Raw genomic sequence first — 144,179 nt, 5'->3', positions numbered from 1 at the left:
CCGGAGGTTGACAGCCTTACCAGTGATTTTGCCTATTTATTTCCTAAGGAATTTCCTAAAGGAATTTATAATAGTCTGGGTTTGGACAGCTGCCACACCCAAACATTTCCACCTTCCCACTTTGGCTGGCTTCCCTTTTTTCCAGAAAGCAAAAGCCTCTTGAAATATCCGCTCTACATTCAGATGATAAAACAGGAGACCAGTCGGACCTTAGAGAACCTTTGGTGAGTTTCAGAGGTACCTTCATCAGACGTCTGCAGGGAATATCCTTTAACAGGAGAGTTGCCAATCCTGGGGGGAGGGGGGGCAAAAAATTCTGGTTTTTAGTAAGAGATTTACCTGGGTGTGACCAATTCTCTAAAATAGGCTATAGAAGAACTAGGAATTTATCAGATTTTTTTATTCGTTCCGATTTTAACAAAACATCTGTTGTTCATGGGACTGGAGGACATCATAAATGCTCAGCTTGTTCCGCCTGCTCTTTATTTCTTGATCTAAAGTTTTTTTTAAACATCCTACTACAGGTTTCCAGGTTTCTTTGCATGACACTACCACCTGTTCTACTAAAGCTTGCATTTATATCATTTTGTGTCCTTGTTTAAAAATTTACTGTGGCAGTACAAGGCGTGCTGTTAGAACACGCGTCTTGGAACATAAGTCTCGCGTTAAAAATTTCATTTCTGAGGCTCCTCTCACTGAGCATTTTCGCCAACTTGCTCATGACTCTAATGATTTGAGGTTTTTTGTCTTGGAAAAATTTCCTTTACGACTTCAAGGTAAAGTAGATCCTCAAAAATGGTTACTCAGGCGGGAAATGAGGTGGATCGTTAAATTGAATTCTTTGACACCTAATGGTTTGAATAATGACTGGGATCTCTCTTGTTTTTTATGATTATTCAATTTCTACTTGCAAATGAAAATAATTGTACAGTGGATATCTGTGGTTTTGTGTCTGTACTTTTAAAGAACTTGACATGTACTGTAATTTTAAGAATGTAAGTAATACTTGACACCTGTTCATATATACTGTTTGAGGTGTGGCCGTGTGGTAGCCTCTTTCTTCTGCAGAAAATGTATCCAGCGTTTGCTGTCTATGAATTTTTAAGGATTAGTGAAGGTCTGTATATACTTTAACTAGTCGTGTAACATATTTGTGAGTCTCAATTTGTTGTTTATACCTTTTACTATTATTATTTCTTCTATGCAGCTTGTTAAAGCCTCTGGTGAAACAGGGTTATATGTGCTTCCCTGTCGCTCAAATGCGTTCTGCTGCTTTTGCGAAATAGCGATTTATCGCTTCTGTCTAATATTTGCTGCTGCCAAAATTGCAAAGTTGCGCTGTGTCACCTTAGTGGAATAATGCTGTATGACTAATTCAACGGGAAAGAACACTCTTGGAATTCCCGCTCACGGCTTTTCAATAAAGTTTCCCCGGACATTCACTTTATTTATGAACTTTGCACCTGAAAGATAAGATTGTGTCTTGGGGGAATGTGTTTGTTGTGATTTTGAACTTTGTATTTCTATAAGTGTGTTTCTAATCAATATATTATTGCGCAAGTTTTCCAGAGTTGTCGGTTGTTTGTGGATGCTTTTGTGCTTTACCCCTGCTTTACTTTTCCACGTTGATCTTTTGGTTGCTCAATCCCCAGGTGGGGGCAGGGGATCCCCCAGTTTAGAGGGCCTCCCCCTGGTTCAGGGTCATCAAAAAGTGAGGGGGAGGGAAATGTCTGCTGGGCACTCCATTATACCCTATGGAGACTGATTCCCATAGGGTATAATGGAGAATTGATTTGTGAGTATCTGGGGCTCGGGGGGGTGTTTTTTGAGGCAGAGCACCAAATATTCAGCATAGCATCCTGTGCCTCTCCTTAAAATACCCTCCAAGTTTCAAAAAGATTGGATCAAGGGGTCCAGTTCTGTGAGCCCCCAAAGAAGCTGCCCCTATCCTTCATTATTTCCAGTGGAGGGAAGGCATTTAAAAGGTGTGCAGTTAAGAAACCGCAGAAATGGACTTTCTCTCAATAAAATTAAAAGAGGGGAATGTACAAGAATGTAAGAAGACTTGGCGATTTCTCTATGACTGGTTAAAAACAACATGAAAATTAAAAAGTGTAACTGAATCGCAAATGTATGTGTGGAAATAGGATAGAAGAAACAGTGATTTTAAAACAGAATGGATAAATATTAGGTATGATGAAAATAGATGGGAGAGAGATTGATATGTAATTATTGAAGAAGTAACTGGATAATAGGATGCATGAAGGGATAGGGTGGAAACTGAGGGAAAAGGACAGTAAGAAAGTAAGAATATGGATTAAGAAAGAGAATGGAATGCAATGCAATTGAAATTGACATATTCTCATTACCTCCAGTTGATTTGTTATTTGCAGTTCCCTTTTCCTTGTTTGTTCAATTATGTCTTTTTTGGGAGGGGGTTGCGTGTGTTGTTATAAATAGATTTAAAATTTTGATGGAGGAAAAAAAAATAGTTGTGCAGTCTCTTTAAATGTGATAGCCAGAACTCCCTTTGGAGTTCAATTCGGCTTGTCACACCTTTGCTCCAGGCTCCACCCCCAAAGTTTCCTGGCTCCACCCCCAAAGTCCCCAGATATTTCCTGAGTCGGACTTGGCAACCCTAATTGACAGATGCATTCATATTAACAACAAAAAGGCAGGAGAGGCTGGTTTAAAAACCAATCAAAAACAAAAGAGGAATCAATTCATTGAGAGCTGGTGAGGACCACTTTCAGCTATTGAATAAAGTCAGAGACCACGGGGACTTTTAAGAACAACAATGTTTTATTGAAGCTAGGGGTCATTTTGTAGAAAAATAGGTGGTGGCGCTCATTAGCATAACTCATTAGCATATGCTGCCCCCCCCAGCCAAAAACAACCCAATGTAAGAAAGGAGAGCTCCAGGCGAGCGAGGTTGGCTAGAGATTTGGCCAGCCCAAGCAGGCCTCGCTTGTCTGGGGTCTCCTTAGCTACCCCCCAGTCAAAAGGCCAGTAAGCCACTCGCCACCCAAAATCACATAAAAGTGGATAAAGGGTGGCGCAGGCTTCTCCAGGGGTTAATGAGGGCTGCTGAGGGTGTGGCAAAGCCCCTGATGGCTGGCTGGCTGCCCGCTCTCCTAATCCAGGGCTTGTTATACAGCTGCGCCTACTATTCAATGGTCAAGGTAGGTGGGGAAAAGGAGGGGGAACCCTCACAAAGGTTCAGGAGCTGTGCTCCTGTGAGCTCCTGCTGAATCTGAGGCCTGATTCAAGGTATGTACTTTTGTGTGCAGACACACTTCTTCAGATATCATGAAATGGAAGAAAACCACTCAAACTAAGAGACAGAGGCTGAGCAGCAAGTTAGCATATCACACAAAGATATTTTGAGACAAAGCAGCAGCCCCCCCCTTTTTAAACTGGAACGCACAGGAACGCAGTTCCGGCTGGCTTGGTGCCAGGGGGTGTGGCCCAATATGCAAATGAGTTCCTGCTGGGCTTTTCCTACAAAAAAGCCCTGCAAAACAGGAATAAAAGTTAAGTGTACAGGGTCAACAGCTGTCGCCTCTGTCTTTAAGTTTGAATAGTCGTCTTCCATTTCATTATATTTGAAGACGTATGTGGGTATGTACATGAAAAAGCTCATACCTTGAATAAAACTTGGTTGGTCTTAAAGCTGCTGCTGGACTCAAACGTACTTCTATTGCTTCAGACCAGGGATGGAATATTAGTAGGAGCTCCGTTGCCTATTAGGCCACACCCCCCCTGATGTAGCCAATCCTCCAAGAGCTTACAAAAAAGATCCTTGTAAGATCTTGGAGGATTGGCTACATCGGGGTGTGTGTGGCCTAATATGAAAAGGAGCTCCTGCTAGAATCCCACCCCTGCTTCAGACCAACATGGCTGCCCACTTGGATCCAACTCTCAGCCATTAGGCAAAGTCAGAATCTTGTACAACCTAATCTAGGAGACAGCGGGCTGGAAGAAAATAAGTAGATCCCGTGCAGTTAGAGAGGTATGGAGGAAAGTGCTGCTGACTTACAGCGACCCTGTAAGGTTTTTAAGGCAAGAGATGGACAGAGGCGATTGGCCATTGCCTGCCTCTGTGTAGCAGCCCTGGACTTCCTTGGTGGTCTCCCATCCAGGAGTGGGATTCTAGCAGGAGCTCCTTTGCATATTAGGCCACACACACACACACCCGATGTAGCCAATCCTCCAAGAGTTTACAAGGCTCTTTTTTGCAAGCTCTTGGAGGAATGGCTACATCAAGGGGGTGTGGCTTAATATGCAAAGGAGCTCCTGCTAGAATTCCACCTCTGCTCCCATCCAAGGACTAACCAGGGCTGACCCTGCTTAGCTTCTGAGATCTGATGAGAACAGACTAATCTGGTCCATTCACATCAGGGCTGCAGAGGTACAGCCAAATCAGTTATTCAGAAACCAACTATCTGGGCAGATTTTGGAATACTCATTTGTAATACTGTGTACAATTCTGGTCACCGCACCTCAAAAAAGATATTATAGTATTAGAAAAAGTGCAGAAAAAGGGCAACTAGAATGATTCAAGGGTTGGAACACTTTCCCTATGAAGAAAGGTTAAAACGCTTGGGGCTCTTTAGCTTGGAGAAACGTCGACTGCGGGGTGACATGATAGAGGTTTACAAGATGATGCATGGGATGGAGAAAGCAGAGAAAGAAGTCCTTTTCTCCCTTTCTCACAATACAAGAACTCGTGGGCATTCGATTAAATCGCTGAGCAGTCGGGTTAGAACAGATAGAAGGAAGTACTTCTTCACCCAAAGGGTGATTAATGCATGGAATTCACTGCCACATGAGGTGGTGGCGGCTACAAGCATAGCCAGCTTCAAGAGGGTATTGAATAAACATCTGGAGCACAGGTCCATCAGTGACTATTAGCCACAGCTTATCGTTGGAACTCTCTGTCTGCGGCAAGTGATACTCTGTTTTCTTGATGTTTGAGGGGGGCACAGTGGGAGGGCTTCTGGCGTCCTGGCCCCACTGGTGGACCTCCTGATGGCACCTGGGTTTTTTGGCCACTGTGCGACACAGATTGTTGGACTGGATGGGCCATTGGCCTGATCCTACATGGCTTCTCTTATGTTCTGATGTATTTCCCACGGTATCTTTAAAAAGCTGTTTACCATTTTTTTTTCTTTTAACATCTCTCATACGAGCTTACGAGAGCCCTTCTCTAATGTCTGAATAAGAGGCGTGAGAAATTCTTCAAAGCGAACTGCATTTCCTCTGATTGTTGCAGCACAAAGGGGAAAAGGCTGAAGTTCTGCTCCGGTTCCTGTCTTTTTAACCCATTCCTATTTATCGAAAAGACAGGCCCACGGATGTCTGCTGGGGACGGGGGCATTCCAACACAAAACCCCCACCTTTGCCTGGGAAGAATGAGGGATTGTAATGCACATGGAAGTGGAGAAGCTCATTTAAACAACACGTCTAGGTCTCCATGTCAACATCAAATTTGCTTGGCTTCATCTTCCTTGCTGCTTCCACATTAGGGTTGCCAATCCCCAGTTGGGGGCAGGGGATCCCCAGTTTGGAGGTCCTCCCCCTGCTTCAGGGTCATCAGAAAGCGGGGGGGGGGGGAGGGAAATGTCTGCTGGGCACTCCATTATTCCCTTTGAAGAGCAATTCCCATAGGGTAAAATGGAGAATTGATCTGCAGGTATCTGGGGCTCTGGAGGCCTGTTTTTTGAGATGGAGGCACCATTTTTTCAGCATAGCACCCTCCAAGTTTCAAAAAGATTGGACCAGGGGATCCAATTATATGAGCCCCTATCCATTATTTCCAAAGAAGGGAAGGCATTTAAAAGGAGTATGTTTCCCTTTAAATGTGGTGGCCAGAACTCCCTTTGGAGTTCAATTATGCTTGTCACAACCTTGCTCCTGGCTCCACCCCCAAACTCTCTTGGCTCCACCCCCAACGTCCCCAGATGTTTCTTGAATTGGATTTGGCAACCTTACTTGGGAGTTATGTTTGTGCTTTCCTGTCCATTGCATCAGAGAGACTGAAGGGACTAACGGACCATTAATCTTGCTCCCTATCCCAAGACAGTTTGCTCTTCTGTACCGTCAATACATTGTCCAGCTTACAATGCTCCTGTCAAAATGATGTCTCTGTGTGATGCGTATCTTTCCTGCCATTTAATTATAAACTGAAGAAAGGAACTGATGGATGGATCCTTGGGGTTGGATCTGCCTAAGGATACGCAGGAGGAAAAATTAGGCAGTTGACCCTTCAAATATAACACTTTCCACTGTATACCCATGTGTCCATAAAACCCTTGTGAAAAGTGCTTTCGAAAATGGTTCCAGATCCTTCAAACTCATAGGCACAAGAGACATACTAGGATAGTAGACATGCAAGAGACATACTAGGATGAACACCAGCCCTATCTGGTTGCCATGGGTGGAATTCTAGCAGGAGCTCCTTTGCATATTAGGCCACACACCCCTGATGTAGCCATTCCTCCAGGAGCTTACAAGGCTCTTTTTTGTAAGCTCTTGGAGTATTAGCTACAGGGGTGGAATTCTAGCAGGAGCTCCTTTGCATAAGAACATAAGAGAGCCATGTTGGATCAGGCCAATGGCCCATCCAGTCCAACACTCTGTGTCACACAGTGGCCAAAAATTTTATAAAGCTGTCTATGCTTGTAGCCGTCACCACCTCCTGTGGCAGTGAATTCCACATGTTAATCACCCTTTGGGTGAAGAAGTACTTCCTTTTATCCGTTTTAACATGACTGCTCAGCAATTTCATTGAATGCCTACGAGTTCTTGTATTGTGAGAAAGGGAGAAAAGTACGTACTTCTTTCTCTACTTTCTCCATCCCATGCATTATTTTGTAAACCTCTATCATGTCACCCCGCAGTTGACGTTTCTCCAAGCTAAAGAGCCCCAAGCGTTTTAACTTTTCTTCATAGGGAAAGCGTTCCAAACCTTTAATCATTCTAGTTGCCCTTTTCTGCACTTTTCCCAATGCTATAATATTCTTTTTGAGGTGCGGTGACCAGAATTGCACACAGTATTCCAAATGAGACCACACCATCGATTTATACAGGGGCATTATGATACTGGATGATTTGTTTTCAATTCTCTTCCTAATAATTCCCAGCATGGCGTTGACCTTTTTTATTGCAATCGCACACTGTCTTGACATTTTCAGTGAGTTATCTACCACGACCCCAAGATCTCTCTCTTGGTCAGTCTCTGCCAGTTCACACCCCATCAACTTGTATTTGTAGCTGGGATTCTTGGCCCCAATGTGCATTACTTTGCACTTGGCCACACTGAACCTCATCTGCCGCGTTGATGCCCACTCACCCAGCCTCAACAGATCCCTTTGGAGTGCCTCACAATCCTCTCTGGTTCTCACCACCCTGAATGATTTAGTATCATCCGCAAACTTGGCCACTTCACTGCTCACTCCCAACTCCAGATCATTAATGAACAAGTTAAAGAGCATGGGACCCAGTACCGAGCCCTGCGGCACCCCACTGCTTACCATCCTCCACTGCGAAGACTGTGCATTTATACTCACTTTCTGATTCCTATTAATTAGCCAGTTTTTGATCCACAAGAGGACCTGTCCTTTTACTCCATGACTCTCGAGCTTTCTAAGGAGCCTTTGATGAGGAACTTTATCAAAAGCTTTCTGGAAGTCAAGGTAAACAACATCTATTGGGTCTCCTTTGTCCGCATGTTTGTTCATCCCCTCAAAGAAATGTAACAGGTTAGTGAGGCAAGATCTTCCCTTGCAGAACCCATGCTGAGTCTTCCTCAATAACCCGTATTCACCAATGTGCCTACTCATTCTGTCCTTGATAATGCTTTCTACCAACTTTCCCGGTATTGAAGTCAGACTGACTGGTCTGTAATTTCCCAGATCTACTCTAGAACCCTTTTTAAAGATGGGGGTGACATTTGCTACCTTCCAGTCCTCAGGAACGGAGGCAGATAGCAATGAAAGATTACATATTTTTGTCAGAAGATCCACAAGTTCAACTTTGAGTTCTTTCAGAACTCTTGGATGTATGCCATCCGGACCTGGTGACTTATTAGTTTTTAATTCGTCTATCAGTTTTTAGGACCTCCTCTCTTAGGCCACGTACCCCTGATGTAGCCAATCCTCCAACAGCTTACAAAAAATGCCTTGTAAGCATTTAGAGGATTGGGTGCATCAGGGGTGTGTGGCCTAATATGCAAAGGAGCTCCTGCTAGAATTCCACCCCTGACTGGTACCATTTCCATGTAGGGTTGCCAACATCTGGAGATCTTCCATAATAAGAACTGACCTCCAGGCAACAGAGATTGTTTCTCTGGAGAAAATGGCTGCTTTGTAGGGTGGACTCTTGAACATGATGCTCAGCAGAGGTCCTTCCTCTTCCCAAACCTTACTTCCCCCAGGCTTTATGCCAGAAATCCTCATGAATTTCTCACCCCCGAGTTGAGAACTCTACAGCCAGCCTGTCAAGCCACAGTGGAGACTCAGGTAGGGTTGTCAACCTCCAGATGGGTCCTGGAGATCTCCCAGAATTACAGAAGACACCGATGTCACCCTGGCAAAAAAGACCACTTTGAAGAGCGGACTGTATGGCTTGGAACCCCGTTGAGGTTCCAAATGCCACCCTTGCATTTAGGGCTCCACCCCCTAAATCTCCAGGAATTTCCCAACCAGAGTTGGAAACCCTAAAAGACCCCCTCTCCCTCCTTTGAAGGAAAAATCTCCAGTCCAAACACTCTGAGTTGCTTGGAAGTCGAGATCATCAAAGTATCTTCTCTGCTCTGATCTGCTCCCCCTTGTTTGAAGGCCAAAGTCAACATGATGGAGGTTTCCCCCGTGACCTTTTCAAAAATGAAAACTTGCCCTGGGAAACTGTGCTTTAAACTCTGCTGTCTAAAATTCTCCCCTCCTCCACCAATCTGTTTAAACAATTCTTGCGGAGTTTTAAAGGAATCCAGATTTTTGTATGCCCTTGGGACGTGCTTAGACAAGGCAGCGTTTCCTCTGATTGTGGAAATGCCGGGCAAATCTGAAACACGGACTCCCTGCTGCAGCTCAACGCTAGCGTTCCAAAAAAATAAATAAAAATAAATCTCAATTTAAAAAATCTATGCCATGAAATCCCGGTGTGCCTATATTTTATCATACCACTGAATATCGTTCCAACCAATAGTCAGCAGGGGACTGGTAAAGTGTGGAGTGGACACAGTTTGGTAAATTGGGATCTGGGCTGCGTCACGAGCCTGCTTTAGATAGGTCCAGGTGGGCAGCCGTGTTGGGCTGAAGCAGTAGAACCAAGCAAGAGTCAAGTTGCACCTTGAAGATCAACAAAGTTTTATTCAAAATGTAAGCTTTCGTGTTCTAGAAGCACACTTCATCAGACAAAAGCAGGCCTCAGATTCAGAAGGGAGCTCACAGGAGCACAGCTCCTGAACCTTTCTGAGAGTTCCACCTCCTCCTTCCCACCTTGTCCATTGAATAGTAGGTGGAGCTGCATAACAATCCCTGGATGAGCTCCACCATCTATTTTTCTGCAAAACGACCCCTGGACAAAAGTATGGAATGGCAAGCAGTCCTTGAGGTGAGGCACGAGGGTCTTGATAAACAAAAGGGAGACCTCTGCAATTTCTCCTTTTTTTGCTCTCCAAACTTTCAAAAGCTATGAAAGGACTTCAGTCTTTCCACGGAGACACCTGATTAGAAACGATGGCTTCTAACCAGGGCAATAACAGATTCAAGATGGTCACTGCGTCAACTCATCTCCTTAGAGAGAAGCCACTCAATCAAAGCCAGGTTGACTGGCGAGGATGAGATCTGTTCAGATGTGCAAAGGTCCATGGATCCATGAAGCAGAGGACATGAATGTGGAAAGTGGCCCAAACATTCCATACTTTTGTCTGATGAAGTGTGCTTCTAGCACACGAAAGCTTACATTCTGAATAAAACTTTGTTGGTCTTAAAGGTGCAACTTGACTCTTGCCTTGTTCAGCCTGCTTTAGGACAACTTGTTGGTTACCACTTGCTTGCTGTCAGTGTCCAAATAATGCAGGTGATGAAATAAAAAATCCAGTTGTCCTAAAACTTCATACATATTTCTGCGACAACACGCATCCCAGGTTCAAAAGCACATTTTGATATGAAAATCTTCTTCTGGTCGCAGTTAATATAGGAACCAATTTTTGATTTCATTGCCTGCATTATTCAGACATTGACAACAATGAACAGAACTAAGGAACACTAAGAAATTAAAGACTTCACCCACATCTTCATTAAGTCCTATTTGAAGAGGCTATAATTCTTTGTGACTGTTGAGAGACTTTGTGGGAAAAATTTCAAGAATGTTCAGTGTTCCAGTTTGGTGTAGTGGATAAGTGCACGGATTCTTATCTGGAAGAACTGGGTTTGATTCCTCACTCCTCCCACTTGCACCTGCTGGAATGGCCTTGGGTCAGCCATAGTTCTGGCAGAGGTTGTCCTTGAAAGGGCAGCTGCTGGGAGAGCCCTCTCAGCCCCACCCACCTCACAGGGTGTCTGTTGTGGGGGAAGAAGATAAAGGAGATTGTAAGCCTCTCTGAGTCGCTGATTCAGAGAGAAAGGTGAGGTATAAATCTGTAATTCTTCTTCTTCTTCCTTAGTTCTGTTTTTTGTTTAATTTCACTAAAAACGCATATTTACACGCTTGCTGTGAAAGTTTTATTGTTTCTGGTGGTTATCTTATATTGCTTGTCCCAGTTGTATTTACTAATGACAACAAGGAAGCTGCAACGAACAAGTTGTACTAAAGCAGGCTGGGGACTGTGTTATCATCAAATGGAAACAGGCAGGGCTTCTTTTTTTTTTGTAGAAGGAGCTTCTTTACATATTAGGCTACACTGCCCTGATGTAGCCAATCCTCCAAGAGTTTACAGGGCTCTTCATACAAATGTGAAACAAGGGCATTAGTACAACCTGGTCGCAACCATTGGACCGCTGGCTGCTTCATAAAGCTTGGACTATAGCGACATCATCCTTCTTCGCTTCACCGTCGGATTTTCTAGCAAGAGACAGTATTGGATTGCTTAAAAGATGGACTTGATTTCTGGTGTTTTTTGAGATGTTCCGATTATATAAGAGACCGCATTGATTCTACTTTAATCGTCACTTTATATGATATAAGCTTTTGTTAAATTGTTGTGGTTGTCCGTTATTGTTTGAGGCTGGTAATCATGGAAGCCTTGCGCTTTACCTTTCCTACCACCTGGGGATTAGCAGCCCTAGTCAATGCTATCTGCTCAGACCAGCCTCAGCTCTCCAGGGTCTCAGGCAGAGGTCTCACGAGGTTTGCCAATCCCCAGGTCCCAGCGGGGGTTCTTCCGCTTTCCCAGGCTCCTTCCCTCCCCCAGTCAGCTGGCCGGCAGGGGGAAGTCCTGCACCCAGAGGACCATGTGCCTTTGCACCTCCGGAGGCTTCGGAATCCGATTGAAAGGCTTCCTCTTGGAATGGTGTGTCTGTGTTACTTTGAAGAAGTTAACAGCAATTCGTGAGTAGAGAGGCCAATCCCTCGCTTCAGAGTCGCCAGAAACGGGGGGGGGGCAGGGGGAGGAGGGAAACGTCTGCTGAGCACTTCATTATTCCCTATGTGGAGATCGATTCTCACAGGGTATAATGGGGAATTGATCTGGAGGTTTTGGGGGCTCTGGGGGAGCTGTTTTTTGAGGTAGAGGCACCAAATTTTCAGTATAGTATCTAGTGCCTCTCCCCAAAGTACCCCCAAAGTTTCTAAACAATTGGACCAGGGGGGTCCAATTCTATGAGCCCCAAAAGAAGGTACCCCTATCCTTAATTATTTCCTATGGAAGGAAGACATTTAAAAAGGTGTGCTGTCCTTTTAAATGTGATGGCCAGAATTCCCTTGGAGTTCAATTATGCTTGCCACACCCTTGTTCCTGGCTCTTCCCCCAATGTCTCCTGGCTCCACCCCCAAAATCCCCAGATATTTCTTGAATTGGACTTGGCAACCCTAGGTCTCACATACATCACCTGCTCCCTAATTCTTTTAACTGGAGGTGCCAGGGATCGAACCTGGGACCTTCTGCGTGCCCAGCAGAGGCTCTTCCACTGAGCCGCAGCCCCTCCACATCAGACGTGCAGTGTGTCATTTCTTCACCCCTGAACAAAGGCCTGCGTTTTGTTTTGTTTTCACAAAAGAGCTGGCTTTCATTACATGTCAGGCCCGGGGTATTATTTTGTCCTCAGAGCCAGCAGTTGCTAGGTGGAGAGGCATTCGCGTTTCATCCAGGAAGCGGCTTCAGCACCACCGCTGCGTCCGATGAATGCCCAGCTCCCTCCACCTGCGTGAACCACTCAGGCACCTTCCTGCCAAGCCAGCCAAGGCCTGGCGGCCATCTTGTCTTCTCAGCAACTTTGCCGACAATAACAGGAAAACAGGATTTAAAAGGTTAACAAGCTGTTATGAGCAGGAAGCGGCCGCTCATTAGGCTTTCGAGGACTTCGAGGCTCTGCCAAAGATCCGGAACAGGCTGTCCAAGAGCCCCCATCTCCCGCCACAACACACCACTGTGTAGGGTTGCCAAGTCCAATTCAAGAAATATCTGGGGACTTTGGGGGTGGAGCCCAGAGACTTTGGGGGTGGAGCCAGGAGACTTTGAGGGTGGAGCCAGGAGACTTTGGGGGTGGAGCCAGGAGCAATGGTGTGACAAGCACAATTAAACTCCAAAGGGAATCCTGGCCCTCACATTTAAAGAGACTGCACACCTTTTAAATGCCTTCCCTCCACTGGAAATAATGGATAGGAGCACCATTTTTGGCAGGATAATAGAATTGAACCCCCTGGTCCAACCCTTTTGAAACTTGGAGAGTATTTTGGGGAGAGGCATTAGATGCTATGCTGCAAATTTGGTGCCTCTACCTAAAAAAAACAGCCCTGCCACTGTGGCAATATGCCAGAGTCCTTCAGGTGTGGTGTTCTGAGACAGGAACTGTGGGGAAAAGAGTATCATAGTAGATTTCCCAGCCCCTGCGTTAGCATAGGACTGCCAATCTCCAGTTGGGGCCAGAGGATCCCCTGGTTTGGAGGCCTTCCCCCCACTTCAGGGTCATCCGAAGGGGAGGGAGGAAAATGTCTGCTGGGCACTCCATTATTTCCTATGGCAGGGGTGGCCAAACTGTGCCTTGAGAGCCACATGTGGCTCTTTCACACATATTGTGTAGCTCTTGAGGCCCCCCCCCATTGGCTTGCTTCCCTCTTTAAATCACTTCTCCAAGCCAAGTCAGCCAGAGAATGCATATAAAGTTAAAGCTGCTTTCTTTCCAGCTCTCCCTCCCTCTTCCCATTTATAATCCTTCCTTCCTTCCTTCCTTCCTTCCTTCCTTCCTTCCTTCCTTCCTTCCTTCCTTCCTTCCTTCCTTCCTTCCTTCCTTCCTTCCTTCCTTCCTTCCTTCCTCTGTCTGTCTGTCTTGCGGCTGACATTCATGTCTTACAGCTCTCGAACATCTCAGTTATTCCTATAGGGCACAATAGAGAATCAGTTCTTGGGTATCTGGGGCTCTGGGAGAGCTGTTTTTTGATGTAAAGGCACCCAATTTTCAGCATTGCACTTGGTGCCTCTCCTCTAAACACCCTCCAAGTTTCAAAAGGATTGGACCAGGGGGTTTAATTCTATGAGCCCTAAAAGGTGTCCCTATCCTTCATTATTTCCAATGGAGGGAAGGCATTTAAAAGGTGTGCGGTCTCTTTAAATGTGAGGGGCAGAACTCCCTTTGGAGTTCAATATTGCTTGTCGTAACCTTGGTCCTGGCTCCACCCCCAGTGTCTCCTGGCTCCACCCCCAGTGTCTCCTGGCTCCACCCCCAGTGTCTCCTGGCTCCACCCCCAGTGTCTCCTGGCTCCACCCCCAGTGTCTCCTGGCTCCAACTCCAAAGTCACCAGATATTTCTTGAACTGGACCTGGCAACCCTCGGTTAGCAGGTCCCCTTGGGGGGGGGGGAGTAGGATAGGATTGCCAGATCCAGGTTGTGATACTCCTGGAGATTCGGGAATTGATCCTGGGGGAGACAAGGACCTCAATGGGGAACAATGCCATGGAGGGAAAGTCCACCCTCCAAAGCAGCCATTTTCTCCAGGGGAACTGATCTTCTGTAGTCTGGAGATGAGCTGAAATCCCAGGGGGTCTCCAGTCCAGTGTTTCCCATAGTTGGGTGTTCTGGCGAGAAGTTGCTTGCTTCCTTCTTAACTCGCAGGGTCTCTGATTCAGCCTGTTGCCTTGTCCCAATATGGTTAGCTAAGCAAATCGTGCCAAACAAGCAACTGAGCGTTCTCTCTCTTGACCCTTGAGAGCAACGCAACCCGGGTTGCCAATCTACAGGTGGGGCCTGGAGATCTTTCAGTATTACAAGTGGTCTCCAGCCTACAGAGATCAGTTTTCTTGGTGAAAATGGCTGCGTTGGAGGGTGGACTGCATGACATTATACCCCTCTGAAGTTGGGAGTGTTGCCAACTTCCAGGAGTTGGGCACCTTGTAGGTGTTCCTTCAAATATGCTGGCTGTTTGGCCTAACACTTAAGAGAAATTGCTAAGAAGATTGTTGCAGCTTGAAGAAGCTCACGCGAAACAAGGGTTCAGTACGACCTTGTCCTTGGAAACTTGGATTATTGGCTGCATCTTTGGACAGACATTAAACATCTGGAGTACTACGCCAGGATTGCATGGAATGAGATGGGAAGTTTTACCATAGGATGAAAAGAAAGACTCTTGGTGCTATTGCTTCCTTTTCTATTAAGGACTAAAAGTTATGGTTGTTTTGTAATTTATGATGGTGGAATTTGTGCTTATTTTTGTTGACCTTGTATAATTCAATAATAGAAGCTGGTTTTCACCGTGGGTTATGTACCTTTGATTTTTTTGTCCTTTTGCTGTGTTACTCCAGGTGTTGGCTGGAAATCAGTTTCCTGGAGAAAACGGTCTCTTTGGCAGGTGGGCTGCATGATATTATCCAATCCAATCACACCTTTATTGGCATAACGAAAAGAGATATACAGAGACTTGTCAACCAAACAAAGATCAGATGTGTCTGCTTGAAGCATAAAAGGCTAAACTAAGATTAAGATCACAATAACACCTGCTTAGAATAATTTTTAACAATTTCAGCCAAGAATTTGGCAACAGCTTTTGTGATATCAATTATGTTGTCATTTAACAGGAAACGGCGATCATTCCTATTTTCTTGAATGTAGGACAGCAAGGAAAGACTATGGGCGTTTTCGCACTGACTTTACGCTGGAGCGACATCCCTCTTCACCGCGCAGCGTCTGCGCGGATTTCGCACTAATTGCTCCGCAGAACCCGGAAGAGCCGCAAAGTCCTGCGGCTTTTGCGTTGCAAATGTAAACTGGTTTTTGGATATCAGTGATGATATCCACCATATAGCCTTTTAAGTCTGTATCTTCTTTTTCAGGTACCCCTCTTAGACGCACTTGTGACTCCAGCAACTTACAGTCGTGTATTATGACCTTTTCTTGAATTTTTAGCAAGGCAGAGGCCTGTGTATCCACTTTCATCTCTACCTCTTTCACTTTATTTTGAGTCTCTTCCTTAAAATTCTCTATCTCCTTCTTAAGGTCTCCAACTTCTTTTTTAATATCTTTTTTTATTGCCAAATGCAATTTGTCCATAGCTTTTAACATTTTTGCCTCCAGAGCGTCAAATTGAGACTGCATCTTGTCAAATGATTGGGCTCTTGCACGTGTTGTTCTTTCTACTGACATATAAAAAATCACCAAACCTTAAAAAAATCCCCACATAAAATTTAGCATCCAATCCAATAGCTTAGAGCCAGTTCTTTCAGATGAGACTAGTTTCGTTTTTCTCCCTTCTTCCTGAGCAAAGATATTGAATTTTAACAATTTTGACAGTTTTTCTCCCTTTTAAAATGGCAATCGTTATTTCTCTATGGTACAGTTCCAGCCTAGAGAGGTCTCTCTTCGTCTTTCTTGATCTGAGTCTTGGACTCAATTCCTTCCTAGTTCAAAGGTCGGATGTCACAGCTCTTGTTGTCCTTATAGGCTCTGATTTATTGTCCAGCCCCTTTTAGTTTCACTTCCTGTCACAGCTTAGACTGATCTCGTGTCTAGTCTCGCAGTTTTTTGAGCTGCATGAAGAAACCGCAACCACAAAAATTCACAACAATATGTCTTTTCTCCAAAATATCTTTGAAGGCAATTGTTTTTACGGCGTTCAGTTTTCACAAGCTGAATTCTTTTCCTGCTATGCCCCCACTCAGCTCAGTTCATTCTAGGTTCTGCAGTTTATGGGCATATATACACGGCAACTCTCTTTTCTTTCTTCTGCGTCACCAGCCTCCCATTGCCAACTTTCACTCTTATCTTGAAGGGTTTTTTTTTTTTTTTTGCTGTTGTTCACATCCAAAGCCACAGAGCTCAGCTTAACAAGGTAAAAGTTTTTTTTTCCCATTCAATTATGCTTTGCCTTCGTCTGTTATTAATCCACTCAGTGTTTAAACTATATTCAAAGTCTCTCAGAGTGAAGATAAGAATGATGAGTCTACCTTTTAGATGTTCTCAACTCCCCCGGCTGCTATTTTCTTGCAATTAAAATCAGTCCTTCTAGAGTGCTTGGATTCCGACAGCCTTAAGTGACCGAAGTCACTTTAGAGTCACTGCAGACGATGGTTGACATTCCATTGCCGGACATCAAGAAATGAAGGAGTCAGCTCCCTGACTGCTCCAGTTCGATATCAACAGCATTAAAGGAAGATAAGTCGTCTTGGGTTAACCCTTGCCTAGGGTTAATGAGCATAGACCTTATCAGGGGTCTTTAATACCCTGAACAGTGACAATAAAATCCCCCTCTATTAGGGAGCTGCAGACTGTCTTCCAGCCAAACAGGAAGTCCTGTACCTTTGATTTTTTTTGTCCTTTTGCTGTGTTACTCCAGGTGTTGGCTGGAAATCAGTTTCCTGGAGAAAACGGTCTCTTTGGCAGGTGGGCTGCATGATATTATCCAATCCAATCACACCTTTATTGGCATAACGAAAAGAGATATACAGAGACTTGTCAACCAAACAAAGATCAGATGTGTCTGCTTGAAGCATAAAAGGCTAAACTAAGATTAAGATCACAATAACACCTGCTTAGAATAATTTTTAACAATTTCAGCCAAGAATTTGGCAACAGCTTTTGTGATATCAATTATGTTGTCATTTAACAGGAAACGGCGATCATTCCTATTTTCTTGAATGTAGGACAGCAAGGAAAGACTATGGGCGTTTTCGCACTGACTTTACGCTGGAGCGACATCCCTCTTCACCGCGCAGCGTCTGCGCGGATTTCGCACTAATTGCTCCACAGAACCCGGAAGAGCCGCAAAGTCCTGCGGCTTTTGCGTTGCAAATGTAAACTGGTTTTTGGCGGTTTACATTTGCGATGCAAAAGCCACGGGACTTTGCAGCTCTTCCAGGTTCTGCGGAGCAATTAGTGCGAAATCCGCGCAGACGCTCCGTGGTGAAGAGGGACATTGCTCCGGCGTAAGGTAAGTGCGAAAACGCCCTATCTAACAGAACCTGTCCCAGAGACACACGCTTGATTGTGGGGTGCCTCAGGGGGCGGTACTTTCCCCGATGTTATTCAACATCTATATGCGCCCCCTTGCCCAGATTGCCCGAAGGTATGAGCTGGGTTGTCATCAATATGCTGATGACACCCAGCTCTATCTGCTTATGGACGGCCGGCCCGCCTGCGCCCCAGAAAATCTGGACCGGGCGTTACAGGCAGTGGCTAGGTGGCTTAGGCTGAGCGGGCTGAAGCTGAATCCGGCGAAGACAGAGGTCCTTTGCTTGGGTCGCTGCGGCCCGGGAAGGGAAATCCCCCTGCCAGTTTTTGACGGCGCGCCGCTGACAGCGTCGGGCAGGGTCAAGAGCCTGGGGGTGCTATTGGAGCCTTCTCTGACGATGGAGGCTCAGATAGCAGCCACTGCCAAGTCCGCTTTCTTTCACCTTAGGCGGGCGAGGCAGTTGGCCCCCTTCCTGGAACGCGACGACCTAGCAACAGTGATTCATGCTACGGTCACCTCGAGGTTGGACTACTGTAAGGCCCTCTACATGGGGCTACCCTTGTGCCGGACCCGGAAACTGCAGTTAGTGCAGAACGCTGCTGCCCGGCTGCTATTAGGCCGGGGCTCCGGGATCTGCACTGGCTGCCAGTAATATCCCGAGTCCAGTACAAGGTGTTGGTTATTACCTTTAAAGCCCTATATGGCCTAGGACCTGCCTACCTTAGGGACCGTCTCTCCCCACACGTTCCCCAGAGAGTACTACGCTCGGGTTCACAAAATCTGCTGGTAGTCCCCGGGCCAAAGGAGGCCCGTCTAAAATCCACCAGGGATCGGGCCTTCTCAATAGCGGCACCTTATTGGTGGAACCAGCTGCCGGAGGAGGTGCGGGCCCTGCGGGACCTAGGGCAGTTCTGCAGGGCCTGTAAGACAGCCCTCTTCCGGCAGGCCTATAACATCTAACTGACAATGAAAACACCTTCTAGATGGAACAAAATGCTACTACAGACCGCTGGCTTTATTTTATCTTGTTTTTAATAATTATGGTTTTAATTGTACTTGTAAATGTTTTAAATTGAATTATGTGAATTGCTATGTTGTAAGCCGCCCTGAGACACTTCGGTGAGAAGAGCGGGATATAAGTCCAAATATAAATAAATATAAATAAATAAATAAACCTTCCAGAGATTAGTATACAGTTGGCAGTTGACCTGCATAGACAATGTCTCTTGCTATAGGGGACTTGAAGAAATCTCCCATAGAGAACATTGGAGAGAAATGCATTCATCCTAGCCAGCATAAAAGCTCTCCGATGTTGCGGTTTATCTAGTTCAGATAAATATTTGGCTGTCTGATCAAGTCCAAGTGAGGCAGAAGAGCAGGTATAAAATTGGACAGGACACAGTTTATTAAATTCTAGACCTAAGATTCTCTTTCACATGTTATTATACTCCACCAAAGTCCCTCCCCTCTCCAAAGCCCACCCTTTCCAGACGCCATCCCCCCACAAGTCTCCAGGTACTTCCTAGCCTGGAGTTGGCAACCCTAAAGGTCAGCCCCCTCCCCAAATTACTCTTTCCCCAGGCACCACTCTCAAAATCTCCAGGGATTTCCCAACCCAGAGTGGCAAACCCTACTCTTGGCTATAATTCCAGTGAGGGGCTTTTTTTGTAGCAGGAACTCCTTTGCACAGGGGTGGAATTCTAGCAGGAGCTCCTTTGCGTATTAAACCACACACCCCTGATATAGCCAATCCTCCAAGAGCTTACAGGGCTCTTCGTACAGGGCCTACTGTGAGCTCCAGAAGGACTGGCTACATCAGGGGGTTGTGGTCTAATATGCAAAGGAGCTGCTGCTAGAATTCCACTCCTGCCTTTACATATTAGGTCACGCTCCCTGATGTAACCAATCCTCCAAGAGCTTAGAGGGCTCTTAGTACAGAGCCTACTGTAAGCTCCAGGAGGATTGGCTACATCAGGGGGCGTGGCCTAATATGCAAAGGAACTCCTGCTAGAATTCCACTCCTGCCTTTGCATATTAGGACACACCCTCCTGATGTAGCCAATCCTCCTGGAGCTTACAGTAGGCCCTGTATTAAGAGCCCTCTAAGCTCTTGGAGGATTGGCTACATCAGGGGGGTGTGCCCTAATATGCAAAGGAGTTCCTGCTACAAAAAAAGCCCTGACGGATTCTGTAGGTAGAGAAGCCAGAGCGGAGTGTGCCAGTAAAAGCCAAGTGACCTTCCAGTGACTGCTGTATTGTCGAGCACATTGGAGTCGGAAATACGTCAATGCCTGCTTTTTAACCCCTGAGTCCTTATCACGACAAAAGTTGGCTTGGGGGGGGGACTCTTAATAATTTTTGTTCTTGCTGTTTTGACAAAGCCGCTTTATCTCAGAGGGTCAGCGTGGTTTACTCTCTCTGAGGCCTGTTTCCACAAGCTCTCCTATGAATTATTGTTCAGTGCAGGCCTTTGTCTCGCAAAGGTCACTGGAAACTGTGCGACTGGCAATGCCGTCTGCTTGCTAGACATGTCGGGGACTTTTGGGAGGTCGTTTTGGAACCAGACGATTAATAAAGAGGAAAGTAAGAGTCCCGTGGCGCAGAGTGGTAAAGCTGCAGTACTGCAGTCGGAGCCCTCTGCTCACGACCTGAGTTCGATCCTGGAGGAAGCTGAGTTTAGGTAGCCGCTCAAGGTTGACTCAGCCTTCCATCCTTCCGAGGTCGGTGAAATGAGTCCCCAGCTTGCTGGGGGGAAAGTGTAGATGACTGGGGAAGGCAATGGGATCTTACAAGATTATGCATGGGATGGAGAAAGCAGAGAAAGAAGTACTTTTCTCCCTTTCTCACAATACAAGAACTCGTGGGCATTCAATGAAATTGCTGAGCAGTCAGGGTAAAGCAGATAAAAGGAAGTACTTCTTCACCCAAAGGGTGATTAACATGTGGAATTCACTGCCACAGGAGGTGGCGGCTACAAGCATAGCCACCTTTAAGAGGGGGTTGGATAAAAATATGGAGCAGAGGTCCATCAGTGGCTATTAGGCACAGTATATATATATATTGTGGGTGGGGAGGAGCCCACAAAAGCCCCGCCTGGACCCCGCCCAGACCAGGGGGGGGGCTGGCAACCCTATGCCAGGCATTGCCTGGCATTCCAGTGGGCACTCCTGTGCCCCACTGCTGGGCCTCAACCTGCCACCAGGAGACAAGGAAGGGAGGCACCAATACCAGATGCCACCAGGCCTTGCCATACCACCAGTGGACAAAGAGGGCAGGCAGCAGCTTCTCACCATGGCCTTGTGGGGGCAGGCTGAGGAGAGTGGGTAACATTTTCCCACCTCCCGGTGGCATGGCTGCAGGTGAGGGGGGGCGGGCATCAGCTTTCTGCCTTCCTACACTATATAGGTGCCACAGGAATGTAGGGTTGGTAGATCTGGGTAGGGAAATACCTGGAGATTCAGTGGGGGGGGGGGGTTGCAATTCAAAGGGGTTGGTGTTTGGGGAGGGAAAGGACCTCAGCAGCGTACAATATATGATAGATTCCACTCTCCAAAGCAGCCATTTTCTCCAGGGGAAATGATCTCTGTTGTCCGGAGATCGACTGTAATAGTGGGGTATCCCCAGGCCTCACCTGGAGGTTGAGCAATCACAAAATAAGTAAGTATCTTACTTAAGTAAGCATCTTACTTAAATGAGCGTGTTATGATTGGTATCCACACGTTCGTGCACTCAACAATAAAAAGTCACGTTTCCAGAGCCATAATTCATGTCTGGAATGCAAAAAAAGAAGTCCATGTAGAAATGTTTAGTCAGTTTCCAAAACTCTGGTCAATTTCCAGTAATGTTCCTCTGAGCTCTTGCCTTTTGACAGGTGATAAATTCTGGTCAGTTTCCAATTGTGTTCCTCTGAGCTCTTTAGATAAGTGATGACACCTTTCCCAGGTTTAAACTGGACATGTTTCAAGAGGCTCTCCCTTCTTCAAATCACCATCATTAAATTTGGAACCACAGCTCAAAATACAATTTCACAGAGGCACAACCAGTGATGCAGGCAATCTAGGTTCTCATCTGGAGGTGAACACATGGCGACCCTCGTCGAATGGTGTCTGAAAACTAACTGGCAGCCAGAGAAGCGATTGTCAGATAGGTGTGACATCCTCATTCCACCTTCCTCCTGATAAGAAAATGAGCTGCGGCGTTTTACCAGCGCAGGGCTCAGTAAGAAAAAGGTCTTCTGGAGTTCAACAAAACACACAACGCAATTTCTTGGAATTAAAAACCGGCCACAGCTTTTATCGTTTACATGTGTTGTGTGATTTGAGCACTCGCGCAGCATGGGGGTAGATCCTGGAACATTGTGTGGCCAGCCTACCTCTCAATGAATACGTCCCTCAGCCCGCCTGCTGGGGAAAATCTGGGAGTGACAAATATTACTGGTATCACAAGGGCTGCTGCCTCATGCATGGTATCGATCTGCCAGCTTGCGTGAGCCAGGGCACAGCTCCCAAGCTGGGCCTACAGTATGGTGGCTTAACCCCCCAGGCTCCTTAAGGATCCTCCAAAAGTGGGGGAGGCAGACACGCAGGCCCATCTCCCCCAAAAGGATCCATGCCATGCGCAAAACCAGGGGTGGAATTCTAGCAGGAGCTCCTTTGCGTATTAAGCCACACCCCCTTGATGTAGCCAGTCCTCCGAGAGCTTCCAAAAAAGAGCCTTGTAAGCTCTTGGAAGATTGGCTACACTGGGGTGTGTGGCCTAATATGTAAAGGAGCCCCTGCTGGAATTCCACCCCTGCGCAAAACCACCAGCTATGACAGCAAAACAAAATAACACAGAATACCAACAAGAAGCACACTGCCAGAACCCCCTTGCTTAAATGATCTCAGGCAGGCTCAACGGCATCAGCACGCAGAGCCTGCTAGAATCCAAATGGACCAGTCCCGTTGCCCCCAATCCTGCTGGTGTGGAGGCAGCAACTGTGCTCGCCCAAGGCTCCTGCTTCTGCATTCTCACTGCCTCCTCCTTCGGACCTCTCCTGCCCACCTGGCGATCCAGCCCTTTCAGAGTCGCCTCAGCTGTGTTTGTACCAGCAGAAATTTCAAGCAGGGAATGCCAGGAAAATATCCAGTATGACATTCTTAGCCTTTTGGGGGGCAAAAGCTACATGAAACAGTTGTATCTCTTGGCGCGCACACAGACATACGTTTGTTTTTTTTAAATTAGCATTACCAGATTCCTCTTTATTTGTGGACATGCCCTCTTTTTTTTTGGTTTCCATCCTCTTTTGGGATCTTTTTTTAAAAACCTGATGGACATGTATTTTTGTTGTTGGAAGGTTAGGAATATTCCTAGATAGTAGCAATTGTTGTTCAGTCGCACAGTTGAGTCCGACTCTTTGCAGCCCCATGGACCAAGTCACGCCAGGCCCTCCTGTCTTCCACCATCCTCCAAAGTCTGCTCAAATTCATGTTAGTCACATCCGTAATACTGTCCAGCCATCTCATCTGTTGCCGTCCCCTTCTTCTTTTCCCAGCTTCAGGGCCTTCTCCAGTGAATGCTCCCTTCTCATTGTCAAGCATATGGTTTTTACTCAGTATTGAAGATTAAGTTTGCTGTTTCCTGTAGAATGCTTTCCCAAGTAATTGCATATCAAAACCAAAGAACCATTCTGTTCTCTAGCCTCCCTTTTCTCTTTCCCGCCTTTGAGTAGCAAATGCAGGAATGTAATGCTTTGATAACAAGTGCCTCCCAGGTTTCCACGCAGTAACCATCAACTGTATGCATGAGACCTGGGAAGTTTTAACCGCAAAGATAGCCATTTGTAGATACGTAGTAATTCACATGTCCTTGTTATGTCTTTGAACTAACATTCCCAAAGTCCTTTGATGTACCCCTTAAAGCTTTATGCTTTGCAATACTTTGTGTCACTTTCAAGGTGCTCTACCGACAAGCAACAATGGATTATCAATAAACTAAGACTTTGTATTAAACAACAACTTGGTTATCTGAGACTTCCATGCTTGACATTCATTTGGTGGCCAAACTATTTGAGCATTTAACAATAGCAGCAATTATCACAGCTTAAATAGTAGGGGTATTTAAAATGAGATTTGGCATAGTGATCCATTGTTTGAAGTAGTTAGTCGGGAAATGCATCATCTTTTTTGCTTTTCAAAACATAGTAACCCTAATCCCATCTTGCATAAAACTTGAACATAACACATTTTTGCACTAGTTCTATTACTTTCCAAATTTACTTCGTGGAATGTCACTGTAAGAAACAAACCATGTGCAGAAGCAAAATGCACAGTGGTGCTACCTGATGGAGTATAACCACATAGCACTGTGCAGTTTTGAATTTTTCTATAAAATAGCCCTGTCATTATCTGTAGCTTCAAATATTCCATGTAGCTTTTCAGATACATGTAAGCAGCAATGTCATCTAGGTGCATATTTATATGTGTGTGTTTGTGTGTGAATATATGTGTTAGTGGGTATATGTTCTTTAAAATCAAAACTGATATGTGAAGGACACCAGATGTTGCCTAGCAATGCTGTCTTTGACCCCACACACTAAATAATGCAATTTCAATCCATTTTCCAACTGGATTTTGCCAGTTCACACAGACCGATTTCACACTCACCTTACGCCGCTCTCACGTTCGTCTTCTCGGCGCGGCATCCTTCCGATTTCCCACTATCTGCCCCGGGGCTGCAGCAGGGTTCAACATTTTCATGCAGCAAAAACCAGTTTCACTAAAAACCATTTTCTGTTTGCTGAGCTTAAACACAGATCCTTGCTGCAGCCCCAGGGCAGATAGTGGGAAATCGGAAGGATGCCGCGCTGAGAAGATGAATGTGAAAGCGGTGTCGGGTGAGTGTGAAATCGGTCACAACTAAATAATGCACTTTCAATCCACTTTCAATGCACTTTCCAACTGGATTTTGCCAGTTCACACATGCTAAATAATGCACTTTCAACCCATTTTCAATGCACTTTCCAACTGAATTTTGCCAGTTCACACTTGCTAAATAATGCACTTTCAATCCACTTTCAATGCACTTTCCAACTGAATTTTGCCAGTTCACACATGCTAAATAATGCACTTTCAATCTACTTTCAATGCACTTTCCAACTGGATTTTGCCAGTTCACACATGCTAAATAATGCACTTTCAATCCACTTTCAATGCACTTTCCAACTGGATTTTGCCAGTTCACACATGCTAAATAATGCACTTTCAATCTACTTTCAATGCACTTTCCAACTGAATTTTGCCAGTTCACACATGCTAAATAATGCACTTTCAATCCACTTTCAATGCACTTTCCAACTGGATTTTGCCAGTTCACACATGCTAAATAATGCACTTTCAATCCACTTTCAATGAACTTTCCAACTGGATTTTGCCAGTTCACACATGCTAAATAATGCACTTTCAATCCACTTTCAATGCATTTTCCAACTGAATTTTGCCAGTTCACACATGCTAAATAATGCACTTTCAATCTACTTTCAATGCACTTTCCAACTGGATTTTGCCAGTTCACACATGCTAAATAATGCACTTTCAATCCACTTTCAATGCACTTTCCAACTGGATTTTGCCAGTTCACACTTGCTAAATAATGCACTTTCAATCCACTTTCAATGCACTTTCCAACTGGATTTTGCCAGTTCACACATGCTAAATAATGCACTTTCAATCCACTTTCAATGAACTTTCCAACTGGATTTTGCCAGTTCACACTTGCTAAATAATGCACTTTCAATCCACTTTCAATGCACTTTCCAACTGAATTTTGCCAGTTCACACATGCTAAATAATGCACTTTCAATCTACTTTCAATGCACTTTCCAACTGGATTTTGCCAGTTCACACATGCTAAATAATGCACTTTCAATCCACTTTCAATGCACTTTCCAACTGGATTTTGCCAGTTCACACATGCTAAATAATGCACTTTCAATCTACTTTCAATGCACTTTCCAACTGAATTTTGCCAGTTCACACATGCTAAATAATGCACTTTCACTCCACTTTCAATGCACTTTCCAACTGGATTTTGCCAGTTCACACATGCTAAATAATGCACTTTCAATCCACTTTCAATGAACTTTCCAACTGGATTTTGCCAGTTCACACATGCTAAATAATGCACTTTCAATCCACTTTCAATGCATTTTCCAACTGGATTTTGCCAGTTCACACATGCTAAATAATGCACTTTCAATCCACTTTCAATGAACTTTCCAACTGGATTTTGCCAGTTCACACAGTAAAATCCAATGAGAAAGTGCACTGAAAGTGCATTATTTAGTGTGTGTGACTGCAGCCTTTGCCTGCAGACGTATAAAGACTGGCTCCTACGGAAGGTTTCTGTGTGCACAGCAGTCCTTTGCACATGTCAAAGTGCTCAAATCATTCCTTGCGCTCTGCTTGCGCTAAGTAAAAATGGCGGTTTCCCTGCTCTCATCTTTGCAAGTGCAAGGCATAGCAGAAGGCATGTCTTTCGATGCGAACTCCAAACCCAACGAAATGAAATCACACGAGCACCGTCCTTTGTGCATACCCTCCCTCCACTTACACATTATTATTTTGCTTTTTTAAAAAAAACGTATCAAAGCACTGGGTGTTGTGGGAGCCGCTGTTTGCGCAAGCCGAGAGGCACTTAAGCGTACTTCACTGATGAGTCACGCCTGGCTGGATCCAACCCACTGAAGCCTTTCAGGACTGAGCTGCCCTAAGGGAGAGGGCTCTTCTTAATAGCTATCTAGGAAAGCGGAAGGGATTGGTCAGACTCACAGAGAAGAGGTCCATTGGTGGCTTACTAGACGTGGTGACTAAAGAGAACCTCCACATCCGACGACGGGTGTGTTGACTCAGTCAGTCAGTTTAATACGGCTCTAGGCCAGTCAACAACAACAACACAACACATCGATAACAATACAACAACAACACAACACCAAGCTAAAATATCACATAACAATATAATAACTATGTACAACCATCAAAATAGTAATAAAATTATCTGATATAGGCAATACTTAACTAAGGGCAACTTTCTTTCAGATACAAGCAGTGTTAAATTTCTTCCTGTCAAGGTCGGAAACATATAGAAACTTAGCGAGATCCAGGGAAAGTTGATCACACCCGTCCCCTAGGAGGAAGTGCAAGACTTGGGCCTGATTTAAAGATTCAGCTAACATTAAGTGGTTCCGCAGAAGTTTGTACCTTACCTCTGTATGGAAAAGACAGTTCAGAATAAGATGGGGAACAGTATCAACCTCCTCCAGGCCGCACGGACAGATCCTTTCTTCTAGCGGAATCTTATGGAAACGGCCCCTCAGAACTGCTGTGTCCAGAATGTTCAAGCGTGCCAAGGACAGCATCCGCCTGATCTTAATTGGCTGTATCTTTCCTAGATACCTGGCACTTTTAAGATCACTTATAAAGAAGGTTGGGATATACGTCCCCCCAACTTTGGCCAGAGATTGTTTCAACTCCAATTTCAGTAATCGGTCTCTGATAATTGCTTTTGCCCCGTTCTTAAACATGAGGGCTAGGGAATCAATATTCAGATCACTTTCCTCTAATTTAGAATTTAATTTCATCAACCAATTGCTAACGAATGAGTCATAGAAAATTTGATGTGCAATATCATCCGGTGTGTTGACTCTTGAAAGCTCATAACCCCCAAATCTTGTGGCTACCAGACTCCAATCTAGCTGTTCTACTTCAGACCAGCAAAACTACCCACTGAAACTACCCACGTCCCAAGGCAATGAACCTCTGAATGCCAACGCCCAGAGGAAACCTTAGCTTGCGTGCTTTGGTTCAGGGCTAGCCAAACTGTGGCTCAGGAGCTGGGTGTGGCTCTTTCACACATATTGTGTGGCTCTCGAAGCTACCACTGTCCCATTTGCCAGCTTAGGGAAGGCATCTCTCTCTTTCAATCACTTCTCCAAGGCAAGCCAGCCAGCGGCTTGGAGAATACATTTCAAGTTAAAGTTGTTTTCTTTCCACCTCTCCCTCCTTTCCTCCTCCCCATCTATCTTCCTTCCTTCCTGTCTTTCAGCTCTCAAACATCTGGCGTTCATGTTTTGCAGTTCTCAAACGTCTAATGTTTATTCTATGTGGCTCTTACATTAAGCAAGTTTAGCCCCCTTTGCTTTCGTTGTTGGCCATCCAGGGCAACTGTTTAGTTCCTGTGTGAAACAGGATGCTAGACCAGATAAACCACTGGCCGGATCCAGCAGGGCTCTTTGTATGTTCTTATCGGTGGTGTAGAGGTTCAAGTTTCAGGCAAGAATCTGGGAGATCCGAGTTCGAATCCCCACTCTGCCATGAAACAGGTTCCAAATTAAGATTCCACGGAGGGCACTGCTTCAGATGGACACTTTCTGCAGACACAAAGGTGATGCCTCTTAACTTCTTCTGAAGACCCTACTGTGCCTCTCCCAAAATACTAGAACTTGAGGGCATCCAATGAAGCTGAGGGACACTAGATTCAGGATGGACAAAAGAAAATACTTCTTTTCACCCAGAGCGACTAATATGTGGAATTATACTGGAGGATACAGTGATGGCCACAGGAATAGATAACTTTAAAGGGGGATGAGGTAAATTCATGGAGGATATAAGTCTGTCAGTGGCTACTAGCTGTGGTGACTGAGGGGAAGATCCAGGTTCAGAGGCACTAAACCTGTGAATCCCAGAGCCAGGAGGCAACATCAGGGGAAGGCCTCAGCCAGTGTGGCGTAGTGGTTAAGAATGGAAGGGCATTTTCGCACTTACCTTACGCCAGAGCGACGTTCCTCTTCACTGCGCAGCGTCTGCGCAGATTTCGCACTAATTGCTCCGCAGAACCCGGAAGAGCCGCAAAGTCCCGCGGCTTTTGCGTAGCAAATGTAAACTGGTTTTTGGCGGTTTACATTTGCGACGCAAAAGCCACGGGACTTTGCGGCTCTTCCAGGTTCTGCGGAGCAATTAGCGCGAGATCCGCGCAGACGCTGCGCGGTGAAGAGGGACGTCGCTCCGGAGTAAGGTAAGTGCGAAAACGCCCTTCGAAGAGTCTAATCTGGGAGAACTGGGTTTGATTCCCCACTCCTCCACGTGCAGCCAGCTGGGTAACCTTAGGTCAGTCACAGTTCTCTCATGACCAGTTCTCTCAGAGCTCTCTCAGCCCCACCTATATCACAGGGTGTCTGTTGTGGGGAGGGGAAAGGAAAGGAGATTGTAAGCTGCTCTGAGACTCTGAGTGAAGTCGGAGTCCAATCGCCTCCTCCTCCTCTTCTTCTTCTTCCTCCTCCTCCTCCTCCCCTGTTGCTGGCCCTTCAGAGGAACTGGTTGGCCACTGTGTGAGACAGGATGCTGGACTAGATGGACTCTCAGTGGTCTGATCCAGCAGGGCTCTTCTGATGTTCTTCTGAGGGGAAGGCCTCGGCCTCTCAGCCCTGTTGTTGACCCTCCAGAGGAACTGGTTGGCCACTGTGTGAGACAGGATGCTGGACTAGATGGACTCTCACTGGTCTGATCCAGCAGGGCTCTTCTGATGTTCTTCTGAGGGGAAGGCCTCGGCCTCTCAGCCCTGTTGTTGACCCTCCAGAGGAACTGGTTGGCCACTGTGTGAGACAGGATGATGGACTAGATGGACTCTCACTGGTCTGATCCAGCAGGGCTCTTCTGATGTTCTTCTGAGGGGAAGGCCTCGGCCTCTCTGCCCTGTTGTTGGCCCTCCAGAGGAACTGGTTGAGGCCACTGTGTGAGACAAGATGCTGGACTAGATGGACTCTCACTGGTCTGATCCAGCAGGGCTCTTCTGATGTTCTTCTGAGGGGAAGGCCTCGGCCTCTCAGCCCTGTTGTTGGCCCTCCAGAGGAACTGGTTGGCCACTGTGTGAGACAGGATGCTGGACTAGATGGACTCTCACTGGTCTGATCCAGCAGGGCTCTTCTGATGTTCTTCTGAGGGGAAGGCCTCGGCCTCTCTGCCGTTGCTGGCCCTCCAGAAGAACTGGTTGGCCACTGTGTGAGACAGGATGCTGGACTAGATGGACCACTGCTCTGATCCAGCAGGCCTCTTCTTATGCTCCTAAGTAGTGGAAAGCCAGGATTGGCTTTGGAAAGAAGCAACTAAGTGCCAAGAATCATTGCCAAGTGTTGTCACTCCCACAGGATCACTGCTATCAAGAAATGGTGGTGCATACTTAACTGGAGCATATTCTTTGCAACGAACGTTCCTAACTGCCAACGGGGCATTGTGGTTAGAGTATCATACTAGGATCTGGAAGACGCAGGCTGGAATCCCCGCTCTGCCATACAAGCCTGCTGAGTGACTCTCGGTCTCTCTCAGCATAACCTACCTCACAGGGTTGTTGTGAAGTTAACACCAAAGCTGCGGGAGGGAATTATCTGGTAAGCCAATTTGGGTCCCGAAGTCTCATTTTGGGCAGGAGCTTACAGAAGTGGCGCTCCAGAACCTCTAAATTTTATTGTGCTCTTTCTCACCCCACCCCCTGCCAAATACTTGCTTCTGGGCTCCATTGTTCAAACCCCTTGTGAAAATTTGGCTGAACTCTAACATTTGACAAACTTTCTAATATTTTTTCCCACCAAAAAAAAAGGGGGTGGAAATAACAAACACATCTAAAGCAGACAGATGGAGATCTTCCTCATGCCACTGGGGACACAGAGGAGAAAGTAATTAAGTATGCTGGGAGGAAGGTTTTATTATGGCGATTCTAATTCAAGAAGCGTTTTAAGGTAGATGCTGAGCTGATACAATTTAGTCCGCCTTCTGTTGATGAAGAAGATAGAAGAAGAAGATATTGGATTTATATCCCGCCCTCCACTCCGAAGAGTCTCAGAGCGGCTCACAATCTCCTTTCCCTTCCTCCCCCACAACAGACACCCTGTGAGGTGGGTGAGGCTGGAGAGGACTCTCACAGCAGCTGCCCTTTCAAGGACAACTTCTGCCAGAGCTATGGCTGACCCAGGGCCATTCCAGCAGGTGCAAGTGGAGGAGTGGGGAATCAAACCCGGTTCTCCCAGATAAGAGTCCGCACACTTAACCACTACACCAAACTGGCTTGTGTGTGTGGCATATGCAAATGTTATGCAAATGAGCTACGCTAATGAAATTTCTATGAAATGACTCCTGAGGGAAATGGCAGGAGATAAAAATCGAAATAAATCTATCGCTCCAAAAAGGTTTGGGCTCTTTCTTACCCTCGAGTATTTGCTTTCGAAAGTTAGAGCCAATTCGTCAACTCCTTGGAGACTCATCAGCTAATCCCCTCCATGGCTCGTGAGGCAGCCTCAAATCCATCCAGTTGTGTTCCTCCTTCCTCCTTAATCTCGGTGATTAAAAAAAAAAAACAGAAATGAAAAACCGATATGCCGGGAAGGCTGCCTGCCCAACCAGTTTTTAGTCCCCTCCCCTTAACTCTTTGTGGGCAGAAGGGCTAGGAACTGGCAAAGGGCATCTGGAGAGAGAGCTCTTCTTCAAATCAAAAGCCTGCCACTTGCTTTCATGCCAGAACGTAGAATCTCAATTGCTCACGTTCCTTAGAATCCAACCGGAGATTCTGATAGGGCAGCACCGCCCTTTCTGAGTTTCATTCACGTAGCAGTTTTGGAGGGACTTCCTCTCCGGACAGCAGCAACAAAAACAAGCCACACCAAGGAGCTGTTCAGATCCCTTCAGATCTAACTGAGAGAACTGCCTTGGGAAAAAACTGACCAGGTAAAAATAAATGTATGTGTGTTGGTTGGGAAGGAGGGCAGGCATTACAAGCATTTAAGGGCAAGGAATAGCTCTCGTGGGAAACTTTGCTAGTTTATCAGGCAATGGGGAAAGTCTAAGAAGCAATTGATTCAGAGATGGACAGGTGCCTTAGTTTTTAGGGCAATTCTTACACAGGGTCACAGTGAGACAAATCGGCCAAACTGTAAATCTTTTAACAAATTTTAAAGTGACTTTTTAAAATGGTTTAAAGGGTTAAATAATAATCTTTTAAATTCTTTTTTTTTTTTTACGGTTATAACCCTCGAGTCATCAAACTTTAACATGCAGATTCTTTGTGGGACTTTTTATAAGGTACTTTTATAAGGATCTCAGGTATGTGGGGGTTTTCCCCCCTTAAAAGAGGGTTTTTAAAATGTGCCTCCCTGCTTCAGCTGTTTGACAGAGGCATACACATATTTGGGAAGATGAGATGCCTTAGGAAGTTTCCTTCCTGTTTCTCCCCCCCCCTCCCCAATTTGGGAGAGAACAACACTTAGGGATCACATTGCAACCGTTTTTGGGGGCTTTTTGTTGTTCTTGTTGTTGTTGTTTTAAATGCGGTGCACATGTTTAAAACTAAAATGTCCTGAACACTTGCAGATTTTTGATGCTTTGTGATAAGTTGAACATTTGCATAGAAGTTTTTTTGGGTTTTTTTTACTTTTAAGGCTTACGATTTTAAAGATTGGAGAGGTATTGTGGTGTTAGAGTACTAGGTTAGAATAAAAAAGGTAGTTGCCTATGCAAGCACCAGTCGTTTCTGACTTTGGGGTGAGTCACATCGCAACGTTTTCACGGCAGACTTTTTACAGGCTGGTTTGCCGTTGCCTTCTCCAGTCATCTACGCTTTCCCCCCAGCAAGATGGGGACTCATTTTACCGACCTCGGAAGGATGGAAGGCTGAGTCAACCTGGAGCCGGCTACCTGAAAACCCAGCTTCCTCTGCGATTGAATTCAGGCCGTGAGCAGAGCTTGGACTGCAGTACTGCAGCTTTACCACTCTGCACCACAAGGCTCCTAAAACTAGTACTAATTCTAGGTTAGAGTGCTGATCTATAATCTGTGAGATCCAGAGAGGGGAGAGCTGTGGATGTTATCCTGAGTGCCTTGATGGCAAAAATAACTGAAAGAATAAAATGGAAAGTGAGACTAAGGCAGGGAAGAAAGTTAACTTCGATTTCTTTACCGATATATCTATCTCAGGTGCTCTAAACAGACGACGGGCTATCGCTGTGGCCCTTTTCTTATCAGTACTTTGTACCAGCCTCTTTTCACCCTGGGCAAACACGAGAACCGTTAAACTGTCTTCATAGACAGCCAAGATGGAACTGTTTATCTTTCACAGTTTATATTTTTTATCAGAGGTGGGGATGCCAGGGAAGAAGTATGTGCTGCTGTGCTTCCATCTTTGCTATTGGATGCTTCCCTTCCCAGCTCCCTTCTGAAGATTGGTAGTCTCTAGCACAGAAGTGGCTGGACTCCTGCGCACCGTTATGCACTCCCTGTGTTTAGTTGGGCTTAATGCAGGGGTGGCCAAACTTGCTTAACATAACAGCCACACAGAATAAATGTCAGATGTTTGAGAGCCGCAAGATATGAACGTCAGATGTAGGTAGGTAGGTAGGAAGGAAGGAAGGAAGGAAGGAAGGAAGGAAGGAGGGAGGGAGGGAGGAAGGAAGGAAGGAAGGAGGGAGGGAGGGAGGAAGGAAGGAAGGAAGGAAGGAGGGAGGGAGGAAGGAAGGAAGGAGGGAGGAAGGAAGGAAGGAAGGGAGGAGGGAGGGAGGAAGGAAGGAGGGAGGGAGGGAGGGAGGAAGGAGGGAGGGAGGGAGGAAGGAAGGAGGGAGGGAGGAAGGAGGGAGGAAGGAAGGAAGGAAGGAAGGAAGGAAGGAAGGAAGGAAGGAAGGAAGGAAGGAAGGAAGGAAGGAAGGAAGGAGAGGTGGAAAGAAAGCAACTTTAAATGCATTTGCCAAGCGGTTGGTTGGCTTAGCTCAGAGAAATGCTTTAAAGAGACAAATGCCTTCTCCAAGCTGGCCGACAGGTTGGTTGGCGGTGTTCCCTTTAAGCTGAGTTAGTGTGAGCTAGTTCACAGTTTTCCATCCTCTGGCTCACACATTCTTGTAATAGCTCAGGAAAGATGGCCCCGGAGCAAACTAATTTCTGCAGCAGTTCGCAGCTTTCATGCCAGCAGCTCACCAAGTAGAATTTTTGCTCACAAGACTCCACATCTTAGAGGGAGCATTGGGGTGTGTGTGGTGGGGGGAGGCTTTGAGAGCCACGCAATATGTGTGAAAGAGCCACACCGCTGGCTTAATGCATCAGATCTTCAGCTTTAGAGTTGAATCCAGAATCCTGGAAACAGAGCACAGATGACCGAAAGGATCTTTGTTGCTTTCTTTCTTCTACTCTTGGGATTCTGTGAAAAGCCATTCCCTGGGGGCTGAGAGAGCCTCGAGTTTGATGTGAGATTCAGCACATGGGGTTGCAGTGGGAAAGGGAAATCTGCAGGGGAAAAAAAGATAGTTCACACTCCGTTTGCACGCTAGAGTGACTTCCTTTAATTCACCCTCCCCCTTTCCAGCCGCATCGGTAGCCCTTCACTTAAACGGCTGTCCGTTTGGCTCACATTGTGTTTGCTGGCTGAAAATAGAGATTCCCACTTTTTTGATAATCACCTCCAACTGTTCTTCGACCTGCTTGTGTCCGTTTGCCAGGTTATTTCTCTGTATTTTTGAGGACTTTTAAAACAATCAGTAATTGCTGTTGGGAAAGTATAAACGAATGTTGTAATGAGGTATCGGCACAATTTTTGTATTCCCAGATTTCATTTTCTAAAAAGTCTGTATCCCTTTTCCTAGCCAAGTTATAAGTGGTAATGGCTGCCTGCACCTTTCCCATTGTAACTTGGCAGTGAAAAGGGCTACTTATTCAGAAAACTTGTATGCCCCCTCTCCAGACCTGCTCTTTGCTACAAGTTGTTACATGCCTAGCATCCTGATTGGCTCACTCCAGAATCCTTCATTTGCATCTCTTTGTTACAAGTTGTTATATGCCTAGCATCCTGATTGGCTCACTCCAGAATCCTTCATTTGCATCTCGTTGTCACACACCTAGCATCCTGATTGGCCAGTTCTTGCAGGCTTCAGGATCTTGGTTTGCAAGGAGTGCCTGTTTCAAGCTCAGGCAACAACCCCAGTACAACACAATACATAACACAGTATATATTTTTCCAGTGCTTCTCTTGTAGTCTAGAGATAAAAAGCTTGAAACAAAGGGCTTGGCTTTGCCTACAAATCACTAAGGTACATAGGGACTCAATTCTCTGCAAGAATCCTGAGAGTTGCAGGTTTGTAATTTTAAAAAGCATGTGAGAACCATTACCAGGAGGGAAAGTGTGATTAACCTCAATAGCTCATCTGTCAGCCGTGTAGCATGCTACTCATTTGCTTAATAGATTGAGGGCGTATGAACCTCTGTTTATTCGGGAAGGTGAGGTTACGAGGGCAGCGGGACGGCTGCCAAGTCAAACCGCAGGCCCGCTCGCTTAATCACAGAAACATCTTTAATATTTTGGAGGTTTCTCTTCAGGAAGTGCCTGCAGAAAGCCTTTCATGCTGGTGGCAACAGGGATTCCCCTTCAGTGGACTTCTCCCCTGGGTCGCTAAGCCGGGTTGCCAGGTCTCCTCGCCCAGGGCGTTTTTCATGTAGGATTGGCTACATCAGGGGATGTGGTCTAGTACGCTACTGAGTTCCTGCTGGGCTTTTTCTACAGAAAAGCCCTGGACCTACGCATTTGCCTAGGGCGGTGGGCCAGGTGTGTATGTGGGGGTGTGCCAGATTAGGCTCTCCCCACATGACTTCAAATAGAGAAACAATTGTTTGCATTAATTTTGCTGGCCTGAATCATTATCCCTTGGCAGAGCACTGTTTTTTTAAGTTGATAATTTTGCATGGCCCGCGAATGATGTTATAAATATCCATATGGCTGAAAAAAGGTTCCCCACCCCTGCGGTATAGTGTTGTCTTACAGGCCTTGTGGAACTGGGCAAGGCCCCGCAAGGCCCTAACTTCCTCTGACAACTGGTTCCACCAATAGGGGGCAGCATTCGAGAAAGCCTCTCTCTGGGAGATGTCAATCTTGCCTCCCTCGGCTCGGGGATCACTAAGAGATTTTGCATTCTGGATCTAAGTACCCTGCCGGGAATGTGTGGGGAGAGATGGTCCCTAAGGTAAACAGGTCCTTGGCTATATAGAAGAAGAAGAAGATATTGGATTTATATCCCGCCCTCCACTCCAAAGAGTCTCAGAGCGGCTCACAATCTCCTTTATCTTCCTCCCCCACAACAGACACCCTGTGAGGTGGGTGGGGCTGGAGAGGGCTCTCCCAGCAGCTGCCCTTTCAAGGACAACCTCTGCCAGAGCTATGGCTGACCCAAGGCCATGCCAGCAGGTGCAAGTGGAGGAGTGGGGAATCAAACCCGGTTCTCCCAGATAAGAGTCCGCACACTTAACCACTACACCAAACTGGCTATAGGGCTTTAAAGGTAATAACCAGCACCTTGTAGCGAATCTGATATACTATTGGCAGCCAGTGCAGCTCCAGCAGCCTCGGCTGTAAGTGCTCCCGCCCGGGGAGCCCCAATAACAGCCTGGCCGCCATGTTCTGCACTAGCTGTAGTTTCCGGATTCGAAACACGGGCAGCCGATATGTATGAAAGAGCCACATGTGACTCCCAAGCCACAGTCTGGCCACCCCTGGGCTGGATTTACAAATATAAACCCTAAAAGAAGATGAGATGGGATAGCGGCAGCTGAGAAACAGTTAATATCTTTAGGAAGTCATAAACTGGAAATCTGTAAATAAGCTATGAATTTTCTCTGTGGCCTGCCTTTCCATTTCAGGGTTGGAGGACTGTTTAAAACAGAACAAAGTTAGAGTCCAGTGGCCCCTTTGAGACCAACAAAGTTTTATTCGAGGTAGGCAGGGCTTTTTTTGAGCAGGAATGCCCAGGAACACCGTTCCAGCTGGCTTGGTGCCAAGGGGTGTGGCCTAATATGCAAAAGAGTTCCTGTGGGGCTTTTTCTACAAAAAAAGCCCTGTGTAGAACGATGGTGATGTCAGGGGGTGTGTCCTAATATGCAAATGAGTTCCCTGCTGGACTTTTCCCACACACACACCCTTTTGAAGTTAAGTATCTAAGGAAGCGTGCATGCACATGAAAGTTCACACCAACTTTATTGGCCTTAAAGGTGTCCCTGGACTCTTACTTTCTTCTGTTGCTTCAGACTGACACGGCTGCCTACCTGGATCTGCTGAAAACAGACTGTATTTCCCTTCTGTCCTTTGCAGGTTTTGTATCCATCAAGGTCTGGGGGAAGATGCTGTTCTGGACGATCACTTCATCATTCTGCACCCTGCTCCAGGTTGCCCAAGGGTCTTCTCATGAGTTGTGGGACGGGAATTCCGGTTCACTCGTCCGTTCCCCTGTGAGTAGCCTGCATTCTACGTAAGGGTTGGCGGCTCCAGGTAACAAAATACCTGGAGATTTGGGGGATGGTGTTCTGGTGGCCAGAGTTTGGGAAGGGAGGGACTTCGGCAAGGTACAATGCCACTGAGTCCACCCTCCAAAGCAGCCATTTTCTCCAGGAGAACACACCTCTGAACATTGCCTGAAGATCAGTTGTAATAGCAGGAGATCTCCAGGCCCCACCTGGAGGATTTCCAACACTACCTTTTGTAGCTAACTTGATTGAGAAGGGGATCTTCCAAGGCTGGTATGAAAACAGTGCCAGAAAGCTTATGGGAATGTGGCTTCTCCTTCAACAGAGTCCCATATGTACAGCTGAGACCGATTCCCCCCTAGCGTCACCCCACTCTCATACTCCTCTTCTCCGCGGGACTTCGGTTGGATTTCACACTATCTGCCCGGGGACTGCGACTCGCTCCGGCTCTTTCGTGCAGCAAACAAGATCCTCTAAAAACCGGTTTCTGTTTGCCACACGAAAAAGAAGAAGATGATATTGGATTTATATCCCGCCCTCCACTCTGAAGAGTCTCAGAGCGGCTCACAATCTCCTTTACCTTCCTCCCCCACAACAGACACCCTGTGAGGTAGATGAAGATATTGGATTTATATCCCGCCCTCCACTCCGAAGAGTCTCAGAGCGGCTCACAATCTCCTTTCCCTTCCTCCCCCACAACAGACACCCTGTGAGGTAGATGAAGATATTGGATTTATATCCCGCCCTCCACTCCGAAGAGTCTCAGAGCGGCTCACAATCTCCTTTACCTTCCTCCCCCACAACAGACACCCTGTGAGGTAGATGAAGATATTGGATTTATATCCCACCCTCCACTCCAAAGAGTCTCAGAGCGGCTCACAATCTTCTTTACCTTCCTCCCCCACAACAGACACCCTGTGAGGTGGGTGGGGCTGGAGAGGGCTCTCACAGCAGCTGCCCTTTCAAGGACAACCTCTGCCAGGGCTATGGCTGACTCAAGGCCATTCCAGCAGGTGCAAGTGGAGGAGTGGGGGATCAAACCTGGTTCTCCCAGATAAGAGTCCACACACTTAACCACTACACCAAAAGGCAGAGCCCCGATGGAAGCCCTGCGGAGAAGAGCGGGAAAGCGGCGTAAGGCTGGTGGGGAATTGGTCCGATTTGCACAGAGTCTCAGCATTGTGCCCCTGTGCAGTGCAAGACAAGCGAAAGGAGATTTACCTGTGCACACAGGTACATGAGAAGGCCTTGCTGTCATTTTTGGGGACATTTTTCACTGCACGGGCAGTTCTTTCTCATGTACAGGAATGTCCAAATAAGCTTTGCACAGCACCTTAAGCTGTACGCGGAGTTTTTTTGTAGCAGGAACTCCTTTGCATGCACACTTTTGATGTAGCCAATCCTCCAAGAGCTTACAGGGCTCTTTGTACAGGGCCTACTGTAAGCTCCAGGAGGATTGGCTACATCAGGGGTGTGTGGCCCAATATGCAAAGGAGGTCCTGCTACAAAAATAGCCCTGGCTGTATGTGCCATTCATTGTTGTGTTACAAGGGTGGAATTCTAGCAGGAGCTCCATTGAGTATTAGGTCACACACCCCTCATGTAGCCAATCCTCCAAGAGCTTACAAGGCTCTCAGTACAGGGCTTACTGTAAGCTCCAGGAAGATTGGCTACATCAGGGGTGTGTGGTCTAATATGCAAAGGAGCTCCTGCTAGAATTCCACCCCTGATTGTGTAGACCATGCATTCTGAGGTGGTGGAAATAGGAGAAGGTGTCCATTATGCCCCAAAGATTTTATATTTGGGATCATGGGACCTGCTCGTGGGATGGGGGCTGTAGGAAGGAGAGGAACCAAGTGAAAAAGCTGGCTGGCTCTAACCCAGGGTCTGGACCAGCTTTTAGGAGCCAAAGCACATCTCTATATCCTTGAGATTAGGTAGTAGGTCTTTAGGGTTGCCAATCCCCAGGTGAGGGCAGGGGATCCCCCAGTTTAGAAGCCCTCCCCCCACTTCAGGGTCATCAGAAAGCGGGGGGAAGGGAGGGAAATGTCTGCTGGGAACTCTGTTATTCCCTATGGAGATTTATTCCCATAGAAAATCATGGAGAATTGATCCGCGGGTATCTGGGGCTCTGCGGGGGGCTGTTTTTGGGGGTAGAGGCACCAAATTTTCAGTATAGCATCTAGTGCCTCTCCCCAAAATACCCACCAAGTTTCAAAAAAAGTGGACCAGGGGGTCCAATTCTATGAGCCCCCAAAGAAGGTGCCCCTATCCTTCATTATTTCCTATGGAAGGAAGGAATTGAAAAGGTGTGCCGTCCCTTTAAATGTGATGGCCAGAACTCCCTTTGGAGTTCAATGATGCTTGTCACAGCCTTGATCAAGGCTCCACCCCCAATGTCTCCTGGCTCCACCTTCAAAGTCTCCTGGCTCCACCCCCAAAGTCCCCAGATATTTCTTGAATTGGACTTGGCAACTCTATAGGTCTTGCAGGCCGGAGGCGATGGTTTCCAGGGTGACTTGATCTGTGAGAATTGATCTGTATGTATCTGGGGCTCTGGCGAGGGGGGCTGTTTTTTGAGTTAGAGGCACCAGATCTGCAGCATAGCATCTGGTGCTGCTCCTCAAAATGCCCTCCAAGTTTCAAAAGGATCGGGCCAGGGGGTCTAATTCTATGAGCCCCAAAAGTAGGTGCTCCTCTCCTTCTTTATTTCCAAATGGAAGGAAGGCATTTAAAAGGTGTGCGGTCTCTTTAAATGTGATGGCCAGAACTCCCTTTGGAGTTCAATTGTGCTTGTTACAACCTTGATCCTAGCTCCACCCCCAAAGTCTCCTGGCTCCACCCCCAAAGTCTCCTGGCTCCACCCCCAAAGTCTCATGGCTCCACCCCCAAAGTCCCCAGATATTTCTTGCATTGGACCTGGCAGCCCTAGGGCCTGAGAACGGGTGCCTGAGTGAGTACCCCAGCCTGGAAACCCACAGCCAAAGGGGGACATTATGCTGTCTATGGCTTAATCTCCAAGATTTAAGTATCCACAGATTTGGCCATGTTGAGCTTTGGGTATATTCCTGACCAGTTCTGTCTCTCTGAGGATAAAGCATCAGATGAGAGGTCAGGGGTGGAATTCTAGCAGGAGCTGCTTTGCATATTAGGCCACACCCTCCTGATGTAGCCAAATCTTCCTGGAGCTTACAAAAAAGAGCCTTGTAAGCTCTTGGAGGATTGACTGCATCATGGGGTGTGGCCTAATATGCAAAGGAGCTCCTGCTAGAATCCCACCCCTACGAGAGGCATCCCTTCGGCTGGGAAGAGAGAAGCAGGGCCAGCATGTAAAGGCAGGGACGGGGGGCTAGTGGGGGGAGGGAGAATTGGATTTCCGCTTGGGTGTATATAAATAGACGTTTCAAAGAAGCATTATTCTTGAGGCATTTGGACGACTGCTGACCCAGTGAGAGCAGCTGCCAGCGTGTGAAAACATAGCCGTTTTCTTGTATTTCCCACACTCCTTTTGGGTGATTAAGGACTTGCAGAGAGGACTGTGTGCCCTTTTCCTGTGTATCTAACCTCCCCCTTCTCTTCAGCCCTGGCCAGGGAGCTTTTCCCTGCTTCTGACATTTCTGCTGGGCTGGCCTCAATCAGTTCATACTGAGAAATCAGAGCTCCACCCCCTCACCCCAAGATGATCCAAGTATCAGTATTGCTAGCTGTGGTTATTATTATCTGGGCCTTTTTTTGGTGGAAATAGCCCAGCAAGAATCATTTGCATATTAGACCACATCCTCTGATATCAGTATTGCTAGCTGTGGTTATTATCTGGGCCTTTTTTTTGGTGGAAATAGCCCAGCAAGAATCATTTGCATATTAGACCACATCCTCTGATATCACCGTTGTTTCACACGGGGCTTTTTGGGTAGGAAAAAGTCCAGCAGGAACTCATTTGCGTATTAGGCCACACCCCCTGACACCAAGCCAGCCGGAACTCCATTCCTGTGCGTTCCTACTCAAAAAAAGCCCCGGCTGTTATGCTTCTCCTCCTTATCTCTTTTTTTAATATAAGTTTTATTGAGCTTTTATATAAGAAGTAAAAGGGAAGTAAGAAAAAAACCCCAAAGTGAAATAGAATTGCACAAGGAAAAAAAAGAAACTGAACAACAGATCCACTAACATAAGACTAGGGTTGCCAAGTCCAATTTAAGAAATATCTGGGGACTTTGGGGGTGGAGCCAGGAGTCTTTGGGGGTGGAGCCAGGAGACATTGGGGCGGAGCCGAGAGCAAGGGTGTGACAAGCATAATTGAACTTCAAGGGAGTTCTAGCCATCACATTTAAAGGGACAGCACAAATTTTTAAATGCCTTCCTTCCATAGGAAATAATAAAGGATAGGGGCACCTTCTTTTGGAGCTCATAGAATTGGACCCCCTGGTCCAATCTTTTTGAAACTTGGGAGGTATTTTGGGGAGAGGCACTAGATGCTATACTGAAAATTTGTTGCCTCTATCTCAAAAAACAGCCCCCCCCCAGAGCCCCCGATACCCACCGATCAATTCCCCATCATTCCCTATGGGAATCGTTCATAGAGGTGCATGATGGTTCTGGGGGCGGGGCTTCCCCCGCCGGCCAGCTGGCTGGGGGAGGGGGGAAGTCTGTAAAACCGGGGGATCCCCCTCTGGGACCTGGGGATTGGGAAGCCTACATAAGACAGAGACAGGAACTCAGAACAGAAAAAAATGAATAGTATCTTGTTTTCTCTGCTACAGGAATCCATTTATTCATCACCAGGGCTCACGTTGTAGCAGAAACTCATTTGCATATTAGGCCACACCCCTGACATCACCATTGTTCCACACAGGGCCTTTCTTGTAGAACAAGCCCAGCAGGAACTCATTTGCATATTAGGCCACACCCCTTGATGCCAAGCCAGCCAGAACGGCGTTCCTGTGTGTTTCTGCTCAAAAAAAGCCCTGAAAATCCATGTTTCAAATGGACACATACCAACAAACTGCCCTGAAACACTTCCTCTTCAAAATATTTATTTATACAGATGATTTATTGTCCTTTGATGACAAAACTCACCCTCAGGAACTTCACTTATCTGTGCAGACTCTGTACATAATTCCAGGAAGTTATCTTTAAAAAAATAAAAAAGCATTCAGATGAATTAAATTAATCCCACTCAGTTCACAAAGTTTCTCGATGTCTCCACATGTGAAAATTCTGAACTGGCCCTTGACTGGCTGTTTGTTTATGGCATCTTAAACCAGTTGGTTTAGATCTATTGATTCATAGAATTTGGTCAGCTATGGCTTAAGAGCTGTGTTTTTTTCCACAGTGGGCAACAAAGGCCCAGTTAGAGTTGCCAGGCCTAGGACTGCTGGGCAAATTCATCTTTCTCTCTCCCTGGCAACCCCCCTAGCCTCTCCCCTTCCCGTCTCATCCTCTCCTCAGCCATTCACCAGCCTACCTTTTATCTACCTCCCTGCAAAGATGGTTGTAGTGCTATATTACTTCCTGTAATGCCCCAGAAATAACATAGGGTAGCTCTAGGAATTGCTGGGAAGTCTATGATAGAACCACAGACTTTCCAGCAATTCCTAGAGCTACCATATATCACTTCCAGGTTTTTACTAGAACTGATACAGTGTCATGGAACTAGGGTGGAAGCGTTTGAACAAACCCTAGATTAAGCTATAGATCACAGAGAAGCAAATAAGCATGCCAAAATTGGAGAGTGATGTATTAGGCCACGCCCTCCTGATGTAGCCAATCCTCCTGGATTTTATAGTAGCCCCTGTAAACTCTTGGAGGATTAACTGCATCAGGGGTGCGTGGCCTAATAGGCAAAGGAGTTCCTGCTACAAAAAAAGCCCTGAGAATAATTGAGACCCTGTTTTTTTAATTTATTTTGTTTAATCTCTAACCCGCTCTCCTGAAACTGGCTCAGAGCGGGTGACAACAATTCATAACTATGCAATAAAACCTAAAATACAGCATCAATTAATAAATAGCAATAAGATCAGTAAAGCAGGAGATTTACAATTTAAGATGACATGCTCAAATGGAGGGGCAATATAAAACATCTTTGCAGCAGAAATTCCTTTGCATGTTAGACCACACCCCTGTGATGTAGCCAATCCTCCAAGAGCTTACGGGGCTCTTCGTACAGGGCCTACTGTAAGCTCCAGGAGGATTGGCTACATCAGGGGTGTGTGGCCTAATATGCAAAGGAGCTCTTGCTAAAATTCCACCCCTGTAGCCAATCCTCCGAGAGCTTTCAGGGCTCTTCGTACAGGGCCTACTGTAAGCTCCCGGAGGATTGGCTACACCGGGGTGTGTGACCTAATATGCAAAGGAGTTCCTGCTACAAAAAACCCCCCCACCCCTGGCTGTACCTATTGGTTAGGTGGTCAATACTACCCTCAGCCATACGCCTGGTGAAAAAACTCTTATTGCTACACTCCATTGGTCTCCTCTCAAGTATGGAAGTAAGGAAGTGTGCATGCAAATGAAAGCTCAAACACTGAATAAAACTTATTTGGTTTTAAAGTTGCCAATGGACTCATACTTTGTTCTGCTGTGTTGGACCAACACGGCTATAATCCCCCTGACTCTATAATCTTAATGGATTAAGCTGAGACAGCAAGATCTCCTATTTTGTGTATTTTGCACGCACTTGCAGATATTTATGTTTAGTCATCTACTAAATAAAAGTCATAATTTCTTTTGGGAACACACCATTTCCTTGTATTGGTTCCAGGAGTGACTTACCGTAAAATTCACCCTTTCTGTAAAGTTTCCAGCGACCTGGACAAATAAAGTCCTGTCCTTTGAACAGATTCTCAATGCAATTGATTAATTCATTGATTTTTCTTTATTAGCAGGTCACCTTTCTCACAGCAGCCGAAGGTGGATCACACAGTGTAAGTCAATGCAATTGATAGCATGAGAAGTGCGGTAAGCAATGGAATCGGACTAGGATTGCATCAGCCTTTGGGCGGTGGGAGATTAGAGCTTTAGACCAGGGGTGTCAAATGAGCAGCCTGAGGGCCAGATCAGGCCCCCAGAGAATTCCTATCAGGCTCGCAAGCAACTCACTGTCATCCTCTTCCTTCTCCCTCTCTTGTTTCCTTCTGTATCACACCTTACTCTGCCAGGCTTGCTCAATCACACAGGAGCAACAGAGCAAAGCCTCTATTTTCTCCATTGGCTGACCAGCACACAAAACAACTTATGTACAATAGCTTGCAATGCCCAGCCATTTCATGTTTTTCCCTGGGTCTTAGGTTCAAAGCATTGGCCATGAGATTTCTGCAACAAGTGCCAATAAATCAAAAGTAGGTTTGCAACCTACAGACACACACCTGGACAACACTTGAACAGCATACTCAAGATTGCTACAACACAGACATTGTCTCCAGATTTTGATGCAATAATTCAGAGCAAGAAGTTGGAGTCCGGTGGAACCTTTAAGACTAACAAAGTTAATTCTGGGTATAAGATTTTGTGTGCATGCACACTTTTCCTGAAGTGTGTCATGGGCTTTTTTTTTTTTTAAGCAAGAACACACAGGAACACAGTTCCAGCTGGTTTGGTGTCAGGGGAGTGGCCTAATATGCAAATGAGTTATTGCTGGTCTTTCTCTATAAAAAGCCCTGTGTGAAAAATTGTGCTGTCGGGGGTGTGTGGCCTATTATGCAAATGAGTTCCTGCTGGGCTTTTTCTACGCAAAAAGCTCCGTGAAAGCTTATACCTTGAACATAACTTTATTGGTCTTAAAGGTGTCACTGAACTGTTGTTCTGTTGCTTCGACAACATGGCTGCCCATCTGAATCCACGTTGAAAAGAGTTCAAGGAGATCTCGTACTCACACGCACACATTCATACGCGCTTTTCTCTTCACAATGGTTCCGTGAGATCACTTACATGGAGCAATCAGACAGAGAACCAGTTTCCACATAACTAAAGTGCAATTATAGTCAGCCAAACTTGAGACAGCATCTGAGATTGCCTTAGACGTGGCCTCCATTCTCATGTTAGAGGCTTCACTCCAGGGTTCATTTCATAGAAAAAGAGGCGCCGGAGCTCATTAGCACAACTCATTTGCATGGCTCATTTGCATATGCTCATTTGCACACTCGTGACCTCACCAGAAGGTGGACTAAATTCTATCAGCTCAGCATCTACCTTAAAACGCTTCTTGAGAGCCAGTTTGGTGTAGTGGTTAAGGGGGTGGACTCTTATCAGGGAGAACCGGGTTTGATTCCCCACTCCTCCACTTGCACCTGCTGGCATTGCCTTGGGTCAGCCATAGCTCTGGCAGAGGTGGTCCTTGAAAGGGCAGCTGCCGTGAGAGCCCTCTCCAGCCCCACCCACCTCACAGGGTGTTTGTTGTGGGGGGAGGGGGGAAGGTAGAGGAGATTGTGACCGCTTTGAGACTCAGACTACAGGGCAGGATATAAATCCAAAATCTTCTTCTTCTTGAATTAGAACTGTCATAATTAAACCTTACTCTCACCATACTTTCTCCTATGTGTCCACAGTGGGATAAGGAAAATTTCCATCCATCTGCTTTATATCTTTTGGTTATTTCCTCCTTTTGTGTGTGTTTGTGTGGGAAAATAATATAAAGTTTATCAAATCTTAAAAGAGTTCAGCAAAATTCTCACGGGGGTAGAGCAATGGAGCTCAGAAGCAAGTATTAGGAGGCTGGGGGGGGGGGGTTGACAAAGACAGAGCACAATAAAATTTAGAGCTTTTGGAACTCCGCCCCTGTGAGCTCCTGCCCAAAATGAGTCCTGCTTCAATCAATGTACAAGGCATAACATGACATGGAATCTGTGGGGGGTTAGTGCTTGAAACGAGTGAGCCTGCTAGAGCTGGGAATTCCAGGTTGAGAAATTCATGGAGATTTGGGGGCGGAGCTTGGAGAGAATGGGGTCTGGCGAGGAAGGGGGCCCCAGTGGGGTACAATGCCAGAGAACCCATCCTTCAAAGCAGCCATTTTCTCCAGGTGAGCCAATCTCTGTAGTCTGGAGATGAGTTCTAATTCTGGGAGATCTCCAGGCCCCACCTGGAGGTTAACGGAGAATGGGACCACGGAGGTAAGGAAACTTTGAAACGACACTCTCACTCCGTGGAGAAAAAATATATACAATTGTATTCAATACATATTCAGTCTTTTCCAAAACATATCCTCTTGTAAATATCTCAACGGCACAGACAAAAAACCATCTCGTGCGCAACACTCTTGATGTCCTAACAAGTCAAAACTAATTATAAGTCCAACAAATCATAAAAAGAACCGGTCCATTTTATTTCGAGAAGAACCCTTCAGGGGACCGTCTTCTATATTTATGGGTTCAGTAGTGTTGTAGTGCTGTATTTCATATCCTGGCTTTCCAAAGTGATATTTTATATAGAATCTCTTATTGGAACGCCACTGCCAGTTTGGTGTAGTGGTTAAGTGTGCGGACTTTTATCTGGGAGAACCGGGTTTGATTCCCCACTCCTCCACTTGCACCTGCTAGCATTGCCTTGGGTCAGCCATAGCTCTGGCAGAGGTTGTCCTTGAAAGGGCAGCTGCTGTGAGAGCCCTCTCCAGCCCCGCCCACCTCACAGGGTGTCTGTTGTGGGGGAGGAAGGCAAAGGAGATTGTGAGCCGCTCTGAGACTCTTCGGAGTGGAGGGCAGGATATAAATCCAATATCTTCATCTACCTCACAGAGTATCTGTTGTGGGGGAGGAAGGTAAAGGAGATTGTGAGCCGCTCTGAGACTCTTCGGAGTGGAGGGCGGGATATAAATCCAATACCTTCATCTACCTCACAGGGTGTCTGTTGTGGGGGAGGAAGGGAAAGGAGATTGTGAGCCGCTCTGAGACTCTTCAGAGTGGAGGGCGGGATATAAATCCAATATCTTCATCTACCTCACAGGGTGTCTGTTGTGGGGGAGGAAGGGAAAGGAGATTGTGAGCCACTCTGAGACTCTTCGGAGTGGAGGGCGGGATATAAATCCAATATCTTCTTCTTCTTCTTCTTCTTCTTCTGCCAGTCTCTATCCTGCAGCAGTTAATAGCGTGAATGCTATCAAATGTTGCAGGATAGAGACTGGCAGTTGCATTCCAATAAGAGAATGCAATTGTATATTTTTTTCTACACCCACCTGGAGGTTGGCAGCCCTAAGCCAAACCCGCTACACTTCACCTCTTCCAAAAGCAAAGACCCGGAAGGTGTGGAGGAATAAAGGAAAGTATAATATAGTGGGTTCGATGCATTGAAGAGGCAAGGTGGTAGTGATAATCAGCTCTTTATTCGATACAGCATGGCAGGTGGCTGCACTACTAACACTGAGGAACTGGGCCAATGGGGCCAACGTATATACAACTCAGGGTTCCTGCACAAGCACGCTATTGGGTCATTCAAACCAGCAGGGGGCCTGTGATTGGTGCAAGATAGCAGGGATCTGGACCCTGCTTCCCATTGTTCCCAAGTCCCCAAGCTCCGTTTGTATGGCTCCAATGAGCCAGGCAGGAACACCTAATTCAGTCCTCACTTGAGTCCAGTACACAACAGAACGGGATCCCCCTGACAGTCGCACTGGCTTGACTCTTCTGAATGCCGTTTTATAGAAGGGAAATCTGCCTTTCTTCTTTCAGCTGCATGGTGGCCGCAGAGGAGGAGAAGAGGTGACCGGGCAGAGAGACTTACATAGGCAGAAGCGGCAAGGTATGACCACCCTGTTGTTTATTTCAGGTGGGAACACTATTTGCCAACAGACAGTCAATTCATAGAGCCCCTTGGCTTTCTTCCAGCAGGGGCCGCACTCTGCTCACAGTCAGTGAGTTGTCTGAATTATTCAACAGGAGTGCAAATGACCACATTTATCACCGCTGTGTGTGTATGTGTGTGGATTCAGTGTTTGTCGAGAACAAGTGATGGACAGAGAGGGCTTTGCAAACTGACCCTTTCTTGTGAGTTGCGCGAATCAAATCTTGAAATCATGAACAGTGTGCTGTCGTTCTGCTCAACTAAACTCTGAGCCTAGAAAAAGGAGCCCTTTTGTAGCAGGAACTCCTTTGCATATTAGGCCGCACACATCCTGATGTAGCCAATCCTCCAAGAGCTTACAGGGCTCTTCTTACAGGGCCTACTGTAAGCTCCAGGAGGATTGGCTACATCAGGGGTGTGTGACCTAATATGCAAAGGAGTTCCTGCTACAAAAAAAAGGCCTGGCCCTGGAGAAGAAGCTGCTACACATGCACAAGGGTCCTTGGAACAAACAAAAAAATGTCTCCAAGCTTAGCTAAGCAGAGTGGAAGGATATGGCCCCTTACGTATATGGGGGACAACAATGGTTTTCAATCTCTTGATTAAGTTCAGAAAGATATAGCAGGTGTGGAATTCTAGCAGGAACTCCTTTGCATATTAGGCCACACACCCACATTTCTATTTTCAGTTGCTAATCTAAAATAACAAAAAGAAAGATCCCCCTAGTGGCTGAAGGAGGAAATGACTGCCATACAGGTGTGAAAATACAAACTTTCCCACTCACACAAGAAACAGCCCAAGCTATCTATAACAACACCCATCTCACGGTCCCACTGGATCGTTTCTATGTGCTGTTTATGGCTACCCCAGCCCCTCAGTTTCTCCTCAGTTCTTCCTTTATAACTTTTTCTTCAAGACTATATAACTCAAAGGGGTGGGTATGATATGGATTTTACTCTTCTAGTCTCTTCGGGGTTTTTGTTTTCAGATAGATATATAATTCTAATTCGTAGGGGACCACAGCAGCTTTGACAGTTTTCCCAAATTAAAGGCACCAGAGAACTTTAAACCACAGATATTTATTTTAAACACAATTCTCTTAAACTGGGGATATGGGCGATATATACACGCGCTATAAAGTATCTCACACAGTTAACAAGTTGCTCAGTTGTTTCAAGGCTTTCTAATATATCTTTCTCGTCTTAGGTCTTTCAGGTTCACAGTTCCTCTATATCATACACTCTCCAACACTAGTATAGGCTGGCGTCTTGGGTATGATGTGCCAAGTCTCTCCAGTCGACTGGAGCCTCTACTCCCAGCCCTTCAAACTCTTAGACCCACATCTATTCCCTCAACCACCTCTCTAGTTCTTAAGAGACGTATATAAGTGTCTGTGACCGCTCAGGTCTTCACAGTGACTCTTCCTTTTAGTCACACACAGCCCCTTGCTGTTTTTATAGAGCTAGCAGTCAGCTTTGCTTCTCTCCTCAGCTGCTGTCTCAGCTCCCTCAAAGACCAGCTCTCTCAGACTCTGTCAGGCAACTATCTGTCTTCAGCCTCTGTCAGACACTAACTGACTGCCTCAGCCATTAGCTGTCAATCTCACTGAGAGTTCTGAGCACTCTGGCCCCCACCCTCAGGTCACCTGATGCAGGCTCTGTGCGTCTTCAGTTTTCTGTTTAACCCATACCTTACCGTCACACTATCCTGCAGCAAACTTTACAGGAAAGCTGATTTAAGAAAGACTAGAGAAAAGCCAAGGAAACCTCAGGAGGTACATGAATGCACTGCAATGCTGTGGGGAAGCAAGAAAAATACCTGCTTCCCAACAGCATTAAACTTGGAGGAAATATATGGTTGCCAAGTCCTTCTGCTGCTGCGGCGGAGTACTTGTTCCTTGTGCACGCAATGCATGCGCAGTGCAATGACATCACCTGGAAGTGACATCATCATGCCAGGAACATCCTGCTGGGGACACTCTAGGACTCTTGCTAAAAACTCTATGGTACCACAGAGTTTTACTGCGATTCCTAGAGTGTCACACCAGAAACGCTCTAGAATTTGCAGTAAAACTCTGTGATACCATAGAATTTTTAGCGAGAGTCCTAGAGCATCCCTGGTGCAACAACATCACTTCCAAGTGACATCATCACAGGGGATTGTGCACACCAACAGGGCTCTTTGGGGGCAGGAAGCCCCCCCAGTGGCCAGCTCCCTGCAGGCAGGTTGGGGCCCTTCCGGGGTGGGGGATCCCCTACCCCTGGCAGAAGCTTGGCAGCCCTAAGCAAATAACCTGTGTGGAAATGGCCCCGATGAACTCAGAATGAAGGATCAGAAAACTGTAGGGAGGGGAGAATGCTGGCAGGCCATTGGTTAAGGCGCCCATAGCAACAGAGGAAATATTCCTATGCAAGTCATCCCAGTTTCTACTGCTGGGGCTTCCTTTGTATATAAATTTAAAAGGCTTGAGAGAAAGAAGCAGGTAATTTCTGATCACTTACGGCAGGTTGTAAAATATCCAGGTTTTTTTTTCAGCTGCATTACCGGAAGAATACACCATAGCTGTTGAGATACGTTTTGTGGATTCTTCGCTCCAGAATGCCGTCAAAAGTTACCTGAAAAATCTTAGCTTTCCACTCTTCACAAATGCCACTGATCCAACTGAAACCATTTCAAGTGTTCACGTTAACACAGGTGAGTAGTCTGTGCTCAGTTGACATCAACTTGGAGGAAGGGCTGCGGCTCAGTGGTGGAGCATCTGCTTAGCAGGGCTTTTTTTATGTTGTTAGCCACCCTGAGTCCGCTTGCGGAGAGGGCGGAATAGAAATTTAAAGTAATAATAATAATAATAATAATAATAATAATAATAATAATAATAATAATAATAATAATAATAATAATAATTTTTGTAGCAGGAGCTCCTTTGCATATTAGGCCACACCCCCATGATGTAGCCAATCCTCCTGGAGCTTACTGTAGGCCCTGGCCACATCTGTGTTTGAGATGAATAGCACCATGCAAACTGCCAGAGGTCTGAGCATAATTTAGGGATCCCGATCCCAGTCCAAGCAGGAGCTCCCACAGGTTAAGGTTAGGGTTAGGCTGGTGGGGGGGAAATCCCACCCCTGAATGATACTATTTGCAGGGTTCCTGAGCTCTTGGACAGAGACTGTATGCACAAAAATTGTTTTGCGTGTAGGGACTCTTGCAAAAATTATGCCGAATTCCTGTAGGAGAAGACCATGCTCTTGCTCCCCTTCTGTGCACAGTGCCAAATACCAATGTTACATGTGTGATGTGCCATGTGTAGTGGTGAAGTGTGCAGACTCTTATCTGGGAGAAGCGGGCTTTATTCCTCCCCTCCTCCACATGCAGCTGCTGGAATGGCCTTGGGTCAGCCATAGCTCTTGCAGGAGTTGTCCTTGAAAGGGCAGCTGCAGTGAGAGCCCTCTCAGGTCTTGCAAACTGAGGTCCATGGCTTCCTTGATTTGAGTCCATGCATCTCATGTTGGGTGATCCTCTTTTCTTGCTGCCTTCTTCAACTTCTCAAAGTGTGATTGCATTTTCCTGTGAGTCTTGGTCTTCTCATAATGTAACCAAAGTATCATAACCTCAGTTTAGTCATTTTAGCTTCCAGGGAGAGTTCAGGTTTGATTTGGTTAAGAACCCATTTATTTGTCTTTTTGGCGGTCCACAGTATCCATAAAATTCTCCTCCAAAACATGTTACATGCGAGATAGTCCTAAATGACATGCAACTCTTAGATACCTGTCTGCACCTTAAGAAAGCTTGCAGGGAAAAATAACCAATCTTTGGCAGACCCTCTTTCCCTGAGTCAGATGACCACGGAACTGTAGAAAGCAGATTAGTTGAACACCTGAAGCTGCCTTATACTCAGGGGTGGAATTCTAGCAGGAGCTCCTTTGCATATTAGGCCACACACCCCTGCTGTAGCCAGTCCTCCAAGAGCTTACAAAAAAGAACCCTGTAAGCTCTTGGGGGATTGACTACATCAGGCCTAATATGCAAAGGAGCTCCTGCTAGAATTCCACCCCTGCTTATACTGAATCAGATGTTTGGTCCATCAAGGTCAGTATTGTCTACTCAGACTGGCAGCAGCTTTACAGGGTCTTTTCCCATCACTCACTGCATGGTCCTCTTAACTGGAGATGCAGGGAATTGAACCTGGGACCTTCTGCATGCCAAGCAGATGCTCTGCCACTGAGCCATGGGCCCTCCCCCCCGCCAAAAAAATGTACCTGTATACACACAGGATTAGCAAACACGTGAAGGTGCCTTATACTGAATGAGACCTTTGGTCCATCAAAGTCAGTATTGTGTATTGAGATTTGCAGTAACTCTTCATAGACTTTGACAGAAGTCTTTCACATCACCTCACCTGATCCTTTTAATTGGAGATGTCAGGGATTGAACCTGGGGGCTTCTGCATGCTAAGCAACAGGGCTTTTTATAACAGGGGTTCCACTTTGGGGACCCCTGAGATAATACCAAATGGCCACCACTGCTTACCTTAAGTCACACTGTGAAGACTCTTGCACTGTAGTGGCAGTTGTGTGTGTGTGTGGCCTAATATGCAACGGAGTTCTTGTTAAAAAAAAAATCCCTGGATGTGACAAACCTGTCAAGCATAGGTATTTCGAATAACCAAGCAATTGCATGATACAAAGACTTGTTTTATTCATAATCCATTGTTGCTCAAGGTGCAGTACTTTGAGAGTGATACAGGATTGCTTATGGCACAGTGTTCTAAGGATTACGTCAAAGGGTATAGAAAAGATAGCCTCAAGACATAGCAAGCTTGTGTGAATTGTTACAACTATGCAAAATTACTACACAGTACTATCTTGCGGATGAAACTTCCCTTGATCTCACACATTCTTGCTCCTATTGATAAGCAATGAATGGGAACTGTTTGGGGGAGGCACCTCCTTTCTCTCTATCATCAAAGTTACAGCATTCCTACATTTGCTACCCAGAGGTGGGAAAGAGGAAAGGGAGGTGAGAAAAGTAAGAGGGGGGGTTGAGCTTTGATATGCAGCTATGGGAAAGAACAGTTGTCAGAGCTAAAGAGGAAGGAATCAGAATCCAATAACAGTATTGATTTAATACACAGAAATAGCATGCTTGACAAAACCTACCTAAGACTGGTCAGTCCAACATTTCCATCTTTGGGGCCCTTTTCTGCACATCTTTCAAGAATGTGTGTGACACAGGAGTACCCATCCTTTTTGAACCTGTGCGCACCTTTGGAATTTTGATACATTGTGATGGGCCACAAAATGGCTGCTGCCAGAGGTGGAGCTAGCCACAAAATGGCTGCTACCGCTTGCCTTAAGTCACACTGTGAAGACCCTTGCACTGTTGTGGCTGCTGCTGCCAAAATCCGCGCATCCAATAAAATCTACAGTGCTCATCAGAAACACTGTTGGGCAAAAACCCCTCCAGGTCCTGCCCACTTTTTAAAAACACTTAGCAGGCACCAGGGGTGGAATTCTAGCAGAAGCTCCTTTGCATATTAGGCTCCACCCCCCTGATGTAGCCAATCCTCCAAGAGCTTACAAGGCTTTTTTTGTAAGCTCTTGGAAGATTGGCTACATCGAGGGGGGGTAGGGCCTAATATGCAAAGGAGCTCCTGCTAGAATTCCACCCCTGGCAGGCACCAGGATAGGTTTCCGTGGATACCACTTTGGGGGCCCCTGGGATAACACAATTAACAGCCTCCTACCCCCAGGCATGACGCACCTGGGGCTTTCATAATCTGCAGTAGTGTTACCATATAAACATTGGGCCCCACCTAGGTCCTGGTAGCTTTTCCTTTCCCAAGGAAAGGAAGCCTGTTAGAAAAACATGAGACTCAAGGCTGTGTCTCATTGTCGTTCAAGGAGCATGCCATTGGCTTTGCTTTCATGTTTCAGGAAACCGCAGTAACGCCTTGTCGACAGGTTTCCTTTCCCTGGAAATGTCTCACACTGTGATCACACCTCACCCAGGGGGCAGGGGAGCGAGTAGAATTTCTTCTCGATACCTCCTTACTGAATGGCATTAATGGGTGATGTAATGCAGAAGTATAGAAACATTCTTGGAATGTGATTCCACTTAAAACAGGAGGGAACGCCTTATCCGAAGAGTGCTGAAAAGAGCTGAGAAATGGAGGCATGGGTCTCCAGAGGAAGGAATGAGCAATGGTTCCGTGGGCTTATCTGTTGGAAGCAAACCCAACAAAGCCGCCATTTTCTCCAGGTGAACTGATCTCTCCCATCAGGAGATCGGCTGTAATTCCGAGAGAACTCTAGCCCACGCCTACAGAAAGCATTCCTGCGAGCCTGAAGCATAATTTTTCTTCTTTAAAAAAAAATCTTCATCATAATTTTATAACTCGCACGACCACGATCCCGAGCAATAAAACGTTAATGAGAGACTGCTTTTGCTGCAAAGAAAAAAGGAGCATTGGATCTCTTCCCCACCTCCTGTTCACACACCTCAGGAAAAAAGAAATGATTAAATGTAACAGAGTTCTCACAACATCTGATCTTCATGATGGCAACCTTCGAAAGCTTGTATTCTGTTTGAATCTTGAATGCAGAATAGATGCAACGAATGATCAAGCTCAACCAAACACCATACCTAACCTTCATGCTTTCTGTTTCATGTCTTGTAAAGTGTGCAACTCAACAGGCAGTGACAGCACACATTGTTGCTGTGAAGATGATTACAGGTGGCTTAGTGAGATATGCACTCATCCAGCCTGCCTCGGGACCACAGCAGCACCAGAAGGCCACAACTGTATCGCACAACTGCCTTCTCAAGAAATGTATTGCCAGCTATTGCCTGAAGGTAAGAGGAGGCAATAGCTAATGTGCAATAGCTATCGTCATGATCATTTCTCACAGGGGACCTGGAAAGGTTGGTGGTTGTAGTAAGAAAAAGAAGACAGTTAAAAGCAGTTGGGGGCTTGTGAGTAGGGTTGCCATCTCCAGGTTGGAAAATACCTGGAGATTTGGGGGGGGGGTGGAGTCTGAGAAGGGGAAGGACTTCTTTGGGATAGAATGTCATAGAATCCACCTGCCAATGCAGCCATATTCTCCGGGGAAACATCTCTGTTGCCTGGAGATCAGTTAGAATCCCAAGATATCTTCAGCCTCCATCTTGGAGGCTGACAGCCCTCCCCAGGGGTGGAATTCTAGCAGGAGCTGCTTTGCATATTAGGCCACACCCCCATGATGTAGCCAAGAGCTTACAAAAAAGAGAGCCTTGTAAGCTCTTGGAGGATTGGCTGCATCAGGGTTGTGTGTGGCCTAATATGCAAAGGAGCACCTGCTAGAATTCCACCCTTGGCCCTACCTGTGAGAGGGGAAGAATCACTGTGGAAATCTCTTCCCCTGATGAAAAATCAGAGCCAGCCCATGGATTTGGGGTGCCTAAGCCTACACTCTGCCTAGCTGTGTTGAGGCACAAAATTTTGGATATTGTAACTCTCATTGCAAGAGGACCAGGGAGGGAAAGGGTTAACAAAATTCACTCACTCAGGTACACTTGACAGTTGGGACCACCCTCTCATTGGTCAAATGCTGAGCCTCTTTGGCCTTTGCTTGCCTTCTGGGTTTCGTCTTATATAGGATCTCTCCTTTTCTCTCTCTTCTGCCTGGGCTTGGAGCTGTAGCAAGTTAGTCTTTTTTAAAATGTCATCTGTTCACAATCAGTTAAATGTTTGTTGGAGATACTTGAAAATTCAGAGGTGTGGAGTGGCAATAATTGGAGTTGAGGCTTAAGCTTATCAAAAGAAGTAAAGTTTACTAGAAAACATCAGGATGATGATGATGATATTGGATTTATATCCCGCCCTCCACTCCGAAGAGTCTCAGAGCGGCTCACAATCTCCTTTACCTTCCTCCCCCACAACAGTCACCCTGTGAGGTGGGTGGGGCTGGAGAGGGCTCTCACAGCAGCTGCCCTTTCAAGGACAACCTCTGCCAGAGCTATGGCTGACCCAAGGCCATGCTAGCAGGTGCAAGTGGAGGAGTGGGGAATCAAACCCGGTTCTCCCAGATAAGAGTCCGCACACTTAACCACTACACCAAACCGGCTCTCCCAAGGATATGATACTTGGGATAAAAAGAAAATACAACTTAGCTTACCAGCTAGTCTAACTATGTCTGATCTCTACATGGCTATGGATTATACAACCCTTTGTCTAGCTTCTTCTTCGCAGAAAACACTGAGAACAGGGAAAAAAGCAATTCAGCTTGCATACAACATCAAAGCTTTTCACACCTAATGCCCTTTCTGATCAATGCTATGTTTACATGTTTCTCGGCTTAGAAGACTCAGTTCAGGATTGGGTTACAATAAATCACTTCCTCTGTCAGGTAAACAAACAGTTAACTCTATAATGGCTGGATTGTAAATAATTTGTATTCCAACAATGTTTCTACATGACTATGGCAAGCCAGTTTGGTGTAGTGGTTAAGTGCGCGGACTCTTATCTGGGAGAACCGGGTTTGATTCCCCACTCCTCCACTTGCACCTGCTGGAATGGCCTTGGGTTAGCCATAGCTCTTGCAGAGATGTCCTTGAAAGGGCAGCTTCTGGGAGAGCTCTCTCAGCCCCACCCACCTCACAGGGTGTCTGTTGAGGGGGGAGAAGATATAGGAGATTGTAAGCCGTTCAGAGTGTCTGATTCAGAAAGAAGGGTGGGGTATAAATCTGCAGTCTTCTTCATGTAAGATGTGCTTCTATTTTTGTATTTTGTAAGTCAACATTTCATTCTCTTGTTACCAGATCATCTTTGTAATTTTTTTTGACAGCATATCCCCTTAAATGGGAAACAGGGAGGATCAGGAATACTTGCTAGGGTTGACACTTCTGTGTTGGGAAATACCTGGAGATTTTGGGGGCGGAGCCTCAGGAGGGCGGGGTTTGGGGAGGGGAGGGACTTCTGTTGGGTATAAAACCATAGAGTCCGCCTTCCAAAGCAGCCATGGATCTCTGTCACTTGGAGACAGGGCTGGTTTGCCCACTACGCAAATTAGGCATTGGCTTAGGGTGCTGGCAGGGCGGGGATGCCAAATTCAGCCTTCCTCCCTCCCCCTAGGCAAATCCCTCCTTTGCCTGTGCTCTCCAGCCTCCTCCTCCCTCCCTCCCCCACCAGGTCCATTTCAGTGCCTGGGAAGGGGTGATGGAGCGCTGCGCTTCCCGGGCTCTTTAATGCAGGGGTGTCAAATTATGAGTCCCAGGGGACAAATCAGGCCCCCAGAGGGCTCCTCTCAGGCCCCCAAGCAACTGGCTCTTGTTTGTTTCCTTCTCCCTCTCTTGCTTCCTTCTGCATCTCAACTTGCTTTGCAAGGCTTGCTCAATCGCACAGGAGCCACAGAGCAGAACCTCGATTTTCTCCATTGGTTGAGGCTCCTCCCCCTCCTGGTCCCCTGGGGAAGGAGGGAAAGAGCCAGAGCTTCCTAGTTCCCTGGATCCCACGGGAGAAATACAAAGAAAGCACCTTTAAGACCAACAAATGCTAATGTTTTAAGCATGTTTTATTTTAAGGATTTTTAAAAAAAAATCTTTAGTCATGTCTGTCTGTGCCCTTTAAAAAGTTCATATCTCTGTGATCTAATCTTAAATAGGTACACTCATGCCCTAGCCCGGCCCAATGTGGCCCAGCCCGGCCCGCCAAGGTCTCATTTATGTCAGATCCGGCCCTCATAACAAATGAGTTTGACACCCCTGCTTTAAAGCCCTCCCGTCGATCAGCTGATCACTGGGTGAAACGGCGCTGGAGGCTTGCAGCTGCTATGCTGGGCCTCTGGTGTGGGGTTGAGGGGACAGGCCAGCAGCAGTGGGAAGGATGAGTGAGCCTCTGAAAGAGCGGCTGCCACTGCCTCCTCCCCCCTTTCTTCCTTCCTGGATTGCGTGGGAAGGAAGGAGGGGGGGGGGAGGCAGCAGCGGCTCTTTCAGTGGCTCGCTCATCCTTCCTGCTGTTGCTGGCCTGTCTCCTCAACCCCGCACTGATAGTGATCGTGCTTGAGGGCTGGCATAGGAGCCGCGAGCCTCTGGTGCCGTTTTACCCACCGATCAGCTGATCAGTGGGGGCGGGGGGTTTAAAGAGCCGGGGAAGCGTGGTGCTCCACCGCCCCTTCCCAGGTATTGATATGGACCTGGTAGGGAAGGGGAGGAGAAGGAGGCACCTCGGAGGGGGGCAGCAGGGCATGAGTCTGCCTGGGGTGCCAAGCTGGAGATCAATTGTAATAGTAGGAGATCTCCAGCCACCACCAGGAGGGTCAAGCAATGGGAGTTAAACAACTACTGTGATGATAAACAAAGTTTATTGTAACCATTTAAACACCTCCATATATTTTAATGCTCCACATTTTAAATTTTACATACTTCATGTTGTAATAAACGTCCAATTTAAATATCCATTCATATATTTCATATTGTAAATTTTGCGTACTTCATGTTGTAATAGAGGTCCAGTATTCACATTCCCATATTGCAACAAAAGTCTACGAGCACCCGGATATAGGCCCATTTCATCAGTAGACTTCCTCGGGAGTACTGCCTTTCTATGTTTTTTCCAGGTGTAACAGCCACTAGTACCAACCAAATGTTCATAATTCTTCTTACCACATCTTTTCTCTCAATCACTCCAAGACACTTAAGTGTGTATATTTGTCATATAATAATAATAATAATAATAATAATAATAATAATAATAATAATAATAATAATAATAATAATAATAATAATAATAATAATAATAATAATAATAATATTTTATTTATATCCCGCCCTCCCCGCCGAAGCAGGCTCAGGGCGGCTAACAACATCGATCCATACAATAAATTATACCACAGGTTTTAAAATCACATTCACTATATAGGACCTAGAGCCAGTTCAAACTGATTCGTTTAACCAGATGCTCATGCCTTCTGGAGTTTGCTGGCCTGTAGCCCTCTATGAATATATTCAGCAAGCTGTTCTTTAGATGGTCATTTGCTCTTATTTTCTTTATAATTAATTTTAATGTCCCATTAACTGTGATCCCTTTTCCTTGTTACATATACCACCAGGAGGGTGACAACCCTGGATACTGGGGGTGGAGCCAGGAGACTTCGAGGGGTGGAGGTGTGGCAAGGGTGTGACAAGCATAACTGAACACCAAAGGGAGTTCTGGCCATCACATTTAAAGGGACCGCACACCTTTTAAATGCTTTCTCTCCATTTGGAAATAATGAAGGACAGGGGCACCTTCTTTGGGGGCTCATAGAATTGGACCCCCCGGTCTGGTCTTTTTGAAACTTGGAAGGTGTTTTGAAGATAGGCACCAGATGCTATGCTGAAAATGTGGTGCCTCTAACTCAAAAAACAGCACACCCCCCCCCCCCCCGGAGCCCCAGATACCCATGGATCAATTCTCCTTTATGCCATATGGGAATCGGTCTCCATAGGGAAGAATGGAGTTCCTGGCAGACATTTTCCTCCCCCCACCCCGCTTTCTGATGACCCTGAAGCAGGGGGAGGGCCTCCAAACCAGGGGATCCCCTGCCCCCACCTGGCGATTGGCAACCCTTACGTACACCATTGCTGCTTTTCTTCTGATTTTGGGCTCTAAGTTTCAAGCTGAGACGGTTGTCCTCCTTCTGAAAAGCGTCATGCCGCCTCCGATTATTATTATTATTTGTTTATTTACCTCCCATTCCCCCACTGGGGGCTCAGAGCGGAGTACAGCAAATAGAAATAAAATCACAATAAAATCTTAATAAAACCAATGACATCAAAGTGCAGCAAGATGTTTCAGCAAGATGACATGACAGCAAGGTGGTGTAGCACAAAATAGTACCGCAATACAGCATCACAGTACAGTAGTGCAGCAGAGCAGTAGTGGGGAGGCCAACCGATCAATAAATAGATGCCCGCTGCCTCATCCAAAGACCTGGCGAAACAGCTCCATTTTGTAGGCCCTATGAAAGGCCAGCAAGCCAAGTAGGCCCCGGATCTCCATAGGGAGCTGATTCCACCAGGTCGGGGCCAGCACCGAGAAAGTCCTGACCTTGGTAGAGGCAAGGTGGGCATCTCTTGGGCCGGGGACTATCAGAATATCTTGGGAGGCTGAACGAAGCGATGATGGTATAGTGAAAAAATGGCCAGGGATTGAAAGGATGTTATTGTAAAACAGTTTTTTATTCATAACCATTACAGCTTTCCTCCTCTTCTTTTCCATCACAGAAATCTACACAAGAAAAATGTTTGTTCGACTCAACATACCCTTTCAGAATGCTCTCAAGAATCCATCCTCAGAGATGTATCAGCAATACAAAAGAGACCTGGAGCGTGCGGTATGTCTGAAATCTAAAGATAATTTCCACCCAGTGTGTTGTATTTTTATTTATTTATACCCCGCCATTTTCCCCAATACGGACTCAAAATGGTGTTCCTCTCTTCTGTTTATCCTCACAGCATCCCAGTGAGGTAGGTCAGGCGCAAAGTGTGTGACTAAACCAAGGCCATTCAGCGAGCTTTCCTGGCAGAATAGGGTTGCCAGGTCCAATTCAAGAAATATCTGGGGACTTTTGGGGGTGGAGCCAGGAGCAAGGGTGTGACAAGCACTGTTGGAACTCTGAAGGGAGTTCTGGCCATCACATTTAGATACAATTTAACAACTGAGCTACTGGATCTTGTCTGCTTCCTTCTCCCTCTCTCTTGCTTCCTTTTGCATCACAGCTTGCTTTGCAAGGCCTGGTTAATCGCACAGCAGCTACAGAGCAAAGCCTCTTCCTCCATTGGCTGAGGCTCCTCCCCCTCCTGGTCCCCTGGGGAAGGAGGGAAAGAGCCAGAGCTTCCTTTGCCCAGTTCCCTGGATTCCATGGGAGATATACAACGAAAGCTCCTTTAAGACTGAGTGCTAATGTTTTAAGCATGTTTTAATTTTAAAACAATATTTAGTCGTGTTTGTCTGTGTCCTTTTAAAAGTTCATATATCTGCTAGCTAATCTTAAATAGGTACACACATGGCCCGGCCCGGCCCGACTAGGGTTGCCACTCCCCAGGTGGGGGCAGGGGATCCCCTGGTTTAGAAGCCCTCCCCCCTCTTCAGGGTCATCAGAAAGCAGGGCGGGGGGGGGGGGGATGTATTATTCCCTATGGAGATTTATTCCCATAGGAAATAATGGAGAATTGATCCGTCGGTATCTGGGGCTCTGTGGGGGCTGTTTTTTGAGGTAGAGGCACCAAATTTTCAGTATAGCATCCAGTACCTCTTCCCAAAATACCCCCCAAGTTTCAAAAAGATTGGACCAGTGGGTCCAATTCTATGAGTCCCAAAAGAAGATGCCCCTATCCTTCATTATTTCCAATGGACTTGGTAACCCTAGGCCCGACACAGCCTGGCCCAGCCCAACAAGGTCTAATTTCTGTCAGATCTGGCCCTCATAACAAATAAGTTTGACACCCCTGCCCTAGACTGTCCGGCACCCTACGCAAGGCTAACTTCTGGCACCCCCCTCCCCGCACTGATAACGTCACCAAGTCACATGGGAGGGCGCTCAATTCAGCGCCCCCAGAAGGCTGGTGCCCTAGGCAATTGTCTAGTTTGCCTAGTGGCAGGGAGATGGTGGGGGGTGGGATGTTTAAAGTTTGCAGATTTGGAAATAGACCTGAAAATAGGGTTGCCAAGTCCAATTCAAGAAATATCTGGGGACTTTGGGGGTGGAGCCAGGAACAAGGGTGTGACAAGCATCATTGAACTCCAAAGAGAGTTCTGGCCATCACATTTAAAGGGACTGCACACCTTTTTAAATGCCTTCCTTCCATAGGAAATAATGAAGGCTAGGGACACCTTCTTTTGAGGCTCATAGAATTGGACCCCTTGGTCCAAACTTTTTGAAACTTGGGGGGTATTTTGCGGAGAGCCACTAGATGCTATACTGAAAATTTGGTGCCTCTATCTCAAAAAACAGCCCCCCCCAGAGCCCACCATACCCGCGGATCAATTCCCCATCATTCCCTATGGGAATCGTTCATGGAGGTGCATGATAGCTGTGGAGGCGGGGCCTGTAAAACCAGGGGATCCCCCTCTGGGACCTGGGGATTGGGAAGCCTACCTGAAAAGGCCCCAAACCCTTGCCTGAAAAGGCCCAAAGCCCTTGTTGGGGAGAGTGGTCTAATTTGTTAATTACAAGGTGAGGATATGAATTTCAGAATTCCAACATACGTCCTTTTAATGGAGTTGTAATGGATCGTTTCAGAACCAGCATTTTTTACAGGGGGGGTGGTGGTGGTGGTGGAAACATTAGAATTCTGCTGGATCAGAAGAACGTCTGAAACCAAGTTATGGAATAATGTGGTTTCCTCTAGGGCAATAAAGTACGCCTTGAATGAAATCAAGGCAAGAATCCTATTTCTGTATAGTTTGAATTGCCTCAGCAATTTATTTAAAGTGTTTATTATTCTTTTCCAGTTTACTGTGGGTTACAAAACGTTATACGGCTTCATAAGTGCAAACGTTACAGAGTTCAGGTAAGGAAGAAAATGTGTCTTCTTACTTATTACCTTTGAGAAGGTTACCGGAGGGAATGCAATAAAATAAAAAAGGTAAAGGTAATCCCCTGTGCAAGAACCAGTCATTTCCAACTCTGGGGTGACATTGCTTTCACATTTTCACCTCAAACTTTTTACGGAGTAGTTTGCCATTGCCTTCCCCAATCATCTACACTTTTCCCTCAGCAAGCTGGGGACTCATTTTACCGACCTCAGAAGGATGGAAGGCTGAGTCAACCTCGAGCTGGCTACCTGAACCCAGCTTCCACCAGGGATCGAACTCAGGTCATGAGCAAAGCTTGGACTGCAGTACTGCAGCTTTTCCACTCTGTGCCACAGGGCTCTTTCATGCAATAAAATAACACTGTCCAAATTATTGAACACTTAAATGTTTAAATGGGGGAAGCACTGGAGGGAAAGGTCAGCAGACAGCATATACACTATTCTAAACAGGCCGTTCGCTCCTTGAGAGGACAGCTATGGCGAACGTGGGCAGTATAATAAAAAGTAGAGACATCAGCCTGCCAACAAAAGTCTGTATAGTCAAAGCGATGGTATTCCCAGTAGTAATGTATGGATGTGAGAGCTGGACCATAAGGAAGGCCGAGCGCAGAAGAATAGATGTTTTTGATCTGTGGTGCTGGAGAAGACTCTTGAGAGTCCCTTGGACTGCAAGAAGATCAAAACAATCAGTCCTAAGGGAAATCAACCCTGACTGTTCCCTGGAAGGTCAGATGCTGAAGCTGAAGCTCAAATCCTTTGGCCACCCAATGAGAAGGGAGTGCTCCCTGGAGAAGATCCTGATGCTGGGAAAGACAGAGGGCAAAAGAAGAAGGGGATGGCAAAAGATGAGATGGCTGGACAGCGTTACTGATGTAACAAACACAAATTTGAGCGGACTTCGGAGGATGGTGGAAGACAGGAGGGCCTGGCGTGACCTAGTCCATGGGGTTGCAAAGAGTCGGACTCGACTGTGTTACTGAACAACAACAAAAAACAGACCTTGAATTCAGCAGGAGCTCACAGGAGCACAGCTCCTGAACTTTTCTGACAGTTCCCCCTCTGCCTCCCCACCTTGTCCATTGAATAGTAGATGCAGCTGCATGACCATCCCTGGATGAGCTCCACCACCTGTTTTTCTACAAAATGACCCCTGAGTCTAAATAGCATTTTAATGATAGTGCGGCATGTTTACTTCGACAAGTATGTACATTGGGATATTTGGTTACTATAGCAGCGTTTGCCTGCCATAGAAGCATAAGGAGTACTTTGCTTCCAAGATCTGATGAGATCAAGCTAGCCTGGGCCATCCAGGTCAGCGTGAAACGGACAGTAGGAGGAATCAATGGTGGGCAGAAGATTGGCCATTGAGGCCACCAGGGAAAGTCCCAATAAGCCGAGGGCCTGAGTGCTGACCCCCACCACCAAGGTTACTACCAGGGCTTTTTTTGTAGCAGGAACTCCTTTGCATATTAGGCCACACCCTCTGAGATGTAGCCAATCCTCCGGGATCTTGCAGTAGAACCTGTACTAAGAGCCCTGTAAGCTCCAGGAGGATTGGCTACATTAGGGGGTGTGGCTACATTCACGGGTGGAATTCTAGCAGGAGTTCCTTTGCATATTAAGCCACACCCCCTGATGTAGCCAATCCTCTGGGAGCTTGCAGTAGGCCCTGTACTAAGAGCCCTGTAAGCTCCAGGAGGATTGGCTACATCAGGGGGTGTGGCCTAATATCACGGGTGAAATTCTAGCAGGAGTTCCTTTGCATATTAAGCCACACCCCCTGATGTAGCCAATCCTCTTAGAGCTAACAGTAGGCCCTGTACTAAGAGCTCTGTAAGCTCCTGGAGGATTGGCTACATCAGGGAGGTGTGGCCTAATATGCAAAGGTGCTCCTGCTACAAAAAAAAGGCCCTGGTTACTACCCTGCCAGTATGAGCAGCAATAGCAGCTGCTGCTGCCACCTTGATTGAAGGAACAGGTGGGGGGCCCAACCACAGCCAATGAGCAGAGAGACAGGCAGATGCAAGGAGCTGGTGTGAAATCCTTTTTGTTGAAAAACCACGAGGTACTCTTGATTACGCCATGAAATATGAACCAACCGTGCCTGATGTTTCTGCCTCTCTAGGAGTGGAAGCACCGTGGTTGATTATGAGGTAACATCAGCGAGGGCTATACCGGTTGAAAAAGCAAGCGGGAAAGTGGCCGCCGCCTTAAATAGCTCCTACAAGTTAGATCCAACCTCCTTTCGGAGCCCTTCAGTGGAAATCTATGGTAATGTTGATGATCTGATTGCTGTAATGTATATTATTTATTAATTAATTGAACTTAATGACTCGCCCCATCCCAACTGTTGTCGGACTCTAGGCGGTGTACAACGGAATAAAAATACGTACATATAACAAATAAAACATTTAGACTAAAGCAAATTAAATCCCGATGGCACCTTAAAGTGCTGTTGAATAGGTTTCTGAACATTACATAAGAACATAAGAGAAGCCATGTTGGATCAGGCCAATGGCCCATCCAGTCCAACACTCTGTATCACACAGTGGCCAAAAAAACCAGGTGCCATCAGGAGGTCCACCAGTGGGGCCAGGACACTAGAAGCCCTCATCGGGGATGGGGGGACCCCTATCAAGGGCAAAGGAGAGAGGTACCAGCACAGCAACCGTTGCTGTCCTTACTAGGGGTGGAATTCTAGCAGGAGCTCCTTTGCATATTAGGCCACACCCCCTGATGTAGCCAATCCTCCAAGAGCTTACAAAAAAGAGCCTTGTAAGCTCTTGAAGGATTGGCTACATCAGGGGTGTGTGGCCTAGTATGCAAAGGAGCTCCTGCTAAAATTCCACCCCTGGTCCTTACACAAAAGCTTGCCAAAACATCTGCCTTACGGGCCCTGTGAAACTGTACAAGATTCTCAGAGGCCCTGGTGTCTTCTGACAGAGCATTCCAGGGCGAGGAATGGCGGGACCGACACCTTTCTTCTCTCCAAACAAAGAACACAAGCATGGGCAGGTCCCATCAGGTTCAGAGAGCAAGCCTGTTCCCACCTGAGATGATGGAGAGGTGTTGGTAGTCGAAGCAGATAACATTCACCAAGATGGACCACCCATCTAATTTAGCAGAAGACAGCTTCGCATGTTCATGTGTCATGGCTACCTACACAAACCACCTGGACACACTCCATGAACAGCAAATGGGTGGCCAACACCTGAGCCCCACAAGTGTGTTGTAAATCTGCTCTTAATGGAATGGAAAGTCTATCCTCTGTCTCCCTCTATTAGTGACTTCTGCCAGCAGAAGAAGACTTTCTTGTTTTGTTCGGTATAACCCCAATAACTGTTACCAGGGCTTTTTTTTGTAGCAGGAACTCCTTTGCATATTAGGCCACAGCCTCCTGATGTAGCCAATCCTCCAAGAGCTTACAGGGCTCTTCTTATAAGGCCTACTGTAATCTCGTGGAGGATTGGCTACACCAGGGGGATGTGGCCTAATATGCAAAGGAGTTCCTGCTACAAAAAATGCCCTGACGGTTACTGACCCGCCTCCCTCATTCTAATACTGTTTGTTGATGTGTGTTTTTAACTGATTTTTTTTATAATTTAGATGTTATTTTAATGGTTCTCAGGCCATTTTTGTAGCAGGAACTCCTTTACATATCAGGCCATGCCCCCCTGATGTAGCCAATCCTCCAAGAGCTTACAGGGCTCCTCTTAGAGGGCCTACTGTAAACTCCAGGAGGATTGGCTACATCAAGGAGGTGTGGCCTAATATGCAAAGGAGTTCCTAATATACAAAAAGAGGCCTGATGGTCCTAATGTTTTTAATGTTTGCCACCTTGGGGATTCTGATTTGGTGGAAAGGCAGCATAAAAAAGTTTCAGATAAGTCATTTTAAAGGGTCCCACCTCACCCAGATATGTTCTGATCAGGCCCACATGTGAAGGACATATTAGTTATTCTGGGTTAGTTGGACTCTATGTCATTTTTAAAAATCAGAGTATGGTAATCATTTGCCACTGGTTTTGAAGACTTCTTATTTTACATCTCCAGGTGGAACAAACATCTCTATTTTGCCCAGACCCATTTTCAAGGGGGACACAGTAACCATGAGGTGTGAGTCGAGAGCCAACTCGAGCAACGTGACTTGGTCTTTCCAAGGAAGTTCCATCTCCAGCAGCGGCAGGCACTCCATAACGAGCGGACATTCGAATGGGAAGTCCATCTCCACGCTGAAAATCCGAAACATCTTGCTGAATGAGTCTGGTAAATAGAAACGCTGAGCAAAATAGCAGGATGCGGTTCTCTGCTTACCTCCTCTGTCTTCTGTCTTCATTGCTGGTCAGCTTTTCTACTGGCCTCTTTGTTGTTATCAGGAGTGGAATTCTAGCAGGAGCTCCTTGGCATATTAGGCCACACACCCCTGATGTAGCCAATCCTTCAAGAGCTTACAGAAAAGAGCCTTGTAAGCTCTTGGAGGATTGGCTACATCAGGGCGTGTGGCCTAATATGCAAAGGAGCTCTTGCTGGAATTCCACCCCTGGTTGTTATTCTTTAAGATGTCGCTAGATTTTGTCGTTGTTTTAGGTTGCTAGGACTTTGGGGTGCTGCACACGTAAGGTATCAGGACAGATGAAGTCCCCCTGAGAAGTTTTTTCTTGACTCTGGCTTCATTTTGTACCATGTGGAAGCTCCCAAAGACAGTGGGGGCTCTCTGGGAGCCACCTAGAGAAAAATCTCTGTGTTCCCTCCCCCTCTCCACTAGCTCCCTGCAGTTACCTTCCATTTGTGGACAATTCAATAGCTGATAGTGTCAGTAGCTGACGACTTCACAACTTTAGTCTGCCTCTCCTCAGTGTAACCTGGGGTTGCCAATCCCCCAGTCGGGGGAAGGAGGACCCCCTGGTTTTGAGGCCCTCCCCCTGCTTCAGGGTCATCAGATAGCGGGGGGGAGGAAAATATCTGCTGGGCACTCCATAATTCCCTATGGAGACCAATTTCCATAGGGTATAATGGAGAATTGATCTGCCAGTATCTGGGGCTCTGGAGGGGGCTGTTTTTTTGCGAAAGAGGCACCAAATTTGCAGCATAGCATCCGGTGCCTCTCCTCAAAACAACCCCCAAGTTTCAAAAAGATCGGACCAGGGGGTCTAATCTTATGAGCCCCAAAAGTAGGTGCCCCTATCCTTCCTTATTTCCAGTGGAGGGAAGGGTTCTCTTATCTGGGAGAACCAGGTTCGATTCCTCACTCTTCCACTTGCAACTGCTGGAATGGCCATGGGTCAGCTATAACTGTCCCTTTAAATGTGATGGCCAGAACTCCCTTTGAAGTTCAGTTATGCTTATCACAACCTTGCTCCTCGCTCCACTCCCAATGTGTCCTGGTTCTACCCCCAAAGTCCTCAGATATTTCTTGAATTGGACCTGACAACTCTAGCGTAACCCCTTCTAGCAGCTCTTCTTGTTTTACATTATATCAGGGATAAGGATTCTTAAGGTTACTGACTCTAGGTATGGAAATACCAGAGAGACTTATTTAGTGTTGTTGCGTCGACATTACAAGTGTGCTGACAGAGATCCGGTGCTTGTTCCACCACAAGCTGCCTTGTAGAGAAAAGGCAAGCTGGGAGGTTAACAGACGGGTCATTGAATCCCCAAAAATTTAGGGAACGGGGGGAGGAAACCCATTGGTCAGTCATCCATTTTGTTCTTGTTGCAGGAGAGTATCGTTGCACTTTTACTGAACACAATACTTCGCCAATGATGATGCACACAGCAGAGGGTAACATCAACGTTTCTTTAATCCAACTCATGAAGTCCGAGGACGTTACAATGGTGTGCAATGGGGAAAAGAGAGAGTTGAGCTGCTGCGTTGATACAGAAATGAGTTTCTTCACCGTTCATTGGAAATCGAATGGCGCCATCAATATTTCAGGTAGGAAACAAGATCACCTCTTTAGTTGTGGCAGGTTTTCCGGGCTGTGTGGCCATGGTCGTGGCATAGTAGTGCCTGACGTTTCGCCAGCAGCTGTGACCAGCATCCTCAGAGGATGCACAGTCTGGCAATGAGTATCAAAACAGAAGTGCTTGAGTAACGCGTGCACCTCGATCTCTGGTTTTGGTTTTAGAAAATCTACTCATCTGGGCCTGACGTGCTTGCTGGGTGGGGCGGCGCTGCTGCCAGAGGCAAAACAGTAAAAACAGAGATGGTTCACAGGGTGGTGGGTGGAGCCAACCCTGATTGGTGGTGCTTGCTGCTACCTTCTTGAAGCAAATAAGGAGAGCCAGTTTGGTGTAGCGGTGAACTGCGCAGACTCTTATCTGGGAGAACCAGGTTCGATTCCTCACTCTTCCACTTGCAACTGCTGGAATGGCCATGGGTCAGCTATAACTTTCGTAGGAGTTGTCCTTGAAAGGGCAGCTGCTGTAAGAGCTCTCTCAGCCCCACCAACCTCACAGGGTGTTTGTTCTGGGGGAGGAAGGTAAAGGAGATTGTGAACCACTCTGAGTTTCAGAGTGAAGGGTAGAATATAAATACAACTTCTTCTTCAGCACTGCCGCTCACTTATCATCACTGCCCCAAAGTCAAAATGGTCACCAGACCAAAGATGGCTCACTCACTGATTTTCATCCCAATTGTGTCACTTTGTCACAGGAACTAACTATTCCACCCTGAACTGCACTCAGTACGTGCTGCAGGCCAATGAGTCTCAGTGCCCAGCAGACAAGTCGGGGACCATCACGACTTATACCTGTGAAGTGAGCACGACGGATGGTGCCCGCCAGAGTAAACACATCGCCGTGAAGTATTTGCGCAAGGGTAAGCATTCCTTTGGGTCGGCTACATTGACCCAGGTCCCATCTGTCCAGAGCTGGAGGCAATCAGCAGAAATATCACCCCAGGAAAAATGAAATGCTGTGCTGGGGTTCGAATGGGCCCAGGCTAACCCCATCTTATCAGATCCTGGAAGCTAAGCTAGGACAGCCCTGGTAAGTACTTGGAAGGGAGACCACCAAGGAAGTCTGGGGTCCTTAGGCACAGGCAAAACACGTCTTGAAAACCTTACAGGGTTGCCATGTCGGCTGCAACTTTACAGCACTTTCCACCACAACTAGGCTGAGAATGAACCAGGGGTGGAATTCTAGCAAGAGCTCCTTTGCGTATCAGACCACACACCCCTGATGTAGCCAATCCTCCAAGAGCTTACAGGACTGGCTACATCAGGGGTGTGTGGCCTAATATGCAAAGGAGCTTTTTGTAAGCTCCAGGAAGTCTGGCTACATCAGGGGTGTGTGGCCTCATATGCAAAGGAGCTCCTGCTAGAATTCCACCCCTGGAATGAACCATTTGGACAACGTGGTATTTGCATAATTGCTGCTGGTTAATATGCTAATATGGTGTAGTCAGGGCTTTGTTTTGTAGCAGGAGCTCCTTTGCATATGAGGCCACACACCCCTGATGTAGCCAATCCTCCTAGAGCTTACAGGGCTTTTCTTACAGGGCCTACTGTAAGCTCTTGGAGGATTGGCTATATCAGTGGTGTGTGGCCTAATATGCAAAGGAGTTCCTGCTACAAAAAAAGCCCAGGTTTTGTCTATAGAACCCAAAGGAGCAACATCTGACCTGTGACACTGTTCTGATCAGAACCTAAAGAGAATCTCGCATGTTTTATGTTTCGCCAGCAAATGTGACTCTCATGTCAAGCACAAACGGCCGCGTTTCAGAAGGGGCCAATTTCTCCCTGAGGTGCCACAGTGACATCAGCAATTATGACCACATCAGCTGGGAAATCCAAAATGGAAACCCCGTGCAAGATATCAGCAGCCTGTGGTACACGACCACAAAGACCCCAAATGGAGCGGAGTCTGTTCTGGATGTACGCAGGGCTGACCAGAATTGGGCAGGTGAGTAAAATGGGGGTCACTCTGCTGTTGTTGGTCTAAACAAAAATGGAAGATCGCAGTGATATAAGCAGGCCTCACAGTGATATAAGCAGAGCCAGTTTGGTGTGAGAGCCAGTTTGGTGTAGTGGTTAAGTGTGCGGACTCTTATCTGGGAGAGCCAGTTTGGTGTAGTGGTTAAGTGTGCGGACTTTATCTGGGAGAATCAGGTTTGATTCCCTACTCCTCCACTTGCAGCTGCTGGAATAGCCTTGGGACAGCCATAGCTCTCTTATCTGGGAGAACAGGGTTTGATTCCCCACTCCTCCACTTGCACCTGCTGGCATGGTCTTGGGTCAGCCATAGTTCTGGCAGAGGTTGTCCTTGAAAGGGCACCTTCTGGGAGAGCTCTCTCAGCCCCACTCACCTCACAGGGTATCTGTTGTGGGGGAAGGAGATAAAGGAGATTGTAAGCCGCTCTGAGACTCTGATTCAAAGAGAAGGACAGGGTATAAATCTGCTGTCTTCTTCTTGTTCTTCTTCTCATTTTGGGCAGGAGCTCACAGGAGCGGAGCGCCAGAACTTCTAAACTTCATTGTGCTTTCTTTCTCACCCTCCCCCCCACCCCCAAAAAAACTTGCTTCTGGGCTCCATTGTTCAAACCCCCTGTGAGAATTTTGCAGAACTCTAAGATTCGACAAACTTTCTAATATTTTTCTCCATAAAAAAATGGGAAAATAGCCAAAACATATCAAGCAGGCAGATGGAAATCTTCCTCATGCCACTGTGGCCACACTGGAGAAAGTCATTTAAAAAGTATGATGAGAGTAAAGTTTTATGATGACAGTTCTAATCCAAGAACCATTTTGAGGTAGATGCTGAGCTGATGTCATTTAGTCCACCTTCCAGTGATGTGTGTTGCAGCTAGGGTTGCCAATCTCCAGGTGGGGGCAGGGGATCTCCCGGTTTGGAGGCCCTCCTCCCACTTCAGGGTCATCAGAAAGCAGGAGGAGGGGAGGGAAATGTCTGCGGGAACTCTATTATTCCCTATGGAGATTTATTCCCATAGAAAATAATGGATAATTGATCCTCAGGTTTCGGGGGATTGGGGGGGCTGTTTTTTGAGGTAGAGTCACCAAATTTTCAGTATAGCATCTAGTGCCTCTCCCCAAAATACTCCCCAAGTTTCAAAAAGATTGGACCACGGGGTCCAATTCTATGAGCCCCCAAAGAAGGTCCCCCTATCCTTCAATATTTCCTATGGAAGGAAGGCATTGAAAAGGTGTGCTCTCTTTAAATGTGATGGCCAGAACTCCCTTGGAGTTCAGTTATGCTTGTCACAGCCTTGATCTTGGCTCCACCCCAATGTCTCCTGGCTCCACCCCCAAAGTCCCCAGATATTTCTTGAATTGGACTTGGCAACCCTAGTGGCAGCATATGCAAATGAGTTGTGCTAATGAGCTCCGGCACTTTTTTTTCTACAAAATGACCCCTGGATATAAGTAACGCGGCAAGGAAAACCTTCTTTGTGCCCCGGTTTTCAGGACTGGGCAGAAGTCTAGAACTGTGGCTCAGTGGGGTGGGATGGGCAGCAAACTGTAGATTCACAGCTGAAGTACACATAACCGTTTAAAAGTGGGGAGGGAAAGGTCTGTCCAGAGCAGGGGTGGCCAAACTGTGGCTCAGGGGTCACCTGTGGCTCTTCCACACATATTGTGTGGCTCTTGAAGGCCCCACCCACCCCATTGGCCGGCTTGGAGAAGGCATTTGTGTCTTTAAATCACTTCTCCAAGCCAAGCTAGCCGATGGCTTGCAGAATGCGTTTGAAGTTAAATGATTTCTTTCCACCTCCATCTCCACCTCCCTTCCCATCTATTTGCCTTCCTTCCTTGTCTTGCAGCCTCTCAAACATCCGATATTCATGTCTTGTGGCTCTCAAACACCTGACATTTATTCTGTGCAGATGTTAAGCGAGTTTGGCCACTCCTGGTCTAGAGTCTGAAAATCAGCGCAGCCCTGGCAATTTGAAGAACCACCTGCATGTATATTAGGAGACGTTCTGTGAATCAGTGGCAAAGCACCTGCTTTGCTTGCAGGAGTCCCCAAATTCTTTCTTTGGCATCTCTAGCTAAAAGGATCAGGTTGGAGGTGACGGGAAATATAGGGTTGCCAGACTCTCACTAGGGGCAGGGGAACCCCCGCTTTTGTGGGGTTGCTTCCCCACTGCCAGCCAGATGGCTGGCTGGTGGGCAATGTTCTCTCTAAGCTGCAGAGTCTTGTGAGCAAAAATTCTACTTTGAGAGCTGCTGGCCTTAAAGTTGTGAGCTGCTGCATCAATTATGGTGCTCTGGGGTCTTCCTTCCTGAGCTGCGACAAAATTGTGTGAGCTGGAGGCTAAATAGCTGTGGGCTATTTCACACTAACTCAGCTTAGGGGGGACACTGGTGGTGGGTGAAAATCCAACCCCCAGCTGGCCCGGAGGTGATGTCAACACGTCACCCACGTCGTGCAGCAACACTGTAGTTTTTTGGCAAAACTCTGTGGTAAAATCAGGTACAAATCATAGAGTTTTGCCAAAAACTAGACCATCACACACCTCCAACATCAACATAATGATGACATCACTTCCTGGTGACATCATAATGCTGCGCTCGCAAAAGCGCACACAGGAGAAGATTCTGGAAAGGCCCAAGGATCACCCCGCCAGCTGCCAGGTAGGACCTGCTAACCCTTGTGAAACTTGCCACAGCCTTAGAAGAGCTGCTGCAAAGTCAGAGAAGACAACGCTGACCCTGACAGACAGAGATGGCCCAACTCATTTCAAGGCTGCTTCATATGTTCAGTAGCTTAAAACTTGGGGATATAAGGCAGTTGTGAGCAGGGGTGGAACTCTAGCAGGAGCTCCTCTGCCTATTAGACCGCACACCCCTGCTGTAGCCAATCCTCCAAGAGCTCACAAGGCTCTTTTTTGTAAGCTCCAAGAGGATTGGCTACATTAGGAGTGTGGCCTAATAGGCAAAGGAGCTCCTGCTAGAATTCCACCCCTGGTTGTGAGTTTTATTTCAGAAGGGGCTGAGACTGAGTGGTAGAGCCTCTGCTTGGCTTACAGAAGGTCCCAGGTTCAATCTTCAGCACCTCTGGTTAAAAGGACCAGGCAGGAGGTGATGTGACGGACCTCAAGCTGAAACACCCCGGAGAGCCGCTGCCAGTCTGAGTAGACAACACGGACCTTGATGGACCAGTGGTCTGATTCTGTGTAAATTAGCTCCATGTGTTCATGTATGCTTCCCTGAAGGTGAACTGCAGGTCAAGCGATGTGCTTGAACTGCCTCAGACTGATTCCCTATTAGGCTTGTTCCGGTGTCAGGGTTCTTTTCTCCACGACACTTCCATCCAATTTTGCACAAGATGTCATGGGGCTGCAAGAAGAATAAGAAGACTGCAGATTTATACCCCACCCTTCTCTCTGAATCAGAGACTCAGAGCGGCTCACAATCGTCTATATCTTCTCCCCCCACAACAGACACCCTGTGAGGTGGGTGGGGCTGAGAGGGCTCTCACAGAAGCTGCCCTTTCAAGGACAACCTCTGCGAGAGCTATGGCTGACCCAAGGCCATTCCAGCAGATGCAAGTGGAGGAGTGGGGAATCAAACCTGGTTCTCCCAGATAAGAGTTCACACACTTCACCACTACACCAAACTGGCTCTCCTCGCTCTTTCCTCGCCTCTTTACCATGGCAAGCAAGATCCTCTGAAAACCGGTTTCTGCTTGCTGCAGGAAAAAGGCAGGGTGTGGAAATCAGACAGAAGTGTTGTGGGGGGGAGGAGAGGAGACTCCGACGCCAGAACGAGCCTAGTGGGGAATCAGTCTCACTGTTTGCTGGTTTCTTCACTTCAGGACGAAGTGTCAAAATCCATATTTTTGGTTTTGAAGTTTGTTTGTTTTTTAGGCACCTATACTTGTACCTTCTTCCAAGAGTCTCTGAAGAGTTCTGCGCGTCAGGCAGTGGAAGTGTTCCCTTTGCCCCTGAAACAAGACATCATCCGAGATCCCATCGAAGTCGTCATCCCGTGCTCAGGGAATCAAATGTTGAAGTGCTGCGTGGCCACCGGCAGAAGCGAGAATTACACAGTGACATTCCATGTTGACCAAAGCGATCCCAGTAGTCCAGACGGTAGGAGGGAGTGCAAGGGCTGCGCCGTCACTTCTCTTGAAACCCTTTTTTTAAAAAAATACTCAACAGACCACTTGTTTTTGGTTTTGTTTTGTTTTACTAAGAGCTGCTACTACAGATGGGGAGGGGCTAAGCTTGCCATTCCCCTGGAGTCACGGGCTGGGTGCAGTCATTAGCAAAATCCAAGTCCAGTCCAGGTTTGAGCCAGCAGAGCCGGATTAACAATTAGGAAAAGTAGGCACAGGCCTATGGGCCCTTATGCCTTTAGGGGCCCCGGGCCGGCTCCCCCCCCCATTTCCCCCCTGCTTGCAGCCCTCCCAGCCCGCACACGCAGCCAGCAACTGAGCCGCTCTTTGCCTGACTTGCTTGGTGCGGCTGCTGCTATCGTCGCCAAGTTTGCCTCTCTCTGCCTCTCCCCTGCAGCTTAGTCAAAGGGGCTTTTGAGAAGGTGGCTGCAGGCTGCAGCAGGGGCCGTGGGAAGTGGGGCGGGTGCTCAGACTCTGAGATAATTTGCGAGATTTTGATTGCCTCAGGGCCTCCACGGGGTTTAATCCAGCACTGCTCTGCGTCCCCATTCAGGCATGCCCAACTTTGTATCTCTGGGCTGATCATTCTCTGACTTCATCTCTGTGCGACATCTTTCTCCGCAGGCCAAAGGCAAGAAGGCAGCTTCATCTGCTACGTAAAAATGCTCAGTTATGACAACTGTGGCCACGAAAAGGCTTTTTTTGCATCTTGTACATTCAGAAACCAAATCGGTGGAAGCGTTCAGAGCTCTCCTATGAATTTAACACTTGCACCAAGTAAGTAAGAGAATGAATGGGGGCAAGACGGAGGATTTCCCAGTGAAAATTTTCCTGGGGTTACGGTTTTGTCTATCCTGCACAGTCTCCCATGCATGCTTCATTTGCACCCCAGAGATCCATAACCCTTGCAGACACTGTGCTGGCATGCTAAGTCCACACAGCCTCTTCACATGGGTTCTGGATGGATATAGATGTGCCCTTCAGAAGTCCTAGGCAGCTAGCTAGCTTTTCTGTATCAGAGACATAATAAAAGGTAAAGATAGTCTCCTGTTCAAGCACCGGTTATTTCCAACTCTGGGGTGACGTCGCATCACAACATTTTCACAGCAGACTTTTTACAGGGTGGTTTGCCATCGCCTTCCCCAGTCATCTACACTTCCCCCCCAGCAAGCTGGGTATTCATTTTACTGACCTTGGAAGGATGAGTCAACCTTGAGCCAGCTATGTGAACCCAACTTCCGCCAGGATCGAACTCAGGTCATGAGCAGAGAGCTTGGACTACAGTACTGCAGCTTTACCACTCTGCGCCATCGGGCTGTTAGAGTCATAATAATGCAGCACAAAATCAAAGCCCATGAATCTAGCGTTGCCAGGTCCAATTCAAGAAATATCTGGGGACTTTGGGGGAGGAGCCAGGAGACATTGGGGGTGGAGCCAGGAGCAAGGTTGTGACAAGCATAACTGAACTCCAAAGGGAGTGCTGGCCATCACATTTAAAGTGACTACGCACCTTTTAAATGTCTTCCCTCTATTTGGAAATAATGAAGGATTAGGGGCACCTTTTTGGGGAGTTTTTTTTTTTAAACTTGGGGGTGGTTTTGAGGAGAGGCACTGGATGCTGTGCTGCAAATGTGATGCCTCTATCTCAAAAAACAGCCCCCGGATACCTGCAGATCAATTATCCGTTATATCACTGTCCACTACATAGAGACAGGGACCAAGGGAAGATAGCTATTAAAGGATTTAACAGCCACCTATATTAATGAATTGTAGAAGGTGAAGCTTTTCTTAGGGCAGAGATGGCCATAACATCTGGAAGCAAACCTCTGGATGCCAGGGCTAGGAGTCAACGCCAGGGAAAGGCCTTGGCCTCTATTCCCTTTTTGCTGGCCCTCCAGAGCAGTAGCTGGGCCGCTTCTTGAACCAGGATGTTGGACTAGATGGCCAAAAGCAGACGGCTGGCTCAGGGTTGCATCAAGCTGCCCTGGAAGTGAGCTGGCCAGAACAGGGATGGGCTGCATGTGCCCTGGAGGAGCGTCTAGAGTGCTCATGGCACATGTCGGCCACTCCTCGGGCACTTTCCGGCCATCCAGATAGCTGGGAAAGCACCTCAGAGCTGCCTCAGAATTTAGGTACCGCTTTGTCAGTGGTACCTTTCTGAGGCGGCTTCAAACTGGCTCAGGACAGGCTACATGCACCAAATCTTAGAGAGAGTGACAAGGTTTGATTTCATGGATCTGTTCAATTATCAGAGATGCTTTCTTTTTGGTGAAATGAGTCTCCTCATGATGCTGGGTGCTCCAAACATTTTGTGAAGAGGAAGTCCTTCACTGGACGAAAAGTCTTCTGCTAATAGAGAAGATCTGTGGGATCCAACTCATTCCCTAATGTTCCATTTCTGTGTTCATAGTACAATCAGATGCATGTTTACTCTCATTGGGTTCCATGAATAATTTTTCCAAAGAAAATAGAGCATTTCAGCCTTGGCCATAGAGTGATTAGTTTCCTCAGGATGGTCCCAATATTGGATCTTCTTGCTGGGTAGGGCTCTTTGGCAGCAAAATTGCTTTGGTGGAAGAAATATAGGGTGTTTATTTGCTTGTGGGTAGGACTGTGCTTATAAAAGGAACATCTATTGAATATAGCACCTTAATTTATTGTAGTTTTAAATTTTTATGTAACTGTTTCTAAATGTATTTATTAACTGTATTTTAAAATTGTTTTATGTAAAATCATGGTGCATACCATGTCCTGTTAGCCGCCCTGAGCCTGCTTCGGCGGGGAGGGCGGGATACAAATAAAATATTATTATTATTATTATTATATTATTATTACATGTGGGATTGGGATGCTAGGCGGATGGGCACATGTAGACACGCTTTGTAGATCCGCCTGCCTGCTGTCCCTGGGGCGGCTTAAGCCACCCGTCTGTTATCAGCCAATCAGGGGTCTCCAACATTTTTGAGCTTGTAGGCCCATTGTGAATTCTAGGGCTGCCAAGTCCCTGCCCGGGAGGTTCCCAACCCACCGGCCCACGTTGGGCCGGCAGGGGGAACCTCCCCCTGTGTCGTCTGAAGTGATGTCATCAAAATGGGGGTGCACACATGGGGGCCACTCTAGGCATTTCTAGGAAAACTCTATGGTTTTCCCAGATGCTCTAGCCATTTCAGAGGTAAAACTCTATGGTAGAAGAAGAAGAAGATATTGGATTTATATCCCGCCCTCCACTCCGAAGAGTCTCAGAGCGGCTCACAATCTTCTTTACCTTCCTCCCCCACAACAGTCACCCTGTGAGGTGGGTGGGGCTGAGAGGGCTCTCACAGCAGCTGCCCTTTCAAGGACAACCTCTGCCAGGGCTCTGGCTGACCCAAGGCCATTCCAGCAGCTGCAAGTGGAGGAGTGGGGAATCAAACCCAGTTCTCCCAGATAAGAGTTCTCACATTTAACCACTACACCAAACTGGCTATCTATAGGTACTATAGAGTTTTAACCTCCCAAATGGCTAGAGTGTCTGGAAAACCCAGAGACACCGAGAGTGGCCCCACGTGTATGCGCCATCATTTTGATTAAGTCACTTCCGGGTGACGTCATTTCGTCACATGCGCGAAAATCCCCACCGGAACTTGAAGAGGACTTGGCAACCCTAGTGAATTCTGACACGGCACAGCGGCCGCAGCAACAAAACAGCTGCTGCAAAATGGTTGCAGCAGGAAGCAGAGCCAGTCACAAAATGGCTGCTGTAGCTTAACTTCAGTGAAACAGTGCAGTTCCAAGTGCTGTGTGGAAGTTGCTGCCAAAACGATGTTTTTTTAAAATCTGCATAGCAATCGGACGACTTTCTGGGCAGAAGCCCTGCCTGGCTCCACCCGCTTCCTAAAAACACTTGGCGGGTGCTGGAAAAAGTTTCAGCTGGTGCTGTGCCACCTACAAGTACCATGTTGAGGATCTCTGGACTAGCTAAACCACTAGTCTAATCCAGCAGGGATTAACTGTCTCCCTGCCGGTCAGAAAGGGAGGGATGGTGGTTCAGTGGTAGAGCATCTGCTTGGTAAGCAGAAGGTCCCAGGTTCAATACCTGGCATCTCCAACTAAGAAGGGTCCAGGCAAGTAGGCGTGAAAAACCTCAGTTTGAGACCCTGGAGAACCACTGCCAATCTGAGTAGACAATACTGACTTTGATGGACCGAGGGTCTGATTCAGTATAAGGCGGCTTCATACATACGTTCAGGGCGCTTCTTATGTTCTTACATTAACCTGCTGAATTTATGTATGTCAGGCAACTGTTAAGAGTTCAAAGCACAAGTGCCCTATGAGGAAAAACAAAGGGAGGTTTGCTTCATGTCTTCTGATACGAGATGAGATTTACTTTTCTCTTTCTCTCTTCTTTGGCAGAAAACGCCTTAACATGTAACTCCTCGGACGTCGGTGTTGGGGTAAATGGAACAAAGATCGTAAAACCTTGCAAGGGGAACAACAGTAGCGTCCGAGGAAACATCACTTACACGTGTAATCATATCTGGGTCATTGCTCAAAACAGCTGTCTGTCTGTCACAGTAAATAATCTTCTCCTTGGTGCTGAGGTAAGAACAAATCTTGGTCACTTTTTCGTAATTTCTTTTTTTTTGTGGGGGGGAATCCTACATACGTGAATAATTGACCCTCGAAAGGAACTGAAGATTTTACTATATGTTGTCGAAGGTTTTCACAGCCGGAGTTTATTAGTTCTTGTCGATTTTCTGGGCTGTATGGCCATGGCCTTGGCATTGTGAGACCTGACATTTTGCCAGCAACTGTGACTGGCATCCTCAGAGCCATAACCCAGAAAACTGGAGTTTGCTCTGGGTCAAAGTGAAAAGAAGATGGTAGGCAGGTAATTTATATCTACTCAGGAAGGTGGGGTAGGGCTGAGTCATTATCTTGTAGGAGCTTCACAGGCTGTGACATGCTAATAGAGGAGCTTTCCTGAGGAGGTTCTGTCTTTTGCTGATTGTAGCATCAGTTTTATTTTTCTGGTGGGTCTGAATACAGTTTGTAGGTTGTGTTTCTTCATAAGTTTTCCCATCTGAGTGATTCCTTTGATATATGGCAAAACACCTTTGATATATGGCAAAAAAACATGTGGCTCTTTCACACATATTACGTGGTTCTCAAAGTCCCCACTATCCCATCAGCAGGCTTGGAGAAGGCATCGTCTCTTTAAAACATTCCTCCAAGCCAAGCCAGCCAGCAGCTTGGAGGATGCATTTAAAGTTAATGCTATTTTCGTTCCATGTCTCCCTCTCCCATCTGTTTTCCTTCCTTCCTTCCTTCCTTCCTTCCTTCCTTCCTTCCTTCCTTCCTTCCTTCCTTCCTTCCTTCCTTCCTTCCTTCCTTCCTTCCTTCCTTCCTATCTTGCAGCTCTCAGACATCCGATGTTTATTATGTGTGGCTCTTTCTTAACCAAGTTTTGCCACCCCTGCTCTTGGAGGAATAGCTACATCATGGGTGTGTGGCCTAATATGGAAAGAACTTCCTGCTGCAAAAAAAGCCCTGCTTTGGTCTACATGATGTTTGTCTGCCATGCAGCTGTTCAAGGAAGAGAAGTAGGGTTGTCAGCTCCAAGTTATGGAATTCCTGGAGATTTAGGGGCAGAACCTAGGGAGGGTGAGGTGTGGGAGGGGAGGGGCCTCAGCAGAATCTAATCCCCAAATTTTCAGTATAGCATCTAGTGCCTCTCCCCAAAATACCCCCCCAAGTTTCAAAAAGATTGGACCAGGGGGTCCAATTCTATGAGCCCCAAAAGAAGGTGCCCCTATCCTTCCTTATTTCCTATGGAAGGAAGGAATTGAAAAGGTGTGCCGTCCCTTTAAATGTGATGGCCAGAACTCCCTTTGGAGTTCAATTATGCTTGCCACAGCCTTGATCTTGGCTCCACCCCTAAGGTCTTCTGGCTCCACCCCCAAAGTCCCCAGATATTTCTTGAATTGGACTTGGCAACCCTATTCAACCTACATGCCAGAAACAAGGTGACAATTGGAGAAATGGTGACCAGTCCGAATCTACTGAGTACTGGGAAGCAAAGTTAATAGGCGTGCCTTTACCTTCCTCTCTAGAAATGGTTTCCTGACACTTTGTGGCTAAGAGAATGTTCTAGGCGTATTGCATGATTTAGCTTAGGATGTTCCCTCTAAGCTTCAGAGTCTTGTGAGCAAAAATTCTACTTTGTGAGCTCCTGGCATGAAATCTGTGAGCTACGGCATAAATTATTGTGCTCTGGGGCCATTTTTCCTGAGCTAAGGCAAAAATGTGTGAGCTGGAGGCTATATACAATAATAAAAATGGAGTGACGGTATATACAACAATATAACAAAACACCAGACACTAGACTTAATTTCCGTAACAAATCAATTATTTAATTATTCAGTTCTACGCTGTGTATGAGTTCTGCCCAACTGGTCCCAGATGGAGACCTGTCCCTGGGTTCTTTATTACTCCGTTTCAATATTATTTCTTCAGTGGTACAGGCTTCGATCAACTTATATTGGACGCAATGCAATCTTATTCAGTCAAAATAGTCAATCTCTTAATGTATTATTTCCAATTTTCCTTATATAGCGTTAGTCATGTACAAGTTACTATTTCATATGTGGATTCAATCCTCATGCATAGCCATTATGGAAATTAAGCCTAGTTTCAGGTGTTTTGTTGTATTGAACTGGGGGCTAAACTAGACTTGTCAATCCCCAGGTCCCAGCGGGGGTTCTTCCGCTTTCCCAGGCTCCTTCCCACCCCCAGTCAGCTGGCCGGCGGGGGGAAGGCCCGCCCCCAGAGGACCATGTGCCTTTGCACCTCCGGAGGCTTCAGTCTCCGATTGAAAGGCTTCCTCTTGGGATGGTGTGGCTGTGAAGAAGTTGGCAGCAAGTCGTGAGTAGAGAGGCCAATCCCTCACTTCAGAGTCGCCAGAAACGGGGTGTGGGGAGGGGAGGGAAACGTCTGCTGAGCACTTCATTATTCCCTATGTGGAGATCAATTCTCATAGGGTATAATGGGGAATTGATCTGGAGGTTTCGGGGGCTCTGGGAGAGCTGCTTTTTGGGGTAGAGGCACCAAATTTTCAGTATAGTATCTAGTACCTCTTCCCAAATTAACCCCCAAGTTTCAAAACGATTGGACCAGGGGGTCCAATTCTATGAGCCCCAAAAGAAGGTGCCCCTATCCTTCATTATTTCCTATGGAAGGAAGACATTTAAAAAAGGTGTGCTGTCCCTTTAAATGTGATGGCCAGAACTCCCTTGGAGTTCAATTGTGCTTGTCCCACCCTTGTTCCTGGCTCCACCCCCAATGTCTCCTGGCTCCACCCCCAAAGTCCCCAGATATTTCTTGAATTGGACTTGGCAACCCTAGGCTAAACATCTGCCAGCTAGCTCATGCTAACTCAGCTTAGAGGGAACACTGCTATAGCAGCGCCCACCTCACAGCCTCACTGGATCTCTATATTTTCGTCTCTTCGGAGTATTTTTACTTGTTCTGTTGATGGGACCCCAGCAGCTTTGTTTATTCTTCCCACAAAATATATGGGCTCACGAGAACTTTAACTTAAACCACAGATTTATTGTAACAAAAAGTCTTAACTGGGGATATGGGAGATATTTACACAGGCTTATATGTTGTTCAGTTGTTTCAAGCTTACAATCACTTTTTCTTTCTTGGATCTTTCACAGTTACACGGTTCACAGTTTCCCTTCAACTCACTCTCCACCTCTAGCCAAGGCCTGGCCTCTTGGGATCGATGTGTCTAGTCTCACCCCTCGACTGGAGTCTCTCCTCTCAGCCCTTCTTGGTGTCCCAGACCCACATCCACTCCCTCAACCTCCTCACTAGATCTTTAGAGTAGTTTCTTGGTGTCTGTGACCATTCTGGTCTTAACTGACTCACACACACACAGCCCTCTTGGCTGGTTTGGTCAAGCTGGCAGTCTCTGGAAGACTTCCCCGTCTCCGTCTCCAGCTTCTTCACAGGATCAACTGCCCTCTTAGCCCTTCTGGCCGGCACTAACTGACCCTCTCAGTCTCTGTCAGGTCCCCACTGACAGACTTCTCTGACAGGCCTCCACTCTGTCAGACTCCAACTGACTGCACTCCTGCCTCAGCAGTTTCCCTCCCTAAACTAACTTTTTTCCCTCCCTGAGAGCTCAGAGCACTTTGCCCCCACCCTCAGGTCACCTGACGCAGCCCTGTGCGTCTTCAGCTTATGCTTAACCCATTGCTTTCCGTCACAACTGCATAGGATCAGGCCTCTCGTGGCATTTTGCCTGTGTCGCTAACTCCCTTTTCTTTCTTTCATTCCAGTCTTTGGTGCTCAGCCCTGCCCCCGATAAGGAGCTGCCCGCATACCTGGGAAACCTGAACAACACTGTAAAGACAGAACAGAAAGATATCAGCAACTCATCGGCAAACCTGGAAGCTGTGGTTGACATTTTGAATAAAATTTCGACGATACCTTTAGAAGCAGAGATGGAACCGATGGCAGTAAGTAGCTGATGGCTTTTTTAGGTGGTTATTGTGTGAGGATCAGCCAAGTATCAACCAAGTAGACTCTCTCTTATGTAAATATAGGTGGAGCTTTTTCTTTCCCATAGTATTTTTGATTTTATTCACTATTTATAAGAAACACCACCAATACATGGATTAAAGAAAAGGAAACATACACAATATACTCAATATATACATTTAAACATACAGACACAAATAGAGGATGAAGGTGATTTCCACAACAGTTAGCTTAATATATGAGTTTGTGATAGTACCTCCTATTCATTCACTCATTAATCCTATTTTGCTACATCAACGTTTAGTTATACATATACAACTTATTATCCTTAGTTCAATTGTAGCCAATCATATAGTTTATGCCATATTTCAGTAGCTTCTTGTCTAGGTTTCCCATTCAATAAAGCTGTTAATATCTAATTCAGCTGTGTCTAAGATCTTACTTAATAGGTCGTCCACAATTGGTATCTTTCTTTCCTTCCAACCTGCTGCATAGAGCAGGGGTGTCAAACTTATGGCACGGGGGCTGAATCAGGCACCCGAAGGGCTCCTATCAAGCCCTTGAGAAACTGACTGTCATCCACTTCCTTCTCTCTCTCTCTTGCTCCCTTCTGCATCACAGTTTGCTTTGCCAGGCTTGCACAAGAACTACAAAGCAAAACCTCTATTTTCTCCATTGGCTGAGGCTCCTCCCTTGGGGAGGAAGGGGGGAAGGCAGGGGCTGATTCTGCACTAACTTTGGTCCGGGGCAGGCTTCCGTTTCTCGCTGGAGCAAGCTAGCAATCTTGCACCAGCTGCTCTGCACCGCCATTTTGCCCCGGGGCAATCTGTGATTTGCCTCGCTGCAGCATGGCACGGTTTCAGGTTTATGCTGCAGCATGGCAAATTGCATGTTGCCCTGGGGCAAAATGGCAGCATGGAGCAGCTGGTGCAAAATTGCTAGCTTGCTCTGATGAAAAACGGAAATCTGCCGCAGAGCAAAGTTAGTACAGAATCAGCCAGAGCTTGCTTTGCCACGCTCTCTCAATCGCACAGCAGAGATACTAAGCCAAGCCTCTCTTCCTTCGATTGGCTGAGGCTCCTCCCACTCCTGGTCCCCTGGGGAAGGTAGAAAAGAGCCAGAGCTTCCTTTACCCAGTTCCCTGGATCACATGGGAAAAATACAAAGAAAGCACCCTTAAGGCCAACGAGTGCTAATGTTTTAAGTTTTAAAAAAAAAAAATCTTTAATTCTGTTTGTCTGTGTCCTTTATAAAGTTTCTATCTCTGCTACCTAATCTTAAATAGGAACACACACTTCCCAGCCCAACAAAGTCTCAATTTACGTCAGATCCGGCCCTCATAACAAATGATTTTGATACCCCTGGCATAGAGAATTCTGGCAGCTGTAATCATATGAACTGCTAAATGCCTATTTTCTCTACTAAATGATTGCTGTGCCATATTCAATAAAAACAATTCAGGTTTAAATGGTATTACCGTTTTCAGAATCTTTTGCAGCAGTTCATGCGCTTTCACCCAGTAGGATCTGACCCGCTTGTATGGTTACCATAGATGGGAAAAGGTACCTGATTGCTCTTGACACTTCCAACGCCATTTGGACATTCTAGGATAAATTTTCACTAATCTACAAGGTGCCTGTCATGACTCTGGGGGGTCTTACCAATTGCTGCCACCACTCTGGGTTAAGGATTCCCCTTGAGAAGGCCCAGAGTTCCCTCCCAAGCCCTTCAGGCCTTCTGTAGCTTAGGCCAAATAATAGACGTGAGCAGTCCCGTAGCCACGGAGGGCCTGGAGGGGGAACCGGCCTCCCCACCCAACCCCCCTCGGATCTTTATGGCCCCTCCTTTCTCCGCCTCCCTGTCTCCCACCCACCCACTTACTCACCCAAAAACGGAGCGAAAGAGTAAAAAGCGGGCTCCTGGGACTCCTGCAAGGCCCCCCCTCCCCCGCCCTCACTGATCACTTAATTGCAGGAAAAGTACCTGAAGCCGGTGGTGTCTACACCGGCTTTCCGGCAGGCTCAGCAAGTTCAGCGCTGGGGAGGCGAGCGCTGAAATTGCTGAGCGCGCCGGAAAGCTGATGGAGACACCACCGGCTTCAGACGCTTTTCCTGCAATCAGGTGAACAGCGGGGGTAGGGGGGCGCCTTGCAGGAGTCCCAGGAGCCCGCTTTTTACTCTTTCGCTCCGTTTTTGGGTGGGTGGGTGGGAGACAGGGAGGGAGGAGGAGGTGCCACGCGGAGGGGGGCGGGGCCGCCAAAGCTGCAGGAAGAAAAGTGGCAGCAGAGAGAGGGGGGCCACCAGAGGGGGGGCCCTCCATCCAAAAAAATTTTCTGTGCCCCCCCCCCCCCAAACCAGAATTTTCTGCCTACGGGCCTAGGTGTAAGGACCAGGCAGAGTGAACAACAAAAAGGTTTTATTTTAAAAGAGACGTTCGATGCAACATAAACGAACAAGGTGCATTAAAGAGTAAATGGGTGAAAGGACAAATAAGCAAATGCCCTAATGCGTCTGAACTTACTGTCCCTACTGTCTCAGTCAGACCTAGCCTACTTACCCTTCCTCTAAGAGCAAGGGTCTCTTCCTGGCAGCAGCTGCTCCTCAGCTCTGCCTCCTAGGAAAAGAACACCCCCTTCCTGGGCTTGGCCCTTTTATCTTCTCCTCCCAGGCCCCACCCCTCTCTGGGCTAGTTTTCCTCCAAACCCCTTGCCACTCAATCAGAGGGATACAGGGGATCCTGGGAAATGTAGGCTCTTCCCAGTACCCCTAAGCAGGCTTCCCTGGGGCCTGCAGACGTCACTAGGCCCAGGATCATGACAGTGTCCTATACCAATGATGGAACAGTTTAAATAAATTTTCCTTAGGGTGGCCATTGAAGAGGACCTCTCCAAGGTATCCACCAGACAGGCTTCTTTGTTCCTCTGAGGGCTTCTCCCTGTGACCCATACGTTCTAAGCAGGAAATCTGGAAGGAATTTAAGCATTCTATCATTACCGCCAGGGGTCATTCTGTAGAAAAATAGGTGGTGGAGCTCATTAGCATAACTCATTAGCATATGCTCTTCCCCCAGCCAAAAGCAACCCAATGCAAGAAAGGAGAGGCCTGGGCGAGTGAGGCCTGCTTGGGCCCAAGCAGGCCTCGCTCACCTGGTGCTCTCCTGGGCCACCCCCCAGTCAAAAGGCCAGCAAGCCACTGGTAGCCCAAAATCACATAAGAAGTGGAGAAAGGGTGGTGTGGGCTTCTCCAGGTGTTAATGAGGGGTGCTAGGGGGGTGGCAAAGTCCCTGGTGGTTGGCTGCCTGCCTGCTCTCCTAATCCAGGGATTGTCACGCAGCTGCATCTACTATTCAATGGACAAGGTAGGTGGGGAAGAAGACGGGAAACCCTCAGAAAGGTTCAGGAGCTGCGGTCCTGTGAGCTCCTGCTGAATCCGAGACCTGATTACCGCTAGAAACTCTAGTTGAAAACTGGTCAATAGATGGGCTGCAATAAGTTGGTTTTGTGGGAGGTACCATTTCCACTGCACAAAAATTGCGTTGCTTAAGTTTACTAACAACTATTTACTTGCTCTGTTACAGAATTTTTTATCCACGGTAGATACCGTCATCAGTGCTCCAACAGATACTTGGAATGGTGTTACGAATGGGAGCTCTCAATTATTGGACTCGGTAGAGCAATTTTCGAACTCCCTCATAGCTATTAATGACACTATTCCTTCTGTCATCCTGGAGAATATTCAGCTTCAAGGTGTCGTCCTGAACGAAAGCGACATTTCAGACTACAACAAGGATTTTACATTCTCCAGCCTCTCCAACCTCAGCAGCAACGTGCTAATCGACAAAGAGGCAATTGAAAACGGGAAACTCTTTCAATCCACCATCATCAGCGTGGCTTACTCCAATCTCAGCCATATCATCCCGCAGCACGAGCAGAGCCAAGAATTAATAAATGGCTTAGTGATCTCTACAGTAGTGAAGGCTAACCAAAGTGAGCCCTTCCAGATCAAAATGACATTTGCAAAGATAAACAAGTCGCTGATAACTCCCCGGTGTGTCTTTTGGAATTTCAGTTTCCAGGGGGACCAAGGGTACTGGGACAACACTGGCTGCCAAAGCGAAGAGAACGAAGGGCATGTCAGTTGCTCCTGTGATCACTTGACTTCCTTTTCTGTGCTGATGTCACCTGCTAAATGTGAAGACTACGGCGCAAGTAAGTGGCAGTCCCTGCGTTATCTCACTTACATAGGCTTGGGGGTCTCCATATTGAGCCTGGTGGCTTGCATTGTCATTGAAGCCCTCGTATGGAAATCAGTAACTAAAACAAGAATATCTTACATGCGCCACATTTGTATACTGAATGTTGCAATTTCTCTCCTGATCGCGGACACATGGTTCATTGTGATTGCAGCAAAGGAGCAAACTGGAAATTGCAGCAAAACGGAAACAAAGATGGAAAAGAAGCTGGGAACAGAGATTTGCATAGCAGCAGCATTTTTCGTCCACTTTTTCTACCTCTGTGTTTTCTTCTGGATGCTTTCCCTGAGCCTTTTGCTCTTCTACCACTTGGTCTTCATTTTGCACAACACGAGCAAAACCACCATGAAAGCCGTCGCCTTCTGCTTGGGTTATGGCTGCCCTCTGGTCATCTCGGGCATCACCATAGCTGTTACTTTGCCGCAGAAATCATACTTAAGAAATCATACACAAGAGGACATCTGCTTCCTCAACTGGGACAACAGCTATGCTCTCTTGGCACTGGTTGTTCCTGCCCTGGTCATTGTTGCTATCAATGCGGTGATTACCGCTGTGGTCATAGCAAAAATACCAAGACGTTCCATTGGGGAAAGGTCACGAAACGACGAGAGGAGCTCGCTATATCGGATCGCCAAGAGTATTGGCGTTCTGACACCGCTCTTAGGACTCACCTGGGGATTCGGCTTGGCAGTCGTTTTCAAAGACAGCTCACTCGTGTTCCATATTCTATTTAACTTTTTCAATGCCTTTCAGGTAAGTAGATCAAAGAAACCGAATGGCTGATAGAGCTGGATAAGGAAAATGTAGCCGGTATTTTTCAGAGGCCACTATGAAACTTCGTAGATGGATGGGGATGGGAACTTATACCTTCCATTTTCATGTGATGCCATCCACATGAATTTGGTGCGATGATCCTCCAACGATCCCAAACATGTTGGTAGCATCTTGTTATTGTTATACATGAACGTCATCCATAATGGCTGATGGGAAAGGGGATTAGTGTTCACAACAGTAATTGATCTATAGAGCTGCAGAAGAACCACATATATATTTAGATATTAATTCATCTGCAGGATTTTTACCTTTGGACAGGGCTTTTTTTGTAGCAGGCGCTCCTTTGCATATTAGGTCACACACCCCTGATGTAGCCAGTCCCCCTGGAGCTTACAGTAGGCCCTGCACTAAGAGCCCTGTAAGCTCTTGGAGGACTGGCTACATTAGGGGTGTGTGGCCTAATATGCAAAGGAGTTCCTGCTACAAAAAAAGCCCTGCCTTGGGGAAAACCAGGGTCAAAAGGGCTCTGGGTAGGGAGAGGAAGGTGGGGAAGACAGTGGGCCATTATCTCTTTCCACTGGCGAGTATAGGGGTATCTTTTGGCTACCAAGAACAAATTAATGTACAGATTAATTGGAACTAAATGCATGTACAAATTAATGGAACTAAATGCATGGTAGAAACATAATCAGTTTGTCTGTTTGCCACATCTGGACTAATGGTGCAGGGGTGGTCAAACTGTGGCTCAGGAGCCACATGTGACTTTTTCACACATATCATGTGGTTCTCTCTTTAAATCACTCTCCAAGCCAAGTAAGTTGGCAGCTTGGAGAATGAGTTTAAAGTTAAAGCTGCTTTCTTTCCACCTCTCTCCCCCTCCCCCTTCAGCTATTTGCCTTCCTTCCTTGTGGCTCTCAAACATTTGATCCCATTACTTTTACAAAGCTGTATGTCATAGAATATCCAAGACACAGTTACAAAATGTTATATAATTTGGATTTGTAAATATTTTTTTCAGGGATTATTCATTCTGTTGTTTGGAATTCTCTGGGACAGAAAGGTAGGAGAAGAATCATATTAAAAGAGCACAGTTATAAAAATTGCCATTTGTTGCTTGATTTTGGCTTTAATTTTCCTCATTTTAAACCTGCAGGTACGAGAAGCCTTGCTGAATAAGTTCTCACGGTCCAGATGGAGTTCCCGGACCTCAAAGGTAACATACAATCCAGGAACAAAGAACTGGTTGGTTCCAAAGCACCCTTCCATAGATGGACAGTAACTTCCTCTCATGGAAGAGCTGTTTTATGTCTTCCATGACAAATGCGTCGCCTAAGGAAAGAGACGCTAAATCTGAAGCTTTCTTTTTGCAGGGGAATTTTAAAATCCTCTTAGATAAGTGAAGGATGGAAACTGATGTACCCAGTACAAATTTCTGTGCAAGCACTTTTTTTTTTAATAAATAATCTTTATTTGTTAATCTTTTTAATCCATTACAACAAATATTTTTTATATTTCCAACACGCCCTTCCTTCCTCCCTCCCCCCCCCACCCTTTACTCCTAATCTCTTCCCCCCAGCCATGGGCACAAAGTCTTAACCTTCCACTGAAGGTGCGTCCTTCCTTCTGTCCATTCTAGGTAGGTCTTCCATCTGGTCGTAATTTCCTTGGTTTTCTCATCCCATGTTGTCATCTTGTTAAGTACTGCCACGATGTCTGACTGTATAAATTCAAACAAATAATTGTGCCAGATTTCTACTGTCCATTTACTTTTGTCCTTCCAACCCAAAGCAATGACCGCCTTACCCGCCAATACCATAGCCTTGACTAAATTTTGCACACTCCTGTCTATTATCGGGCCACCTATTGTACTTAACAACATAAGATTAAACTTATGTTAATGTTATATTGCATACTTTTCTGATTATTTCGATAATTTTGTTCCAAAAGATCTTTACTTCCGGGCATTCCCACCACATATGAGCATACCACCCTTTAGAAAGTTTACAATGCCAGCATAGCGGACTCAATCCTGGAATCATATTAGCTAATTGTGCTGGGGTCTTATACCATTTTGTAAGAAATTTATATTCAAGTTCTTTAAATTTGGTTACTTTGATTTCTTCTATTCCTTTCTTAATTTTTTCAGCCGACCTCTCTGATATCCTGCCCTCCTAGCTCCATCTCCTCTGTAAATACTCTACTATTTCTCCATATTTACTATCATCATTCTATATATCTTCCCTACCAAACCCTTTTTCTGCTTTGTCATTTCTTTGTATAATACTTCCATTGGCATGTCTATCAAAAAATCTTCATTTTCACTAATCTTTTTTACTGTCTTGTAAAGCCCAGCTACTTTTAACCAATATTGTTTTCCTATTTCTTCTGTTATTTCCTGTAAGGGTTTAAGAATTCCACTTCGAAACATGTCTTCCACTCTGCAATAACCTTTAAGATTTAACCTTTCCCACCAATTAGTTTCTTGCACTTCCTCATTGACTGTTGCCAGGGGTGCCCATCTAGAAACTCTTCCTAACCAATGTGGCTGCCATTTCTTCCAAACCTCTAATGAAGCTCTTCTAGGGCCTATTGTTAATTGTAAGTCTTTGTTCGTAACTTTAGAAAAAATGCCTGATCTCCCAATATTATCATTTATTTCATTCTCAAAGTTGACCCACTTCTGAGTGTTTTCCTCACCTATTTCCAATAGTGGTTTTAGTTGGAAGGCTTCGTAATAAATATTTAGGTCCGGAATTCCCCATCCAAATTCTGATTTATGATTATATATTATTCGCTTATGGAATCTGCAGTTTTTACTGTTGAATATCCATTCTCTTAATGCTCTATTCCATTGTTCAATTTTATTTTTCCTTGTACCCTTGTTTGAAATAGGTATGTTAACTTTGGTACCCAAAACATTTTAGCGCTTCTTATTCTAGATGATATCCTAACGTTTTATTTTTCCATCTTTTCATGTCTCTCTCAATTTTTTTCCATATTTTATCATAGTTATCCTTTATCATTTTATCGATATTTTTATGAAGAACTATACCTAAATATTTATATTTCTTATCCTCCAATCCTATTTTTGTAGACCTATTTATCTCTTGCCTTTCTTTTCTGTTAACATTGAAATAAATAATTTCTGATTTTTCCAAATTAACCCCTAGCCCCGAACACTTTTCAAAGTCTTCTAGGATAATCTTAATTTCTTTAACCCCCTCTTTAGGATTAGTCATAATTACAATAATATCATCTGCAAAAAGGTTAAGCTTCATCTCTTCATTACCTATTTTATAGCCCTCTATTCTACCCGAATTTCTAATCCGTTCCGCTAGTTGTTCCATTGCTATTATGAATAAGAGAGGAGATAGAGGACAACCCTGTCTTACTCCTCCTTGTATAGAAAGTACTTGTGTATGATTGTTATTTATTCTTACTTTCGCATTTCCTCCTTTATAGATCTCCTGAAGTGCCTGTAGGAACCTTTTCCCTTTCCCAATTTTCCTCAATATTTGCCACAGAAATTCATGAGATAGAGTATCAAAAGCTTTGTAAATGTCCAGTTTTAATAATCCTATTTTTTCCTTCTGACCATGATATAGGACATTAAGTATATTTCTAATGGGGTGTGTGATGTTTCTACCCTTAATAAACCCATATTGGTCCTCTTTGATGATTGTCGAAATGACCTTCTGAAGTCTATTAGCCAATATTTTTGCAAAAATCTTATAGTCTTGATTTAATAGACTTATTGGTCTGTATGAACCTACCTCTTCCGGGTCCTTTTGAGGTTTTAGGATTAATATTATTTCCGTTTCCCTCCACGTATCTGGGGCATTCTTTCCTCCCAACACTTCATTGAAAACTGCTTGCATTTCAGGTGCAATAATTTCAATCATTTCTTTATAGAATTCACCTGTAAAATCATCTAGCCCTGGTGATTTGCCTTCTAATGCTTCGATCCTCTCTTTCTCCAAAGAAAGACTAATTGACTCCTGGAACTCCTTTATGGGCTTTTCCTTATACAAATTTTTATAAAAATTCTCAAAGGCCTTAATAATTTCCTTGGGGCTTTGTGTTGAGTTTTTGTTAATTTTTATATTTCTAACCTTCTGTTTTGCTTTTTTAATCTTCAAATAATTCGCCAATTGTTTCGCCGTATTAATACTATTTCTCTGAAAATCATTCCTTACCATAATTTCCTTTTTCCATATTGTAGCTATGTCTAATGCCTCCAGCTGTTTTTGGATCTCTTTTATTTTGTTCTGTTTTGCAGGGCAATATTTTATCATTTGTTCCTTTTGTAGCTTCTCCAATTCCTGAAATTTGGCTTGTCTTTTTTCGTACCAATCTCTTTTCATCCTCTTTTCGCTCTTTATACAATGCCCCCTTATTACTGCTTTGGCAGCATCCCATAATATATTAGTGGGAACCGTTTCTCTATTTTCCTTAAAATATAAATTTATCTGTGTTTTCATAAAGTTTCTATCCTCTTCTTTTGCCATTATTAAATTATTATATCTTCAGGTTCTATTTGTTATTTGTAAATTTAACTCTAACTCAATACTTATAGCAGCATGGTCACATATCCAGATTGGAAAGGTTAGAATTTCTTTTATAGACATATTGTTATTCTTTTCCAGGATTATATAATCTATGCATGACGCTGTTTTATGCCTACTAGAAATGTGTGTGGGTCTAGGTCTAGAACTTGTAAATTCATGTGCTTCTTTCAATCCCCATTCTCCCAACTTAATATTTTTATTCTTTGTTATATCCATGTTAAAGTCCCCTGCAACTATTAATTCACCCTCTGAGAATTGTTGAATCTTTTTGAAGACTTTAATTAGAAACTTCTTTTGTTTTTTGTTTGGTGTGTAAATATTCACTAGGGTAACCCGTTTACCTTCCATTTTAAACTTAACTAATAGGTATCTACCTTCCTTATTTGTTAATGTTTCGGTATCCTCTATTGTTAAGTTCTTATGGACCAAGGTTGCCACCCCCATGGCCTTGGAAGTCCCTCTAGCTTCTGCTAAGACCTGCCAATACGGATCTTTTATTAACGGTGTTCTATCTTTTTTTTTTTTATGTGTGTCTCTTGCAGAGACATCAAATCTATCTTTTGTTCTCTAGCTAATTTAGTTAACCTATATCTCTTCAGATTTGATGTTAACCCATTTACATTCAGTGAAAGTATTCTTAATGACCTATCCATTTTCTTTATTTTTTTCCCTCATTGTCCTCCCTGGCTGTGGGTGTTTATCTATATATATTAGGAGATGCCTTCCCTTCCCCCCCTTCCCTGTGGTTGAGGCAGAAATGTGGACGAAAGCATCATCCCGTCTCCTACCTTCCAGAGTGTATGCATCCCTAATCTCCCCCTACATATCATTCCAGATAGTTAGCTCATTAAATCTTGTATACTTCCCTTTATGAGATATCCTCAAGAGAAGCCGTCCTTCGCCTTTTATCAAGCCTGCTTGATGCTCCTTCTCCTGGATCATCAGGTGTCTCCATGGTTTCCTCTTCTCTAGTACACTCAAGTCGCCTGTGGCAAGTCCCAATCTTCTCAAAAGTTCTTCTGCCTCCTTCTAGCTATCATCCTCTTCCCATCTTTAAATATTATTATTGTAGCTGGGTACCCCCATGAAAATTTTACTTTGTTGTCATATAGTTTTTTCCCATAAGGTCTCATTATGTTTTTCTGTTTAATAGTCTCTTGGCAGAAGTCTTTTCTCACCCAGACCTCTGAAGGACAAATCCTCCTTCTTTTTCAAAGTTTTATAAATTTCTTGCTGTAGCTTCTCTCTTGTAAATTTAATAATAACATCCCTTGGAGCCCCTCCCTCTCTTCTCCTCTGTAGTCTGTGGGCTCTTTCAGTTTCTTGAGGCTGAACCTTAACTCCTTCTTCTTCAATCCATTCTCTCAGCTTTCCCTCTAGAAGCGTATTATTTATCTCTTCAGTAATTCCTGAAAATATGAGGTTAGCTCTCCTATTCCTCTCTGAAATCATTGCCAGCTGGCTAGATAACTGATCTATTTTTTGTTTATTTTCGTTTGCAAGTTCCTTGGCTGAATTAGCCGTCTGAGTTGTAACTCTAAGCTCTTCAGCAATACTCGAAACTGCTTCATTTATTGTTTTAATTTCTTCCAATAGCTGCCCCAGTGAGGCTGTTACTATATTTTGAAAAGCAGACAGTTGCTCAGATAACTCCCTAATTGTCTTTGCCATCCTCACACTTCACTTGGCCTAATGAGAGCTTGTATTCACTCAGGGCGTTGCCTCCTTAGAAGAGTTAAAAATAGTTGTTTTGGAACGCTCAGATAAGACTTCTTTCAGACACCAAATACTCCTACAGCAATTCCTTCTTACTATTAGCCTTGAGGACAGACTTATCTCAATTTATTTGAGCTTTTAGCAAATTACGCTGAGGAGAGAACGGGCCAGCTGTCGGCTTTCTTCAGCACTTGCGTACAACTGTGCAAGCACTTACAAAACAATACTAGTTGCTGTTTTCCTTCCACTCATGGTGCTTTAAATCCAACCTAATATATTTGTGTCTGTGTTTCATTTAACTGTAAAACAGAAACAGTGCCTACAACCAATTCCCCACTAGCCTTATGCCGCTCTCACTCTCCTCTTCTCTGCAGGGCTTCACACAATCTGCCCCAGGAGACTGCAACTGCTCCGCCTCTTTTGCGCAGCAAACAAGATCCTCTAAAAACCAGTTTCTGTTTGTGGTGCGAAAAAGGTGAAGCGAGTTGCAGCGCTGGGGCAGATCGTGTGAAGTCCCACGGAGAAGAGGAGCAAGAGAGCGGCATAAGGCTAGTGGGGAATCGGTCTAAGTGTATACCTAAATAGATGTCTACCCAGGGCTTTTTTAGCAGAAACACACAGGAATTTAGCAAAGCGCACGCATGGGGCATTTCCTGACCATATGAAAGGCCAGGGCACGCCATGCACACATCTCACAAATGTTTGAGTGCTCCTCTAAGCATGTGCAGGCCTGCACCTAATGCATGTGAAGTGTGATTGCCTTGATGTGTCCCTTCTTGGGGCAGTTTTTTCAAAGCCAAGAGACACCAGGGCAAATTCCAAGTGTGATCGCACCCAGCGTAGCATTCAAATCACAGATGGGCTTATAGCGGCCCCTGTTGGTTCTTCAAGGCAAGAGACGTCCAGAGGTAGTTTGCCATTGCCTTGCCTCCACACGCTATAGAAAAAGGCATGAAAAGCGCAACTTTGATACAAAATGAATAATTGAAACCGGAAACAGCACTGCTAGCCAGAAGCAGTTTAAAAAAAACAGAAACCAGCACATCCATGCACGAAACCGCAACAAAAACTTAGTCCAAGCAATCATACAAAAGAGACCATTTTATGCTGGTGTTATGTATTGAACATAAGTGGTTATGCAGCATGGCGATCGCTACTGAAGGCGACCCCCGGGTCCCCGGATGTAGCTCGCCAGACGCCCCGCCCATCAAGATCTGAGGCGGGAAGTTTGACTGACCAGGATTGGCCTGGTCAGACGAGGGGGCAGTTCCGGGTGATGTATATAAGCGGGACCCGGCCCGCGTGTTCCCTCTCTTGTGATGTGCTACTGAATAAACTATGTTGCCTCCAAACCGTTTTGGTTCTCAGTACATTACAGCTGGAAAGCCGGAAGAGAAGGGGCCAAATAGTATTTTTGTGACTATCATTTATTTTTTTGCCAAGCATCCTGGGCCTTCCACCACCATCATTTCAAGGTCACATGTTACTGATCCGTTGTTAAAAGTACAGGCACACCCTAATTTCTTGCACCCACCACCATATTACTGGCAGTGATTTGATTCTGTGAAGGTACCTGCAGTCCACCGTGGGATTTACATGCATTTGTTCTTGCCCTGTAGATAGATCCAAATAGGCAGCCATGTTGGCCTGAAATAGTAGAACAAAGCAGGAGTCAAGTTGCACCTTTAAAACCAACTTAGTTTTATTCAGAACATAAGCTTTCATGTGCTCTCTAAGCACACTTCATCAGATGAGGGATCCGGTACAGTGAGCAAAGCCGCACATAGCTGGTAGCCAGTGGCTCAGAATGCAAACTGGTACAAATTTAAGATCCAATGACAGTATGGTATACAGTATAGTACAGCAAACCACTCCCTACCAGATAGTTTTACTATACTGTCATTGGATCTTAAATTTGTACCAGTTTGCATTCTGAGCCACTGACTACCAGCTATGTGTGGCTTTGCTCACCGTACCGGATTCCTCGTCTGATGAAGCGTGCTTAGAAAGCACACAAAAGCTTACGTTCTGAATAAAACTAAGTTGGTCTTAAAGGTGCAACTTGACTCCTATTTTGTTCTCGTTCTTACCCTGTGCATGAAAGCAAGATTGCATGCATGTCCTAGGTGGATCAAGACATTTTGAAGCTTTGCAGCTTGTTATTTATGCTTATTTCTGTCTTGCAGTCCACAGGCCAGAGCCCATCTGCTCCCATGCTCTCTCTCAGTTCCCCCTTCTCCAGAGTATTAAACAACTTGTTTGGCAAAGCAGGTAAGCAATGATTTATTTCTTTACCTTAGATTTATATCCCACCCACTCTGCAAGAGGACTCAGGGCGGCTAACGGTCATGTTAAAAACAACAATTTCAGTTAGAATTTTAAAAAACGACGAAACTTAAAACAAATAACAATTTCAACTAAATATTCGGTGCGATACAAGAATTTTAAAATGGGCGGATCAGATGTCATGATTCTTCTGTTTATCTGTTGGTGGTCCTTCCGATGGTATCGCTCAGCAGCATAGAGTGGCAGCCATCTCCCACTTAGTTATTATAGGCCTGTCGGGAAAGTTCAGTTTTACAGGCCCTGCGGAATTGGGAGAGATCCCGCAGGGCTCTTATGGGAGAGCATTCCGCAGCATTGGTGCTGCCACTGAGAAGGCCCTGGCCTGTGTAGAGCTTAGTTTGGCCTCCCTTGGTTTGGGGATGGATAGCAGATTTTGAGCTCCTGAACACAGTGCTGTCTGGGGAACATATGGGGAACAGCGGTCCCATAGATAGACAGGTCCTCGGTCATATATGATAAAAAGGAAGCAAAGCCAAAAGGTCATTGAAGACATCAATTTACAAGATTCCTATGGGACAGAAAAGTCTCTGCGATTCTTTCTATCGGGCATTTGCTGAGACATTTCTGTCTCTTAGGTATCTTGTAAATTTATGTCTTCAATGACCTTTTGGAGTTGTTAAGACTTCCGTGCCTGAAGAAATTTCTGAAACAGGAAGTGAAAGTTAACGGTCCTGTCGTGTTATTCATGGGATTGAGGAAACTGGATTATCCACTGTGAACTTGTGTGTGAATATTACTATTGGATTTGGACTTTACTATTGTTACCAGTGGAAGGATTTTGTACATTGGACTTCCATAATATACCTGTTCTGCTTTAAATGGTTATAAATGGTATTGGTATGCTATTCATAGTAATTTGGGGTCATGGTGGCCTTTTGGGTCTGTGTTAGTCTCAAGAATATGTATCAAGCAGGGCGATCTAGGGCTCAGTTACTTTCTGAGATGCTCCTAGGCTTGTGTCAAGCTGTTCTACTACAGACCAGGGCTTTTTTTGTAGCAGGAACTCCTTTGCATATTAGGCTACACCTCCCTGAGGTAGCCAATCCTCCAAGAGCTTACAGGGCTCTTAGTACAGGGCCTACTGTAAGCTCCAAGAGGATCGGATGCATTAAGGGTGTGTGGCCTAATATGCAAACGAGTTCCTGCTACAAAAAAACAAACAAACCTGGATGCGGCTATCCTTGGAAACTACTCTGACACAGGTAATGTCACTGAACTAGGGTTGCCAATCCCCAGGTGGGGGCAGGGGATCCCCCGGTTTGGAGGCCTTCCCCCCGCTTCAGGGTCATCAGAAAGCAGGGGGAGGGGAGGGAAATGTCTGCTGGGAATTCTATTATTCTCTATGGAGATTTATTCCCATAGGAAATCATGGAGAATTGATCCATGGGTATCTGGGGGGCTGTTTTTTGGAGTAGAGGCACCAAATTTTCAGTATAGCATCCAATGCCTCTCCCCAAAATACCCCCCAAGTTTCAAAAAGATTGGACGAGGGGGTCCAATTCTATGAGCCCCAAAAGAAGGTGCCCCTATCCTTCATTATTTCCTATGGAAGGAAGGAATTGAAAAGGTGCGCCGTCCCTTTAAATGTGATGGCCAGAACTCCCTTTGGAGTTCAATTATGCTTGTCACAGCCTTGATCTTGGCTCCACCCCTAATGTCTCCTGGCTCCACCCCCAAAGTCCCCAAATATTTCTTGAATTGGACTTGGCAACCCTACGCTGAACAGCACTTTCTGAATGTCATTTTGCTTTCTGTTACAGGGAAATATCAAGTCTCTTCCACGGAATCGGCCTCTTCATCTTCCGAAAACACCTCCAAAGCGCATTCTTTGCTGACCTGAAGATATGGATGCCTGCCTTTTCAGAAGGCCTCAGGGTGTTGCTTCTTTTCGGAGAAAGCAAGCAAGAAGAATCTGTGAATAGTGGAAAACTCGCCTCTGCCTTGGCTGCCAAGTGCTGCGACGTATTCACGTGGCACGTTATTTTCTCCAATGTGATACAAAGACAGTGAATATGAAGACCAGCTTTTGTGCGAGACTCGAGTCAGCGACTCATGCTCCGGTGTTGTCAGATGCTGGGTGCCTTCCTGTCTGAGAGCACTGCCCATGTCCCCTAGTTCCTGCTGCCATTTTGACCTCCATCCAGTTGCAGTCCTGGCCAACTAGTTGTGCTGAGTGCCTGCAGATGGGAGCTGCATTCCCCCAGGTGTACCATAAAACACATCCTCACAGTTCAGTGGGTTTAAATAAGTAGGGTTGCCAATCCCCAGCTGGGGGCAGGGGATCTCCCGGTTTGGAGGCCCTCCCCCTGCTTCAGGGTCATCAGAAAGTGTGCGGGGGGGAAAGGGAAATGTCTGCTGGGGCACTCCATTATTCCTTATGGAGGCCAATTCCCATAGAGTATAATGGAGAATTGATCTGCTGGTATCTGGGGCTCTGGGAGGCTGTATTTTGAGGTAGAGACACCAAAAATTCAGCATACCATCCAGTGCCTTTTCCCAAAATACCCTCCAAGTTTCAAAAAGATTGGACCAGGGGGTACAATTCTGTGAACCCCCAAAGAAGATGCCCCTATTCTTCCTTATTTCCAGTGGAGGGAAGGCATTTAAAAGGTATGCGGTCCCTTTAAATGTGAGGGCCAGAACTCCCTTTGGAGTTCAGTCGTGCTTGTCACAACCTTGCTCCTGGCTCCACCCCCAAAGTCCCCAGATATTTCTTGAATTGGACTTGGCAACCCTACAAATAAGCAATTGTGCATGCAGCTATGTATGCTCATGTACACAGCTTTCTCTTACTGTCCTTGAGTGTTTGTATATTATTCTGTTTGTAGACAAGGGTTGGGCCGGGAAGGGTGAGGCATGTACACCCATACACCCACAATTGGGCTTGAGCTACAGACTACTTCTGTTGTTGGAAATGGAAAATGATTTCTCAAGCGGTCGATAGCAGGGATTGAACGCAGAAACCCAGTGTCGGAGTCCACAAGCTTATCCACTATGCTACAGGCAGACTATTTAATTCAGTACAATCTGTATATTATTCCCCACCACCGCCATTGTTTAAAGGAACTCTGCCAGGGTCCTTCTTTTTATAAACTTCCCTTCCTCCAAAAAGAGAAGCACTTTATTTTTGTACTATAGGGTGATATGAAAGGGATCTTTTTTTCTGTATACATGTAAATATACATATTTATGATGGAATTCAATAAAAGCTGCTTGCACGAGGCTTAAACGAAACATTATTCAGCATTTCTTTCAAAGCTGCAAATGTGAAGGACAGCCTTATTTAATAGCTTGCCCTACACCTGCACAGTTCAGTTCCTTGGGGCCTGTGCTTTAAAGCCAGAATCAGGTCTGTTCTTGGCCCACTGTTAAAATGTTTATGGCACGTGGATATGGGAAAAGGTATAGAATGGGCTGACGAGGGAGAGCTCAGATAGATCCATACTGAAAGCACTCCATATACTACCAAGCCATCTGTATGAACATGATGATAGCAATTAATCGCTTGCCCTCAATAATTTGAGGAGCGGGAGAGGGGGAATGAAGTGGAAATGGTGTTGATGGTGACACTAAAAAATTCATCTAGTCTCTATGGTCTTTACCATAGCAATCAGGGAGAAATCCTGGACTGTCACCTGGAAGTGACATCACTTCCTCTTGAAACTCCATCCTCCTAGGCATCAGACCCCAGTCTCCCAGCATTTGCCTTCATACACAACTTTAATGCCAACAGCTCATGAACTAGAATTTTTGCTCACAAGACTCCACAGTTTAGAGAGAGCATCGATAGGAACCAAATATCCCAACAGCAAGCACTTCAAGAAAAACTCAAGAAGGAGAAGAATAAGTCAGAAGCAAAGTCTTTGAAATCTGAGGGAAAAAAATGCATGATTTAGAAAGGCATTTAGAGCAGGAGATTCAAGTTGTCTACTACCTGATACAGCCAAACAAAAAAGGGATAAATGGCACCAAGGTTGTTGTTTTCAGAGGGTAGCCATGTTGGTCTGCCATAGAAAAAATAGATTTGAGTCTCATCGCAGCTTCAAGACCCACAAGATTTTTGGGGTATGAGCTTTTGAGAGTCAACGCTCCTTTCATCAGTTATGCTTGTTGTAAGGCAGACATTAAAAAAGCTTGTGAGAGTAGCTAGGAGGCCCACACAGAGGACTGAGGGCCTGTATCCACCCCAAAGATGTTGCAGGAAGTTTCCCTCCCCTACCCCTTTAAACTCCATAGTGGAACACCCACCAAACCCAGACCAGAAAAAAAACCCAGTCCACATAACTCCCATAAAAACAAAAATCACCCAGCGATAAGGGGCAATGACAGGAATTGGTACTTGAGGCCATAACATGACCATCAAAGCTAAAGCTATAGCTGACTGCTAGACCTCTGAACATGGACACCTGTATAATTTGGATGACCAACATGGTCACATGTGAAACTGCCTTATATTGAATCAGACCACCGGCCCCAGGATGCCTTGGTTATCTGTCACCAGGGGAAGGGTCTTCCCAGTTGTGGCCCCTATCTTGTGGAATGCACTCTCAGGTGGCACCGATACCCTGCCAGACTTGTTTCGTTTCTGCAGGGCATGTAAAGCTGAATTGTTTAGGTTGGCCTTTGGAGGGTAACCACTTATTTGGGCTGTTTTAATCATGGTACAGTGATAGCCACATATTTTAATGTTTTAATGCAGGGGTGTCAAACATGCAGCCTGGGGGCCAAATCTTCTTCCTTCTCCCTCTCCCTTGCTTCCCTCTGCATCTCAGCTTGCTTTGCAAGGCTTGCTCAATAGCACAGGAGCTACAGAGCAAAACCTCAGTGTTCTCCATTGGTTGAGGCTCCACCCCCTCCTGGTCCCCTGGGGAGGGAGGGAAAGAGCCAGAGCTTCTTTTGTTCAGTTCCCTGGATCCCATGGGAGAAATACAAAGAAAGCACCTTTAAGACCAACAAGTGCTAATGTTTTAAGTTTTTTTAAAAAAAAATCTTTAGTCGTGTTTGTCTGTGTCCTTTAAAAAGTTTGCTACCTAATCTTAAATAGGTACACAGATGCCCCGGCTCGGCATGGCCCAGCCCGGCCCAATAAGGTCTCATTTATCTCAGATTCGGCCCTCATAACAAATAAGTTTGACACCCCTGTTTTAATGTTTATATTTTATATTTATTTGTTTTTATCCTGTTTTTACTTCATTGGTTTTAATGTTGTACATGACCATGGGACCCTTTGGGTGAGAAGTGACCAAGAAAATATAATAATGAAATAAATTACTCCTTACCCCTGTGACGAGTTCCTCCACTGGTTTCTGAACAAGTCAGATTTCATCAGATGCATGAAGTGAGAACATTCAGAAACCGGTGGGGAACATTACGATTCTCCAGTACACGCTGCAGCTGTTCTAACAGTTACTGTCAGGGCTTTTTTTGTAGCAGGAACTCCTTTGCATATTAGGCCACACCCCCTGATGTAGCCAATCCTCCTGGAGCTCATAGTAGGCCCTGTACGAAGAGCCCTGTAAGCTCTTGGAGAACAGGCTACATCAGGGGTGTGTGGCCTCATATGCAAAGGAGTTCCTGATTACTGTTCTCCTCCAGGGTCATTTCGTAAAAAAAGAGATGCTGGAGCTCATTAGCAGAACTCATTTGCATAACTAATTTCTAAATGCCACACGCCCCTGACGTCGCCAGAAGGTGTCCTAATTATACCAGCTCAGCGTCTATCTTAAAATGCTTCTTGAATGATAATTGTCACAATGGAACTTTAGTCACATCATACTTTTTAGATGAGTTTCTCCTGCGTGGCCACAGTGGTGTGATGAAGATATCCATCTGTTTGCTTTCTATGTTTCAGTTATTTTCCCATTTTTTTTGTGGAGGAAAATATTTTGCTGCAACAGACCACCACGGCTGCGCCTCTGAAATTATCTAGGCTTTTTTATGTAGAAAAAGCCCAGCAGATGTACATTTGCATATTAGGCCACACCCCCTGGCGTCACCCTTGTTTCACACAGGGCTTTTTTTGTAGAAAAAGCCCAGCAGGAATTCATTTGCATATCAGGCTACACCCCCTGATGCCAAGCCAGCTGGAACTGGATTCCAGAGCATTCCTGCAAAAAAAACCCAAACCATTTGCACGAATGGTTCGTACAAGCTGCAAAGTAACATTGTACTGTAATGTGTGAGCCACTGCCTTTAGCACGGGTTCCAAAGCTAAAAGAAAGCGGCCAGTGGAAGGTGAAGGAAACACAGAACTGAACCTAGGACCTGTGCAGTCGCTGCACCTGTCAGACTTTGGTCTGCTACCCATAGGAGGAATCATATATAAGTGTGGGACTGTCTACGTCTTTCAAGAAAAGGAGAACTGAGACAGTGGACTGTAATGTACAACCTTACAAGAGTGATGTGAAATAACATTCCGATTTTGAAAGTACTACCTTACAAGAGTGGTGTGAAATAACTTTTTGATTCTTCTATGGACATTTAATGAATTTTGGTTTGTGATGATAATAATATAATTGCATCATTATGAAAGAAATTGCTTAAGCACTTACTTGCAACATAAAAACGCAGTGGTTTATTTATAGTGTTTGCTGACTAAAGACGTATGCAAGAAAATATTTTAAAGGCGTAAGTTCATTTGAAAGGGAATCCTGTTAAACGGAGCTTTTGCCTGAAATGTAGAGGAGTTACTATCAGAGTTATGCATAACCTCACTCCCTAACATCATGACCAATTCCTTGCTAGCTCAAGTGATCAATTCACCCACCAGTTGCTGCATAGGTACATTTTGATCCGTGGATCCCTCCAATTCCCCCCTCAGCTTCTGGATCTCTAGAAAACAAGAGCAGGAAGCCACAAGGGAAACTGGAAGGAACCGCGGATCAAAATGCTCCTGTGCAGCAACTGGTGGGGAATTGATTGCTTGAGCCGGGGAAAGCAGAACCCTGAAGGCAGAGCAACTGCTAGTGAGGAATCAGTCTTTGTGATTGGCTTACTGCCCCAAAGACGCCTACAGGCTTTAAAAGGTTGGGAACCCCTGCTCTAAGGTTATCCATAGAAAACTGCAGTTACAACAGAGTTGCCCATGGTTACAATATCATCCTAAAATAGCTAAGCCTGGCAACCAGTCAGAGGGCACGGGGTCAGGGAAATGGTGTGAGGCGGCACCATCGCAAGTGGGGATGATGTCACTTCCAGGCACAACACAGAAGTGACAACGGGTAGCTCTAGGAATCACTGGAAACTTGATGGATCCAGGCGGGCAGCCGTGTTGGTCTGAAGCAGTAGAGCAAAACAACAGTCAAGTTGCACCTTGAAGACCAACAAAGTTTTATTCAGAATGTCAGCTTTCGTGTGCTAGAAGCACACTTCATCAGACAACAGGATGGAATGGCCAGCAGTCCTAAATATAGAGAAAGTGGGCAGTGAGTTAGCATGCAGAGTCATGGAAATGTTTTTTAGCAGATTAAAAGAATCACAAGTTGGGGTCTGGGGTTTGTTAGTTAGTGTTAACTGGACTGAAACAACAACAAAAGGTAATGCAAAGCAGATTGATGTCCATGTACTAAACCCATGAAGTATCCTGGGTGTGAACTGCAATTCTAGTTTGCCATTAGAAAAAAGAATACATTAAAATATAGTGGATGATGGGTTAGTATATGTAATGAGATAAACAGCCAGTATCCCTATTTGAGTACGTCAGTACAAAGAACATTTTTCTGATGCACTATTCTAAAAGAGAAATACATTGGAATACTGTGGCTATATAGCTATACCAGGCGAAAGTGGGTTTAGTACATGTAATGAGATAAAAAAAACCCAATATCCCTGTTCAGTCCCGGGGGAGTGTTTGTTCCCAGTTCCATAATAATTTAATTCAGCAGTTTCCCTCTCCATTCTGTCCTTGAAGTTCCTTTGCAGCAAAACTTAATGGTTTATAGAGTTTTACCATAGAGTTTCCAGCAATTCCTAGGGCTAACAGCATTGTGTATTAATTTTAAATAGTGGTGGATTACAGAAACTTGGGTTGGGGAATTCCCTGCCCCGACTGGGAGCCCGGCAGTGGTATCCTAAGGCAGTGCTCAGGATGGCTCTGGAAAAGCATTTTTTCCCTCAGCTAGTGTAGAAACAATAGCTACAGTAAGTATAATGGCTCCAGCAGCTACGCTAACCAGCATTCCGAGGATGCGCCAATTAATATGCATTGCTTGGCATCTCCCGCCCGTGTAGAAGAATATTTTGCTTGCAGCACATCTGTGGACAAAAACCAGGGAGAGAATCCGTATTATTATGAGATCCACCATTTCCCCCCTCAATGTGACAGTTCACAGCAGCCTGAAGAGAAAGGAATGTCTCCTAAGGTAATCAAGAGCCTCTCTAAAGATAGTCCGGGGATAACATTGAAGTGAGTTCAAAAGAGAGTTTACTCAAGGTATGAGGTTTCGTGTGCACGCACACTTCATCAGACACATAGAAATGGAAGCTAATGTTTCCTAACATAGCTAATGCAGAGGCATCAGTCTATATAGACACAAAATGTTAGCCTCCATTTCTATGCGTCTGAAGATGTGTGCAAGCACATGAAACCTCGTACCTTGAATAAACCTTTGTTGGCCTTAAAGATGCTACCGGACTCAACATCTGTTCTACTTCCTCAGACCAACACAGCTGCCCACCTGGATCTCTCTCAAAAGAGAGGCCAGAGATCCGGTGTGGTGGAGCAAACCGAGTGTTAGACTAGTTCTGTTTTCGCACACAGCTTACCACGGGGTCCTGTTCTCTCCGCAGCGTCTGTCAGATTTCCCATTATCTGTGCCGGAGTTACAAGAAGTGCCGCGGCTTTTGCGTAGCAAACGTAAACTGGGTTTTGGCGGTTTACGTTTGCTACGCAAAAGCCACGGCACTTCCTGTAACTTTGGCGCAGATAATGGGAAATCTGACGGACGCTGTGGAGAGAACAGGAACGTGACCCCGTGGTAAGCTGTGTGCGAAAACGGTCTAGGTCTTCAAGTCCTTATGGCAGGGGTGGCCAAAGTTGCTTAACCTAAGAGCCACATAGAATAAATGTCAGATGTTTGAGAGCCCAAGGAAGGAACGAAGGAAGCCTTCATTCTTTCTTACCCTTCCTCCAAGGAGGTTGTGTTCTCCCACCCCATAGATAGGGCAGGGGTTCCTTGGAGGTTTTTAGACAGAGGCTAGAGGTCCAGCTGACTGCAATGAAGATCCTGTAAGGTATTTATGAGTTTCCTGCATTGTGCAGGGAGTTGGACTGGATGACCCTGGAGGTCCCTTCCAACTCTATGATTCTACGGAAGGAAAGAAGGAAGGGAGGGAGGGAAGCTGCCTCTGCCTTACGGGTTGGGAGAACACAACCTCCTTGGAGGAAGAGTAGGAAGTAATGAAGGCTTTTCTTGATCCCTCCCTTTACACTTGCATCATTGCCTTGCCGATAGGTTGACCCTTTTTATCCTTCCATGAAAATTCTGATTGGCTCTACAGCATCCGGCAACAGGAGACCTGTACTGAACCCCCGAGCACAGCGGAAGGGGCATGTTAATAATTTAGGATCAAACAGGGATGTCCAAGACTGGGACTTTTGGAAAAACAAAGAAAAGCATCCTGGAAAGTATTCTGTGCTTTATGCCACATCCTGAACAGCGCATGAATCTGTCTCTGTAACAAAATAGTTCTATCCCAGGAGGAGAAGGAGAACTGGTTTTATACCAATACTTGAAGGAGTCTCAGAGCCGCTTACAATCTCCTTCCCTTCCTCTCCCCACAACAGACATGTTGTGAGTTTGGTGGGGCTGAGAGAACTCTGAGAGAACTTATCTTGAGAGAACAGCACTGAGAGAACTGTGACTGACCCAAGGTCACCCAGCTGGCTTCATGTGGAGGAGTGGGGAATCAAACCCGGTTCCCCCAGATTGGAGTCCAGCACTCTTAACCACTACCCCACACTGGCTCGATTCAATACAACGCAACCGCAGCACATAAACGAAAGCAAAAAGGCACTTAGGAAAACAGCCTGAGTAGAATACCTGCAGTTAGCTCTCTCTTGGACTGTGAAACAGATACCACCGTTTTGGCAAGGATTTGGGTCACACGGTTCACTTGGTGTGGTCAGCATATCTTCCTGTGGGGCCGATCTTTTCCTCCGAGCTGGAGGGGGTTTATGAGAGAGGTGCCAGGTTTTCAGACAGGATTGTTCAGAGTTCTTGAGATACGTTAAATCTTGTCCAAAGAGAGAAGCAGGCAGGGGGTGATAACATGACAGACATTGTACGTCAGAAAGAAAATGGAAACTAGTATCCACGATGTCAGTTTATTTAACAATGAGCACAAACAAAAAAGGGAAAAAAGGGGGGGGATAGGGTTGCCAATTTAAGAAATATCTGGGGACTTTGGGGGTGGAGCCAGGAGACATTGGGGGTGGAACCAGGAGCAAGGTTGTGACAAGCATAACTGAACTCAAAGGGAGTTCTGGCCATCACATTTAAATGGACTGCACACCTTTTAAATGCCTTTGCTCCATTGGAAATAATGAAGGATAGGGGCACCTTCTTTGGGGGCTCATAGAATTGGGCTCCCTAGTCCAATCTTTTTGAAACTTGGAGGATATTTTGGAGAGTGGCACTGGATGCTATGCTGTAAATCTGATGCCTCTATCTCAGAAAATAGCCTTCCCAGAGCCCCAGATACCCATGGATCAATTCTCCACTATACCCTATGGGAATCGAGCTCCATAGGGAATAACACTCCCCCTGCTTTCTGATGACCCTGAAGTGGAGGGTGTGCCTCCAAACTGGGGGATCCCCTGCCTCCACCTGGGGATTCGGTAAATAAGGAAACTTGCAGTGTGTTTAGGCAAAGCAAGAAAAACACCACGCACCAAATGTTGCAATATAAGTGCCAAACACTCTTTTACTCAACCACTTTATCACTGTAATTCTTAAATATCTTTCAAAACAAGTAAACAGTCCTTAGTAGAAACTCAAACTTTAAATGTTGCCAGGTCTGAAACTCTGCTGTCTTCTTGTCTTTCTATTGAGAGACGCAGATAGCCCGCCTGTTCCTCTTTGAAGAGTAATTCAACAGGTGTGTAGTAGCAACATGAGTCCTAGGTTCAAGTTCCTGTTTCCTTTACACTTCGTCTGGCCGCTAGAAGAAGAAGAAGAAGAAGAAGAAGAAGAAGAAGAAGAAGATATTGGATTTATATCCCACCCTCCACTCCAAAGAGTCTCAGAGCGGCTCACAATCTCCTTTACCTTCCTCCCCCACAACAGACACCCTGTGAGGTGGGTGGGGCTGAGAGGGCTCTCACAGCAGCTGCCCTTTCAAGGACAACCTCTGCCAGAGCTCTGGCTGACCCAAGGCCATTCCAGCAGGTGCAAGTGGAGGAGGGGGGAATCAAACCCGGTTCTCCCAGATAAGAGTCCGCACACTTCACCACTACACCAAACTGGCTCTCTGTGAGCTGTTGCCGAAGCACGGGTCCTGGAGTGTAAAAATAGCAGCCAGAGGAAGTGTAAAGGAAACACGAACTTGAATCTAGGACTCGTGTTGCTGCTACTACACCTGTTGAATTACTCTTCAAAGAGGAACAGGCGGGCTATCTGCATCTCTCAACAGAAAGACAAGAAGACAGCAGAGTTTCAGACCTGGCAACATTTAAAGTTTGAGTTTCTACTAAGGACTGTTTACCTGCTTTGAAGAATTACAGTGGTAAAGTAGTTGAGTAAAAGAGTGTTTTGCACTTATATTGCAACATTCGGTGCACGGTGTTTTTCTTGCTTTGCCCACCTGGGGATTGGCAACCGTAGGGGGGGAGCATGCTTGGATAAAATTAAATGAAAAGTGACATGGTGCTGTGCAGGGCTGGTTGAATTTAAATGTTTGTTGCATTAAGAAGAGGCGGGGAGAGGGGTGAGCAGGAACACACAGGAACAGAGTTCTGGCTGGCTTAGCACCAGGGGGTGTGGTCTAATATGCAAATAAGTTCCTGCTGGGCTTTTTCTGCAAAAAAAGCCCTGAGAAGAGGAAATTATTTTTAAACACAATTGTAACTACACACACACACACACGTTTTGTAGAGAAACCACTATTAATCAAGGGGGAAAGAATGAATAAATAAGATTCTGAGTCAATCTAGCAAGATCGTAAATGGTGCATTACCGGATCAGACCACGTTAGGGTTGCCAGGTCTGACTCAAGAAATATCTGGGGACTTTGGGGGTGGAGCCAGGAGACATTGGGGGTAGAGCCAGGAACAAGGGTGTGACAAGCATAACTGAACTCCAAAGGGAGTTCTGGCCATCACTTTTAAAGGGACTGCACACCTTTTAAATGCCTTCCCTCCATTTGGAAATAATGAAAGATAGCGGCACCTTCTTCTGCGACTCAGAGAATTGAACCCCCTGGCCCAATCCTATTGAAACTTGGGGGGTGTTTTGAGGAGAGCCACCAGACATTCTGCTGAAAATCTGGTGCCTTTATCTCAACCCCCCCCCCCCAAAAAGAGCCCCAGATACCCACAGTGATTCTCTATTATACCCTATGGGAAACAGTCTCCATAAGGTATAGTGGAGTGCCCACAGACACTTTCTGATAACCCTGAAGTGGGGGAGGGCATCCAAACTGGGGGATCCCCTGCCCCCATTTGGGGAATGGCAAGCCTAGACCGTGAGTACATGCAGGGCTTTTTTTGAGCAGGAAAACACAGGAATGCAGTTCCAGCTGGCTTAGTGTTGGGGTGTGTGGCCTAATATGCAAATATGTTCATGCTAAAAAAACGCCCTGCACAAAACAATGGTGATATCAGGGGGTGTTGCCTAATATGCAAATGAGTTCCTGCTGGGCTCGTTCAACTACCATACGTCTAGTCCAGAGTCCTTTCCCACACAGTGGCTAACCAGTATCCCTGCAAGTGGGGTTGCCAACTTCACATCAGGAAGTTCCTGGAGATTTAGGGGTGGAACCTGGCCAGGGTGGAGTCTGAGGAGGGAAGGGAGGTGAACGGGGATGTGACCCACCCACTTAAGCTGCCACTTTTGTCCAGAATTGCAATGGATCTCTAGAGTACAATGATCAGTTCCTCTGGAGAAAATGGCAGTTTCAACGGGTGAATCATAGATTCTAGCTTGAATCCCTCCCCAGACTACAGCCACCCGCAGCATTGCCCCCAACTTTCCAGGAATTTCCCAGGCTGGAACTGGAAACCCCACCTACTTCTGTGTCCCGTGTACTATCCTAGGACAGAGCAGGACCGGATGGACATGTTTTTTGAGGGGGGGCAAAATTAAAAGATGACACCCCCTTATGGGCCCATTCTATCTTATCGGCCCATAGATAGAATGGACTCCATACCCAATTTGGCGCACCCCCTCTGGTGGCAGCTAGGGCAAGGACCCCCCTCTGCCCCCCCTAGATCCGGCCCTGGGACAGAGTGCAGTGCTGGGTATCTACTTGCAACTTTTCTAAAAGAAAATGCCAAATAGTACAACTATACACAAATAATGAATGTTATGTTGTTCAAGAAATCAGTTCAAGAAATTTAGATTTGATAAGAAAATAAATATTGCATATATTGCATATATTTAACATTTCCCAAAGATTACCAGGGGTTTTTTTTTGCTTTCTTGAACTTGAACTTGAGTAATTTTAAAAATTGCTTTAGGTAATTTTTGTTTTCTTCCTTCCTTCCGGAATAGGTTATAAAACAAAAGAAAAATAAAACTAAAAAAAAAATGTGCTTTATTAAAAAAATGTGCTTTATTAAAAAAAATGAAACTTTCATACCTTCAAAGTCTACAAGGACGACAAGGGCATCGTTTTTCAGATAATTCCTTTGTCTTAGCTGTTCATGCGTGGCGAATTTTCTCCATCCCCAGCCTTCACCTCTGCTACAGTTGCATTCAGGATCAAATTTTCCAAGACTAGAGGGACTTCCCCACCTGGAAGTATTATTTTCTCCTGCAAAATATCACAGAACATGCGACACTTAGGGTTGCCCTCTGCAAATACTCCAGTAGCGTATATAAATTCTCTGCGCGTCATAATATTCTGGGTCGCCTTAAACAGCAAGCAAAACACATTCCACCTGACTTCATTCCATTTTTAAGAAAGAATACTGGTGGCAATTACCACTAGCTACCACTGACTACCAATAAATACTGGCTACTGACAGTGGGGAGGAGAAGAAGAGATTGGATTTATACCCCACCTTTCACTACCCAAAGAAGTCTCAGAGCAGCTTACAAATCTCCTTCCCCTTCCCCTCCCCACAACTGACTCCCTGTGGGGTAGGTGGGGCTGAGAGAGCTCTGACAGAAACTGCTCTTGAGCAGAACAGCCTTGAGAGAACTTGGGGCTGACCCAAGGTCACATCAGCAGGTGTGTGTGGAGGAGTGGGGGATCAAACCCAGTTCTCCAAGATTAGAGCCCACACACTTAACCACTATACCAAACTTTCTCTCAGGGAGGCCGGGCTGCCAGATCCAGGTTGGAAGACTCCCGAAGATTTGGGGGAGGAGTGGAGCCTAGAGAGGACAGGGACCTCGATGGGGTACAATGCTGTAGAGTCCACCCTCCAAACCAGGGGTGTCAAACTCATTTGTTTTAAGGGACGGATCTGACATAAATGAGACCTTGTTGGGCTGGGCCATGTCGGGTTAGGCCCGGCCATTTTGGGGTCGGGCCACGTCAGGCCAGGCCTTGTGTGTTACCTATTTAAAATTAGGTAGCAGAGATATAAACTTTATAAAGAACACAGAAAAACACAATTAAATATATATTTTTTTAAAATTTAAAACGTGCTTAAAATTGGAAAAAGTCCAGAAAAGGGCAACTAGAATGATTAAAGGATTAGAACACTTCCCCTATGAAGAAAGGTTAAAACCCTTGGGGCTCTTTAGCTTGAAGAAACGTCGACTGCGGGGTGACATGATAGAGGTTTACAAGATAATGGAGAAAGTAGAGAAAGAAGTACTTTTCTCCCTTTCTCACAATACAAGAACTCGTGGGCATTCGATGAAATTGCTGAGCAGTCAGGTTAGAATGGATAAAAGGAAGAACTTCTTCACCCAAAGGGTGGTTAACATGTGGAATTCACTGCCACAGGAGGTGGTAGCAGGTACAAGCATAGCCAGCTTCGAGAGGGGGTTAGATAAAAATATGGAGCAGAGGTCCATCAGTGGCTATTAGCCACAGTGTGTGTGTGTGTGTGTGTGTGTGTGTGTGTATGTGTATGTGTATATATATATATATATATATATATATATATATATATATATATATAACATTTTTTGGCCACTGTGTGACACAGAGTGTTGGACTGGATGGGCCATTGGCCTGATCCAACATGGCTTCTCTTATGTTCTTATGGTACCTCCAGGTCCCATCCGGAGGCTGGCATCCCTATCACCCTGCTTTTCTTCTCACTTGGAGACACCTGTGCATTCAATCCTGAGGTATACTTCTTAAATTATGCACTTCAGCTGATCAGGAAAGAAAACAGGTGGCCATCCCTGCTGATAAACAGAAGTCCATTTCTTACCTCATTTTCAGTCTTGCTCCCTCTGTGGTAACTGCTCCGAGACTACGTACCTTTCAGCACCTGAGTCTCATCCGTTGTGAAGCTCCTTTCTATGGACAGACGCTTCCTAACATCAGCATGTTGGTCCAGTACAGTGATGGTAGCTTGTCTGTTCAGTGCCGGCCATTCAAGGACACCATCGTTCTCTCCGCTGGTCAAGTGAAAAGAAATGCTGGTGCAGGTTTCAGAGTCCGAACTCCCCAAGAGTCTGGGAGTTACAGCTACAGCATAACCGTAACCTTCGGGGCTATAAAAACGGGGACTCAGCACGGTATGACCCAGAGCAGCGGTGTCGAGGAGATGAGAGAAGTTATCAATACGCCACACAGCATTCGGGCACTGGGTTTCGCTGAGGGTGATGTCATCGATGAGAATTCCTCCAGATGAATGATTGGTGACACCCTTTTGCCCTTGGAAGAGATACCGGAACTTTTCTTGACCTTTTAGGGGCACATGGGCAATTTTCCAGTTCTTATCATTTTCTCCTATAAAAGGCAGACAATTGTGATTCGTACATGTGGTTAGCAGATTTTTACAAATTTTGCTCGGCAGCAACTGCCACCACAGCACAAGGATCTCCACTTTGGAACTGAAGATAAGCTGTGGCAGCCATTTTGTGGCTGGCTCTGCCACCTATGCCAGCCATTTTGTTTCCGCACCCACCCCACAGTGCCAGAATTACAAAGGCCCCCACAGGCTTAAAGTGTTGGGGGACTCTAGGTCTAAGGTATACTTTCTGCATTTTTCCCTCATGCTAGGAGGTTGGAGGTCTTTCACTGGACAAAAATGCAGTATGGGAGCAGTCCTAAGTAATGAAAGCTTTCTAGGCCATTATACTCAGACGTCCAAATGATATAAAACTTTGCATTATGCATAAAACTCTCTCTCTTTCTCTCCCCCTCCCTCCCTCTCTCTGTGTCTGAGGAAAAATAAAGATTTCCAAGCCACTTTCAGAATAAAGATGGCCAAACTTACATCTTTGGTAAAAGATAAACTTTAATTAATTTTATACCTACATGGAAACTCTTTACGGACTTCTTGCATGAAAAAAAAAACGAATTGATGACATGATTGTGAAGATTAAAAGGCAAATATAAGTTTATAAAAAAAGGTGATACATTTCCTTTGCTCTGATATTGGACTAAGGTTGTAACTAGCAAATGTATGGATCCCAGTAGTGGGGAGAATCAAATACCATCCCTTCTTTTTAGCTGTAATATCTGAATTATATATTTTTACTTCTTTCTTTTAGAACTACACTATTTTACCTTCCCCCCTTCTTTTTATTATATGTATAAAACCCTCTAATAAAATACCATTAAAAAACCAAAAACAAAATAACCTTGAAGAGCTTGAAGTCTAAACAGACTGCGAACAGTTCCGGAGCCATCATCCTTCATTACCCAGATGACAAGCCTGTCTTCAGCGCTTCCAGTCATTTTAAAGAAGAACTGGAGACATTGCTGGATCCTCCTTGGTTTCAGAACGCGAGATTTCAAGATGGCCGTTTCTCCTGCCTTCCCAGAGCTGGTGTCAAAGAACATGAAGTAGCCACCATCTGCAAAGATGATCTGCATAATCTCAGATTGGTGCAATTGAAGTAACTTCATGTATAGGTTGTGACTGGTTTATGAGAAAATACTGGCTTGTATCTTGCCTCTCCATTCAATTTGGGAACTTTCTTCTGGCCCCAGGAGCCAGACTCTGGAAGAGGGGGCTTCTTCCATCAAATTGAGGCTTTAGACATGACCGAATAGAGTCACCAGTACCATCCGCTGTCTCATTTTTGTCCCTTTAACAATATTGTGAATGGTTTATATATCAGGGCTCTCTAGTTTTGACAGTCTAAGCACCTAAGGGCACAACCCCCCAGTGGAGGTGGGAAATCTCCTGTCCCTGTATCCCACCCCCTGCCACCGACCAGCTGACTCACAGGAGAACTTAGAAAGGAGTAAGGAGGAGGCCTAGGCTACATTGCTGACAACGTCACAGAAGCGACATCATCATGTTGGCAACATCTGCGTGACACTCTGGTATTTAGGGAAGAACTCTATGGTAGAAGCCATTTTTACCATAGAGTCTTTGCCCAAATATCAGAGTGTCGCCAGGATGTCCCAACATGATGATGTCATTTCCAATACACACTGGAAGTGATATCACCATGTTGCTAGTAACGTAGCCTGGGCCTCCCTTCTGCTTCTAAGTTCCCCTATCCCCTGCTGGTTGCCCGGAAAAACTTGGAAACCCTACCTCCTCTTCTAAGGCTATTGAAAACTATTATTCTGGAGCTGGAGCTGGAAATCTCAACATAGTATTATTAGGACAATTCCTCAGCAATTGAACTGGTAGACTTGATGTACATTTCTAACATAGACGTAGAAAACAAATCTGCTTCAATGACAACGGAGTAAATGGGACAAAAAGACTTCCACTTCAGAAATGCTTATCTATTTCTATCAGCAACTTTTCACTTAGGGAATTTAGCCTATACTATATAATATGTCCTCATACCTTTGTTGATTAGCATTCTATGAAAGTCATAACATATGGTCTAAGTTCTCTTTTACAGCTCTGTAAAAGTTCACAGATGATAGTGGGCATTGCTGAAAGATAACTTGTTTGGGAACTTTATATTCATACCTGTGCTCAAGGATGAATCATAGAACAACAAGTACAGAGATAAGAAAACTAGGAATTAAAAAAAACATCCTGTCCTGTCCTAACTATTGAATTACTCTTTCTGTGAAATGGCCTATTTAAACCATACTGCGAGTTATTTCAAAGGAGTAAGTAGGAGGAAAATGGTATTTTAACTTCAATGATTATTGCCTTGCATTTATGCATTTTAAAAAACCTTGTACAAAGCAAATAATTGGGTTTATTGACTAATGCTATGTAATTTATTCAGGCAACGGAAGAGGAGAAGGAGAAGACCGCCGATTTATACCTCGCCCTTCTCTCTGAATCTGATTCCACACTCACCTTGCTCTGGGGCAGGCTTCCGTTTTTGTCCAGAGCAAGTTAGCGATTTCGCACCAGTTGCTCCGCACCAGCACTTTGCCCTAGGGAAACCCGGAACTTGCCATGCAGCAGCATAAACCTGAGGTGCGAAATTGCCAGCTTGCTCCGGACAGAAATGGAAGCCTGCCCTGGGGCAAAGTGAGCGCGGAATCAGCCAGAGTCTCAGAGCGGCTCACAATCTCCTTTATTTTCTCCCCCCACAAAAGACACCCTGTGAGATGGGTGGGGCTGAGAGAGCTCTCCCAGAAGCTGCCCTTTCAAGGACAACTCCTACAAGAGCTATGGCTGACCCAAGGCCATTCCAGCAGCTGCAGGTGGAGGAGTGGGGAATCAAACCCAGTTCTCCCAGATAAGAGAGCTATGGCTGACTCAAGGCCATTCCAGCAGCTGCAAGGGGAGGAGTGGGGAATCAAACCCGGTTCTTCCAGGTAAGAGTCTACGCACTTAACCACAACACCAAACTTGCTCTCAGGGCTTTTTGAAGTTTAGACTTCTTGGAGGTGTGTGTGTGTATATATATATATGACTAATGCTTGCACAGGGGACTACCTTTTATATATGTGTGTATATATATATATGTGTGTGTGTGTGTGTGTGTGTATATATATACACACACACACACACACACAAATATAAAAAGGTAGTCCCCTGTGCAAGCATTAGTTGTTTCTAACTCTGGAGTGATGTTGCTTTCACAACGTTTTCACAGCAGACTTTTTACGGGGTGGTTTGCCATTGCCTTCCCCAGTCCTCTACACTTTCCCCCCAACAAGCTGGGTACTCATTTTACTGACCTCGGAAAGATGGAAAGCTGAGTCAACCTCGAGCCAGCTACCTGAACCCAGCTTCTGCCGGGGATTGAACTCAGGTCGTGAGCAGAGCTTAGGACTGCAGTACAGCGGTTTTACCACTATTGAATGAAGACCATCACTCTGTTTGATCAGCTATCAAGAACACAGTGAAATGTGGCCAATTGCAGGCTTTTTTGTAGCAGGCCCCACACTCCTGATTTAGCCAATCCTCCAAGAGCTTACAGGGCTCTTCTTACAGGGCCTTCTGTAAGCTCCGGGAGGATTGGCTACATAAAGGGGGTGTAGCCTAATATGAAAAGGAGAACACCAAGGAAGTGCAGGCTATGCAGAGGTAGGCTATGGCAAATCAACTGTGCATCTAGGGTTGCCAATCCCCAGGTGGGGGCAGGGGACCCCCCCGTTTGGAGGCCCTTTCCCCGCTTCAGGGTCAATGGAAAGCGGGGGGGGGGGGGAGGGAAATGTCTGCTGGGCACTCATTATTCCCTATGGAGACCGATTTCCATAGGTAATAATGGAGAATTGATATGCAGGTATCTGGGGCTCTGGGGGAGCTGTTTTTTGAGGTAGATGAACTAAAAATTTAGCATACCATCCAGTGCCTTTTCCCAAAATACCCTCCAAGTTTCAAAAAGATTGGGCTGTGGGGTCCAATTCTATGACACCCCCCCCCCCAAAGAAGGTGTCCCATCCTTCATTGTTTCCAAGGAGGGGAGTGCATTCAAAAGGTGTGCGGTCCCTTTAAATGTGATGACCAGAACTCCCTTTGGAGTTCAATTATGCTTGTCACAACCTTGTTCCTGGCTCCGCCCCCAAAGTCCCCAGATATTTCTTGAATTGGACTTGGCAACCCTATGTGCATCTCTTGCCTTGAAAACCCTACAGGGTGTCCATAAGTTGGTTGTGACTTGTCAGCGCTGTCTACCACCAAGGAGGTCTTTTAACCCACACAGGTTTCTTTTGCCAGTTTTATCTCTTGAAGGTGGCATCCATGAGCCATAGTTGCACTCAGGGCTTTTTTTGTAGCAGGAGCTCCTTTGCATACTAGGCCACACCTCCCTGATGTAGCCAATCCTCCAAGAGCTTATAGGGCTCTTCTTACAGGGCTTACTGTAAGCTTTTGGAGGACTGGCTACATCAGGAGTGTGTGGCCTAATATGCAAAGTGGTTCCTGCTGCAAAAAAAGCCCTGAGTCTGATGAAATAAAATGCAACCCCTGGGTTACAAGCAAACTAAGCAGAATCAGAACAATTGGGAAAAATCATGGCTTTTTTGTAGCAGGAGCTCCTTTGCATATTGGGCCACACACCCCTGATGTAGCCAATCCTCCAAGAGTTTACAGGGCTCTTAGTACAGGGCCTACTGTAAGATCCAAGAGGATTGGCTACATCAGGGGTGTGGCCTAATAGGCAAAGGAGTTCCTGCTAAAAAAGGCCCTGGTTGCATTAATGTTATAATTCCCAATTGGACTGGCTTTTCACATAGGTAAATTCAGGTGCAGATGACTGCTAGGGCAAGAATGCGGAATGATGTGTGAATGCGGTCCAACAAACGAGCGCAACCTAACTGGGTCATCCTGGGGTTGAAAATTCAACCAGCTCTCAGGAGGTCTCTTATATGGTCACACGGAATGGTCTCTTATATGGTCACGGAATGTCAGGGCCTGGCTTTCAGCACTGAAGTTACCTTTACACACTCCGCCAAGTGTGTGATCGTTATCCTTAAAGTTGCTCTTCTCATGAATCCAGTTGCCGTCATCTCCGGTTTCCTGAACCAGGCCACAAATATCAGCTGACTCAAAATTGCATTGGTCCAGAAGTGTGAGCGGTCTTGCTGTGTGGGGAGGGGGGACAAATGAAAAGTAAGAAAGAACGCAACAGACTTCACTATAAATCTGCTGTCACATTAGGGTTCGCCAAGTCCCTCTGCCGCTCTGGTGGGGAACTCTTCTCTCAAGTGCACAGCACGATGACGACACTCAGAAGTGATGTCATCGCACCAAGCACACTGCACCTTGGGTGCTCTAGGATTTGCAGTAAAACTCTATGGTGCCACAGAGTTTTACCATGAATCCTAGAGCATCCCCGGAGTAATGCTCTAGAATCTGCAGTAAAAACTCTACGGTACCATAGAATTTTAATGTGAATCCGCAATAGAAACTCTATGGTACAATAGAGTTTTACCGTGAATCCTAGAGTGTCCATAGCACAACATGCCTGGTGCGATGGCGTCACTTCCTGGTGACGTCATCGTGCAGGGCACATTGCATGGTGACGGGGCTGTTTGGGGGCGGGGATCTCCCCCCAGCAGGCTGCTCTGTGCTGGTGGGTTGGCACACCCCCACGGGGGATTCCCCACCCTCAGCAGGAGCTTGGCCGCCCTATGTCACATGGATGGGTAGCGCTCAATATATTATGGAACTTTTTGTTCATTTGTTATCCCCCTTGGTTGATTGCATTTATTTGCCACATTTCATTAATCTATATATTTGTCTTGTTACATTTACATTGCATATAAAATTCATAGCTTCATAAACAATATAAAACATTTTCCTATATGTTTCAAAAGTTGTACGCATGTTGGTTAGGTTAGGCACCTATACATCTTTATCATTGCTTTGTTGCATAACCTTCAGAATGTGGCTCCAGACAACAAAGATCCATTCCCCTGGAGAAAATGGTGGCTTTGGAAGGGTGGACTTCATGGCATTTCACCCTGATTAAGTCCCTCCCCTCCTCAAACCCCGCCCTCCTCAGACTCCATCTTCCAAATCTCCAGGTGTTTCCCAACTCAGAGCTGGCAACCTTACATGTGGTGGCTACAGATCAGGAAGTTCCCAGTCTCACAGGAACTCACTAGAAGGCCCACCTCAAGCTACGGAGTCCTAAATTCCGCTGCCAACAGGCCCACCTCAAGCTATTGCTTTGGTCTCAGTCCCATCTCCTGCAACATGGGGATAATAATGCTCACCAACCCAGCAAGGGAGTCAGTGCTATAAAACGGTTAGGGCAGGGGTATCAAACATGTGGTCCGGGGGCCAACTCAGGCGCCCGGAGGGCTCCTATCAGGCCCCCGAGCGATTGGCTGTCATCTGCTTCTTTCTCCCTCTCTCTTGCTTCCTTCTGCATCACAGCTTGCTTTGCAAGGCTTGCTCAATTGCATAGGAGCTACAGAGCAAAACCTCTATTTTCTCCATTGGATGAGGCTCCTCACTTGGGGAGGGAGGAGGAAGGCAGAGCTTATTTTTTCAGGCTCTCTCACAGTATTACTACTGCACAGCAATACTGAGCCAAGCCTCTCTTCCTTCTATTGGCTGAGGCTCCTCCCTCCTCTGTCCCCTGGGAAAAGAAGGAAAGAGCCACAACTTCCTTTGCCCGATTTCCTGGATCCCATGAAAGAAATATAAAGAAAGCACCTTTAAGACCAACAAGCGCTAATGTTTTAAGCAGGGGTTGTTTTGTAGAAAAATAGGTGGTGGAGCTGATCCAGAGATTGTTATGCAGCTGCACCTACTGTTCCATGGACAAGGTGGGAAGGAGAAGGGGGAACCCTCAGAAAGCTTCTAGAGCTGTGCACCTGTGAGCTCCTGCTGAATTCAAGGCCTGGTTTTAAGCATGTTTTAAGTTTTTTAAAAATATATATTTGTGTTTGTCTGTGTCCTTTATAAAGTTTATATCTCTGCTACCTAATCTTAAATATGCACACGCATGGCCTGGCCCAACATGGCCCCACCCAACATGGCCCGGCCCAACCCGACATGGCCCAGCCCAACAAGGTCTCATTTATGTCAGATCCGGCCCTCATGAGTTAGGGTATGGCAGGGCTTTTTTTGTAGCATGAATTCCTTTGTATATTTGGCCACACACCCCTGATGTAGCCAGTCCTCATGGAGTTTACAGAAGGCCCTGTATTAAGCCCTGGGATTTGGGACTAGCACCAGGAACAGCAAGGTTCAAGTCCCCATTCAATCGTGACAGAAACTGAATGACTTTGGACTAGTCACTCTGAGAGCTTGTTTGGTGTAGAGGCTGAGCAGCAGACTCTAATCTGGAGAACAGTTTGATTCCCTGCTCCGTCACAGGCAGCTGCTGGTTGACCTTGAGTCAGTCACAGTTTTCTCAGAGCTGTTCTCTCAAGAGCAGTTCCCTCAGAGCTCTCTCAGCCCCACCTACCTCACAGAGTGCCTGTTGTGGGGAGAGGAATGGAAAGGAGATTGTAAACCACTCTGAGACTCCGAGTGAAGGGTGGGGCATAAATCCAATCCCCTCTTCCTCCTCTTCTTCATCTCTCCACCTAACGTACCTCAGAGGGTTTTATGCTGGTAAAATTAGGGTTGCCAATCCCCAGGTGGGGGCAGGGGATCCCCCGGTTTGGAGGCCCTCCCCCCGCTTCAGGGTCGTCAGAAAGCGGGGGGAGGGGAGGGAAATGTCTGCTGGGAACTCTATTATTCCCTATGGAGATTTATTCCCATAGAAAATAATGGAGAATTGATCCGCGGGTATCTGAGGCTTTGGAGGGGCTGTCTTTTGAGGTAGAGGCACCAGATTTTCAGTACAGCATCTAGTACCTCTCCCCAAAATATCCCCCAAGTTTCAAAATGATTGGACCAGGGGGTCCAATTCTATGAGCCCCAAAAGAAGGTGCCCCTATCCTTCATTATTTCCTATGGAAGGAAGGCATTGAAAAGGTGTGCCGTCCCTTTAAATGTGAGGGCCAGAACTCCCTTTGGAGTTCAATTATGCTTGTCAAAGCCTTGATCTTGGCTCCACCCCTAATGTCTCCTGGCTCCACCCCCAAAGTCTCCTGGCTCCACCCCCAGAGTCCCCAGATATTTCTTAAATTGGACTTGGCAACCCTAGGTAAAATAGATGAAAACCATGTACACTGTTCTGAGGAAGGAATGACAAGAATAAGGTAACTTATGAATATTTGGCAATGTAAAAATGGCGGTGGAAAGAGTCGCCAATTCACAGCCATCTTATAATTCTAGCTGCCTGTCTTACTTTGAAGCTAAAATAAGTTCCCTGGATCTATCTTTAGAATCCTTATCCTCGCTTTCTGAGTCCCAGGCTTTTTAAAAAATAAAATCTAGTCTACTGGGCTCAGAGCTACAAACTCTTTTGCCAACCTGTTCTCCCTTAAACTTAGGGATTGTTCCAAATGCAAATATTCCAGCTGTGTACCTCTATCAACTTCTAGCTCCAAATTGCACAGAGCCTTTTCCTTGGCCAGAGTCAATGACCTTCTGTCAGCCATTTTATTTGGAGATTCCAAGGGACACCTTATTCGAGTGGGTGCTGTCCCTGTAAAATGGATTGTGTTGAGACTGTCGCCCATGTTCTTCTTCTATGTCCTCTCTATTTGGCGTCCTGCTGGGATCTTTTATACCCCATACTGGCCCAAATTTTAGAGACCTCTGATGATTTTAAGGTGCTTTTTTTGCTTGATAACCCTGATCCGGAGATAACTGAATTAGTAGCAAAGTTTTTTTTTTTATAGAGAGAGAGCGATGGTTACTCATCCTAATAAGTAGTACTATGTATCAGGTCTTATTATGTTGCTGCTTTGTTTTTATTTTACAATCCTAATTTTATTCTGTATGGATTTTGTACTCTCTTAATCTGTAACCTGGCTGACCCTCTGTTTTATATATGCCAATAAAGGCAGTCGTGTGAAAAAGTGATTTAATATTCAGAAAGGGGTCTGTTTGTGCTCAAACCAAAAATTCAAGGTCAGCATCTCCATATGGACTTACTGCAGTTATACATCTGATTGAGTCGCCGAAGGTCGGTGCTGCTGAAATCCAGGCGTTGACCAATAATACCAGTAAATTCAGGTATGTTGGCAGTAACCGTCGGCAAACTCTTGTTTTGAGTAAAGGAGAACGGACCGTAGTGCATAATGGACTCATAATCGTAGGGAGTATTCAAGTCGTTGAGAACGTCGCTGCTGTATTTCTGGAAGTTGAAGGATTGATCTGTGGGAGATACAGGGTGTTACTTCCGATTGGAGCGTTCACAATACTTGCAAAGGGATTCTACTCCAGAAGCATAACTGGATTGGGAGTAGGGGCGGAATTCTAGCAGGAGCTCCTTTGCATATTAGGCCACACCCACCTGACTTAGCCAGTCCCCCAAGAGCTTACAAAAAAGAGCCTTGTAAGCTCTTGGAGGATGGGCTACATCAAGGGTGTGTGGCCTAATATGCAAAGGAGCTCCTGCTAGATTTCCACCCCTGATTGGGAGAGGCTACCAGGGTTTTTTGTGTAGCAGGAACTCCTTTGCATATTAGGCTCCACCCCCAATGTAGCCAATCCTCCAAGAGTTTACAGGTCTCTTCTTACAGGGCCTACTGTAAGCTCCAGGAGGATTGGTTACATCAGCGGGGTGGAGCCTAATAGGCAAAAGAGTTCCTGCTACAAAAAAAAAGCCCTGCAGGTCGGCAGAATCGGGGCAACAGCCTGTGACCCTCAAGAGCATGGGCAGCATGCAGGAAGAACTTGTTTCAAAACTCAGATCAGCCATGAGCTTGCTGCTTTATACGGTTGCCAGTCTCCACAGATCCCCACGATTACAACTGATCTCCAGATGACAGTGATCAGTTCCCCTGAAAACCTGGCTGCTCTGTAGGGTGGACTTTGTGGTATTATACCCCACTGCTTACAGCTAGGTTTTTTGGAGATTCATCCCTCTCCCTCTGAAAATCATGTTCAGATTTCCTATTATGGCTCTCACCAGCAATTCATAATTATGCGATTACATGTATCAGTTACTCATATCAATTTTGTGTTATAATGTCCATTGCTTTTTGAGGATGCTTGTGTACTTCTAAAGTACTTGTTCATCTCTAGGAGGCTAACCTGTAATCAACGAATACAGATCTTCCTTTCCCTTGCTACAACTTAAAGACTCATATTACAGTATTGATGATGATGATGATGATGATGATGATGATGATGATGATGATGATGATGGAGAAGATGATGATGATATCGGATTTATATCCCACCCTCCGCTCCGAATTTCAGAATCTCAGAGTGGCTTACAATCTCCTTTATCTTCCTCCCCCACAACAGGCACTCTGCGAGGTGGGTGGGGCTGAGAGAGCTCTCACGGAAGCTGCCCTTTCAAGGACAACTCCTACAAGAGCGATGGCTGACCCAAGGCCATTCCAGCAGGTGCAGGTGGAGGAGTGGGGAATCAAACCTGGTTCTCCCAAATAAGAGTCCATGTACTTAACCACTACACCAAACTTGCTCTCTATTGGAAAGATAAAAGCCCACCTCTGAACTGAGGGCTTTAGAATTCTCTTTGAATGCATGACATATAAAGGGCAACTGCACATGGACATTTTTGGGATATTTGGAAACTGCGGATACAAACTTATGTGTAGATCCGCCATCACCATTGTTATATATTTGTCTTTATGCAAGTCATAGAATCACAGAATTGGAAGGGGCCATACAGGTCATCTAATCCAACGTTCTATGAGGGCAGCCAATTGCACTGCTGAGCTACTCTTACTGTAAAAAAAACAATGTCCTGCTATCCATCCGATACCTTCCCGCCCATAATTTAAACCCGTTATTGTGAGTCCTCTCCTCTACTGCCAACAGGAACAGCTCCCTGCCCTCCTCTAAGGGAGAGCCCTGCAGATACTTTCTTTTTTAAAATCTTATTTATGTGCTGTATTTTAAGTTTTTGTCCTCTTGTTTTTTCTGTTTTCAAATAAATAAATATATAAATGAATGAATGAATGTGTGTGTGTGTGTGTGAACCAGGCCTTAGAGGTCCTTGTGGAATGGAATAATTTCTGTAAATCCTATCTTTGCTACCAAAATGAACAATAAATGGCATTAAAATGAACTAATGAAAGGACCAATCTATTCCTCAAAGAACCTGTGTTGACAGAGGTATCAAAAATGAATGTGCAAGGATTGAAGAACATAATCCCAAAGAAAGAGGATTGGTTAGAGAGATTTGTAGAATTCAGGGCTTTTCTTTGAGCAGGAACACACAGGAACGCAGTTCTGGTTGGCTTGGCGTTCAGGGTGTGTGACCTAATATGCAAATGAGTACCTGCTGGGGTTTTTCTACATAAAAGCCCAGTGTGAAGCAGTGGTGACATTGGGGGTGTGTCCTAATGTGCAAATGAGTTCCTGCTGGGTTTTTTCTACATAAAAGCCCAGTGTGAAGCAATGGTGACATTGGGGGTGTGTCCTTATGTGCAAATGAGTTCCTGCTGGGCTTTTTCTACATAAAAGCCCAGTGTGAAGCAATTGTGACATTGGGGGTGTGACCTAATATGCAAATGAGTACCTGCTGGGTTTTTTCTACATAAAAGCCCAGTGTGAAGCAATGGTGACATTGGGGGTGTGTCCTAATGTGCAAATGAGTTCCTGCTGGGCTTTTTCTACAAAAAAAGGTCCTGGTAGAAGGTATTAGTCTATGTAAACTAACTTGTCTCCTACATGGCCAAACGTCAGATAAATTTGGAAAATGGAATGCTTTCTTCTCTAGAATAAGAAGCTGACTTTGAGCTTATATAATTGATGTCTAGTCTTATAATAGCTTTGTCATTTGTATTTCAGAACTTTGCCTATATTAGTTTTATTCTATATTTTATCAAAAATAAATTTTTAAAAAAGGACATGCATGGATCTTATCTGTCTTCAAGAGAAATGGCCAGCTGGCTTCAGCTCCTATATTCCAAATGATTTCATGAGATTGAGAAACCAACCTGGAACGATGCGATCCCACCAGATTTTAATATAATCATCCCGGTCTGGCCTTGCCTGTTCATGATAGAATCCCAGAGCATGTAAGATTTCATGTGACACAATGGCTTTGTTATCACATCCGTCACCGACAGAAAGGTTTTGGCCTGTCTTTGTATCTCCAAGTGCGGACCAGCACCTGAGAAACAGAAACACAAGGAATGGGGCTTAACCGGGGTGGAATTCTAGCAGGAGCTCTTTTGCATATTAGGCCGCACCCCCTGGTGTAGCCAATCCTCCAAGAGCTTACAAAAAAGAGCCTTGTAAGCTCTTGGAGGATTGGCTACATCAGGGGTGTGTGGCCTGATATGCAAAAGAGCTCCTGCTAGAATTCCACCACTGGGCTTAACCGATCTATAACTCTGTGGGGAGAAGCCTATTCACCCATATTCAGTGTTGGCCCAAAATCACACATTCTTTAGCTGTCTCATCAGAAGAGACTGGAGTTTTGGTCCACTGGGAATTCTCACCAATGGGTTCCTAAAGCAGAGATCTGAAACAAAGTAAGTTCAGCCAGCTCTGAATCAACCAAGAACACTTTATTGGAAGAAGAAACAGTAGCAGAGGAACACAGGCAAAACTGCAACTATCTACAATCTGGCCATGGTCAACCACATCTCCCTAGCAGGCACCAGGGGTGGAATTCTAGCAGAAGCTCCTTTGCATATTAGGCCACACACCCTTGATGTAAGCAGTCCTCCAAGAGCTTAGAAGACTCTTTTTTGTAAGCTCTTGGAGGATTGGCTACATCAGGAGTATGTGACCTAATATGCAAATAAGCTCCTGCTTGAATTCCACCCCTGGTTACACCCCTGGTTACTCCTATTAGCCGCCCTGAGCCTGCCTCGGCGGGGAGGGCGGGATATAAATAAAATGTGATTATATTATTATTATTATTATTATTATTATTATTATTGGCTCACTCCAAAATCCATAATTTGCATCTCTTTGTTGCAAGTTGTTACATGCCTAGCATCCTGATTGGCCAGTTCATGCAGGCTTCAGGATCCTGGTTTGCAAGGAGTGCCTGTCTCAAGCTCAGGCAACAAGAACCCAGTGAGATGCAATACATAACAAGAACAATTTTCTCACTTCTTGCTACATCCTCAAATGCCCCCCCCCCAAAAAAAAATGTTGCCTCTAGGGACAACATAAGGGGGGAAGCTGATGAAACTAGTCCTTCCCACTTCTGTCCACAGAAATCCTCTACTGAATCCAACGTGCTTAATGCACACATTTTTGCGAGAAAAGGTGTCTTCATTCTATAATCTGAATCATTCAGGTTCTCTTACTTACCCTTCAGACTTTTGAAATCTTATAAACGAGCTCTCTCCTTCATAAGGTTTAAATTGCACACATGACTTTAAGCTGAATCCTTCAAATGCTCTGAGGATTACCCCTTTGGCATTGAGATCTGAAAATAAAATTCATAATAATTGCTTTTAGCTTTCACCCTCAGCCTTTGTGTTTCTGAAGACGGAATATAGCACACAAGGCGACATATTTGATTCTAGGGTACCCCTAGGCATTTGGGTTCACATGAGCCGAAATTACATATGAACTGTTTTCAATTAACTAAGAGGATACCTAAAATGATGGCCAAAAATTCCCCAGAATTCCAGGAGTGGGCAGTGAGGAATCTGGCTCTGATTCCCTCACCATGACATATAGCAGAATGATTATTGTTGTTGACCACGGCTTTTTTGTTGTTGTTGACCACACCCCCTGATGTAGCCAAACCTCCAAGAACTTACAGGGCTCTAAGTACAGGGCCTATTGTAAACTACAAGAGGATTGGCTATATCAGGAGTGTGTGACCTAACATGGAAAGGAGTTCCTGCTAACAAAAAAAGCCCTGATGTTGACATTCCCAGGCCCAGAGTTAGGGGTTCTGCCACTCCAGGCAGACCCCTTCGCCACACACACACCCCTCCACAAGGCCCCTTCACAAAGTTTATTTGTGACATCATCGTGCAGGGCAGCAAGTGGGGGGGAGAGTGATGGGCGGTGCACAAGAGTGCTGCCGCACTGCCACCTTTTCCCCACACTATGCTCTTCAGAGGCTTCCTTGGAAGCTTCCCAAGAGCACTGTTTTAGTGGTGCCTGACGGCTTTCAGGTTGAAAGCAGCTAAGCGGCACCTTCATGGGAAGGCGCTGCTCGGCTGCTTTCAACCCGAAAGTGGCCGCCGCGATCTTCTGAGGCTTCCTTGGAAGCCAACGAAGAGCGCGGTGTTTTAGTGGAGCCTGGCCACTTTTGGGTTGAAAGTCTCTGAAGAAGAAGAAGAAGAAGAAGAAGAAGAAGAAGAAGAAGAAGATATTAGATTTATATCCCGCCCTCCACTCCGAAGAGTCTCAGAGCGGCTCACAATCTCCTTTACCTTCCTCCCCCACAACAGACACCCTGTGAGGTAGATGAAGATATTGGATTTATATCCCGCCCTCCACTCCGAAGAGTCTCAGAGTGGCTCACAATCTCCTTTCCCTTCCTCCCCCACAACAGACACCCTGTGAGGTGGGTGGGGCTGGAGAGGGCTCTCACAGCAGCTGCCCTTTCAAGGACAACCTCTGCCAGAGCTATGGCTGACCCAAGGCCATGCTAGCAGGTGCAAGTGGAGGAGTGGGGAATCAAACCCGGTTCTCCCAGATAAGAGTCTGCACACTTAACCACTACACCAAACTGGCTCTGAAGAGTGCAGCGGTCAAGCGGCGCCTTCCTGGGAAGGGGAAGGGGAGTATGGTAGCCCTAGGCAGCCACCTACCCTGCCTACTCCCATGCGCCAGCCCTGGACATTCCCGAGCCCCACCCTGCTCAGTGGCCCTCCTACTACTTCAGTTTACAGGTGTTGACCTTTGGTTCCAAGATAACTCTGTGCCTAAACCCAGTGCTTCATTCCATTGTCCATGGGATCCCTCAGGTTCAAATGCCTGCAATCCTTACCCTTTGCATTCTGGGACAGTCCTTCTGTATCACTTGGACTATTCAGAGCAAGGGATGGTGGAAAATGCCAGTAAGTCTCAACCTATTTATAGCAACCCCATGAGGTTTTCACGGCAAGAGAGGAACAGAGGTGGTTTTATGTTGCCCCCATAGCAACCTGACTTCCATGGTGGTCTCCCAGTCATGTAACCCTAACCCTAACTCTGACCGTAACCCTAACCCTGACCCTAACGCTAACCCTGACCCTAACCATGACTCTAACCCTAACTCTAACCCTGACCCTAACCCTAACCCTGCTTAGCTTCTGAGAGATGATGAGATTGGGCTAGCCTGGACTATACAGGGCAGGGCAGAGCAAGGAATGGCCATTGTTAAATATTAGCCAATTCTCACAACGTCTGTGTTGCCAGCCTCCAGGTGGGCGGGGGAAACCAAGCAACTGCTGCTGCAATTACCAGCCTCAAAAAGAAATATTAACCAAAGAAAACAAATTAGAAAATACCATATCAAAATATTTATACTGATAAATAAACCCAGGGCTTTTTTTGTAGAAAAATCTCAGCAGGAACTCATTTGCATATTAGGCCATACTCCCTGACATCACTATGGTTTCACACAGGCTTTTTGGGGTAGAAAAAGCCCAACAGGAACTCATTTGCATATTAGGCCACGGACCCTGCCACCAAGCCAGGCGGAACTGCGTTCCTGTGCGTTCCTGCTCAAAAAAAGCCCTGAATAAACATCGCAGTCATTCAGTCTATAATTTGTGCAAAAGACGAGTTCACTGGATGCCAGTCCCAGGCTTTTATAGCACTCCCGTGCTGATTTTCCTTCAAGATAGTCGGTGAAAAAATGTATAATCCACTTTGTGCAGAAATCTTCAAGGAAAGTAGACAAAAATCCAATAAATTCTTCACAAAAAGCAGCCAGCAATTCAGTACATCTACGCCATATACTATAACTCACAGAAATCCACCTGAAAATTTAACCAAAGAACACCCCATTATATCTCATGATTTATAAAAAGCAATCATTGTTCAAGCCGTGCGGCGTCAAGGTCTGCAGTTTAAAGATCATGCAGGTCTCCTGCTGCAATAGCCACCTGTTAACAGTCCACTTTGTCTTGCAACCTGTTAGGAAACTTTAATAATACAAAGAAGCGCATAGACTCCGGTGGATGTTTAAATTTAATAGGGTGTTCTTTGGTTAAACTTTCAGGTGGATTTTTGTTACTGACACTGCTGTAGCTTGTAATAGAAATGTTTGCAAAAACGCTGTAAAATTGTGAATGTTCCTTTAAACTACGTTTGTGGTAAAACGGATACACCTGTGGGCATATAAATTCAGCAGCAACGTGTAGTAGTATCACATTGAAGTGAGACTCTGTGAGTTACAGTATATGGCGTTTTTACCCTGTGTTTAAGACTGTTTTGGAAAAGGTAATGTATGAACAAGTTATTACCCATAGGGACCACTAACATCTTAAAACATTGAAAACATTTATATTTTAATATGATGTTGTATTGATTTCTTTATCCAGCTGGAAAAAGCTAGAGTGAAACAAGGATATCAGTATGACCTTGTAGCTGTACTGAACTGCTGGCTGCTTTTTGTGAAGAGCTTATTGGACTTTTGTCTACTTTCCTTGAAGATTTCTGCACAAAGTGGATTTGTTATACATTTTCACCAGGACTATCCCGAAGGAAAGTCAGCACAGGAATGCTATAAAAGCCTGGGACTGGCGTCCAGTGAACACGTCTTTTGCATGAATTATAGACTGAATGACTGTGAGGTTTATTTATCAGTACAAATATTTTGATATGGTATTTTCTAATTTGTTTTCTTTGGTTAATATTTCTTTTTGAGGCTGGTAATCGCAGCAGCAATTGCTTGGTTTCCCCTGCCTATTACGCTGCGATTCTCTATTTTGGGTTGCCAGCCTCCAGGTGGGGCCTGGAGAGCTCCTGCTTTTACAACTGATTTCCAGCTGGAAGAGATCAGCTCCCCTGGAGAAAATGGCTGCTTTGGAGGGTGGACTCTATGGCATTGTACCATGTTTTGGCCCCTCCCTTCCCAACCCCCGCCCTCTCCTGGCTCCACCCCCAAAGTCTCTAGGAATTTTCCAGCACAGACCTGGCAACCATGTTCCCTCTAAGCTGCATTAGTGTGAGCTAGCTCAGAGATTTTTAGTCTCTGGCTCACTCGTTTTTCTCATAGCTCAGGAAGGATGGCCCCAGAGCCAAGTAAGTGATGCAGGAGCTCACCGCTTTAATGCCAGCAGCTCACAAAGTAGAATTTTTGCTCACCGGACTCTACAGCTTAGAGGGAACATTGCAACCCTAACAACTTTTATTCATTGCATCTGTGGTTAATTGAATGACATGGTTCTAGAAGCCTCATTAAAAGGAATGGGAGTTTCAGGAACGCACTGCTCCTCCTCCACATTCAGTTCAATGGAATTGACACAGAAAAAGCTCCTGAGTGATTCTGAATATCAGCGCTTCTGGTTCCTAGCTCCCTTTTCTTCCTTACAATCAGGGCTTTTTTGGTAGCAGGAACTCCTTTGCATATTAGGCCACAGCCCTCTAATGTAGCCAATCCTCCTGGAGCTTACAGTATGCCCTGTAAGAAGAGCCCTGTAAGCTCTTGGAGGATTGGCTACATCTGGGGGGTGTAGCCTAATATGCAAAGGAGCTCCTGCTACAAAACAAAGCCCTGCTTACAATTATAATACATTGACCCATTTCCCATTAGCTTTATGCCACTCTCACTCTCCTCTTCTCTGTGGGGTTTCCGTTGGGTTTCCCACTATCCGCCCCGGGGCTGCAATTTGACCCGCCTCTTTGGTGCAGCAAACAAGATCCTCTAAAAACCAGTTTCAGCTTGCCCCGCAAAAAGGGCGAAGCTAGTTGCAGCCCCGGGGCAGATAGTGTGAAATCCGACGGAAGCCCCGCGTAGAAGAGGAGCGTGAGAGCAGCGTAAGGCTAGTGGTCATTTCCTCCTCCATAGAGCCAACTTCTGTGTTGAAATCCCCAAAACGATCAGGTTTAACCTCAGCTGAAGTTATAGCAGCAGCTTTCTTTTACCCAGGTTGTTGTGCAAGATGAAGGGGATGGGAAGTTTCCACAGGAGATTCTCGTCTCTTAACACGCTACGGCTTCTCTGTCGAAAACGGGGAAAGACTGAGATTAGAGATTTTGTCCTTTGCATCCTGAACAGGGTTTTGCTAATGTGGAGTAAAATGCATGAGGTTGGCAAAAGACTCACGGGCAGTAAAATGTCTCCTTCAAAGAGGTTCAGCCCAGCAGCTGGAAAGAAGGCAATCGAGAAGTAAATTGTTTAAATCAACATGCAAAAAAAAATTTCATTAAAATTGTTTTTCTCACTCTTGGAAGGTTTTCCCACAAAATACTTTGACAACACGCTTCGTGCCTTAAAAAAAAAATAGAAAACTAAAAGATAATAAATAAAAATACCCTGTTATTAAAGGAGATAATATTTTTTTTGTAAATAGTGTGGGTATGTTTAAAATTATGGAGGGAATTACAGTGCAAGATATCCATGCAGTTCATCTAATCTCGCCTTTTGCATTCAGTAGGATTCTCAAACTCCAAATAATCGAGACGGGGAATTTGCATAAAACCATTCAAAACCAAATTCGTGTTTGAGGAAGGCTGTGATTTTGCAAGGTGCAATTTCCTGACCCATTGATAAACGGAATGCAAAAATCACAAGGGCCAAAGTGACAGAGAATCAAACACCAACAATAACAGTGATGTCAGGGGTGTGTCCTAATATGCAAATGAATTCCTGCTACAAAAAAAGCCCTGAATAACACCATGCAAAATTACTATTGCAGCAATGTCTAAATATCTAAAATGTTTCATATATTCACCAGGTCTCTTTTACGTGTTTCCTTTTAATTTGAACTGGGAAACTGACTGCCTGATTGCCGCATTGCATGTGCACAGATCAGAATACAATCGTCCTTGGAGCGTTTATTAATTTATAAAAGGTAGACCTTGACAGTTTACTTCGAAAACATTCAAGGTGCTTTACCCGAAGTTAAAATTAAAACAAGGGAATGTGTTTAAAAATACCAACAACATAAAACAAAAAAAGCTATTGCAAACAGAAAGATACTATTCAGCAGCAACAGATCCCCTCCCCCCCAAAATTAAGGTCCCACCAAAACTTAAACTCATCATAAGAGCAGCCATGCTACATCCAACCAATGGTTTACCTGTTTCCTTTCCAGCAGCATCCAATCAGATGCCACAGGGAGCCCACAAGCCAAGCCTTCTCCTGTGGATTGTTCCGGAGCCTTTGACAATAAGAAGTAATGCCACCTCATGAACCAGAGGTAACAGAGGAGGTTTAATGCCCAAAGTGGTCTAAAACCTAGTGGACTAAGCTAGAGGTCCCCAACCCCCGGGCCATGGACCAGTACCGGTCCATGGCCGGTTAGCAATCGGGCCGTGAGTTGTATAATTATTTCATTATATAGTATAATGTAATAGTAATAATGAGACATCGGATTTATATCCTGCCCTCCACTCTGAATCTCAGAGTCTCAGAGTGGTCACAATCTCCTTTCCCTTCCTCCCCCCACAACAGACACCCTGTGAGGTAGATGAAGATATTGGATTTATATCCCACCCTCCACTCCGGAGAGTCTCAGAGCGGCTCACAATCTCCTTTCCCTTCCTCCCCCACAACAGACACCCTGTGAGGTAATGAAGATATTGGATTTATATCCCGCCCTCCACGCTGAAGAGTCTCAGAGCAGCTCACAATCTCCTTTACCTTCCCCCCCACAACAGACACCCTGTGAGGTAGATGAAGATATTGGATTTATATCCCGCCCTCCACTCCAAAGAGTCTCAGAGCAGCTCACAATCTCCTTTACCTTCCCCCCCACAACAGACACCCTGTGAGGTAGATGAAGATATTGGATTTATATCCCGCCCTCCACTCCAAAGAGTCTCAGAGCGGCTCACAATCTCCTTTCCCTCCTTCCCCCACAACAGACACCCTGTGAGGTAGATGAAGATATTGGATTTATATCCCGCCCTCCACTCTGAAGAGTCTCAGAGTGGCTCACAATCTCCTTTCCCTTCCTCCCCCACAACAGACACCCTGTGAGGTGGGTGGGGCTGAGAGAGCTCTCACAGCAGCTGCCCTTTCAAGGACAACTCCTACAAGAGCTATGGCCGACCCAAGGCCATTCCAGCAGCTGTAAGTGGAGGTGCGGGGAATCAAACCCAGTTCTCCCAGATAAGAGTCCGCACACTTAACCACTACACCAAACTAATAATCAATCAATCAATCAACCTTTAATGGCATGTAAAAACAGGTTAAAAGAACAATGGATTGAAAAACAGAAAATAGGTTAAAATACTGGACATCAGGATTAAAAGACATTTACATAAGATCACAGTTAAATGGGACAACAAGACTGTTCCTTGTCTTGACGAATCATTTTGGCCCAGTACAGAAATAAGGCAGTGTTTACAGTTATGTCAGGAATAACATCCTTCAAAAGAAACTGGACCTTATCTGAATCAGCCAGACACATCTTATTTAAAAGAATAGGATCCAAAAATCGACCACGAATACTTAGATAAAAAGGACAATACAGGAGAATATGTGAAATGGTTTCAATAGATCCAGACTTACATGGACATAGTCTGGCCGGGTAGGGTATGTTATGATATCTGCCATATAGAACTGCTGATGGCATAACATCAAATCTTGCCAATGAAAAGGCCCTACACTGTTGAGGACTTTGCAAAGAATAAAGATAGGAAGCCATATGGCCAACATCAAACGAAAACCCTAGCACCAAACTAATAAAAATAAAGTGCACAAAATGTTTCATCCCGAAACCATCTCCCTGCCCCCTCAGTCCGCGAAAAAATTGTCTTCCACAAAACCAGTCCCTGGTGCCAAAGAGGTTGGGGACCTCTGGACTAAGCCATGCAGCGGGTTGGACTACATGACCCCAGAGGTCCTTTCCAATTCTATGATCCTATGATTGTCATGCAATCAGTTTCCACCCTGGAATCTTGGAAGGAGCCCCCTACTCACCCACCCCATGCTTGAATCCGCATCTCAGACCTCCCAGTAAGGGACCATAAAGTCATAATTTTCCAGCCGCCTAAGATCAAAGGCATCATATCAAAACAGCCCTTGGGCAAAATGCAAGGCTAGAACATCAGGAACAAGAATCCTACTGGCTTCTTTGATCTGGATTTAATAACCATGTGAAAAATAAAAGAGGCGGTTAAGGATGGATTAACATGTTAAGCAAGGTTATTATTCATTATTTTGCCAAAGGCTTTTTTTAAATACAGGATGCAGTTTTGGGGACCACGATTTAAAGGAGAAATCTGGAGCGCTCTTTTTACCTTCATTTGTTTGGCGTACGTTAGATCACGATTGTGCTCCAATTCCCCTGCCCTGACTTCCATGATATTCTCAACAATTTTACAGTTATTGAGTAAAGTATGGTATTCTAAACAGCTATTTTTGTAGGAAAAGCCCAGCAGGAACTCATTTGCCTATTAGGCCACACCCCCTGACACCAAGTTAGCCAGAGCTGCATTCCTGTGCGTTTCTGCTCAAAACAAACAAGCAAACCCTGATTCTAAGCCATTCGTAGAAAATGCATCACATTTATGGAATAAATAGAGAAATGTCTGAGCCCTTTCGTTGTGTCCTTTAGAACCCTTTATCTATAATCTTGATTTTAGCATTGCTACGCTATGGTCAAATTGGGCTGACAGAAGTTCTCCAGCACATTATTAAAAGTTCAACTTGTCTCATTCAGGAATCACATTAATTCGATTGATATTAGATGTCCCCAACAGATTCACAGTTCTCTTAACTTAGAGGAAGTACGTCAGCTTATTTGCAGTGAACTGACACAAATGGAAAGCTCGTAATAAAGAGAGACTCAAGCATTATCGCCTAGTTAAATATGCAATGATTCCGTGGCTATTTTAATTCAACATTTTAAATCATCTAGTTACTTTTCCCTGAATTTACTTTTTCCTAAAATGCTGAATGTTCCTTTTGCTCATGCGTTTGAACTATTGCTATATTTTTTTTCTAAAAGCCTATGTGCTATGTAGACTTCAAATAAGTGATTGAATGAATGGATAGCAGGTTGTGATCGGCAATTTATTTGTGTCTCTTTCAATCCATTTCGGTAACAAAACCTGAATTTATAAATCATGAGGGGGGAACACTTGGTTATCAACTGTAGTCAACAGGGCTTTTTTAGTAGCAGGAACACCTTTGCATATTAGGCCACACACCCCTGATTTAGCCAATCCTCCTGGAGCTTACAGTAGGCCCTGGAATAAGAGCCCTGTAAGCTCCTGGAGAATTGGCTACATCAGGGGTGTGTGGCCTAATATGCAAAGGAGTTCCTGCCACAAAAAAAGCCCTAGAAATGGGAAATGGGTTTTTCCTCCTTTCTACTTCAGCATCAGCAATTTGTACAAATATGAAAGAAAATTATTACATAGTTATAGATAAATGGTATATAACACCACACAAATCAAATAAAATACGTGAGAGATAAACATATTGTCATGGATTCAACCTTCCTCCAAGGTTTGGTTTTAGGGGAGGGATGGTGGCTCGTTAGGCTAGCGAGGTTGGTGGGCCCAGCCTGCCCATCCGGTTATACCGCCGGACAATTCGGGGGAGGTCTACACAGTTGCAAACTTTGAAAAAGATCATGGAACTTCATATGTCATTTCAGCTCACCCCAATATTAACTTTCTCAGAGCACTGCATATTTTGAAGATCTAAAAAGGCAACACACCTGCATTGATTGCTAGAATATCGGTTCCGAGTTCACCAGAATCAGCATCTAACCAAGGAAAATCAAAAAAAGAATCTGTTGGGATTACAAATGGAAAAATTTCCAAAAGAAGATAGAACTTTAATTTGGTACTTGCCCTCAGCTGCTAGGACATTGTATGCGCAGTTGTGTTAGCAAGAAACAATACCAGAGAAATGGGATTGGATTGTGAAAGTTTTATCGTGGAGTGAGATGGATAAACTAACAATAATTCTAAGAGACTATGATTTGGAAGTGTTTAAAAGGGAGTGGAGGAAATTTAGAGGTTATGCAGAGAAAGAATGGAACGTAAAAAGACATTGGACAATTTTTTAATAATGAGTATTAGAAAAAGGTAGAATATGAATTTAGATTGTTATAGTTAAAGGTACCTTTATAAGTGAACTTTAAGTATATAACTCGGCGGGAGTCTAGTAACGGAGGGAGGGGGGATTAGAAAAAATATTATATGGGTTAGGGATAGAGATGATAGAGATGATATTGTTACCATATGCTATCAATAAAATTGTTTAAAACCGAAAAAGAAAAATGCTCAGCTCCCAGTTCAAGAGTTCAGGCTTTCTCCATCTTTAGAGTCATTTTGGTGCATCCTTACCATCTTTCCTAAATGAGCGCCTGACCTAAAAAGAGAGGAAAATCTGTAATGCACTGATTAGGGTTGCCAAGTACAATTCAAGAAATATCTGGAGACTTTGGGGGTGGAGCCAGGAGCAAGGTTGTGACAAGCATAACTGAACTCCAAAGGAAGTTCTGGCCATCACATTTAAAGCAACCTTGTTCCTTTTGAAGGCCTTCCCTCCATTGGAAATAATGAAGGATAGGAGCACCTTCATTTGGGGCTCATAAAACTGGACCCCCTGGTCCAATCCTTTTGAAATTCGGAGGGTGTCTTAAGGAGAGGCACTGAATGCTATGCTGAAAGTTTGGTGCCTCTATCTCAAAAGACAGCCTCCCCAGATCCCTAGATACACCTGGATCAATTCTCCATTAGACCCTATGGGAATCGATCTCCATAGGGAATAATGGAGTGCCCAGCAGTCATTTCCTCCCCCCCTCACTTTCTGATGACCCTGAATCGGGGGGGGGGGGAGCCTCCAAACCGGGGGATCCCCTGGCCCCACCTGGAGATTGGCAACCCTAGCACGTATTGTGCCTGGCCATCCCAGAAAGGAACACTCAATTATCAAAACTGAATTAGACTTACTGGAAATGAGATGCAATGGGCAAAAACCAGTGTGAGGCTGAAGAAGACGGGGTTGGAAGCCATGGCTGAAGCGGCTGAGATCAGCCTTTGAGTCTTTCACAGCCAATATACAATCAACCTCAGGGGAGACACTTGGAATATTTTTTTAAGGTCCTGTGGGTGTTTCCAAAATTACAGACAGTACTTTGTCAGGCAAGGGCATTGACTCAGATTCCACTGCACAGCCTTCTAAGACGGTCATGCTTCCCTGCTCAATTTTGTAGGTAAACTTCCAGACCCAGTACAAGTAGGCATATTTCAGAGAGCGTTCATCCAGAGACCCAGTTTGGTGCAGTGGTTAAGAGCAGGAGACTCTAATCTGGAGAACCGGGCTTGATTCCTCACTTGGGGTACTTTCGCACACCCCCAAAAAATCCATTTTAATGAAATTCACTATTAGATTTTACTGTGTAAAATGGAAAAATCCACTTGCAAACCATTGCTGTGTGAAAGCACCCTTCTCCTCCACATGAAACCTGCTGGGTGACCTTTGGTCAGTTACCGTTCTCTCAGAACTCTCTCAGCCCCAATTGCCTCACAAGGTGTTTGATGTGGGGAAAGAAAGGGATGGTGATTGTTACACGCTCTGAGACACCTTAAGGTAGTGAAGGAAAGAAAGGTCCCCTGTGCAAGCACAAGTCATTTCCGACTCTGGGGTGACATTGCTTTCACAACGTTTTCACGGCAGACATTTTACACGGTGGTTTGCCATTGCCTTCCCCAGTCATCTACACTTTTCCCCCAGCAAGCTGGGTCCTCATTTTACCGACCTCGGAAGGATGGAAGGCTGAGTCAACCTCGAGCCGGCTACCTGAAAACCCAGCTTCCATCGGGGATCGAACTCAGGTCGTGAGCAGAGCTTAGGACTGCAGTACTGCGGCTTTAACACTCTGCGTCACAGGGCTCTTTAAGGTAGTGAAGGGTGGGGTATAAAACCAAAGCCGATTTCCCACTCACCATACACCAATCTCACGTTCCTCTTCTCAGCGGGGCTCCCTTCTGATTTCACACTATCTGCCCTGGGTATACAAGTAAAGTCGGCATTTTCGTTGGGTAAACAGAAACTGGGTTTTAGAGGAAGCCCCCCTGAGAAGAGGAACACGAGAGTGGCGTAAGGTGAGTGGGAAATCGGCCCAACTCTTCTTCTTTGTCTCCAAGAGGCAAACAGAAAAGATTTGGATTCCCGACCATCATTTTATGGCTCGAACTTCTAAAAATGAATGGGTTGAAAAAAAAATCTGTTACTACCTCTTCTATTGTTCCCCAACTTCTTCTTCTTCCTGTTCTCTCTGGTTCTCTCAAGATAGTCATGAGTTTGTGTTAAATTGTCAGTCCCCGTTGGTGTCAGAACTTGGACGAACTTCAGACGAGTCCAATACTTGTTACAAGTTAGGATCTTTACTGAAGAACTACAGTACTAGAGCGACTAAATAACAGTAATGCCAACTCCTGGCAGTTGGTTACATTTTATGCCATCAGTAAAGCACAATAAAGCAATCATTCACACGGTTTCAAACAAGCATTTCTTCTTCCCAGGCTCCGTTATCAGAAGGGAGGATGCTCCCCCGTTGTGAAGGCCAAACGGCCTGTCTTCAAAGGGCACCTGTGGATGTTAAGCAGAGACTATCTGTCGCCTGCCCTAGTGCCCTAAATATTTGGCATAGCACAGGGGCCAGGGTTAATTGCAGTGGTCAGGCACTCTATGTTATTACTAAGGTACAGCATGGAGTCGGTTTGGCTAAGGCAAATAAAGCAAAAGTTACAAGTTCTGACAGTTGGAAGGGCAGAACCTAACCACGGATTTTCACTTTGCAGCCAAGCCAAGGCCGCTGCTCATTTTCCATATTGTTTGCTACCATCGCACTATTATGAAAGTAAACAATAAAATACAAATTACAATAAAACAGCAATAAACAACAAAATACAAAAAATAATGAACAGTGGTGGTGGCTGGCCACAAAAGGAAGAGTCACCACCAAGGACCTCTGATTTACGACTGATTACTGGTATAAAATAGTGGGTTTGATGCAGGAATGAGGCATTGAAGAGTGATCACCGTTCGTTTTAATATAGGCAAGAACAAGGCTGAGAACTGGGGCAAACGAGGCCAACTTTAAACAACCCTGGGTTCTTGCGCTAGCGTGCCATTGGGCCATTCAAACCAGCAGGGGGCTTGTGATTGGAGCAGGACAGTAAGGATTTGGATCCTGCTGCCCATTGTTCCTAAGTCCGATGAGTCAGGGAGGAACTCAAATGGAACTGCATAAATCACATACATGTCAAGCATGAGATTTCAAAATAACCAGTCCTCGGGTTTTGAAACAACGTGTGGTTTATTGATAATCCATGTGGCTCAGCCGAGCTAGGTATTGGAACTGATACTTAGTAACAACAGAGTACATACTTTAAAATGGCACATCAAAGGTTCTATAAACAATTCTACATTCACGTGTGAAATTCACACTCTGACTTCCTTATCTCCATTGTGGTTGGCGCATCCTGGGTCCAGGCCTCGCTGGGCCTGGGAATGAGTCCCAGAAGGTCTTATCTTCAAAGAGGACATTCCTGCATTTGTTAGTAAAAGCGAAAGAAGCCATGGAGGGGGTTTGCTACTTTGATGTGCCTGAGTATAATTCATGGTTAGTAACAATTCTATGATCTGACAATTATAACAAGTAGAAAATTCACAATGCTTGACAATGCACAACTGGGATGCTGCAAGAGCACTAGTGAGCTGGGAAAGCACATTGAAAGCGGATGGAAACGGCATTATTTAGCATGTGCGATCGCAGCCTTGAGTCAAAGAAACTGGTTCCTAAAGGAGCTTGCATGGACTAGAAAAGGATACATATCTCAATTAAAACATAAGTTAGACCAGGGATGTCAAACTCATTTGTTACGAGGGCTGGATCTGACATAAATGAGACCTTGTCGGGCCAGGCCAGGTGTGTACCTATTTAAGATTAGGAAGCAGAGATATAAACTTTATAAAGGACACGGACAAACACAATTAAATATTTTTTTAAAAAAACAAAACCTTAAAACATTAGCACTCATTGGTCTTAAAGGTGCTTTCTTTGTATTTCTCCCATAGGATCTAGGGAACTGGGCAAAGGAAGCTCTGGCTCTTTCCTTCCTTCCCCAGGGGACCAGGAGGGGGAGGAGCCTCAACCTATAGAAGGAAGAGAGGCATGGCTCAGTAGCTCTGCTGTGCGATTGAGAGAGCCTGATAAAGCAAGCTCCACCTCCCCCCCTTCCTCCCCAAGGGAATTGCCTCAGCCAATGGAGAAAATAGAGGTTCTGCTCTGTAGCTCCTGAGCGATTGAGCAAGCCTGGCATAGCAAGCTGTAATGCAGAAGGAAGCAAGAGAGAGGGAGAAGGAAGCAGATGACAGCCAGTTACTCGAGGGCTGGATAGGAGCCCTCTGGGGGCCTGATTCGGCCCCCATGCTGCATGTTTGACGCCCCTGATTTAGATGAACATATGAACATGAACATATGAAGCTGCCTTATACTGAATCAGACCCTCGGTCCATCAAAGTCAGTATTGTCTTCTCAGACTGGCAGCGGCTCTCCAGGGTCTCAAGCTGAGGTTTTTCACACCTATTTGCCTGGACCCTTTTTTGGAGATGCCTGGGGCCTTCTGCTTCCCAAGCAGATGCTCTACCACTGAGCCACGTCCCTCCCCATGATGCTCAGTAATGTCTCAGTGACAAATTGCTACCTCTCAGCTCTCTGGCCTTGCAGATCATGGTCTGTAACCAATGCAACCAGGCACACTGGAAAGTTGCCTGACTGCTACTTCTGCTCGCTGTGGTCCCACCCACAGATGGTGGAGGGACAGAGAGCTCTCCGATCACAGAACTGCATCCAGACACTTTAGACCACAATTGCATGAGATTGCAAAAAGACTGAAAGCTCAGAAGTTAACGTCTGCTAGGAAATGCTGGATCATCCCTTTCGGATCTGTGTGGTTCAGCCAAATTGGGCCTGAGCGGTTCCCACAAATTGAGATCATATTTGTGTTTACTCCTTAAGGTCACAGAGAGAGCCACATTAATCATAAGAAGGAAACATCATGTCCTAAGACATCTCTCAGATTAGATCTGAACTCCCAGCCCTTTCTTGACATCAGATGTACTGGTTGTCCCGTGGAATGTGATGAACAGCAGGCCCGTGGGCAGACAGCAGGGCTTTTTCTGTAGCAGGAACTCCTTTGCATATTAGGCCATACACTCCTGATGAAGCCAATCCTCCAAGGGCTTACAGGGCTCTTTCTTGTAAGCTCCAGGAGGATTGGCTACATCAGGGGGGCGTGGCCTAATATGCAAAGGAGCTTCTGCTAGAATTCCATCCCTGGGCCACACATCCCTGATGAAGCCAATCCTCCAAGGGCTTACAGGGCTCTTCTTACAGGGCCTACTCAGCCCCGTAGCTAGAAATTTGGGGGGGAGGGCATACAATTTTGGGTGGAGGGCCCATGGGGGCTTGGCTGCTTCTTCTAGCGGCCAGCCATTCAGCCCCAGCTCTCTCTCTCTCAAGCTCTTGTGGGTGGGAAGAGCCCGGGGAGAGCTGCGTCGGCGAAAACGGGGCTGCCGGGAGAGCAGAGGAGGCAGGAACAGGGTGGGAAGAGCCCGGGGAGAGCTGCGTCGGCGAAAACGGGGCTGCCGGGAGAGCAGAGGAGGCAGGAACAGGGTGGGAAGAGCCCGGGGAGAGCTGCGTCGGCGAAAACGGGGCTGCCGGGAGAGCAGAGGAGGCAGGAACGGGGTGGGAAGAGCCCGGGGAGAGCTGCGTTGGCGAAAACGGAGCTGCCGGGAGAGCAGAGGAGGCAGGAACGGGGTGGGAAGAGCCCAAGGAGAGCTGAGTTGGTGAAAACGGGGCTGCCGGGAGAGCAGAGGAGACAGGAACGAGGTAGGAAGAGCCCGGGGAGAGCTGTGTTGGCAAAAACAGGGCTGCCGGGAGGGCAGAGGAGGCAGGAACTGGGTGCGAAGAGTCAGCAGTGGTGGTGAAAACGGGGGCCGTGGGAAGAGTGGGAGAGGCAGGAATGGAGTGAGAAGAGCCCGGGGAGAGCAGTGGCAAAATGGGGCCATGGGGAGCGCAGGGGAGGCAGGAATGGGGCCGCAGGGAGAGCAGCAGTGGCCAGTGTGCGGTAAAGGCGGTGGCAGTGAGAGCAGCAGGGAAAGGAGGGGCCATACAGGTGGAAGAGGGGGTTGGGTGGAGGGGCCTAGCCCCCCCCCCGGGTTATCCCCATATCTACGGGCCTGGGCCTACTTTAATCTCATGGAGGACTGGCTACATTGGGGGATGTGGCCTAATACACAAAGGAGTTCCTGACACAAAAAAAGCCCTGGCAGAGACACAGAGTGTGTGTGTGTGTGTGTGAGAGAGAGAGAGAGAGAGAGACCTCTGTTGAAGATATCTTCCCCTTAGTAATGGAGAGAGGGACTAATAGGTAGAGAAATCCTTTGAAGTGGGTTTGTAAGAGAAGTCTGAGAATTTAACCAGGGCTAAATTAATCATTATGTTCTGTCCTGAAGTTCAGTTGGGTTTCATATATTCATTCAGTTTCCTAATAAACCTCTAATTTGGTCCTCCATGAAGCCAAGGAAACACAGTCCTCTGAAGTTTGTTACAATCCAATGGGTTTGGTAATTCAAAGTTAGTTGTATAAAGATATACATTGGGATGGACACAAAGGTGATTTTTTTTTCAGGAGGAAGGTGCTTTCTGCCTATCATCGAGGGACACTTTTTGCCAATTTCTCTTCGTACTTCCTGTTTGTGTAGCCAGTTTGGTGTAGTGGTTAAGTGTGTGGACTCTTATCTGGGAGAACCGGGTTTGATTCCCCACTCCTCCACTTGCACCTGCTGGAATGGCCTTGGGTCAGCCATAGCTCTCAGTTGTCCTTCAAAGGGCAGCTTCTGTCAGAGCTCTCAGCTCCACCCACCTCACAGGGTGTCTGTTTTGTGTGTGGGGGAAGATAAAAGAGATTGTGAGCTACTCTGATACTGTGAAATTCGAAGCGGATAAAAATCCAGTATCTTCTTCTTCTTCTATATTCCACTTTGATTTCTCCAGAACCTTGCTCCTGGGGGGCTGGGGGGATAGTTTTACTTGAATAATGAGCAAAGGTCGAGAGCGTCAGTCAACCTTTGAATCACTGAGGTACATGAATATCATTTCACAAATGATGAGTTCACCCAGTAGCTGAAGAATTAGGGGTAAGTTCTGTTTTTATATTACAGTGGTCTTTGCCCTTCATTCCAAATAACTTGCAGGCTCATGCCAGGTGATTTTGACTTAGTGACTGGTCAAGATGAGTAGCCATGTTAGTTTGTCGGTGCTAGGGTTGCCAATTCCCTCGCAGCCTCCGGTGGGGGACTTTCTTTGCGTGCGCATTGCACGTGCGGTGCGATGACATCACCCAGAAATGACATCATCGCGCCGGTGATGTTGCGTGGCAGCTACTCTAGATGTTTCTGGGGAAACTCTATGGTATTCCCGGACACTCTAGCCATTTGGGAGGAGAAAACTCTATGGTACACATTGTACCATAGAATTCCCCCCCCCAAATGGCTAGAGCATCAAGTTTTCCTGGAAACACCTAGTGCAGCCGCTGCGCAACATCGGCAGCGTGAGGATGTCACTTCCATCACCGCGTCGCGATGTTGGGGAAGGTTCCTGCGATGTTGGGGGATGTTGAGGGAACCCCCGTCTGTGCAACCCGCATCTGTGCAAGCAGAAAACCACAAGGAAAACCAGGAACAACTTAAAGACTAATAAAATCTGTGGGAGGGTAGGAGTCTTCATGAGTCACTGCTCACTGCTTCAGGTAGTGATTGGTGTGTGTGAGAGAGAGGAAAGGAATACTGGTCCTGTTTCAGAAATAATGAGCATTTAAATACCCAAGGCCAAACCCGTTGGAATAGTCGATGTCCTGAAACACTTCAGATACTGTGTATGTGCCTCAATAAAGATCAAGATGCATCCAGTCACCCTCTAAGTAGCCTTCCTCAAACTCCAGTGACTCTTCTTCCAACAGAATCTGGACAAACGCTCCTTAGAATGTTGAGTTCAGCTGAAAGGAAAGGTGGGGTGTATATATTTTAGTAATTAATGAATAAACTTTGCTCAGTGAAGTAATAGCACAGGAATAAGATCCACTCCACCTGGTTTAAAACATATAGTTGGGAATGTCGTGAGATGTGATTATCATTTTGGTTTGGGGGGAAAGGAACCCATTTTTAACATGGAGTCAGGTTGCACCCCTCTAAACTCCCTATTTCTGTTTTCCGTTACCTCCCACTGATTTTGCCTCTGCTCTTTCCAACTCCTGATTCGTAAGACCAAGCTCATCCAGAGCCAGTTTGGTGTAGTGGTTAAGTGTGCGGACTCTTATCTGGGAGAACCGGGATTGATTCCCCACTCCTCCACTTGCAGCTGCTGGAATGGCC

At 45.8% G+C, this 144,179-nt stretch overlaps 2 protein-coding genes across 2 annotated transcripts; one reads left to right on the top strand and one right to left on the bottom strand.

Annotated features, from left to right (window-relative positions):
- Window positions 1-36,767: 36,767 nt before the first annotated feature.
- Window positions 36,768-98,337, top strand: ADGRF5 (adhesion G protein-coupled receptor F5). The gene is made up of 20 exons (XM_060257770.1): window positions 36,768-36,875; window positions 47,540-47,609; window positions 50,187-50,345; window positions 54,333-54,506; window positions 59,895-60,004; window positions 62,125-62,183; window positions 64,333-64,478; window positions 66,260-66,472; window positions 67,926-68,141; window positions 68,862-69,026; window positions 69,890-70,111; window positions 74,037-74,261; window positions 74,912-75,064; window positions 78,680-78,867; window positions 82,615-82,794; window positions 86,393-87,820; window positions 88,860-88,901; window positions 88,995-89,054; window positions 96,312-96,396; window positions 98,232-98,337. The coding sequence occupies exons 1-20, from the start codon at window positions 36,768-36,770 to the stop codon at window positions 98,309-98,311; spliced, it is 4,083 nt and encodes a 1,360-aa protein (XP_060113753.1). The 3' UTR covers window positions 98,312-98,337.
- A 6,295-nt stretch (window positions 98,338-104,632) lies between these two features.
- LOC132586479 (meprin A subunit alpha-like) lies at window positions 104,633-130,919 on the bottom strand (the record flags this gene model as incomplete). The annotated part of the gene is made up of 11 exons (XM_060258576.1): window positions 104,633-104,724; window positions 106,585-106,704; window positions 110,269-110,442; window positions 112,075-112,548; window positions 113,406-113,621; window positions 117,580-117,726; window positions 121,649-121,870; window positions 124,633-124,808; window positions 125,966-126,083; window positions 130,694-130,769; window positions 130,875-130,919. Coding segments are annotated over 11 exons (1,860 nt in total), but the record flags the coding sequence as incomplete, so codon positions are not given.
- Window positions 130,920-144,179: the final 13,260 nt, after the last annotated feature.

This window comes from Heteronotia binoei, chromosome 1 (genome assembly GCF_032191835.1).
Source record: "Heteronotia binoei isolate CCM8104 ecotype False Entrance Well chromosome 1, APGP_CSIRO_Hbin_v1, whole genome shotgun sequence".
Lineage (NCBI taxonomy): Eukaryota > Metazoa > Chordata > Lepidosauria > Squamata > Gekkonidae > Heteronotia > Heteronotia binoei.
This window is presented reverse-complemented; position numbering and strand designations above follow the sequence as displayed.

Bases quoted from the DNA above. Each gene is read 5' to 3' on its own strand.
- ADGRF5 (XM_060257770.1), top strand. From the start codon at position 36,768: ATGCTGTTCTGGACGATCACTTCATCATTCTGCACCCTGCTCCAGGTT. The intron at 88,902-88,994 runs GTAGGAGAAGAA...TTAAACCTGCAG, and splicing joins GAATTCTCTGGGACAGAAAG to GTACGAGAAGCCTTGCTGAA. The intron at 96,397-98,231 runs GTAAGCAATGAT...TTTCTGTTACAG, and splicing joins CAACTTGTTTGGCAAAGCAG to GGAAATATCAAGTCTCTTCC.